Source organism: Desmodus rotundus, chromosome 2, assembly GCF_022682495.2.
Source record: "Desmodus rotundus isolate HL8 chromosome 2, HLdesRot8A.1, whole genome shotgun sequence".
NCBI lineage: Eukaryota > Metazoa > Chordata > Mammalia > Chiroptera > Phyllostomidae > Desmodus > Desmodus rotundus.
In genome coordinates, this window is record NC_071388.1 from 161,549,319 (window position 1) to 161,693,497 (window position 144,179).

Here is a 144,179-nt window from a genome sequence, read left to right on the forward strand (position 1 = left end):
TTATCACATACGCCTCAACTTATCTGTTTTATTCATCAAGAAATTCAGATTCTAAAAGTGGTTAATTGTAAACATAACCTTTGAAAACAGACCTTGACAATGCAGACTAGCTCTTTAGGAAGGACAATAAATTTAGTCAAATAGTTTTAAAGAGAAATTTACCCCTGGAAATCTTACTGCTGTGTATTAGCTACAACAGTGTAAGATAAATGTTTCTTCAAAATAACTATGAGTGAAGCCTTCCATCATTTTTAACTTTGTACAAAAAGAAAAAGTCCACACTTAAGGAAAATGCTTCCAAATAATGCAGATTAGATACAACGTACTGGGAAACAACAGTGAGATTTTTATTATTTCTTTCAGAGAAAGTAAAAACATGTTTTAAAGCACCTATGGAGAACCAACACCAAATAAGAAACATCATTTCTCGGTGGGTATTTTGACAAAGTAAACACTGTCCCCAGCTGAACACTGGCAAACTATGTTCTAGGCTCAGTTTTGCCACAAAAAGGCCCTATGACCTCGATCAACTTCTCTGGGTCTAAATTTAATTTATAAAATAAGATGGTTAAATAAAAGTAATTCTTTGATTTTAGCAATATAATTCACTCTTAAGTATTTACATCAAAAGGCATTTGTGGTATGTGATGCTTGATCAAATGACATTATTAAAACGTAACTGGAAACTTGATGTTGTGAGTAACTTACTAAGACTGTCCTTGTAGCTATCAGTTACATATCATTTTACTTTGTTTCTTTGAAAAAACCGAATACTTGGAACATCTAAATTTTCACGTACTATATGTTCTGGGTTTTCTGAGAGCAATGTACATATGTACCATAATCTGTTTCTGTAAAAGGAAAGAATGTATCTTTTCTGTCCTTTTTTCCAACATATTGTCATTGCTGACTCTAGAAGAAAAAGAAAAAAAACCCCTTAAAGTCAACCACTGAAACAATAGTGTTGCAGTAATTACATCACAGAAATAACATTTCTTTCCTGAAATACTCAAAGATATTCTCCTGAGATTACTTACTTCCAGTAACCAACTTTCTTCTGTCTCCTGATATGTTAGAGCAAACATTTTCAATTTTAACAAATATTAAATTTATTACTTAATTCTAGCTTCCAGTAGAATATCCAACAGGAATCAACACAGGCACTTGGCAATACCAGAGAGGTTGGGATGCACAGAGATCTTAGTCAAAATAAATAAACTTTCCAGGATCTTTATTTGTCGACTTGAGAAACGTAGGTCTGGCAACAACCAGCCAACTTCGCTCCCAACTTGGCATCTTAGAGAATCCTCCGTTTACAAAATACCCGGGACCTCAGAATCTCCCATCCCAGAACTGGCCAGGGAGCACACGCCCATCGGCCCTGCCTGGAGAGGAAACAATGGGAGAGGCGCGAGGAGCGAGCCCAGCGCTCCGGGCGCCCCAACTCCCCAGTCCCGGCCCGCGCCAAACACAGCGCACGGCGTCCCCGCCCCGGGCACCCAGGGCGCCCCAGGCCCCCGCCCCGAGCTCTGGGGCCCGGCCCACCTGCGGCGGCAGGGGCCGAGGGCTGCACTTACCAAACAGGGTCAGGGCCATTGTAAAGGCGCTCGTCAACTGCTCACTACCGCCCGCCAGTGCACGCGCTCCTCCCAGGCCGACCGGCGATCACCGCACCGGCCCGCGGCGAGCTCACCTCGAAGGGCGTCGGGAGTCGGAGGGGCGTGGTGGGGTCGCCGGCGCACAGGGAAGCCGCAGGCCGGGACGCAGGGGGCCACTGCAAGAAAAAGTTATTTACGCGTTATTGTCAAACGCACCCGCACAAGGGGAGACCCGCTAGCCCTGGGCGAGCCGGCACTTGTCGCTGCCATCTGTGCACTACGCGGAACGCGTGCGGGCGGCGTGCGGGTACCTGCCACGCGGGAGGCTTGGCCGCGGCGCAGTGGCGGGCGGAGAGGCGGCGCCGCAGTGGCGGCAGCGGCGGCGCGGAGAGGAGCAGCCTCGGTGAGCCGCCGGCGGGGCGCGCTCACTCCGCATCCCGCGGCCTCGCAGACGCCATCTTGCGATAGCGTCTCCGGCTGGATCCGCCGCTGCGCCTCCTCTCGCCACCCCCTCCGGCGGCAGAGCCGAGTGCGTTCCCATGGCAACGGGCGCGCGCGGGGGTCGGGGGCGCGCCCCTCCGGCCCGGGGCAGCGCCCAGCCACTCCTGGCTCAGGGGAGGCAACCTTCAGGATTCTGGCGGGGGTGGGGGCGGTGCGCCTGTTAGCTGAAATCCTAGGGGTTTTTTTGAATGGGATTCGAGGAGGCGCAGAGGAAAAAAAACAGCTGATACTCGAAAGGGGAAGAGTCACGGGAACGTGCTCCTGGAATACGGGGACCCAGCCAGGGTCATCTGGGGATCGGGGTCGTTTGAGGACTTATCTCTCCCGTGGCGCCCTTAAGGTTAACGGAGCGTCTGGGGCCTGAACCCTGAAGGGATCCTGGAGTCGAAGCGATAGAGACTGTGACTGTCGCTTCCCTTTCCATTTGGACTTAAGGAGCCACTAGGAGTAGTTCCGATCGGATGTGCCTGTGATACGTAAAGAAACAGGAATCGGTTACAAAGCGCCTGGGATTACCTAAAATAAATTGTTACAAGGTCAATGTTTAAACCTAATTTCTTCCTTTTACTTTAGACCGCTTTGATATTGTCTCTGGAAAAAAAATCTACATTTCTCAGTGATTGGCACTTCTCTACACAAAAGATTGTTCCCCTGAGCTTTTGGCATTTATCTAAGAATCACTGGCAACATCCTTTCTGTGATGTTCTCTGCTGGCCTCTGTCTCTGCCTTAATTAAGGAGAAGCCATGTACCGCCTTGAGATTATCAGCCAAAAGATGTTCTTGAAAAGCTCGGTTATGATTTTTTTTTGTCGTTCTCATTTACTGTATGAAAAAATCCAGTATCTCTAGTTGCTATATTTGTTCCCTGTTTTAAAAATTCCTCCTTTTTTTCTTATGTCTCTGCCTAAGGATTTGATATTATTTCCATATCTAATGATGTAGTTTTTGCCTTTGGTTCTTATTTCTTCCTATGTGCATCTTTCCTCTTTCAGTTTCTCAGATTCCCTGATGTCATTTTCTTCTATCTCTAATTTTCAACTAATTCTTTTAAGAATGTTGTATAAATAGCTTTTATCTAATTTATCTTGAGGATCAAAATCATTATAAAAAATACTACTTCAAATAGAACCACAGTTAATTCATCATCATTTCACAGCTGACTCAAACATTAGAAGAAGAAGTGGATTGGAAGGAGGAGCCAAGCCTTTTGTTTCACGCCAGTTGAGAAAAAAATAGTAAAATAATTCAACATGAATGGGCAAATGTGTAAGATATTGAAATTTCCGATGTAGCAGATGGCTCTCCTTTAGCCACTCCTATCAAAATAAATGTTGGAATCCTCAGAATTTTAAATCTTTAATGAAAAGGACTCCTGATTTTGAACAGCCTTTCTAGTCATGAAAAATTACAAACACGCAGCTCATGAAGATAAATGGAAAGCTCCAGAAGCCTTTGTGAGACAGATTTAGAACCATGGGAAGACTGCTGCTGATCTGCTCTGCAACCAGAGGAATTGGAAACGAAAGAGCCATGTACTGTCTCAACCAGTGGCATTCACCCAAAGAAGGTCGAAGGGACCTAATTTCCCTTTGAAGCTCTAATGAAAATATGTCCCTTTTCCTGGAAGAATGCTTATGTACCTCCATACACTCACCAAAAAAATGTCACACAGTTTCAGGGGGATTATGGACGAATCTAGGGACTTCAGCCCCCGATACCCTTTGTAATCTCAGAAAGTTTCTGCCTTTATAGTTAAAAGTTTTAAAGACTTCCCCTTTCACATAAAGGCATGGAATTTTCCAGAAGGGACTAAACTGCCCCAATTCACAGATAAGGAAACTGAGGACCCAGCAATCAAGAGGTTTTCCCACATGTGTACACCTATTTAGCAGCAAAATAGGAAAATCTTAGGCATCTGTTGTTCTCCCCGACCACCTGTCCCACTCTCCATTCTCTACCAACTTGTTTTGTAAAGCATGTTTTGAATTGAAAAAGAAAATTTTGTTTAGTATTAGAAGCAGAGTAGCAAGAGTGGGGGTGGGGGGGAGGGTACTTAGTTCTCAGCCATTTTTGTATGGTTGGGTCTCACAGTTGGGGAAGTTGAATTTTGTCCCAGAGTCTTTATTCACAGCCTCCTCCACTGAGAACTACAAGTCCAATAAAGCTAAGAGAAGAAACGGGCTTTACGTCTCTGTGCTGAGCTCACCTCTAAAGAGGTACCAGAGCGTCAAGGACAGTTCAGCTTGCTGTAATTCCTTCTCTCCGTCCCTTGGGGGTTATCCCCGAGGGGAGTCAGAGGGAAACTAACAGTCCTGTGTGCTGACACACCCCCTTGGTACCACGGGGGTACCAAGCCTTGGTTACTAGAGCAGCTTTGCTCTCACTAGCTGTGGTCAAACACGGTTCAAACCTAGTGTTCGCCTCAGCTTAGGCTCAGGAGGGGAACTTCCTCTTTTCTATGTAAGTCTTGGCAGTCCCACACCCGAAAGACAGACACACAGAAGACCCAGGAGATGATTTTCGGATGCCATTTGAAACAGCACAGCTGAGTGTTGCCATGTTTTCCTTTTCAAGCATCTAGCTCTCCACAAGTGATTCCTTTCTATTGATTTCCGAATGGTTTGCTGCTCTAACAAAAAGTTCTCTATGCTTGATCAAAGTGCTATGTCTTGAAAATAGTATTTGTTTTTATAACATGGTATTATCTGATGAGGAATAGAGTGTTTCTTTTCTCACTTAACTGGAAGTAAAGCAATGATCTCTTGGCAGCGGATTCAATGTAAGGAAGGGCGTTAACCACTTGAGGGTGATTATTATGGGTGGTGCCTTAGATTGTTTATTGGAAAGGGCGAAGAATGAATGATATTTCAAAACATTTATGTTTTCATTCAAATATTTAATTTTGTGCTTGACACGCAGCATTTGGAAGAGCCAGATTTGCTTGCTTTGTTACTAACTAGTTGTTAAATTTTTAGTTTTAATCCTGGTTCTTACCGTCCTCATTTGTAAAGTGAAGAAATGAGACTAGGTTATCCCCAATGTCCCTTTTAGGTTTAGCTTTAATTCTATGATATTTAAAATTAACTGCATTATGGGTAAGACAAGGTATTTTTATTTGACTCTTCAACATGTGTAAAATGCTATTATATCTAGTAAGTCTGAGTCATAACTTACAGTTTTATAAATTCCTAATGTAATAAGGAAGTCATATTTTATTAAAACATTGATACTGCAATTTTATCTACAGTAGCTCATACTAACATCATACTTATTGTATAGAGAGCAACCCTTTTTTCAAGTTTAACAGGATCAAAATTTAAATTATGCACTTAACAATCCATTTCAAATTTACTGAAATGGTTTCTCATTTTTAAGTTTTGTTGACTAAACAAGACTTAAACAACCCTTTAAAATTTTTTTCTACATTTCAAACTAACGACTTATCACAAGTGTTTTGTATTTTCTTCGTGTTACTCATTTAGATTCGTTCCCGTTGGTAAATATTGATTTGTTCGTCAGTTTTGAATGAAGTAGAAATTAATGAGGCGATTCTGCCTCACAATAACAAGTTAAAATCATAGCACTTTATCATGTCAACACAGCTTTAAACACTAGCAATGCCCAGTAGTATTAGCACAGTTCCCAAAATAGTGCAGAAATTTGCTGTTGAAGAAAAACATTACAGAGCATGTTTCTGCTAATGTGATAGAAACACTTTCTCTTCTTCAGTTATACTGATTTAAGGTTTAAATTATTTATTTAAAATATTACAATATGTGACATTCTTTGTAACCTCTATTTATATTACCAGTTGAAGTATTTATGTCCATAAGGTAAATTTGTTTAGCGGAGATTTGGTCTATTTTTCATAACGTTTTCCCAGACACTTAATTCAGATGAGTTTTACCACTCTCCCCCCTTATCTTAGGCTTTCTTAAAGAGTACTTCACCTGATATTTGCATGGCATTCCATGACTTATGTAAGCAGCACTTCACAGGGCAGAGCCACATACAACACTGGCCTCGAACATAAACATCTAGATCAGAAAACTATTTAAGAAAACAAAAAGAATGCTTGTGTCATATGCTATAAAATTGGCCTTTAAGCTTAAATAATTCAAGGCATTGTTGAGGAAGGCTTAGGTGTGTTCTGTTGACCACCAGAGGGTGCTTAAATTATATCCACAGAAGTAATCTTGAATCTTAGAAACGAAGCAAAATTTGAAAAATACCTAAGAACCCTTAAGAACTGAAAACCTCAGTTCCCCTACACAGCGCAGAAAAGAGCCCCACCAAAGTCCTGCTGAGAGGGGAGGTGGCTGTTGACTGGCCACGCGCAGGTTTGGAGTTGCATGCTACTGAGAAACTGCACGCTGCGGAGCAGCGCTTGCTCAGCCCTCACGTCACTTCGCAAGTGACAAAGTGTGTCTGCAGAAGGGCGTGTGTGTGTGTGTGTGTGTGTGTGTGTGTGTGTGTGGAGAGAAAGGGAAAATTTGAATTCAAAAGCAGAATGAAAAGATTTTCTATCCCTGACCCAGGATAATAGATTTCTTGTTCACTGCTCAGCTTGAGGAGAAAATTTTAGTTCAACAGGTGATGGAACCACAGATGTTACTACAAACCCAAGGTTAGACTCTTCTAAAAGCCACAGGCCCTATTTTAAAAAATTTGTGATAGAATGTACTTTGACATGTTAAAATGACCTCTGGTTTGGAGTGACCAAGAAAAAAAGAAAGGGTAAAAAAGGTCTGTCCTTAATTTGCTTTGACTAGATGTTTAAAAGAATACTTTATTCCCTGGTGAATAACATAGCAGATCTTTGGGAAGTTTTCATAGGCTTCCAACACACTTTCAGATGCACATTAGATAAAAGCACAGAGATTATGACTGCTCTCAGTAAGTTTTTGTTCTGGACTATAATCATATTAAGTCCTTTAAGCCAGCATTTCCACTTGTGTGTATTTTTCTGGGGTCATCAGGCATAACTAATGCACGGTGGAGCTACATGGCTATTTGACTGGAGCAGTTGGATTTCTGCCAGATTTCATTTTCAAGGGGGTATAAGGAGATTTGGCTACAAGTCAAATCTCCCTAACATGGCCATGAGTTTTCTGGTTGCTGTGGGTGTCCACAATAAGATGACTTATTCAAGTTCATTACCTTGTGAGTTAGAAATCAGAAAAATAGCTGAGCTCTGGGCAAGAATTACACAATGTCTAATTAAATAACAGAGCTAAAAAAGAGAGAAGTATATTTTTATGCTTAAAACCATGATCTAGGCTCAAACCTTGTCTGCCCCCGTGATGGATTTTTCATAAACTTCCTTTGTACGCTGTTGTTAAACATCTTATATCAGACATTTAGGGCGGCGCACCAGTTGGGATTCATCCATCCACCCTTCACCCAATGAACAAATATGAACTGAGTCCCTATGTTATACCAGGCTTTGTGCTAGATTCTGGCAAAGGACTCAAAGATGAATCAAACAGGTATCCGTATCTTTAAAAATTTGCAAACCCCCAGGGGTAAGACTTGTAAATGGGACAATGACAAAGGCCACAAGAGGGGTACAGATTAAATATCGTGGGCATTCACGGAGGAGAGAAAGATTATTTCTAGCTGATAAAATGGATAAAGGCCCCATAAAGGATGAAGCTGTGCTTTGAGGTATGGATAGGAATTAGGCCGGCGGAAGAAAGAGAGAGGGCCCTAGCCAGGTAGCTCAGTGGGTTAGGTTCGATCCCTGGTCAGGGCACACACAAGCATTAACCAATGAGTGCATACACAAGTGGAACAACAAATCACTGTTTCTCTCTCTTTCTCCCCCACCCCTCTCTTTCTTCCTCTTTCTCTGTCTCCTACTCCCTTCCTCTCTCTCTCTCCAATCAATACATTTTTAGAAATGAAAGGGAGAGGTGGGTTTAAGTAAGAGGGAAGAGCGTGCTAAAAGTCTTGAGGAAAGAGGCAGGAAATCGTGAGAAAAATAGACAATTTGGCTATAGCAAGGACTCGTGGGAGGAGAGGCTGGACACACAGGCTGGGGACCTATGCAGACGGCGGACCTGCTACACTGATGCTTATTACGTTATCTGAAACCTGCCATCTTCCCACCAGTGCTCGAGACAACTAAGAATTGGGATTTTTATGTAAAACTCTGGTCTCAAGTTGTTTTATTGCTCTACTTTCCAGTAACAAATTTTTAAGTACCCACCAATATAGGTGTGTGTACAGGTGTGTGTATATTGTTCTAAGCTAATAACTTAAGGCACATGTGCTATTGTTGTAAGCTAATAACTGACGGCACAATATACCTGTAAGGTGAAGTTTATCACTGTTGATATAAAGTCATATTTTAAAATCCTCATGAAAATGTCTACTTTGGGGGTCAAGTTTTAGCCAGAGCTTATTATGTCATCAACATCTTACTTCACGCTGGGAAAGAGCTGGCACCCTGTGCAGCGGTCACGCCACTTCCGCCGTTTCTGCTGTTTCCTTGTGTTTTAATATCAGTAGGAAAACCAATGCATGGTTTTCTTGAAAGGATCTTTGAAGACAGTTGTCTATTTGGTAAGGATTAGTTTAGTTAAAAAGCACATAATATTCTATAAACTGTAAATCCAATTAATTTGACCATGTAAATAGCGGTAAGTTGCAATACGCCAAATGAGGAAAAAGGAATCAACAGCATTGGCAACCTCACCTCACAGTGGAGGTCCTTTGTTCTCCCAGGGTAACTTCCTCATAATACACATGAGGCAGGATTTTTCAACATATAAACTGAGTAAGGGGAATCTGTGTCAACATGTATATAAATTACTAATAAGGCTTTGTCCTCACTTAGAAAAATAACTAATAACTATAGATAGAAGCTCTACTTTTCTTTGTACAAGACAACGAAAGTCTTGCATAGCCCTTGGGATATGCGCACCATACTTTGGAGACTGCTGGTGTAGACGGTGGGAAAGCAGGGCGAGGATGTGTGCGGTGGTGTGGTCAGGGCTGGCCTCCGGAAGGAGCAATCTGACATCTGTGTGCAGAATAGGTTGCAGGAGAGAAACTGAATTACAGTGTTTCTTAGTTTGAGCCCTACCCACTTATTACTTGCAATTGTCACCAAGTGCAAAAAATTCTTGGCTGATGTGTGAAGTGAGCCTAGCTTTCAAGCAGTTCCAGATGTCACTCAAACCTCTGATACCTTGGGCAAAAGAGGCTGAACTTTACTGAGAAGTGGAGGAAAACTACTATATAAAGAATATAAAGAGATAAAATGGTTAGCAGTAGAGGGGACCCTTCTTAACTTAGAAACCAAGCATGGTGAATGAGATTTTCAAACATTCTGTTTCTTCTTTCTGTTGCGTGGCAGCAGAGTCTATGGAGCACAAAGCTTATCAAACACTGGACGTGACGGAATGCAGGGGCGGGGGAGTTATCACCTACTACCTCCCCAGAACTAATCTAACACTGTTGTGTGACACATCTTTAAAAACACGGGTCGGAACGATCTGGCTTCAAATCTTGGCTTTGCTTCTCACTACCTACACAACTGGGGGCAAGTTTAAATTTCTCTGGACTTCAGTTTCCTCCTCTGTAAAATAGAGGTACACTCTGTATTACTTGGTTTGCAACCTTTTGGTTGCAAGAAACGCAAGGATGACAGAAAACTTTACTTAAATTGGCTTAAACAAAGGGAATTTATGGTCCCTGTAATGAAATAAAAAACAGAGTCAGGGTGAGTTTCAGGGAAGGTTGAGACAGCAGTGAGAAAAAACCAAACCCCCAAAACCCGTCCCTGAGTTTCTCCATTTCTCCAGTCACAGGGTCCCCCCACACATGGTACCTCCAGTGGCTTTACCCCGAGTGGCTGTAAAGTGGCTTCAGAGGTTCTAGACATCACATAGCCCTACCTTTCCATCCAAGGGAAGACGACGTCTGGTGCAAGTCCTTGAATATGTCCCTCTCGTTGGCCTGAAATGGGATAGGTGCCCGTCCGTGAGTCATTGCCATGGCTAGGGAAAGGGGGTGAGTGCAGGCCATGCACAGGTAACCCTGAACCTGAGTGGATCAATTCTCCCAAACCTCATGGCTGAGCTGAATTCCCCAAAGAAAAAGTAGACAACTTGGAGGAGAGAGGGGGGGTTGGGCAGGCAACTCATACATGTCTGCCTTTTAGGGCCATTCTGAGAATTAAATAAAATACACAGTGCACATTCAACAAATACAGTTTTCCTTCCTCTCTCCGTGAGGATTACCATCTTCAGCATTAGGTAAAAGACAAATTTTCCCTGAAGTTAGGGACCCAAGTTTTGTGCCAACAAGTCCTCTCCTTACTAAACAATGTCTTCGCAAACATAAGAGCAAAGCCTGACCCTGAGCCTCAGAGATAGTCGCCTCCTGGATGATTTGCAGTCACGGTGGCAACCTGTAGGAAGTAAAAATTGTAATCAGTGGCTTTGCAAAGTGTGCTCGTCTGCAATGCAATGCCAACTAACAGCTGAATTTTTTTTTCATTAAATCGGCCATTTGTTTTGTCACATTTTTCAGTTTCCAAATAATTTAAATGTACTTCAAAATATATAATTGATTCAATATCAGGAAAATTACTTTCTATATGTTTTAGGATTTCCTGTTGAATCTCAGCTGAGACTGCTGGTCTGGTTGTGTATGACGAACCAGTAGGTTTCATAGGAGCACACTTACACAAGCAATATTTAGGGGTGGGTAAGTCTGAATTATGTTAATAATTGGCTAATAACAATAGAGCTTATAAGATGAATATATCCCAGGAACCCAAATGGCCTAGTCTCTGCATAGAGTTGCATTCTAAGAAAGAGTCCGTCTGGCAAAAGTTATTACAAAGGAAGTGTGGTCTTTACTTGCATTTCACAAATATTACAGGGTATCCACTTTATTCCACACAGGAACTCTTCTTAAAGTTTCCTCTTTTTCTGTCACACCCTACATTTTCTGTGCTCTCCCCATCCTTAATTGTATTATACACATTGGGCTCTCTGGTTTCTGTTTACTTTCCTTACCCTTCAAAGAGTACCTAAATCCTTCACTATACAGGGGGTCCAGGAACTGGCCTACCCAGCCAGTAAGAATCTTCCTCCCTGTCCTCCTGCCTCTCAGTTCTGATCTTTTCTACCCAATTACCTTGATTCTGCACCTAAAAAGTTGGGGGGCGGGGCACAGAATCTGGCCTTTTCATTAGAATTTGAATGGTAAAAAAGATGGCCAAGACAAAATTACAGTAAATTTTGTCCCCAGCTAAAAATGAGTGCCCGGGACAGTGTGAGACCCTTTGCAAACCTTTTCTCATTTGAACTTCCCAGCGAACGTGTGGGCAGATCTTGGAATCTAAGACCTCAGACTCCCAACTCCAGTGCTTGGTTAGCTCAAGTGCACCACCTTTCTTTATAAAAAGATCTAGCCACAGACAAATTTTTATTCATATCAATGTGTATGAATATTGACATATTCATATACATTGATATAGTTTGTTCATTAAGGACGCTTTATTGTAAGAGTTATCCTAATATGATAAACAAATATTTTGCTATAAAAAATTGAGTTTAGAGTTGATGCTCCAATTTGAATCCACTTTAGAAATCAAATATTTACTCACTTGGCAAAACATTTATTGATGGTGACAATGTCCCTGGAGCTCAGATATATAAAGAGATAAAATCCAACTAATAAAGCAAACAACATGTGTATCCAAAATATCTATTATGAACTCAATGTTTTGCAAAGTGCTTTGCTAAAAATCTTTTCTATATGTTTTGGGGAGGTGTAGTGAAAGAAAAAGTATATAACTGGAGTGTGGTTAAATTTTTAAAATTCTGGAGGAGGATTAACATGCAGTTCTTGCCCTCAGACCTCTTTGGATAATGGTGACTGGTGGGGCACAGCTGGCTAAGCGGTAAAAAGAGGAAGAGGAAGGAGGGAAAGGGGCCCTTAGAACCTCCTGTCACTGGCCTGTCAGTGCCACCAGACTGCCCAGACGTGGCTTGCCCAGGAATTCAAGGGGTCAAAAGAGAAAAGGTTCCTCAGCAGAGGAGTGCCAGGTTGAAATTTAGTCGACTGACAAGTAAGACTTTTATATTCCAATCTGAGGTAGAATAAACAACTTCCTGTTGAGTGCTTACTGTATCCATGAGTGACTTTATTAATTCTCCTTATTTTCTGAGCTTGGGTTGGCCTGATTCCTAGGTTTTAAAAATGTTGTAAGTGCCTCCTACCTCTTAAGCTGTGAAGGGAAACCAGAGGTCTTCGGGTATGTCTTCCTGTGTTTCCTGTGCTTCCTCTGAGGAACAATGCAAATTAGAGACAGATAACCTTCATAGATAGGGTGACATCCAGTGCTAGTCCTAACAAAACCAAGAAAACACCCAGAACGAGAAAAAACTCTCATATCCGGTCTTCACTCAGCATGGCCAGGCCTTCGTGTTCTCCACCCTTTTTCAACCCTCAGGGCCTTAGGTTACGTTTGTCCCTTCTCACCCGAGCTGTCTCCCATTAGTCCAACGAGCACCCCTCCCAGCTGTGATGGGAAACATTAGGCTTTCTGTCATTCAACATACATTTTTATCCCACTACTTAATGGAAAGAAACAGCTCATTCATTTCTCGGCTTTTAAAAAAAAAACAATACAACCCGCTTTAGGGAACAGCTGGCGTTGGCTTGTCTCACTGTAATCAGGGTCACACCCAGGCCTCCCGGAAGGAGTCAGGCTTGGCAGCATCCACATTCTACAGTCCCCGCTCTCTCCAGCCCCTCAAGGCCTTAACACCCTGTCCTCCTTTCCCCCCCACAAACTTGGGCGTTAGAGTTTAACTGAATTGAAAATATTTAATGCCTGTTCTTTAGGGCCTCCTTTCAGTTTGCAAGCCTATACAGCCTGTCTCAGTAAAGGGATGTGCTAATACAGATGCTTGACGCAACTAAAACACAACGAAATACACACAATAATATATTAAATATATATTTAGGCGGCCAAGACCTGGGGAAAACCAAAATGTCCTCAGTAGAGGACTGGGTAAAGAAGATGTGGCACATGGATACAATGGAATGCTGCTCGGCCGTAAGAGAAGATGAAGCCCTGTCATTTGTGACAACCCGGATGGACCTTGAGAATGCCGTGCTAAGTGGAATCAGTCAGTCAGAAAGAGCTAAGAACCATGTGACTCCACTCATGTGTAGGATATAAAACTGGGACTCGTAGATGCAGACAACAGCATGGTGGCACCAGAGGGAAGGGGGCGGGGGGGTAGCAAAAGGTAACGGGGCCAAATGTGTGGTGGTGGAAGGTGGTCTGACTGTGGGCAGTGGGCGCACAGTGCAACATACAGACCATGTATCATAGAAATGCACACTTCAAACAATGTGATCTTATTAACCAATGCCACCCAATAAATTCAATATAAAGTATATATTTAATATATACGATGATTGTGTTCAGCTGACGTCCCAAAACGATAATTTAAAATGCAATTCTACATGAAGTCAACCCACCCAGAGAACACTGTGCTTCAAATATGGGTCTAAATATATTTTACATTTTATTTTAATTATTTGAGTGCATACACATACAAATATATAAAATATATATTTGTGAATATATATGTTCAAGAATAATGCACATATACATTCTACCTTTCTACCTACTGGATCCGTAGCTCAGTAAGAGTAGAGTTCTGTTGTCCTAGTAAGTACAAAGATACTCAGCAAATGTCAGTTGAATATATTAAGATAAGAAAAGCTAATACACTGACTTCACCTAGGCTGCCTGTGTTCTGCACCTCCCCGTGGGGAGCACGCTAGGCTATTGATAGCATTCTGGTTAATGCTTTACACTTGCCCTGCTCCATTTTACCTATATTATGGCAAAAGCCAATGGAAGGCTATGTTTACAGTTTGTACTTACAGCACAGTGGCAGGACGGAGGACTAGGGGCACCAGGATGTAGGAAGGTTCATTATAACTGCTCTTCCATGTTTCGTTTGCTTGCAGTTCAAACAAACAAAATAAGGTTTGCAAGGTCAAGCCAGAGTTTTTTTTACACCAGTTTCCAGAAAATCTTCCTTTATATGAACAATCTTTCTATACCCTATAACTCATAGCCCTTTATATGCAGAGAGCCAGAGACGGTGCCTACTTTCTCCTTTTAAAAACTATTTTCAACTAGAAAATATTGTTTTTCTACAAATAACAATGACAAAAACATGTATGCAAAAAGAAAAAGAGGAAAGAGAAACCATTGTTAAATTCACTACCAAAAAAAGAACCATTGTTAACATCTGAGATTTTTTTTTCTTTGACTCTGTAGATGTGGCACATGCCCCCATGGAACTTGCCCCCTTTCTCTGCCTCCTCAAATCCGAATGGTTACAACATGTTAGTATCATGTGACTTTACCCTCTATCATAGCTATTGGGTAGGTGCATGGATGAACACTGACCCAAGCTGGGCCAAAGAGTTACCCTTTCTCTGAGGATGAAGCTATGATGTTTAAGTTAGGGGCTGCTGGAAATAATCTTTGACCATGGGAAATGAGAAACAGAAAACCATCCAGAGGGAAAGAGATGCATAGGGGAGGAAAGATGAGAGAGAGAGAGAATCCTGGCAGCAACCAAGTGTCTGGTTCCAATTCTAAGGCTTGGAAGGACATAATCCGTAAGCTCTGTAGGTGGAGTGGCTGTTTGGTGTGCTGCCTAGACCCTCCCCTTCAGGTCGGAGGTAGCCCTGCCCCCAGATGCTGGAATGACTGTTGTTGATGGATCATACCCAAGTAGTTTTTCAGGATTTGTCCTTGAATTAAAGGAGCTGGCGGCTTGGACCAAGGTCACACACACTCTCCACGAGCCGCCTACATCCAATGATTGGTTGACATGTGAGTATAAGGTCTGAATTCCTTGCCTCCATATGGGACAACTCCATGGGCGTTGCCCATGGCATTGGTTACAGCCACATCCCAGTTCCACTTGGCCCTCTGCCCAATCTTCCTTTCCTTACTCCCTTACATTCAAAGAGCACTTCTCACTAAACTTGCACATGCAGTTCTGTCTCCATCTGTTTCCTGGGGAGCCTGACTTAAGACAGAGAGTGTGGCAGAGATGTCTAAGTGTCCCACATAACACTTGTCCCCTTCTTCCTTTGTAATATGGCTTATAATGCATCCTTGTAATAAATCACTCCACCATTAGCACTCAAGCTAGCACGAGTGGTTTCTCGTGTTTTGCAGCCCAAAGGGTTCAAACTAATATATCATTTCCTTTTTTGATTTCTATTGCCACATCCTCCTTCAGAAACATTGCGCCAATTTACATTCTCATCAATAGCGTATAAAAGTAACAACTGACCAGACTCTGCTCAACACTAATGTGATCCTTTTTAAAAATTCACTCACTCAACGAATGCTTATTGAGTACTTGCTATGTGCCTGGCTATGTACGAAGTAAGGGCTGTAGAAAAATCTCTGCCCTCACAGAGCTTGAATTCTAGGTGTGAAGAGACAGACAATTAACAAAATAAGTAAGTTGCACTGTATACCAGAAGGTAGTAAGTGCTACAGAGACATAAAACAGAGAAGAGGGGGCAGGCAGTGCACGGGTGGGAGGCATTCATTTAAGGAAAATGGTTAAAGAAGCTCGTGCTGAGATGGTGACTTTTCAGCAGACTTGAAAGGGGTAAAGGAACAAGGCATGAGAACATCTGGGGAACAGCACTTTTGGTAGAGGGAACAGCAAGTTCTGGAGGCTGGATTACGCCTGGTGTATTCACACAACGACCAGGCTGGAGGCTGGAGTGAAGGGGGCAAAGGGGAGACTGGGAGGAGATGCGGTTGGTAAGGGAATGGGGCTGCTGTGTAGTCTTGGGGATTGGAGCTTTATCTAGACCAGACAGCCAGCCAGAGGGATTGGAAAGGAAGTGACAAGTTCTGATGTGTTCAAAAGGCGCCCTCTGGTGGCTCTGCTCAAAATCTTGAGTAAAGAGATATGATAGAGAAAAAAGAAGGTTGGTGCTGATTCACTCCAGGGAAGATGCCTGCCAGTTCATCTCACGCTCCTTGGATCCCTCAGATGGGTGAGCCTGGCTCTTCAGCTGATTTTATGATTCTACAGGCTGCCCTTTGCCTTGTAGTACATTTTCTTTATCACTGGGGTAGCCAGAATAGGCCTCTGTCACTTGTAACCAAACACCTGTACCTGCCACAGGGTGCCTCTTTCGACCTCTGCCTGGCAGACTTTCCCTCATCTTCTATTAAAAGATATTAAAAGACTGTATGATAGTCTTTTAATTAAAAGACTATTATTTAAAAATCTAATATTCTGAAACTGGCCTGGTTTGGCAAAGGGAGGCAGGGCTATGTGGTTTGGGTGTTTTTAAAGGGAGTGGGACTTAATGGCAGAAGCCTGACATTATTCTAAATCTATATAATCTTTCAATAAATAACCCCTTTCCTTTTTCACCAAAAAAAACCCAACCCAACTTATTTCTTGTACATTGTAGATTCAAGTTGCAGTGAAAAACAGCCAATGGGTATTTTGATGTATTTGCAGGAAGAAAAGTAAATATAATACAGAAATTCTTTTTTAAAAGAGATTTTATTCATTTATTTTTAGAGAGAGGGGAAGGGAAGGAGAAAGAGAGGGAGACATCGACATGAGAGAGAAACACCATTGCCTCTTGTACATGCCCCAACCGGGGACCCCCCCTTGAACCCACAACCCAGGCTTGTGCCCTGGCCAGGAATTGAACTGGTGACCTTTGTGGGACAACATGCAACCAACTGAGTTACACCACTCAAGGCAAGAAATTCTTAATTAAATACCATTGTTTATCCAAATAGAGGCAGCAAGGGAGGTCAGTCAGTGAATCATTTAAACCCGTTGAACCTCTATTATTGTTTGCCTAGAAAATATTTGTTTTGTTCTGGGGTTTACTTTTTGTAATTATAAAAGCAATATATAATCATTGTAAAATAATTTTGGATATATGGAAAGTTATGAAAAAATTTCTAGGTTCAGAAAATAAATATAAAAGACTTCTGGCCAACATGGAGGAGGAGGTAGATACACTTCGCTTCCTCACACAACCAACAGAAGGACAACTACCAATGTAAAACAAAAAACAACCAGAACTGCCTGAAAATCGAACTGTATGGAAGTCCAACAACCAAGGAGTTAAAGAAGAAATATTCATCCAGACCGGTAGGAGGGACAGAGATGGGCAGCCTGGCAGAGAGGACCGGGGCAGGCGAGGTGGCAGCTAGTGAACTGGGTGGTTCCACATGCGAGTGCGGATAAACCGAGAGGGACAACTGGGGAGCAAGACAGACTGTGCAACCCAGGGTTCCAGAACAGGGAAATAAAGCCTCAAAACATCTGACTGAAAACACCTGTGGGAGTTGCGGGGGTAGGAGAAACTCCCAGCTTCACAGGAGAGTTCAGGGAGACTCACAGGGTCCTGGAACATATACAAACCCATCCACCCAAGAATCAGCACCAGAAGAGCCTAATTTGCTTGTGGGTAGCGGGGGAAGTGACTGAAAGACAGCCAAGAGCCAAGCAAGCAGCATTGTTCCCTCTCAGTCCCCTCCTTCACATATAGTGCCACAACATAGTCACATGGGTTGCCTCACCCTGGCAAATACCTAAGGCTCCATCCCTTACTATGTAACAGGCACGCTGAGACAAAGAAACATGGCCCGAATGAAAGAACAGATCAAAACTCCAGAAAAAGAACTAAGCAACAAGGAGATACCCAACCTATCAGATGCAGAGTTCAAAACCCTGGTAATTAGGATTCTCACAGAAATGATTGAGTACAGATGCAAAATAAAAGACGAAGTGAAGGCTATAGAAAGTGAAATAAAGGAAAATATACAGGGAACCAACAGTGAAGGGAAGAAAACTGGACTCAAATCAATGATTTGGAACAGAAGGAAGAAATAAACATTCAATCAGAACAGAATGAAGAAACAAGAATTCAAAAAAATGAGTAGAGGCTTAGGAACCTCTAGGACAACTTTAAATGTTTCAACATCCGAATCATAGGGGTGCCAGGAGGAGAAGAGGAAGAGCAAGGAATTAAAAACTTACTTGAAAAAATAATGAAGAAAAACTTCCCCAATTTGGAGAAGGGAATAGACATGCAAGTCCAGGAAGCTCAGAGAGTCCCAAAGAAGTTGGACCCAAGGAGGAACACACCAAGACAATCATAATTACATTATCCAAGAGAAGGAAAGAATCTTAAAAGCAGCAAGAGAAAAGGAGACAGTTACTTCCAAAGGGGTTCCCATAAAACTAGCAGCTGATTTCTCCAAAGAAACCTTGCAGGCAAGAAGGGGCTGGAAAGAAGTATTCAAATTCATGAAAGGCAAGGACCTATATTCAAGATTATCATTTAGAATGGAAGGGCAGATAAAGTGCTTCCCAGATAAGGTCAAGTTAAAGGGGTTCATCGTTGCCAAGCCCTTATTATATGAAATGTTAAAGGAACTTATCTAAGAAAAAGAAGATCAAAACTATGAACAGGAAAATGACAACAAACTCACAACTATCAATAACTAAACCTAAAACAAAAACAAAAATAAACTAAGCAAACAACTAGAACAGGAACAGAATCATAGAAATGGAGATCACATGGAGGGTTACCAGTGGGAAGGTGGAGGGAGAAGAATGGGGGAAAAGGTGCAGGGAATAAGAAGCATAAATGGTAGGTACAAAATAGACAGGGGTAGGTTAAGAATAACATGGGAAATGGAGAAGCCACAGAACTTATACATAAGACCCATGGACATGAACTAAGGTGGGGGAATGCTCGAGGGAAGGGTTGTTGCAGAGTGGACGGGAATAAAGGGAGGAAAATTAAGACAACTGTAATAGAATAATCAATAAAGTGTACTTGAAAATAAGTATAAAAATAAAAAATTTACATTCTAGGTGATTTTACATTTGTTAAATGTGCTTTAGCTGTTTTTACTCACAACACTTCTGACACCAAATGTGTCCATTTTTTTTCCACACCAATCAGTTCTCCAACTTTCCAACTGGGTGTCCTACAATTCAATTCTGCCCCTATACCTGGGTTTAGCACAGACCCCCATGAGACTGCCCAGTGAGAACCAACCAAACAACTGTCAACCAGGTGTTCCCGTGACTCCCTCCTCAGATGTCACACTTGGGCACTTGCTTGCCCTTATGAAGGAGGGTGGTCAGACCCAGGGAGCTCGACCCAGTAGCAGTGTTCTCCAACCAGTGGTCTCCAACCCGCCCTCACGGGTCATTCTACAGGACTGAGATACAGGGAGGCCTGTCTGCATTGACCGCAAAGGGATTTGTGGACATCGTTTAGCAGCAACTTAGTCCCCAAGCAACAACCTCAACTTGTTCTGTATCAGGGGTGTCAAACTCATTTTCACCAGGGGCTACACCAGTCTCATGGCTGCCTTCAAAGGGCTGAATGTAATTTTGGGACTGTATGAATGTAACTACTCCTTAACAGTTAAGTGAGAGCTGGGCGCTGCCGGGTAGAAACAAGGTGCCGGCCGGATAAAACAAGGTGGAGGGCTGGATTCGGCCCGAGGGCCTTGTCTTTGCCATCTCTGTTCTACATCATCTGGGTATGTCTCCAAGACATGAAGACACAGGGAGCCCTAACGTGACAGGTGGCAGCAGGCGGGAGAAAGTACTGGTCCTTCAAGCTGGAGCAGGGATGCAGGAAAAATCTAGAAAGCAGTGATAAACTCAACTGATGTGGGCTGTGCATACAAGTCTTGGGTTAAAGAAACCAAGCAAGGAGAACAGGCTTGCTGAGGCACATCTCTTCTGCAGACAGAATCCTCAGAGGAGCCTAAGAAAGAGGGAGGAAGGACCCACGGACCAAGAAGGGCCCTGCAGGGCCACAGCCTCTAACAGACATCTGTCCTCTGTCCTGGTGGTGAGTGAGGTGCAGGCCTCCTAGAGCCACGGCCAGCCTCAGAAACGCGGAAATTCTGTGCCCCGTCCCTGAAGTGCCTCGTACGGCTTGAAAAGAAAAAAACACTTACCCAGCTTCCAGTCTCCCATCCTGATACACCAAGGACTACCTTCTTGATTAACGACCCCTCCCCCACTCTTATTTGGAGAACCCACCCTAGACTTTGCATCTGGGCCCACTTTTGCTAATCCCCGCACAATGAATGCTCAGGGGAAGAAAGGCGGCGGGAAAACTGCACCAGCAGGTGGACCCCGAGTCCGCCCTCTGCCTGCTCACGCGCCTGCAGCGCTCCCAGCCGCCCCACCCCCGCCCCGCCCCCGTCCTCCGAGCAGCCTCTGTGTCCGTGGACCTCTCACGTCAAACGTGACTGGTTTTATTTAAGTATAGTTTCCCCTGCTATCCAAAAGTACAGCGGTTCCTATGAAACCTTTTGAGAGAGAAAACGGCGTAAAGCGAATAAGCAATTACCATTAAATTATATGAAAAAAATTTTGAGTATTTCCAGACCCTCCCCCAAATAATCTACCAAATCATATATCGAGCAGCACATAAAACCTACTCAATAAAACGATACTGACGCACAGTGAGAGCAGTGCCTCTCTTGCCGCTCCAGGTGCACGCCTTCTCCGGAGGGCTCGCTGCGTCGCCCGCAAACGCTGGACGCTGCTTTTGCCGTTTGCCCTCTTTGGAAAAGGGAAAAACCTCCCCGTTAGTGAAAACAGGTCCTAATGGTGGTCTTTCATAAAAGTGAAGTGGCGTAACAAGAACTTTCAAAAAGCAGGGGATACCTGTACTCCCTACAAGGTATTTTTCATTCCACTCTTGTCCAGCAGAAATGGAAACACATTTAAAATCGTTCCTATCGAAATCGATGAAATTTCCCTTCATTTCCCAGACCACTTCAGGCTGGAAGGCAGGAATAGGGCTTGCGGATTCCACCTCCTACACAGCGTTGTTTCTGGCCTTTGATTGCACCGGCTTAGCTACGGTGGGTGCTTGTTAGTTCCTCTGGTCATCCAGCATCCAAAGTTCTTTCTACACTGGGTGGGTCTTCGCTTGCATAAGTCTTGGTGGCGAAAGCCTCCCACTACAGAACCTGAAGCAGACAGGTAACCCCTCTCTCCATCCCCTGGGAGATGGACCTCAGCCAATCAGATGCTGCCACCTGTAACTCTGACACTTGAGCTCCTTTCCCCAGACCCCAGGGACGCCGACCGTCACTGCCGCAGCAGGCTCTGCAACCCAGTACTGCGATCTGGCCCTGCCGCGGGTTGCTGGTCCTGGCCGTCCAGCAGCTGCCTGAGAGCCAGCATGCAGCTGATTCTGTGGTAGCTGTCAGGTTTCTTGCTTACAAGCTACATTTAAAAGCTCAGAAATCTGACACCGAAGAACATAGCAGGAAAAACAGACGGTTCCAGCGGACATTTGACCTGGCGCCTGACCTGACGGCCCCGCGCCCAGACTCTATTCTCACGCTCCCCTGAATCCCTCTCTCCTCAGCACCGGTCTCCGCTGGGTTTACAAGGTTTCTTTGGCAGGAGCGCTCCATCTTTCAGGGCATTTGACCACCTCCATCCTCTTCTTCCCAAGTGACATTTTGGCTCGGAGGCAACCTGAAATTACCTAACAGCAGTGAGGAAGGATGGCCCAGTCCCCAAGCTGTCCGTTTTTGCTGGTGTGCCCTGAGGTCCTGTCCCGCTTCTGGGCTGGAGCACCTGGCCCTGGATCACTGTACATGGGCTTCTGCAGCCGATGTTGTGAGTCTCACCCCCAAATTCTCGGAAACACCATAGTCTTGACCGTACAACTCTTCCAGGTTCCCCAGTTTCTCAGCACTCCCATGCCCCGCCTTTGGCGCCCAGGACCTGTTAGCTGCATTCCTGCCCCATTCTGAAGAGTCTCGGCCCCTGCGAGGCTGCCCTGGGGCACATTCGTCTAAACAGCTCTCTCATCCACCGCCAATCCACCTGCTGGGGGCGCGCGGTCCCAGCACCATTCCAGACACTGGGAATCTCTACGAGGCTTGCAGCTCTCTTTGCCATGTACCAGAAAGCAAGAAACAACCCCACTTGCTTTGAATTCCTCCAAATCTATCTGCTGGTCATCATCACTCCCTTACATCATAATGTTGACCCCAAAGTGGAGGTCAAGGAACAGGCCCTCACGTGTTGAGTATTCTTCCCCCCAAAAGCTCTCCGAGCTCCTCCCCAACCCAGGAAGCAGGGCCTGTATGTCACCTTCTGCAGGTTTTCTTCTCCATGGTCCTCAGCACACCCTGTGGTTAATTTTCCAAGCTTCAGTCCCCTTGTCAGGAGGCATGGTAAGAGCCCTAGTCTCATCCAAGTGCCAGGCCTCTCATGACTACTTTTTCCTACCATAGGCTTTAAAGTGCCTGTTTGAAAGTCAAAACTGAGCTGTAACTGCTTTGGCCTAGACTGTCTCCGTTGTTCCTCTAGGGGTCACGCACTGAGAACCTATTCCTGCTGGATGGTTCGGGTGAGAGCGGTAGGGTAAAGAAACACAAATTGTGTGATTTACTGTGAAAACATGACCCATTTCAGAATCCTAGCTCTGTTACTTTTTAACTGAGAAAATTACCTGCTCAGAGCCTCAAATAGAAAATGATTTAAGCATTCGTTGTGAAGATCAAATGAGATTCTACATTTAAAGTGCTTAGAGTAATATGTAGCACAGAGTTCCTGCGTTTGCAGACACCGTTGTTACACCTCGTGCGACAGGACTCCTTGAAGAAAGGAGTATTCAGGGACATTTGGTGCAACCGGATGTTATCCTGCTTAACTCCAAAGATGTAAGCTCTTGTATATTTTAATATTAAACTAACGTCAAACTAATAATTACCTGCTATCATAAACAGTGAATCCATTCCCAAGTTTCTACGAGAAACTTAGGTTCTCTTCACTTTTAAAATACTACCACTAGGTGGTGTTTTGTTCAATTAATTCGAATATAAAAGTTTCTTCTGGCTCCTGTGTCAGCCAACATGAGCTGAAGAGTAAACATGTTGCCAGGCGCATTTCAGACTGAATATTTACTTTCCAACTGATTCAAATTTCCTAGGCAAAACCAAAAAATGTGCTTTTCTCAAGGGTTATACACACTGTTTTACTTTTCTTTAAATGAAGTGGAAATGAGTAGGTTTTTCTCCCTTGCAAAGGACCTGCTGAACAGATTGATGGAGGAGGCAAGCCCTAATACAGGGGAGAGTATACATTTTTGCCTGGTTAAGAAATCACTTTTTATTTACAATTCTTGTACCTGTCTTTAAAAATAAAAAATTCATATTTTAAAAATCAAATTCCCCTTTAAACTAAAAATACTAGACTTTTTTTTTAAGATTTTATTTATTTTTAGAGAGAGGGGAAGGGAAAGAGAAAGAGAGAGAAACATCAATGTGTGGTTGCCTCTCATGTGCCCCCGACTAGGGACCCAGCCCACAACCCAGGCATGTGCCCTGACTGGGAATTGAACTGGCGACCCTTTGGTTCACAGCCCACACTCAATCCACTGAGCTATACCAGCCAATGAAAAATACTAGACTTTTTAATTCCTTATTTAATAGTGCCTACTGCTCCCACCCTAGACATACTGTCTTCTGCAAATGTATTACTAAACATAGTTTGTTAAAAACCAACATTATGAACCACTTATAAAAGTACTGCCAGCTAATAGAATAATTATTTAAGTAAAATAAATGTTTTTTCACTAGAAATGGTAAAAATAGTCTTTTATGTATCAACTCAAAGCCTTTCTTTCCCTCTATGTTCAACCTGGATTTGAACCCTAATTCTGCAATTTACCAGCTCTTCGACCTTGGGCAAGCCTCTTCACCTCTCCAAACTGAGGCTTGCTCACCTGTAATGAATACCAATATCTGCCTCCCAGGTTGAGAACAGGTCTTTTTTTTATAATGTTGTAAAGTTGTTAGTACAGAATGCTCGAGAAGCTGCAGATATTAAGTACAAGTGCATTCTTTCTTTCAGACACATTGATATTTCTGCTCGAAAGCATACAGGAATCTTCCTGTAGCACATCTTCCCTTTGCTCTCCCTGCCCCACTCTGGGCCCACCCATTTCCATCTTTTTTTTCTGCCCAGGAGGGTTGACTTGGAAAGCCTGCACGAACATTCTTTGTCCTCTGGCTTCTGCTTGGATTTGGCTGGAGGACAGGAGATTGGAGGGAGGGTGGAGAGAAAGGTGGGGGCATTTGTTCATCCAAGTCCCTTCCTGTGGGGTCACTGTGGGCTGGCTGGAGGTCTCAACTGGACGTCCCAGGGTCTGTCAGGCAGCCCTCTCCACGCAGCTCCTTCTCTCTCTCTCCGAATTTCACCACCGACTCACTTTCCTTGCCCCACTAGAACTAGCCCCAGTAACGAAACTTGTAGAATGTCTATGCCCTGTTCCCCTCTTCGTGTGTTGTCCCTTTATTAAATTCTCCTATGCTACCTAACAATTTAAATGCACCATCTTTTTCCTGCTGGGTCCCTGTGGTCCAGGAGTTAAGCTAATTTGGGTGGGGGGGCACCACAAGGAATATCCTTACACTGTCCATTACTTAGGGCCTTTGTGCTTCTCCAGGAATCTTGGCCACACTTGGTCTGAACCCAAATTCAGGGACCTGTGTGGATTCAAAAGCCTCCCCCTACTGTCGCCGGTGATGTTTTCCTGCTGTGTTCCATGCGCCTGCGTCCAGAGCTGCTTGGCTTAGCTGAGGGTCAGACCCAGACAGGATGCTCCAGCCCCGTCCACTGTCCTACGAACTCCGGACACATTCACCATTCTGTGAGGCTCTGTGACTTTGCTGCAGAGTTGGGGTAGCATTGCAACCAGACTTCAGCCATATTTACTGTCTCCCCAAACCTGTTTTCCTCCCAAATGAACCCCCAGTATCTGTCATCTTGTATCATCCAACTCCTTCGCCCCCAGCTCCCACTGTCTCTCCAGTCGGAGTGCCCAGGACAGCTCAGTCCGCTGTCCCTTGTCCCTTCTTCTGGAATTCCATTGAACGGAATCATCTCCCCTTGTCACCCTTGGGGAAAACAGGCTCAGCAAAGTCCTGAAATCACCCACCGTCCTCCACATTTGTGCTCACTCCTTCCCTAGCCCCACTGACAGTCTTAGCTCTAGGCCCCACAGCAAGTGCTGGAGGAGGGCGCAGCTGGGGAGTCGTTGGCAAAAACCAAAGCAGATTTGGGGACCAAGCATTTACCCCAGGACTCCACTTGGTGAGCCCACAGTCTTAGTGGACCAGGACTTTTCCCTCCTGTGCACCCAATAGCCACTTTTACACAGTTTAAAGAGCTCCTCTAAATTAATAATGCTATGTCCCCTACCTGCCCCAAATGAGCAAAGAACAAAATCTGGCTACAGAAGGAGCCCTTCCCCTGCCCTGGGGCTGTGGGCACTTTGCCTGGGGCTCCTTCCTCCTGGAGCAGGAGGAGGGCTGTCGGTGAGTTCCTGGGCCTCCAGCCTCTTTGGCCATGATGACCACAAGGGACTGCAGACTCAGAGCAGGCCGGCCTAGTCAGCTGCCAGTGGCAGCTGCATCTGCTTAAGCAGTCCAAAGAGGATGTGAGGAGGTGTGGGAGCTAAGAGGCCACAACTTGGTACCGGTGGTCACTGGGCTACCTCAGCCTGCTGGTGCTGGATGGTGCTCAGGCTGCTGCAGTGTCCCGGCACACGCTTCGCCCAGTCACCCACAGTGAAGGCTGAGACCACGTGTGAACATTTAAACAGAGTTAATTAGTGCCCTGACCTGTGTGGCTCAGGGTTGGGCATCGTCCAGGAAACGGAAAGGTTACTTGTTCGATTCCTGGCAGGAGGGCACCTGTGTGGGTTGTGGGCCAGGTCCCGGTTGGGGGCATGTGAGAGGCAGCCAGTCGATGGTTTTCTGGCACGTTGATGTTTCTTTCCCTCTCTTCCTCCCTTCCTTCCCTTCTCTCTAAAAATAAATAAATGAAATCTTTTAAAATAAATAAATAAAAAGAGTTAGACTTCTGATAGTTCAGGAATAATGGAGAAAGTAACTTACAGGAAAAAAAAAAGCCCAAAGCAACACAATAGCAACAACGTCAACTTTACTTATCCACAGGCCCCTTCCTCACTGTCGCCCACCTGAGCTAGGAGTAGCTCACCTCCAGCATCTCCAGGCCCAGGGTCCCAGCCTCCCATTTCCTGGGATGTTTCCCTCCAGCTCAAACCCTTGTCACTGTCTGGGCTGAGCTGTTTCCAGAATGACAGTGGAGTATTCACCCCTTCATGGGAAAACTCATTGTCCTCACAGACTTCGTACACTCAGGGGGTAACGGCCCTATAATTAAAACTGTTTCTCAAATCCTGGCCAGTCTGTCCAATATAAGAGTAGTTCGGAGCCTCAGACTGAATTGAGATTGGGCTGTATAACAAGCTAAGTCCAATTTCTGTTCAAGAATTAAACATTTTTGTTATCCAGCTTATGCATCGTTTGCTGTCTTACAAGGTAGGGCAGCAATGTGTTATTCAGAATGAGGTTTATTATATATTTGACAGATTTTCCCATCTGAATATATTTTCATCTCATTTAACATTGTAGACTTAGAATGCCAATATCCATATTGCCTGACCTCTAATTTTATTAGTTTGCATTTTCCAGCATCTTTTTCTTCTCTTTATTTTCAACCTTTTTTTAACTTTATATCATTTGTACAGAGCAAGAGGTGATCATTTATTGCTTTGTCATCCAAATATATGTTTATCTTCTATTGTTGTTTCCTTCAATTTCATGATTTCCACTATATTATTTTCCTTTTCTTTCTCCCCTCTAAAAAGCCTTCAAGTCTCAACAAGCCTATTTGTGTTTCTTCATCATGTGACTCAGCAATTTCAGGAACCCAGGCCTGTTCAATCTTATTGCTCTCCCATCTGTAAGGCGTTAACCTCATCTGTGTGGCCCCGTGGCTCACCTCCACGTGGATGCTGCAGCCCAAAGAGAAGAGTGGAGAGATGACCCAGGAGTTGCATGTGTGGTTTCCGTTCATCAGTGAACTGGGACTTCATCCCTTGCCTGCCCATGGATAAGGGATACTGGGAAAGCAGTTGTGCCCATGTGGTTATTGAGATGTAGGCTCTCAGATGCATTCCCACCCTTTTAAACTCTGGTTTTGATGCCAGGATTGCGGCTCTGCAAACTACATTTCTCCTTTGTCAGCTGCCTTTGTGGTAAGTTCCACCCAGAAGAGGCAGTGCGTGGAGGGACACTGGAAAGGAGAAAGGAATTGCTTCTTCCTTATTTGCTGGCTGTACCTTTCATGTCACCCCCAAGAAAGGTCCCACACCTCAGTTGCGTCGGTTACCGTATTTTTGGACTATAAGATGCACTTTCCCAAATTTGGGAAGAAAATGGGGGTGTGTCTTATAGTCTGAATGTAGCTTACATGGCTGGCTACATGATTTCTGCTTTAAAGGATGTTATTAAATATTTTACCACATTTTTTGCTTCAAATTTTTTTTTCCTATTTTCCTCCTCTAAAAGCTAGATGTGTCGTATGGTCCAAAAAATACGGTAGTCCCAGTCTCCAGTTTCTTTGGGCACTCCCAGAATCGACCACGCCACCCTGTCCTCAGAGACCTGAGAACCCTCCTCTGAGCCTTTAGGTTTGAAAATCTCAGTCTCTTTCCTTTGTTCGCACCGACCGAGGAGTTGTGGCTGCTTCCTAAAGTTGTGCCTCTGCCTTACCTCAATGTTCCTGCTTGGACTTCAGTTTTCCAACATCTATTAAACTCATTCCCTATGTTAAATTCTCTGTTTAAATGCCAAGTAGAGTTTTGGTTTTCCAGGATGAACTCTGCCTGACTGATATATTAGTCTGGAGCTGGTTGGCCAAGTGCCACTAAAAATTCTGTTGCTATTTAAGAAAGGGTGATGGATACTGGAGTTGAATATCAGTCCTCAGAACAAAATAAGAACCTGAGTACAATTCCATTCTTCCCTTATACTTCACCATACCTTTCAAGACTTGTTGAAACTGTCCTGCGCTTTTGTTCCAGTTAATTAATTTTTGCACTTGACGCCTACAGAGTTTTAGGACTTCCTTAAACACTTCTACTTAAACTCACAAATGTAGTATCAATAATTATTTGTACTTAATTATACATTTTACTGGTTTATTTTTCACGTCTTTCTGGTATATCAGATCTTCCTGTTTTACAAGTTATTTACTGTGAATCTCTTTCCTTTCCTGGGTAATGTTTTAGAAGAAGCACATATGTGGGTGGTGGGGGCGGGGAAGTGGACATAATGCGTGGGCCAAAAAGTCCATTACGTTTTTTTCTGTACGATGGCTCCAGTAATGCTTAGTTGTATTTAACTTCATTCCAAATATTTTTAAGTTCTATTTTATTGATTATGCTATTACAGGTGTCCCAATTTTCCCCCTTTGCCCCCCTCCACCCCGTATCCCCCACTCCCTCAGGCAATCCCCACACCATTGTTCATGTCAATGGGTCATGTGCGTAAGTTCTTTGGCTACTCCATTTCCTATACTGTATTTTATATCCCCATGGCTATTTTGTAATACCCATTTGTACTTCTTAATCCCCTCACCTCTTCACCCATTTCCCCACACCCCCCTCCCACCTGGCAACCATCAAAACACTCTCCCTATTTATGACTCTGTCTCTGTTCTTGTTTGCTTAGTTTGTTTTTTAGATTCAATTGTTGATAGATATGTATTTCTTGTCATTTTATTGTTGATCTTTATAGTTTTGATCTTCTGCTTTTACTTAAGTCAGTCCCTTTAACATTTCATAGAATACTGGTTTGGTGATAAACTCCTTTAGTTTTTTTCTTGTCTGGGAAGCTCTTTATTTGCTCTCCGATTCTAAATGATAGCTTTGCCGGGTAGCGCCACCTTGGCTACAGGTCCCTGCTTTTCCATTCAGAACATTTTTATTAGGTCGTATTGTGACAGCTGTCCTAACAGCGTGCAGTTTCTAAAACACTTATTAAAACTGGTGAATTTTTGTGCAGCCATTTTAATATTGAAGATGGAGGAAAATATGCAATATTTTTAGTGTATTATGCTTTATTATTTCAAGAAAGGTAAAAACACAACTGAAATACAAAAAAAGGGAGATTTGTGCAGTGAGTGTATGGAGAAGGTGCTGTGACTGACTGAACACGTCCATGGTGGTTTGCCAAGTTTCTTGGTACTACTGACGTTTTGGCTGAGTAATTGTTTGCTGTGGGGCTAATATAATTTTTTAAAAAAGTAATGGTTATAAGGATGCCCAGCAGAATAAAAAAGGACATAGAAACCATAAGAAAGGAATAGTTAGAAATGAAGATACCTGCCCTGGCTGGTGTGGCTCAGTGGATTGAGTGCTGGCCTGCCAAAGGGTCGCTGTTTGATTCTCAGTCGGGGCACATTCCTGGGCTGTGGGCCAGGTGCCCAGCAAGGGGCGTGCGAAAGCACCACAGATTGATGTTTCTCTTTCTTTCTCCCTCCCTTCCCCTCTCTCTAAAAATAAAATTTTTAAAAAGTTACATAAAGTTAATGTATAATTGACGTACAGTATATTAGTCTCATATGTACAACATAGGGATTCAACATTTACATACCAGTTACAATATGGTCACCACAGTAAGTCTGTAAACTATCTGTCAACACAAAAAGTTATTGTATTCCCTGTTCTATATTATATCCTTGTGACTGACTGACTTTATAACTGGAAGTTTGTACCCCTTATTCCCATTCACCTTTTCATGTGCCGCCCTCCCCCTTTTCTGTCAATCATTAGTCTGTTCTGTTTGTAGTCTGTTTTTGTTTTGTTTGTTCCTTTGCTTTTTTTCTCAGGTTCCAGATATAAGAGAAATCATACAGTATTTCTTTGACTTATTTCATTTAATACCCTCTAGGTCTATCTTTGCTACTGCAAATAGAAAGATTTCATTCTTTTTATTGCTCAGTAATATTCCATTATGTATATATACACTTCTTTACCCATTCACCTAAAGATGGAAACCTAGGTTGCTACAGTATCTTGGCTATTGTAAATAATGCTGCAATGAACATAGGGCAACATATCCTTTCTGAATTCGTATTTTGTTTTCTTTGGATAAATTCCCAGCAGTGGAATTGCTAGGTTGTATGGTACTTCTATTTTTAATTATTTGAGGAAACTCCGGAGTATTTTCCATAGTGGCTGTACCAGTTTACAATCCCACCAACAGTATTAATACATACAGCAAGAGCGTTTAGTTTTGAAGAATGATGGTACTGACAAATAGTCTCTGTCCCTCATAGACCTCACGTAATGCCTTTGTTCTCACTTATAAGAAACTCAAACACCTCGATCATCTTAAATCCTGCTAAATAAACAATGTTAAGTAACGTTTGCTTAGTGTTTGGTCAGCCTACGAAAAACAACTGCATACCTTCTTAATTTACATGCCTTAAAATTATTAAAGCAGACATAATTTTAAAAGGTGCTTTTTTGGGTCAACACTCTGTTGTCTTTCGCAGAAAGCCAAACCTACTGTAAAATCATATAAAGTAAACCAATCCTTATTTGACATATTCAAAAATAAGGTTTAGAATCAGAAGGTTTCCCATGCTAACTGTTCTGTTCAAAGAATTCTAGTTCAAGAAACGACGTCTTAAACATAAAATCTAATGCAAAACAAAGATGCAAGGGAAGGCATTGTGACCAGTATAAAGCTGTACTAATGGCGTCCTCTTCTCTGAAGGCCATTGGAAAACTGCACGTGCCTCTGAGGAACTCACTGGCTCACTATCAAGTAACAGAACCCTTCTAGTTTGTGTTGTGGCACGTGACATATTCGATAACTTGCTTTATAATGAACGTTTGAGCTGGCGCTTTGGACTGTTGGAAGTAGAAAACTACACTTATTTCCCCCTTTATTGTAGGTTCCAATGTCACATGGCCTTTGTTATTTCAGAACTAATAAGCCCTTTCATTTTGGGAAGATTATCACTGATCACACTTTTTCTATGCAAAATATGTAACTGGCAACTCTCCACTTACAGTTTTTCAGGAAGGTCTTTATTTTACATCTTGTGAGGGCTCCCTTAAACAGGATGCTAGCTTTCTAGGGTCTTAGCATTTGCTCCAGCGAACACCCAAGTCTTGATCTGTAGTTACAGATAGTCTGGAAGGACCTGCACTTGTTTTTTAAACCATGTGAGAGAATTATAGAAAAGCTATTTGTATTTATTAAAATTCTTAAAAAACAATTTTTCACAACTACATCAAAAACAAAATGATGTAACTCTGCTTCAAAACCATTATCCTGTGTCAAGATAATCACAAAACGTCAAATTTTTCTTCCAAATTTCTCTATTTTAGAACTAATTGCTTTGATAACAGCGTTCTTGAGGTGCGTGTTAATCTATGCATGTGCCTATTTATAGAAGATGAAGGCCTAGGAATGTTTTTTGTGTAATAACATTCTCACACGTACTTAGTGCCAAGCATCAAATTCTATAGTCTCAGAGATGCAGCATTATCAAAACTACATGTAACACTAAGGACAAGCCAGAGACAAGAGATTCTATTTCCTGTCATTTAAAATAAAGGACACATGACATTGCTCTTTTATTTGTCAAGTTTTTTAGCAGAATACATCACCTTGCCTTTGTGAAATCTTTTATCTAATACTACATAACCTAGATTAAGCATGTGTTAGAATATATACTTCAAAATAAAAAAATAGCCATGTGGTTCTCTCTTCAGGCTGATTCAATCTAAAGACTGAAACACCACTCTACATACTCTCCAGCAAAACCAGTGTCTTTTTCTTCACTTAGCACTTACCCCTTCTAATACACAATGTACTTGCTGTGCTAATTGTGTTTCCCAACATACACCCCCTCCCCCGCCACACAGAATGTAAGCTTCAGAGGCAGGGATTTGTGTCCTGGCAACTGGTGTATTCCAAATGCCTAGAATGACGACTGACACCTGGTAGCACTCATTCCGTGCATACAACAATGGGTAGGAGGTAAAGTTGGAGATGTTAAGGGGACGGGGACAGGGAACATCATCTAGGCTTTATAGGCCATCGTAAGGAATCCAGCTCAGACGGCAATGAGGAGCCACTCCAGGACTTCAGAAAGCTGAACCTGCCATATGTTTGGAAAGCTTCCCTCTAGCTGCTGTGCTGAGGGGCTGTATGAGGTGGACACAGTAACCTGGGTGAGAAATGATGGCACAGATCAGGGTGATAGCAGTGTAACTGCTGAGATGTGGTTGAATTTTGGTTTATTTTGAAGGTAAAGCAAACTGTGTGTCCTGATGGGTGAGTGTGGGCTATGGGAGAGCAATGAGGAACGAGAAGGTTGGTCTGGCGTAAGCACCTGGAAGAATGGAGTTGTCATCAGTTGACTTATGAAAGATTGTGGGAGGATTACATTTGAGGGTAGGGCTGGGAAAGATTAAGAGTTCAGTGTTGGACATGTTACATTTAAGATGTTTTGTTAGGCAGGCACCAAAAGACACCAAAGGCTGGCGGGTCTGTGTGTGGCTGAACTGAAGGAATGTTTCAGCTGGGACACCCGAGATCGCTGTACAGGAATGCAGCTTAAAGTGAACGCCGAGCTAGAGGAGAAACGCTGAGTGCCCTGCAGTCGAAAGGTCTTTGGAAAGGAATATATTTTATCACAGAAACAGAGTATCAAGTGATGCTATTTTATGAAACATAGGTAAGAACAAGCAAATTATGAACATAATTTAAAGATAGAATTTATTCTCTGATGGTTTACTCATGCAAACTGCACATAAAAGAAAATAGTACAGTTTGTATAACATTGCAAATGTAAAGACTCAAAATGCTAAGTACAGAAGTAGTGTGACATCCTGAAAGTCAAAATGAAATTTGTGTTTATACAACTAATGATTTTTATTCGCTGAGTACAGACTGATTTACAATGAAAGTTTTGCTAACGTTGGTAAGCTCATTAACCATTTACATGACTTCTTACATCTATGTAGCTTTATTTTACAGTTGCAAGAATTCCTGTTATCAAAGAACTTTAACTTGCATAAATAATAAAAATGAAGGAAAATGCACTGAACTGGACTCAGGAGAGAGAAAAATTGAGGAGGCCTTTCCTAACCCATTCAAACTACAATAAAAAATAGCCTTCTTGCAGAATTCATATTTTGTGCCTTTGAGATCAACTCCTTAGCATAACTATGACAAATCATGATTTGAAATTAACATTATAAAATCAGTTGAAAATTAAAAAATTTAGAATTATCAACTAAAAATGTTCAGTTTTAATAAGCCAAACAATAAAATTCTTATTATCTTCATAACTTAAAAGTCCTGAAATGTCATTTGTATAATTTGAATGTTTCCCAGTCTGGAACTTAGGCAGGTGGGATATTCCCTTGAATTATTAAGGATATTCCATATAGATTTTTAAATGTCAGTCTCATTAGGAGATGGCACTGAGACTTTCGCAAACAGTGTAGTATGGATGCAGAACAAACCACACAACTTATTATAAATGCATTACAGATATTTACATAATGGAATCCTGCTTGAATGCCAGAAGTTGCTACTGGGTAAGACTCGTAACTATTTTACAAAGTTTTCTTACACACATCTACTACTTTTAAATTTTTAACAATTTAGTCTATTTTAAAATATTGTACTGTATTTTGAACGTAACTGCAGAATAAAAATAGATAATGGCACATTAGAAAACTCAGTATCCCACCGATGACTGGATAATGAGAAGAGTGTACCTACAATCATCTCATCAGAAACAAACTACATCATGGAATGTTAGTTATCCAAGCCTGCACAGTAATGACGTTTTAAATTGCAATCACCTATTGGCCAGCATCACACTGAAGGCATCGTTAAACATTCAAGCAAAGATTGCTGGCATAAACTATTGAAAGACACACACACACACACACACACACACACACACTCTCTCTCTCTCTCACTCTTGCGCTTCCCACATTATAATTACATTGTTCTAAAGATACTGATTTTTTTCCCACAAGAAACATTATCAAAATTTGCTACTAAAAGATGACAGTGCTTTCACGAGGATAAGTACAAGTTAGCTTGCAAGTACAAGACAATGGGGGTAAACAGTCTTAAATTTTCTAAGTAGTAATTTTTAGGCTTTTCTGGCAACCATACCATACTTGATTATGCATAAACTTCTCAGTTTGTAACCTGAAATCTGCAAAAAAACCAAAAATCTAATTTCAAAAAAAATTATTAGATATCTGATAACCCTGTATTGTACATTACATAATTTCATATTAGCCTCAAAACATACGGTTTAAAATACTGAATTTAAGACCTGAAAAATAGTCATTTTCGAAATGATAAGGATTCCAAAATTCATGTCTACTTAAAATCTTTAAAAAGAAAAATGCACTATTAACGGCCTTGATCTGAGCGTTTGAGTGTACGTAAAAGCCCTGTATGTCTTCCACCGTGTTTTCACTCAAAGTGTTCTCTAATGTTCTTCCTTTTGCATAATGTGCAAAATAAAAGGCAAAAAGGTTAAAAGCAAATTTCTTTCTCTTGCTAGTGCTTTATGACTTTGTTACCATTACAAAGTCAACAGGGATTTAAGCAGAACTTTGGTATAAATGATATAACAATATTACCATCACAGTTGAGGGTTAAGAGGTGGTCAAAAGAAATGGAAGTGGGAAGAGAAATTCAGTAACACCCCCATTTTTTTAAAACACCACCAAATTAAAAATGAAATAAACCACGATGAATTATAATACAATTTATACACTGAGCACAGAAAAATTAATAAATCTAACAATATTTATAAAAAAAATCAAAATCAGTCTTTTTCCAGAGACTAAAAACTTATGTTCAGTCTGATCATCAACTGCTGCTACACCGACTTTAGAGCCAAATTCAATTTCAAGTAAAAAAAAATTTACAACCACAGATTTCGCATAAATGGAAACTGGTCTTTCCTTGATTTCCCTTTGAAGTCACTAGTAAGTATCTAAAGCTGCTGCACTGCAGGTTTCTAATCAACTTCCTGAGGGCTGTGCCTGGGAGGAAGGAGCCATAACAATCTGTGAGAGGGCAGGCTCTGCACTCTGGTCCGCCATCTGGGTGAGGACTGACGTGGCCACGGCTTCTGCCTTGGAGGTGGAGCTGACTCCATTGGATGTGCTGACGGAACTATGCTGTATAGCTTCAGTATGTGGACTACTTGGCACCGACAAGTCTTCTGAACTATCATCCTTATCTGCAGCTGAGTAGAAAAAAGAAAAATCACTCAGTTTCTTAAAACAGTGTAAGAAGGTATGAGTAGGCCGAGTCAATCAACAGAGTAAAAAGTTACAAAGTATTTTATAAAATCAGTTATTTAGACAAGTCAGTATGATGGGAACTGAGTAACTGAAAGGTGGCTGTAAGTCATGAAGTGGGCGATTTTACCTTCAACAGGTTGAACGGAGGCACAACCACGCACGTGAAAACATCTGGGTGCCCAGTGCCTCAGAAATAAAGCTGAAGAAGTATCTGCTAAACAGTGAGTGTTAAAGAAGCTGTGGGAGGAATCTGGGAGACACTCCTATAGCTATAAGCAACACTTACCAAACAACACATATAACAAAACCAATCTGTTTGGCTACATCCCATTCTTATTAACAGATAAAAAAAAGTATTTCCACATGCATGAACAAAATGAACTCTTCCATACAAATTATATCTTCAAATTATTCCCTCTGCAGTTTCCAGAAGTATATTTATTCCGGCTGACTTTCCACCTACTGCAGCAATGGATGATTACAACACCTGAGTCTAACGATGTATACACATGAGAGTGAGCAATATTTAGAATCCAAATGCCATCAGCTGTTTATAGTTGCATGCATTAATTGAGATTCAAATAAAAATCTATTAAAAACTCTAGATACTACACTTGAAAAGAAATTCAGGAAAGGGCACTCTATTTATGAAAATAAATCTACCCATCTGTAGGCGTGAATACCAAATCTCCCATATCTTATTTTGAGAACAGAGCCCAGTAATTTCATTTACTGAAAAGTCTGATGCACACAACACACAGTCATAGTGGATGTAAGCTGTGAGACACAATAACACGGACACCTGTGAACCCAGCCCCCAACTTAAGAAAGAGAACATTGCCAAGACCCCTGAAGTTTCCTGGAAGCTCCTCTCCTCACCAAAGATAATCACCACTCTCATAATTCTTTAACCACTCCTCGTTTTTTTCTGTGAAGTTTTAGCAAATACATATGTATCCCCAACAACACTGTTTAGCGTGTTTATTATTAAACATTCTAAAAACAGTATCGCATTGGATATATTTTTTTGCACCTTGTCTTATTCACTTGGCATTGAAATACTTTTTATTTAGCAGGCTTTCCATCAAATCTGGGAGCGCATACCAGTCTGCTTACTAATGGCAAGTCCTCCTCCGGAAAGTCAGTTATTAAGAGACTATGGACCCTACGAGGCAGGATTTACCCTGCGATTCATAATATAGACAATGGGAGGGGGGGACCTTGCAAAGCACTTTTGTTCAAACAAAATTCCTTATTTTGAGGGTTTTCTAGAATATAGTAATTCTTATAGAATTTTGACACACTTTCCCCAATTCATGAATTTTTGAAAAGCAGTTTTAAAAATATATGTGAGAGAGAATCCTATCTTCTCCATAATCTGCTATGAATGCAAAACAACACCCACCCTTGTATAAAAATTTGGACTTAGGATGTAATTTAAAAAATCACAATCAGTAATTCTTTTAAAATTACAATAAATGTTATAAAACACAATTTAGTATATAGCCAACATAATAGTTATGTGTTCAGAGAAAACACTAGAGACTACTAAAAAGCCCTCTTTTTTACTTTACCACTATTCTTCAACAGGACAAAAACTGGCCTTTCCCTCAAGGTTAAGTTCTACAGATGCCCCACCTTCCAAAATAAAGAGGCTGATCTGTTATGAGTGTAACAAGGAAATGCAGATATAAAGTGAAGACAATGACTCAAAATTAAACAGTAAATTCTGAGGGACAGTGATTATCTCCAGTCTTTCAGAATTAGGTTAAGCAAATCTGTAGGCTGTATGTACAAAGAACAGGTACTCAGTTATAAGTTCTGTAATTATAAATTTCATACATAAAATGACTATAACGTGATACATCTGCATCTACGACTGCTTCTAGAAGGAAGAAGGAAAATTACCAGTCCGATCACAAGCACTAGGAAGACAGAAAGGTCTGACAGCACGCCAGGAGCCATTTGCAGCCTACGCAAGTTAAAGAAACCAGCCGTTTGACCATTCGCTGTCTGAAGTTCTTCTCTACACCTGCTCTCCTGTATTTTCACTACTGAAAATACAGGGTGGGGCAAAAGTGGGTTTACAGTTGTTCATATGGAGATACAATAATTAATAATAAATAATATAAACTCTGTGTTCTGTGAACTCATACCTATAAACTTACTTTTGCTCCACCTGTATAATGTCTCAAAATTATCCTTCCCACCTATGACTATGGAAACAACTATAATACAATTTTAATTATGTTCAGCAATCTAGAGAATGAATTAATGGCAATAGGATCACTCTTGAGCTTTCTTCTTCATGAAGGCCAAACGTTCGGAATGTATCTTATCTTTACCCACAGTTTATACTATTTGTTACAGTGGCAACTGTCACAGTTTTCCCACGGCTGAGTTTCCTGGGATGTACAACTTTCAGTGTTAAAACTGCGACCCTATGACAGTGTGATTTTAATTATTATCTTTACCCACAAAATTTTGTAATATTCCTTGGTTTCTACTGAACCTTAGTTTATCAAATGTTTTGAAAGAATTAACTAGCACTGAAGCTCACCATTAGCATCGTGCAACACGATGAATAGCATTAGGTATTTGTAAATTTTGCCATATATTCTAAAAGATTTAAATATTCACTTAGTCAATCTCTGTATTTATCTTTGGTATCAAACAACAGAGAAGTCAGATTTTCTCCAAAGACTACAAATTCAAAAATAGAAATTACTTTAAAATTTCTACAAAATCCTATTATCTCCCAAGAGCTGAAGAGAACTAATTTCACGCTATAACTATACTTCACTTAATCTGATTATCTAGATGACCAGACAGGAAAAGAGGTAGGTAAAGTTTCCAAAATGAAAAATGTCTTGCATTCTCACAACCTAGTATAATACATAGGGTCCAGCACAAATAACGCTCCTTTACTACAAAATCTTTTATTACAAAATCATAAGCATGTAATTCTGTACCACATCACTATCCCACTCAAGCACACCATATGACGTTTTAGGTGAAATGTTCAAATTAAAAGTATAAATTATTATACCCACATTATTATCCTACCACCCACACTCCAGCAGGTATTACTTCTGCCAGACCCTGTATATTCACTAAAACTTATTAATCTAGATTTTTAGTTTATTTAAAGGTATAGGAAATAAATCCATGCATCTATACACTTAAAAATTCCTTTATAAATTATTTCTTAAAATGAAAAATTGGCCTACATTTGTTGAACATAATACTGCCTAGAGAATACAGAGAAAACTGTTGGCATTATCCAACAAATTACCTAAGATTTAAAAATTGCAGATAATTTTGAACTGCATGCAATATGAGTTAATTTTCTTTCTAATTTTATAGAATCAATTGTACATTACATTTTGAACTATCAAAATTCAAGGAACTCTCTTGTGAAGAAAATCATGTATGCATAATGCTGAACTCAGTAGCTTCTGTAGGAAATTATGTTGTTAAGTCAGATGGGAGCCATAATGGCCTCATCCCTGCAGCAATCATTGTTAATACAAATTCCAAACGTATTTCTACATGGGTCCCATTTACTCCACAATGTGTTTCACCATCCTGTCAAAATGCTTAGATATCAAAGGACTGAGATTTATTTGCTCAAAAGTGACAAAAATCAATGTTCTAAATACATATGGCAATAGAGTTGCTAAATCTACTAAAACTTTTAAATTAAAAAATATAGCCCATTCTGATGAAACTGCTTACAATGACTACAAGTAAAGATGGTGGCCATTAAGTTTTATCGCGAGCACCTGAGGAAACTGCTTGCCTCCAATACAAAATGTTTCTTTCTCTTTGAATTACTGACACTGGCAAATTAAAATGAAGTGGATACATATGGCTGAAACAATCTTCACATTTACAAATATCCTGAAATATCACTAAATCATAAAAACGAAAGCTGTGGGTTATATATTATGAATGTTGCCTAATGCATTCCCAGCTCTGTTATTTGTTACAAATATGTGTACAATGGACAAAATTGGCCATTTACTCAAGAGTAACAGCTGGTTTCAACATTGTGCATATTATCACAAAGAAGGACATTACCAAGGAAAAACCGCAATTAACCTCTGAATTGCTGAAAACAGAACAATCTCATTTTTAGGGAAACCATTTAAGAGGAAACTGATAAGCAGATAATTTAAATACTGTTCTATTTTAGCATTTTTATGACTAACTAGTAAGATTCAATATAAAGGTTCACAACAATAAGATAACTGCACAATGCTGATTATCTAAGAAAGAACAATAGGATCTGCTACTGTAAACAAATACTATATATTAAGTGAAAACAGTTGATTTAAAACAATCATTCCTGAACAAAGGCTGGAAACATTTCACCCTGTCAATCTAAGAAAAAGCATTCCAAGGAAGATAAACAAAATAATCATCAGTACTTGCAATATATTTTAAATTATTAACTAACCCATTTTGTTGATTTATAGCAATCCCTAGGAAAAAACTAGAAATAGGAAAATTCAAAAACTCTAAATTCTAAGAAGTATACCCTGACTCCATAATCTCGTGGAACTGATATTTAATATTAAATATGAGCATTTCAGTCTTTTTGATGGTAGCGTGGTTCACTGTGGCAGTATTTCACTGATGCAACCCGAGGCTACAGGTAATGGACCATTACTCACTATGATAGCCAGATTTCTTCTGCATGGCGGTTACAGGGCAATCTTTATGAGCCAGGAGAAGCTGTTTCAGCTGTGCCACTTCATTTCTCAGCAGGGTGACTTCACTCTGGAGAAGAGACAAGTTATGTACCTTACCAACATCAGAGTAAACATTTCTTACTGTTTAAAACAAGTGAAGATTAAGAAAGTGAAACTGGGTATCTTTAACAGAATATCAAGGAATAAACAAAATATGCTGCTTAAATGTTTAATCAATACACATCAGTTTTTATATTTTAGCATTTGAATAAAAACTGCAACATTTATAAAAATTTAACACCACAACTGGATAGCATATTTCAAACTTTTCACATTACCATTTGCCTTGGGACTACTTATATAAACTACATGTATTGAGTATAAGGTATTTTTATTACATATACGTTAGATGTTCTTTTGATTACATAAAAAATTACAAACATCGAAGGAGTCAGGATAAATTTTTAGTCACTCTCTTCACTTGAAAATGAAAAATTTATCCTGAAAACTCAAGTTTCCAGTCCTCGGGAAAGTTGAAAAAGCTCCACATGGGAGACCACAATATCAATGAATCATGGGTGACTAAAATGCGCCGCAAGGCACCGTGCTGGACACGAAACCAATGGAAGTGGCTGTAATATCTACATGGCTTAGTTGCCTTTTATTTGGCAATTTGTTCACATCTAAATTTAAGTCTCATAAATTAATGGTAATTTTTCCTATTCCTTATTATGGAATGAACACACCAGCTTTTGTTTTGTATGCATTAATCTAGAATATTCTCTGCAAAACACAGATGGCAAACACAAGGCTCGTGGGCTGAACCGGGCCCTCCACCCTGTTTCTACCTGGCAGCAGTGCAGAGCTCTCGCTTAACAGTTAAGAGGTAGTTACATTTATACAGTCCTAAAATTACACTCGGCCCTTTGAAGGCAACTGCAAGGCTGAAGTGGTCCTCAGGGAAAATGAGTTTGACACCCCTGCTGTACAAGTTCCAAATTGAGAGAGTCCAGTTAATTTCATTCAGTCACCCCCAAATATTAAAGACATATAGATCAGTGATTACTACCAATACTCAAGAGTTAGAAATAATATGAATTAAATAAATTGATAACATAAAAATTTTAATTTACAAATACCTCTACTTATTTGGACTTACATTAACCTTAACTATGCAGATTTCATCCATGAACCCAAAATTAAATAAAGAAACACAGCAAATGAGTGTACATAAAAGCGCAGGCACTTCATTTTCCACCCCTCAGTCTCTTAATGTGAAATAATTGAGCAGATTTGACTCATTAGGCCTCCTGATGTGATAAATGACAAATATAAAAATCAAAAGAATAAAAGTTAACCAATCTAAAGGCAAGTCTATTGGGTCAAATAGTTCCTCATACCCCAATAATAATGAACTGCACACTATTTTAAAGCATACATCAAAAATTGATGCTTATAATAAATATGAACCATTAATAAAAAGGTTAAGTTGTTTAGAATATTGTATTTGAGACAAGAATGGGTTCACAGCAATCAAAGTACTAAAGGGAAAACTTAAAAGTTTTGCTTTATAAATAAACTTATTTTAGAAAACTCATTTTTATGGAATATTGCAGTCATTAGTGTCAATATCGCTAATAATAGCACTTTGTTAATGACACTATTGATGAGAAACCATGTTATGAAGAATCCAACATATAACTTCCAAGAAAGTTTCTCCCTGTCTGCTTTGTCAACTTGATTTTGAGAATCATGTCTGCAAGTTTCTCTCATTAATTTGTGTTAATATAAAATAGGGCTGGATATATAATCAAGTATACACAATCTTTTATACTCTGGCACCTGTGGCCATCCTTCACATTAGTTTGAACCTAGTGAATAATACTTAATCATTTTTACCTATAAAAAATAGAAATTTTATATGGCTACCTAAACGCATACTGTTGTCTCTACCTAGAAAATCTTTCCTTTTTGCCTTGCTAATTTTTCCACTCATCTGTAACAGTCAACTCAACACAGAGTAAGCTTGTGTAGGAAAAGAAGTTAGATGTCCGTTTCTTTGCTCCCACAGCCGTGTGTGTGTGTGTGTGTGTGTGTGTGCATTAACATAGTCCTTATCACAATGGACTGTAATGGACAAACTTTACCAGTTTGTCACCTATGTCAGACTGGGCCTTTCTCCAGGGAAGGGTTATCTTGTTCTTTGTATCCCAGAGCATCACAGCACAGCCTGGCACAGGCTAAGTGCACAGTTACATTATAGAGGACCATGGAAATTCTATGTCCAGGGGTAAAAAAAAACCCAAAAGAGGTGAAGTAAAATAACAGACATGAAAACGTGAAAATGTCAAAGTCCCATTCAAATGTGAGCAATTTCGATTTTTTCTAATCAAAGTAAAATATACTTGGTAAGATAAAGCAGATGCTAATAAAATTATTCTGATAAAAAAATAAAATGTACATTATTTTGGCATTGTCTTACCATTGCTCCACTCTATTTTTAGGTACTCAAGAATTGATTTCATATTAATAAACAAATAAGTATATATTTTACAGTTTATCTACAGCAGATCGGACTGATGAAATCATGTTAGGGTAGCCAACCAATCAATCAATCAATCAATCAAAACTTCTTACTGATATCTGGCCACAGATGATGACCAGGTAATCCACAAATTTATGATCACTGACTTACTAGTTCAGCCACTACCCCAAAACTTAAAAAAATAATGTTAGATGATTTCTTCTTTGGGGAATTTCTCATTGCTAAAGATGTAATTTTTCTCAAGTTTAGTCTTCATAAAAATCAATGATCAAGTATCAAGATTCCTACCAAATAGTTCCAAAGGTTGTCATTGACACAAAACCTTACACTTGAGAACAAAATAGTTTTTTTTCTACAACAGAAATATAGATAACAGTGTTCAATTTTGAAAATATTTTTCAAAACAGGAATGACCCTTCCCTCTTCTCATACTATAATTACTTGTTTCAAGTTTGTGTCCTCTGGTAGACCACAAATTTTGTAAGTGCAAGGGCAATGTCTTTTTCACTATTATATTCCCTGTGCCTAAATCACATGTCCTGCACACAACAGATGCTTAATGATAAAATGAATAATAACTAGTATTTGCATAGCACAGTTACAACATACTTTTCTGTATCTTCTCTCGTTATTCTATGACTTTGATAGATAGGAGAGTAAAGGTTCAGAAAGAATTTTAGTGAAGGCTAGGAAAAAGAAATACTAGGTCTCCGAATCTTAATAAAATGAATGAGGTACAGGTGGCATCACTAGTAGCTGCCCAACCCCCCTCAATATGTAGTTAAAAATTCTGGGGAGGTGGGGAGGAAGACACTTATGTAATAGAATACTACCCCCCGTTCCCAGCCCCAGGAACTAAAACAGGCATTAGATAGCATCTTAAATTGTTGCAATTCCTTTCTATTTCAAGTGATAAATACTAAAGATTTGATCCTGTTCCTATAAAGTCAATGGACCAACAAACAAAACCATTTCCATATCATTAACCTATGAATAAAACTTTTCACATATCCAGCTATCCAAGAATGCTTCTATAAACTTCTTGAACTTCTACTTCACATACATTTTGCAATACTTAAGTTTTAAAACCAAAATCCACAACAAAACCCCCAAGTTTTATCCATAGAGTAATGGTTAAGGAGTTACGGTTGGTAAAGAGCCAGCTTTTTGTTCATAAGAGAAGCATGCTGATATTGTAAACTGAAAACTAATCCCCCAAATGAGTACAACTGAAAGACAAAGCCATAAAAAGGTTAAAATCATTTCAAATAAAAGACAACAAAATCATACATTACCATAAAAATATAACTTATGATTAACAGCATCCAATTCTTGGTCAAGATTACCCTAAATATCTCTAATACGATTTGATAAAATTGCCTTTTCAGTGATGATTTCAGAAAGCTAAAATATAATTAAATTTTGTGACTGGGGCAATAAAGTTGAATAATTAATATTTAAAAAAACCTAATATATATTTGGTAAAAATATGGTCACACCTCAGCATTCATTAAACTTTTTATTGTATATGAAAAAGTCCAACCATTGTAATATAACAAGAATGGTTTGCACAACACTGATGTAAGCTGGCAGCCAAGAAGAGTGGACTGGAATGCACATGCGTGAACAATGACGACTTCACTGTACTAGTCAGTGGGGGCGGGAGACACCGTTGAGTGAGCATGTGTACTGTGTGGTGGTCACATTCGAAATGACTCAGTGAGCAGAGCAACAAATCTGCATCAAATTTTGGTATCAGGTAGTGTGATTACTCCAACTTTGTTCTTCTTTCTTAGTATTGCTACTGCTATTCGAGGTCTTTTGTGGTTCCATATGAATTTTTGGAGTATTTGTTCTAGTTCTGTGAAATTTGCCATTGGTATCTTAATACAAATTGCGCAGGATAGATAGACTGCTTTGGGTAGTATGGACATTTTAATGCTGTTAATTTTTCCTAGGTATGAACATGGTATGTGCTTCCACTTATTTATATATTCCATTACTTTCTTCAGTGTCTTAAAATTTTCCAAATGCTGGTCTTTTACCTCCTTGGTTCAATTTATTCCTAGGCGTTTTATTCTTTTTGAAGTAATTGTGAATGGGATGGTTTTCTTAGTTCCCCTTTCTAATAGTAATTCAGTGGTGTTTTGTACATTTACAAAGTAATTTACAAATCTACTTATGAAATACCTCTATCACTCTAAAGTAACACCTGTTACCCATTAATCAGTTTCTCCCTTTTCTCCTCTCCCCAGTGTCCTGCAATAACCTATTTGCATTTTGCCTCGATGGATTTATCTGTTCTAGATATTCCACGTAAGTGGAGGCACAAAATATGTGACTTTGTGTCTAGCTTCTTTCACTGAAGCACGTTTTGAGGTTCATCCACATTGTAGCACGTGCTTTCAATCCTTTTTATGCCTAAATGATATACTAATATATGTATATACAACAATTTATCCATTCATCCACTGATGGAGATTTAGACTATTCCCAGCATCCTTCTTTTTGCCCACAACAATAAATTACAGACATTTTCTCAGGTTCATACATATAAATGGACCATATTCTTTTTCTTTTTTGAATAGGTATTTTAAAGACAATCCTTGGCAACATATGAACACATATTCCACCTGTGTTCATATTTTGGTATGCACCTCTAAAACTGAGAATACTTTCTTATCTAACTATAATGCCATCATCACCACCAGTTTCTAATGATTAAAAATATTGATTTTACTTGTTTGTTTGTAATTTAAGGTATTAAGCTCTACAGTTGAATATAACTTTAGTTAACTTAGTGATTTCTTGAGTTTGACTTCTATTTAAAAGTTTCATGCTTTGGAAATGACGTGTAGCTAACTTGTATCTAGATGCTATCAGTAAATCTTGCCTTTACTTTGCCAAGAAATGTCTACCTGACTTAGGAAATATAAAAATGTAACACATTTTACAATCATGTTTTAATCAGTTTGTATAGTGGGAAAATGCAATTAATAAAAAAGATTACATTTATTTTTAATCCTGAATTTTCCAAGGTTTTTTCAAATAATAAAGTACCATCGCTATTAATAATGATGACCAGTTGTGCAGTATAACTTAGGAAAAAGCAGTATCTCATTAAAAATTGTTAATACTGCAAAACCTTGGGTCAAAGCAGAAAACTGGCCCAACCTAAAGTCCAACAGTACCCTGTAAATGAGACCTTATATTTATATACCATTTATAATTTTCAAACATTTTCACTTCTTAAAAAGGCAAGTAAGCCAAATTACATAGGAAAATATTAATAAATTTATCTTACTATAATTAAAAATTTATGTATCTAAAAATACTCAAGTCATTTATGCAACAATCCAGAGAAGGAGATTAGCAGTTACCATCTCTACTCTGCAGGTAAGACAACTGAGGCTAATGTTTCATGTCCTACAGCTATTAAGTAGCCTTAGTCATTTGGAAGAATGATTTTATTAGTTAAAAACAGAAAAGAAAAAATATACATACTTAAATCACTTTGTTAATATAAAATGAATATTCTTTGAAAATTTTCTAGTTAAAATAGTTAAAAAAATAGTTAAAATAGTTTTCAAAAAGTTAGTAGTATAACAGAGAGGCCTGGTAAAGAATATACATTTTTATAGTATGTAAATAAATTGGTACCTATAATTTGTTTCATTGAATTTAAGAGGAAAAATATTCATATTTTCTAAAAAATTAATATATGTTCTAAAAATAGTATTTTCTAAAAAAATATAAGTATACATTTGAAGTCTCTGTGATGTCAATCATGTTTAAATTTTTTCTAAATGGTTAAAATATGTTTTGTAGGACAATTTGTTCTAAAACTAACATGTCAATATTCAAATCACAACACAGTATTAAAAGATGTCTGCCTCACATTTGAAAAATTTTTAAGTTATAAAACTTATATTACAGGTTAAATGCTATCCTTGATGCTAAAAACTTTTCCTAAGCATTTAAATAGACATTTATATTAGTGACATCTTTAAAGATTGATTTAAGAAGAGAGCAGTTATCATCAATTATATAGAAAGATATGTTTTTAACTGGAAATGAATTAACTCCAAAGACTGATCAATAACAACTACAATTCATTAACATAATTTTCTAGTTGATGCTCATTGATTGGTAGTTTAGAAGATTTTACTGGAGAACATTCATAACATTTAAAGAAAAGAAAAAGAAAAGAAGGGAGAAAGAAAACAGACTTGGTGCTCCCCCACTGGAAACCTTACCAAAGACTGAATGGGAAGGAGCCTTAAACCTTTATACCCATGAGGTTCCTAAGAAATGTATCTGAGGCACATTGGCAGGGCAGTGTAAAATGATTTCTATTGCCACTGGCCATATTGTACCTGTTCTGCGGATAATAAGAGTCCTTCAGTTTCCAAAGCTGTCAATCTGGCACCTTTCTTGAGCACTATATTCACTTTAAATAAAACAAAACAAAACAAAATGAAATTTATAATTCAAAGAAAAGAACTTAAGAACACCATTACTTAAAGCAACTTTATTGTGATATAAACCAGAAAATGAACATGAAAGGTAAAATACCAGTGATATTTTTAATTTTAAGATTCTTTGAACTTTATACCACAACTTTATAAAGTCTAAGTACTTTTGTACTACACAATTAAACACATTTAAAATCTTCATTGTATCAGTATTGAAAGTTTTCTATTACTTCATCCCAGTATCGAAATAGGTTTATAAAATTAGGCTTTATACAGGTTCTCTACACACCCAACACGGTGTCCTAAAATATTGAGATGCTAACTAGGAAAGGAAGAGCTGCGTTCATGATTATTAAAACAAATAGATAAAACAAAATTTACATTTATGCACCATACCTGCAGTTGTCCATTTAATGAACTCAAGTCTTCTGCTTTCTTCTCTAAAGACTGAACCCAGACTTTCCTTTTTTGTCGGCATCTTGAAGCCGCTGCTCTGTTTCGCTCCAGAAACTTCCTTCTTTTTTCATCAGGATCTTCATTAGCTGCTCTTCTTCGACGACCACTTGTATTTTGGGTCTGTGGAGTTGTGTGAGCTGGAGAAGCCTACAATAAACAGAAATGGAAGCGTTTCAGTGAGTGGTGTGTCTGTACAGGGCATTTACCATAAATGGAACTTGCAGGACTAGAAGTTGCTCTGGGTGAGTCAGTGAGTAACTGGTGAGTGAACGTGAAGGCCTAGGACATTATGATATGCTACTGTAGACTTTATAAACACTATACACTTATTATACACTAAATTTATAAAACATTTTTCTTCAATAATATTAAATTAACCTGAATTGCTGTAACTTTTATTTTATACAGTTTGAGCTTTTAAAAACGTCTAGATTCTTTCGTAATAATACCTAGCTTAAAAAACATTGTACATCTGTACAAAAATATTTTTTCTTTCTTTTTTTAAAGATTTTATTTGTTTTTAGAGAGAGGGGAAGAGAAGGAGAAAGAGAGGGAGAGAAACGTCAATGTGTGGTTGCCTCTCACACGCCTGTACTGGGGACCAGGCCCACAACCCAGGCATGTATCCTGAGTGGGAATTGAACTGGCGACCCTTTGGTTCACAGCCTGAACTCAATCAACTGAGCTACACCAGCCAGGGCCCAAAATATTTTCTTTCTTTATATCCTTATTCTATAATTTTTACTATTGATATTCAAAATATTTATTTTTTTACTCTTGAAACTTTTTGTTAAAAACTAAGACACAAACACACATCAGCATAGGCCTAAACAGGGTCAGGGCCATCAATACCAATGCTATCCACCTCCACGTCTGGTCCCACTGGAGGGTCTTCAGGGTCTGTCATCTCCTATAACGTAGCTTCTTCGGGAATCCTTCCTAAAGGACCTGCCTGAGGCTCTTCGGGAAGGAGGTGTCACTCTTCTCAGAAATATGTCCATGGTGGTTTGGTGGTTTTTTTGTTTTTGTTTTTTTCATCATAGATTTGCTTGTAAGCATATACTGTAATCTTATAGAACCACCACCACATAGGCAGTCTGTCACTGACTGAAATGTCACTATGTAGCATGTGATTCCACTCAGTTTTTCTTCAGTTTTTGAAATACAGGGTCAATCTTTTTCTAAGGGTCAGGTTCATTAATGCTCATTTTCCTGGTGGGTAGGATCCCACAGGAGTCCAGATTTTCATTATAATTCATCCCCCCACCTCTCAACAGATTGGCCAGGTTATCCCAGATCAACCAGAGACAGAAATCTTCACTCACTAGTGATACTGTCTAGTGTCTAGGACCATACAACAATAAATACCCCCAAGCCTCTCACAAGTCCCACAATTGTGCCACAGAACACTTGAATACGAAAGACAGGAAATGAAGCCTTGGACACAGGGCAAAGGAAACAGCACACTGCGGCCACAGGCACATGATCCAAAGAAGCCTGAAATGATCTTTTACCTATAATTAATTATACTTTTAAATGGTATGAACAGATAAAACTTCTATCTCCTCCTAAAGTAGATAATAGGCAAAAACCTTATATATAAGCTCAACATAACTTCTGCAGGAAAATCACCAAACTAGTTTACACTCTATGGACTGAAAATACAATGTTATGATTTAATTCATTTTCCAAATAACTAGCATTAAAAATCACTAGGGTTATTCCATTTATACTATATTTTAATTGTAATAAGGATCAAGTATTAGATTGTTTATTTTATATAGTAATTCCAAGTTAATCTTTTAGAAAAATATTTTTATGGCTAGCTTCAAGAAAGGCAAGCTTGAAATATTTTCTTTACCTTATCCTCGTAACTTACGAGCAGAGTTTTTTCTTTTACTCATTTGGCTAAATAGGAGAGAACAGTTATTTTTTTATTTGACAATTCAGTGTCACAGCAAAAGCCAAATCTAAGTATGATAAGTGGAAACTACAACAGTTACATGTTTATTTTTACACCTAACAAGGACTTGAAGCTAATGAGAAGTGTAAGGACCTCCTCCTTTCCTTTCTTTCTCTGACTCATTCATTCCACTCCATTAAAAACATATATGAACTATTCTAGAAACTAGAGATACAGCAGTACAGCTTTCACCTAATAAAATAAAATATAAAGATATAGATAAAAACTAGACAGGGAAACTATAGCTAGTATAAGAAAATAAATTATATTTGTTTCTTTCCTTTTAAATAAACTTGTAAAGAAATAAAAACCACACTTAGCTTGCAGATCATACAAAAACACAGCCCTGGGCTTCATTTGGCCTGTGAGCCATCTTGCTAACCCTTGAATTATGATAATAAAACATACTTACCTTCCCTCTCTCTTGGACAATTAGTAAAGGTTGTTTAGTGGATGACAACCACAACTACATTCCACTTATGATGTCCTAAGTTTCATAAAGATAAAATAGAATTATCTAAATACCTATGCTTAGGAGGCATTCTAAAACTTACTGTTTACCTGTGTTTATTTAAATGCAAAGTTTTGCTTTTTAATGCCAATGCTAACATTATTAGGGTAGAGAAGATAAAAGTTCTAGAGTTCTGAAACCGAAGTACAGCAACCCTTTACTATAGAAATATCAATCATCTAACAGGCAGTCACAAACTAGAGAGAAGTGAAAAGGGCCTCTAGGACAAACAGCTGCCACATGGCATAGCTTTTCTTTTGGGGATGTTTCACAAATTTTAATTAAAGAATTGTTTGATTTATGCTAGTAATGTGCTACAAATACATATTACTTGTTGAATACAATTAACAGTAAAAATATTTCCTTTGCAAAGTATTGGTGGACACTGTGCCATGTTAGACCAATGCATATACAGGGTGTCCTACACAGTAATAATTGCTCGACGGAATGATGGACTGGACTATTTACTCAATGTCAATACTTTTACACTGAACTACCTCTTCCTAAGGCTTCTGATATACTTTCAGAATAACAACATAACCAGAAATAATTTTTTTCAAAGTACATAGTCATTTAGGTTACACTGTATTTTTTTTTTTTTTTTTTAAGGATCATAACAGAGCTGAATGATAAAAATGGCAAACATACCGGAGTTTCTGTAGTGGATGTGGCTGGCTGTTGTAATGACTGTGGTCGGGATTCCTCTGATTGAGTCCTAACCAGTCCACTACCATGACCTTTTACTGTATCGCCATTGGTCACAGGAGGATGTTGCTGGGTCAAAGCAGCTTTTAATCTCTGAAATGCAAACATTAAATTAAAAAAATTTCTCTACTTTCCACCCAAATCCAACTCTTAACATACTTTTTGATTAATCAAAAATGGTATTTGTTAAGGAGTCCATAAACTCATTCAGCTTTAAAGTTAGTTTTGATTTATCATAATTTGTTACATTCCTAAGATCACTGTAATTATCAGTAAGATAAACAAAAGGACCGTTGGAAAGCTTCCGAGTCTTTTGTCTAGTAGTACTAGAGATTCTAAAGTTTGCTGTTCCTAATCAATTTTGAGAAAGAGTAAAAAATAAAAACACTACTGAGTGAAAATAACTAGCTTTGTTCAACTAACACGAAGCAATACAAGTTTATTATGTATACTTATTCCCCGCCCCCTCCGCCCCCCCCCATTCCTGTATCCTATATTCCAATATTCTCTGGCTCTTAGATTCTTAGACCAAAATCTCTTCTTTTCCAGATATGGGCCATCTGATTTCTGCTTGCAGGTCTGATGTCAGTGCTTACTTTGACAATGACCTGATGTTGCACTTTTTTAGGCCACTACACTGTCAGGTTAAACCTCCTCTGAGAACCTACAGCTGGATTTGCATCTCTTAGGTCTTCCCTGTCTCCAATAAGCAGATTCACTTCCAAGTCTATCTGTTGCACTGTATTCCATTTTGCCTGTTAACTGGATTGCACCTGACCCACTGTCATGACTATGAAAGGTCTAGTGTTAGAATGAGGCCCTAGACATTTATGGCTACCCCTTTAAAGGATACAATTTGAATAAGCCTTATTATTCTATCAGCAAAAATGTATCATATGTGAATATATTATCTCCCCAATTAGACAATAAGCATTTTAAGTGCAGAGATTGCCTTTATTTTTTTGCATCCTTTTTAGCAACTGGTCCATTATTCATTTATTACATAGGTGAATGGCAAATGTATTTGCTAATAAACAGAATTGGTTTCTTTGGTGAAAATGACACATGTGATTTTGGGGGTAGTTTTATTGCTATGATCTGTATTTTGGAATAATTAGCACAAGGTAATCATACTATAGTATCGCTGTGATGAGAGAGACTCCAGGGACCTGAAAGACCTGGGACTATTGTTGCTGATAATGCTCTTATTAACTGAGATGTAGTCCTTGAGCCCAAAATAAAGTCCTCTCACAAAATTTGATGCAGAAATATGTCCATGACCTTTTCCTAAGATCCACGCTCAGGAGCACATTTCAGGAGAGAGAGGCTACGAACACTGGTACGAGAACTCTGCTGCAGTCTATCCAGTGCTTCCCAAACTTTCCAAAAGTAGCTGCCTGGATGTTACATGTTAAAAACAGATTCTTGGTAGCCTTCTCTCTCTCCCTTCTCTGGATATAGCAGAAATGGGTGGATAAGAGAGAGGGAGCTTTTGAAAAACGTCCCCAATGATTCTAGCACAATTGCTTTCATTCATGCCAACTCTGAACAATTTAGAAAATTTTACAACTACTCAAAAATTTGAAGTTTCTTAATTTTCATCTATGCATATCTTATACTGCTAATCATTGTAGATTCTGAGTATGACTTTAAAAACAAAGTCAGTACTTTAGAAAAAGTTTTACTGAGTTGTAAGTTCAACACAGTAAAGTGAACTCATCTTAGCGTACAGTTCTTTAGTCTTAGCAAGCACATACAGTTGTTAACACCAACTGCTACAATCAGGATATAGTACAGTTCTATTACCCTCAAATTTCCCTCAAGCTCCTGTCCCGTCTATCTCCTCACACAACCAGCCCCTGGAAACCACTAATTTGTTTTCTGAGCCCAAAAGTTTTTGCCTTTTCCAGAATACCATCTAAATGGAATTATACACTGTATAGCCTTTTGAATCCAGCTTCTTTCCTTTAGCATAATGTACAATGAGTTTCTAATAGGACAATATCCCTGTTTTACAGATTTGGAAACCAGAGATCATTTGTCCAAGATCACATAGCCATTAAACTAGTTTAAACCCTAGATTTGTCCAAACCACACAGGAGTGATCAAGAAATAAAATTTGAGGCTGGGTGGCTTAATGGTTCAAAAGACAATTGCAAAGGATTAGGAATGCCAAGTCGGATGCTGCAACTGCTAAAGCTACACCACCCAAGGATCAGGTAGGTTTTTTTCTCTCTTTTCTGACAGAATACTTCTTCTTTGTTTAAATCCACTTTTTAGCTTTTCTTTCTTTTTTATTTTTACTTTTTTTTTTTTTTAGAGAGGGGGAAGAGAAGGGGAAAGAGAGGGAGAGAAACATCAACGTGTGGCTGCCTCTTGAGTGCCTCCTACTGGGGACCTGGCCAGCAACCCAGGCATGTGCCCTGACTGTGAATCAAACCAATGACCCTTTGGTTCTCAGGCTGGCACTCAATCCACTGAGCCACAACAGCCAGGGATGACAGAATACTTCTTTATGAATTGCAAAGAGTTCTACAATATGTAAAGTGCTGTATCTGCACTGGTTGGTATATATAGTGTATACTGTATACATATTGTATACAGCTGAGAAGACACTTTATGTTCAGAATTTAACTCTGCCTCAAACTATCTGTGTGACTCTGAACAAATCATTTACTGTATTTGCCATGTATAACGCACACCCACGTTTTTGTGTGCATTATACACAGGATCATTAGACCCATTATTATACCCATAGTATATAATCATTATACCCATGTATAATGCACATCCTTATTTTCCCCTAAAAAATTTAGGCAAAAAAGTATGCATTATACATGGCAAAATACGGTGGTCTTTGGGTTTCGGTTTCTTTATCGTAAAACTGAGAATGAATAATGTTAACTTCCTTACAGGATTTAGGTAAAGAATAAATATAATATGCAAAAGTATCTGACTCATAAAAGGATTTCTCAAATGTCGGGTTCCTTATTTCTTCAAAAATAGCCTCTATTTTCTTTGTATGGGTGTGGGTGGGGTGGAGCTGCCAAAGAATCAGGTGAGTTCCTACACTTTTGTATTTTCAAACTATACCTAGGAAAAATGTAGTAAGGGGTCATCTTAATCACTAGTTTAGCCTCAGACATATTTTATTATGTAACTTGAATTCTCAAGACCACATCATACAATGCATCTTTCGGAATCCAGATAAAATTCTTGGTTCCTCCCTTGTTTTTCTTCTCTTTTAAACAAGGAGGAACCACCACATTAGTGGCTAAAATACAGGAGCTTTGGATACTCATAACTGATGGGATAACATGGAAGTGGGGAATTAAAACTAAAATTAGGTAAGTAGTCAAAGCAAGTAGTTGGCTATAATCAGGTAGAAATACTTAGGTTAAATGGTCAAAGAAAATTTAAAAGTAAAATGATAAGAGTCTGAAAGTATGGGTCATATGAGGAGATCAAAAGAGGAGAATCTGGAGAGGTGGTCTCTGCAAAATGATATCTTTTAAAAACAGAGTATTAGACATCAAAATACAATGAATAGTACCCAGTCCCTAGCATTAGGTTAGGGCTTTCATTTATGGATATAAAATGTACATACCGGTAAGTAGCGATTGAGATGTGAAACTTAATAAATTATATGTTGGTAAAACATCTTTAAGTCCTTAGGTAGAAAACATCATAGAATTGGAAAGCATTTAAAGTTTTATAGTGAAGAGCTTAACTCTTAGAATTAATGAAATAGAGTAACTACACACAGGGGAGTCTGAAGTACATAAACATCACTCTCTTGAATAATCTTTAGTAGGACAAGTTACCACCTTACAGAGCACTTAACAGCAGCATCAGTATTCATTCATTATCCTCTCTTGACTGCCCTAGGGTATACAGGACTCATCCAGTGAAGGAGCTCTAATGTCTGCTCCATGCTGTTACATTGATTACAATGACTCTGACTTGGAAAGTGTGCCACTGGGTACAAAATTTAAGAAAAAGATTTTCAAGGGTTAATTAACACTGCTCTGAAACGCAGATTTTTAAAACAGCAATAAATATACATGTAAACTAAAAAATTAGAATGGGTTCAGTGAACCAGCTGTCACTAAATAAGATTCATGTAAATTTTACAATATAAAAATGTCTATAATCCACCCATATATATTTGCTAGACATTTTGAACAAATAATTTGTTCAAAAATTAATAAGAAATTCTGTCCGTTGACTCCTAGTTCATTGAACATATTTTAAACAAGTTTTGTCAAACTAGTGCTTTTGTCTAATATTAAGTATTCTAAGCATATTAGCAATCAATAAGGGTATCAGTCCATTGCTAAGACTAAACTTCTCTCAATAAGTAAAAAAAGACTGAGTGCTCAATGAAATTAAATAATATTTAAGACAGAGACTGTTGTGTTGATCTGACATACTCACTTTATGAGGTAATCTAAAAATATTTGCTATTCGAATTCTATGTTATATGTTATACTATTGAAAACAAATTTTATCGTATTTGTCAGAACTTAGTAGGAACAAACTATTCCATCATAGTTCAAAGAAAAAACAATGTTCTCTAAAAACAATTTATGAAAAAGTCAGATCCATATTTCATATGTGCCACAGAAGCTCATCAGAGTAATAACCCTCCTTCTCCTGGGTGTTATCCTACCATCTGCTGCTCTATTACTTATCTTTATTTTGCAACTAATTAACAGCATAATCTTCTAAATTCAGCAAGTTAATTATCATTATTGTGGTCTTTGCAGCATCATCAGTCCTCATAAAGTCTTGTCTCCCCACCCCCAGAGAACATATGAAAATGAAGTAGGTTGGGAGAGAGTCTGTTTCTTTGGAGCGGGCTCATTAGGTGTTTGCTGATTAGCTTAGCATGCAGAGGCAGGTCAGAAGAATTCTGCTGAACATGAGGTTCCATGCAGGGCCCAACTAAGTTAATGTGAGTTTCTGAACATTTGCCAAGATGCCCTCTGTCAGCTCTCAGTAGAAACCCCCTGCAGAAAACCCACTGGCTACCCACCGAGTGCAAAGATATTTCTGTTTGTCACACGACTCTTAAAGGAATGATTCTGGGGAATACTACTTATTTCTACATATTAAACAAAACTCCTAAATGATTAACATTCAGAAGATTTACTTTTTGATTACAAATATTACATAAGGAAATTGTTCTATTAGAAGAGTAACAAAGACAGCAAATATCTATGGTTTATGTGCCTAATAACAAACAAAACCCCTAAACCTAAATTTGGTGAAGTACAGTGCAATTTTGTAGTAAAAGAGATTCTACTAATTCTTGTGTAGTCTTAAAAAGTACTAGATAACCTTGTGTCTGTGGACCCCCACCTACCTTTTTCTTACACCACATACTTACTTTTCCAAAGCTTTATTCTGAAGTTCTTAAAATTAAAAAGCAAACAAACAAAAAAAACCCTTGCTCTGAAGAAATTTCTTCAGCAGAAAACAAGGACCTTATTTCAATATTTATAGTGGACACAAACACAATGCAAATGTAACATCTTCCTGTAATCACTAGGCATCTGAATATCAGGGCACCGGCAAAGCATTCTTCGCGCTCTCAGGATACAAACAAGTTTCTCTGCAGCTGTACAGTGTGCTACTCATTTTATGTGTTCTAATGCTGCCATTTCTCTTACATTATTTTTTAACCACCAGTCATTTTAGTAAAATCAGCACTGCTAAGTTATGTAGCATGTCATTAATAGATTGTGACCACACAGGCCAAATAAATCCTAAAGAGATATGTAGAACCAAATATGGAGAATGTTTTAAGTATTTACAGAGTTGAAAACACCAAAGCAAAATCCAACTGAAGTAGTGAAAGAAGAAATTATAAGTTTTACTGAGGGGCTGTAGACTGGTGAACAGTCAGAACAATTAGTTATCATGTAATGTGAATACAGAGATGTGAGCTGGGAACCATGCATGTGGAAAGCATGGATTTGAAGTTCTGTCTCTGATGGAAAAAGAATAAAGTCCCATGATCACTTATCTGGTCATTAAGAAACCTCTGTGCACTGGGATATTAACCCAGTCTCAATTTTCTTCAGTTGGGATGGAACAATTATTTCTTTATTTGGTAAATATTTATTTTTAGCCCTTTGAAGCTTAAAAAAGTACATCTATGACACTGACATTTTAATTCAAATTTAGAAATAATCTGTACCTATTTGGTATTTTATGTTCTAAAAGTACTGTATTTTTCTGACTATAAGATGCACCAGACCGTAACACTTCCTGCAGCAGAGATCTGCTCCTGCCTGCTGTGACCCCGATCCACCGCCGCCCCCGCCCCGCCCCGCCAGCAAGCCAGGTAAGCTACATCCGGATTATAAGACGCACCCCCATTTCCCTCCCAAATTGGGGGGGGGTGCATCTTGTAGTCTGAAAAATACAGTACCTAAATAACAGGTTATCCTTAGATTTCAAATTAAAATATTTAAGAGATTGATTTATTCCTAAGATTTTAGTTGAAGAGCTAAGATATCTTATAATCCTCTAACTTATAAAGGAGTATTTTTAAAAACCATGCCTCATTATATCTGTTACGTTTAATTGAATTTAAAGGTTATTAAGTACTTGAGAAACAGAAGAAACAGGATATATTAAGTTTAAAATAAAGTTTAAGAGATGTTTAATATTAATTATATTTTAAGCCCTTTAAAAGGGATACGTATATAATTAGATGTATAAATTGGCCTTGACAACTTACAGAAGAACTAAAGTTTTATTTAAAACTTTAATAAGTCTAATATTTTAATTATGATGTGTCACACCAACATACATCATAATTGAAATGCCAAAGGTTAAATATAGATAGAGAATATTAAAAGCAGCAAGAAAAAAGCAGTTAATTACCTACAAGGGAGTCCCCATAAGACTGTCAGCTGATTTCTCAAAAGAAACTTTGCAGGCTATAAGGGATTGGCAAGAAATATTCAAAGTCATGAAAAGCAGGGACCTACACCCAAGATTGCTCTACCTAGCAAAGCTATTATTTAAAATTGAAGGGCAGATAAAGGGCTTCAAGACAAGAAAAAACTAAAGGAGTTCATCATCATCATCATTCCATTATTCTTTGAAATGTTAAAGGGACTTATTTTAGAAAAAGTTCAAAACTACGAACAATAAGATGGCAATAAACACATACCTACCAACAATTGAATAAAAAAAATTACACAAACAAAAACAACAGAGATGAATCATGGATATGGAGAGCATTCTGATGATTGGCAGATGGGAGGGTGGGTTTAGGGGATTGCAAGAAAAGGTGAGGAGATTAAGAAGTACAAATTGGTAGCCACAGAAAAGCCACAGAGATGTCAAGTATAGTGTAGAAAATGGAGTAGCCAAACAACTTACACGCATGACCCATGGACATGAACAAAGGTATGGGGATTCCCTCAGGGGGGGTAAAATAGGAAAATTGGAAATTCCATACTGTTTTCCACAGTGGCCTCACCAGTCTGCATTCCCACCAACAGTGCACTAGGGTTCCCTTTTCTCCGCATCCTCTCCAACATTTGTTTGTGGATTTGTTTATGCTGGCCACTCTGACTGGTGTGAGATGGTACCTCATTGTGGTTTTAATTTGCATTTCTCTGATGGCTAGTGATGCTGAGCATCTTTTCATATGTCTCTGGGCCCTCTGTATGTCTTCCTTGGAGAAGTGTCTGTTCAAGTCCTTTGCCCATTTTTTAATTGGGTTGTTTGTCTTCCTGGAGTGCAGTCGTGTGAGTTCTTTATATATTTTGGAGATCAGGCCCTTGTCTGAGGTATCATTGGCAAATATGTTTTCCCATACTGTTGGTTCTCTTTGTAATTTGGTGCTATTTTCTTTAGCCTTGCAGAAGCTTTTTATTTTGATGAGGTCCCATTTGTTTATTCTTTCCTTATGAAACACCAATCCAAAAGAACCTGTGCACCCCAATGTTCATAGCAGCACAATTTACAATAGCCAAGTACTGGAAGCAACCTAAGTGCCCATCAGCAAACGAGTGTATCCAAAAACTATGGTATATTTACACAATGGAATTCTACGCAGCAGAGAGAAAGAAGGAGCTTATACCCTTTGCAATAGCATGGATGAAACTGGAGAGCATTATGCTAAGTGAAATAAGCCAGGCGGTGAGGGACAAATACCATATGATCTCACCTTTAACTGGAACATAATCAACAAAATAAAAAAGCAAACAAAATACAACCAGAGATATTGAGGGGGGGAACAGTCTAGCAGTGGCCAGGGGGGAGTGGGGTGGGGACAGTGGGAAGAGGGGATTGCAGGAACTATTATAAAAGACACATGGACAAAATCCGGGGAGATGGTGGGGGTGGGGGAGGGAAGGGGAGAAAAGGCATACAACTGTAATTGAATAACAAGAAAAATTAAAAAAAAAAGATTAAAGGAAAATTGGGACAACTCTAACAGTATAATCAATATAATTTTTAAAAAATCTAATAGTTAAAAAAAGAAGTCCCTGAAAAAATGATTCTTGTGCAAAAAAAAAGTCACCATAAAAAGCATCAAAAAAATCAAAAACATAAATAACCCCAATGATGTGATATAATCCTGTTAGTACCTGTTAAAAAAAAATCAGTAATGTCCCTCTTAAAGGTAACATTTTTTGACTCTCTTGATGATCACAGGCAATATCTGGGGGGAAATCCCTCAAAATTTAAGATCACATCTGCTGAATTTCTTGGTACCCATGAAATGTTTGTTCAATAAATGACAATTGATAGAAATAACTGTTAAATGAGACTGAGGCAAAATATATAAACATGAATTGAACTACAAAAAACAAACTATTTCTGGTTATTCCCTAAGGCTGATGGATTCGTTTTGTACTTCTCTAAGTAAAGTATAGTTGATGTCGATGATAATGACATGCAAGCACTGAAAAGTCTTAAACAGATACTAAATAATGTTCATTCTATGTTACTGAGACAGGGAAAACAAACTAATAGTTGATAAAAATATCAAACCAATAGTGAAGTAGGAAATAAAATAATCTAGATATGACAACAACAAAAACCCCCCAATTAATCATAATTCATTTACCATTCCAGGCAATTGATATTTTGCTACCAGTTCATGTTACTTGAATAGCATGGTAACAACTATGGTTTTCACAAATAAGCCAAATACCTACAATATATTAGAAAATGAAAACACCTGACAGACAAACCAAAGGTTGTATGTTACCACACCATAGTATAATTAAAATGCAAATCAGTAAGAAAAAGATACAGAGGAAAACCCCCAAATATTTGGTGATTATACAATACTTTTCTTTTAAATCTAAGTTTTATTTTATTTACAAAACAATACCACCTATTACACAGAGCTACAAAGATTGAGATAAAAGCCAGATAAGATAATTGTAATAATTATCCAGAGAAAGTTATAAGCCAAATTGGTACTTAAGCTTCAAGGGCAGGTAACAAATATTTTCTTCTAAGTAACTATTATTGTTGCTTTTAACATTTTTTTTTGTGAACCTTGGAAGACAAAAAGTCTTGCTTCTCACTTCTGCTTCCAGTATCACTTATCCTATACAAACAAGGAGAGCTACGAAAATGCAGACACCTGAGGTCCAAAAGCAGATCACTGATACTGCCCAGAAGCTACCCAGTTTACCCAAGAATGGGAAGGGGCGGTCAGTTCATCCAAAGTCAACTAGAGAGACACATAAGCAAGTATCTCAGAAAGTCTAGTCATAATATATATCCTCAGGCTAGCCCCTTTTTTTCTTGATTCTTTTGAAAAACACTATGAAGTCTTTAACATTTTATTGTATCACAAAAAATTTCAAAAATGTATCCCAGATGGAAGAATTATATAATCAACATCTATATAGCCACCAATACAGTCTACCACTAACATTTTACTATATTACTTTATCACGCATCTGTTGAGAAACCCATCCCTCTATCCATCATTCATAAAGCCAACTTATTTTTTGGTGCATTTTCAAGTACAATAAAGAGCAGGTATCAGTACATATACACCTAAATATTTTATCTTTGGGGGCTGAAACATACATATAAAACACACCCACAAATCTTAAGTGTACCACCATTATTTCCACAAATGTACACTTGTAACCAAAACCTCTATAAAACATTGCTACACCCCAGAATATTCTCCCATGCTCCTTCCAGTAAATACCACTAAACACAACCACTATTCTGAATTTTTCCACCACAGATTAGTTTTACCTCCTCTACAATTTTATATAAACGGATTTATATGGAAAAAGTGAAACAGAAAATAAGTAATGAGAAAAAATTCTGAAATACCTTATTAGAAAAATGGCTTAAGCTGAAATCTAGTTTGATTAGTAAATATCTCCTGAGACGTCCAGCCAAGATAGAAGCATAGGTATATACCCTTTGCCTCCTCACACAACCAAAAGGACAACAAATTAAAAACAAAAAACAACCAGAACTGCCAGAAAATTGAACTGTATGGAAGTCTGACAACCAAGGAGTTAAAGAAGAAACATTCATCCAGACTGGTAGGAGGGGCAGAGACGGGCAGCCAGGCAGAGAGGACTGGCAGCAAGGCAACGGCTGGAAGACCTGGGCGGGCAAGTTGGCACCTAGCATACTGGGTGGTCCAACATTTGTGTGCGGATAAACCAGGAGGAACAACTGGGGAGCGAGACAGACCCTACAACCCAGGGTTCCAGTGCGGGGAAATAAAGCCTCAAAGCCCCTGGCTGAAAACACCTATGGGGGTTGCGGTGGCGGGAGAAACAGTCTCATAGGAGAGTTCGTTGGAGAGACTCACAGGGTCCTAGAATGTATACAAACCCACCCAACAAGGAATCAGCACTAGAAGAGCCCAATTTGCTTGTGGGTAGCAGGGGAAGTGACTGAAAGCCCACCAAGAGCTGAGCAAGTGGTACTGTTCCCTCTGGAACCCCTCCTCTGCATATAGTGCCACAAAGCTGCAACCTGGGTTGCCCCACCCTGGGGAATACCTAAGGCTCCACCCCTTACAACATAACAGGTTACCTACCAAGGAGTGCCCGTAAGGCTATCAGCTGACTTTTGAAAAGAAACCTTACAGGAAAGAAGGGGCTGGAAAGAAGTATTCAAAGTCATGAAAGGCAAGGACCTACATCCAAGATTGCTCTATCCAGCAAAGCTGTCATTTAGAATGGAAGGGCAGATAAAGTGACTCCCAGACAAAGTAAAGTTAAAGGAGTTCATCATCTCCAAGCCCTTACTATATATTATATGAATTGTTAAAGACACTTATCTAAGAAAAGGATGATCAAAACTATGAACAGTAAAATGACAACCAACTTACAACCATCAACAACTGAACCTAAAAAAAACCCCAAAATGAAACAAACTAAGCAAACAACTAGAATAGGAATACAGCCATAGAAATGGAGATCACACGGAGGGTTATCAGTGGGGAGAGGGGGGGTTGAGAATGGGGAAAAGGGTACAGGGAATAAGAAGCATAAATGGTAGGTACAAAATAGACAGGGGGAGGTTAAGAATAGCATAGGACATGGAGAAGCCAATGAACTTATACGTATGACCCATGGATATGAACTAAAGTGGGAGTGAGGAATGCTGGTGGGAGGGAGAATGCACAGTGTAAGGGACTAGAGGCAAGAAAAAATATGGGGCAACTGTAATAGCATAATCAATAAAATACATTTAAAAAAATAGATAAATACATCCTATGCAGGACCATTAAATTCTTCAAAACTAAACGCTCTCCCCCCCAAAGCAGATTGTTTAACTTTTCAAGAGAAGCCAAAGATCTATATTTTCATGTGCAAATATTCAGTTAAAGTTTACTAGCAAATGTAAAACTGTAAAAGACTAAGAGATCTGGCCTGGTGGCTCAGTTGGTTGGAACCTTGACCCATACACCAAAAGGTTGCAGGTTCAATTCCCAGTCAGAGCACATACCTAGGTTGAGGGTTCCATCCCTGGTTGGGTCATATGCTGGGTAGGGGGTGGAGGAGAGGCAACTAATTGATGTTTCTCTTTCCCTTCTCGTACTGTTCTAGTCATGCAGATAAAAGCTAACAGTAAAACTCCACAGTGGATATTTACCCACAAAAATTAAGACATATCTCTCCACAAATACTTACACAGGAATGTTCATAGCAGATTAACTTATAATGTCTAAGCAGTAGAAACAACCCAAATGTGTGACAATGCATGAATGGACAAACTGTAACATATTTATACAATGAAATAATACTCAGTAATGAAGGAAATGAAATGCAGAACAATGTGAGTAAGCATCAAAAGCATTATGCTGAATACAGTAAGACAGACACAAGTAAATATTGTATAAACCCATATATTGTTATTTGTATTTTTTGCATTTCATTTTATTATTTTTTATTTTTTCATTGTTGTTCAATTACAGTTGTCCTATTTTTTCCCCATTGCTCTCCCCTAACCTTCCCATCCCCTGCTCCCTCAGTCAGTCCCCACCCTGTTGTCCCATTACCATGGGTCCTTTATACATGTTTCTTGACTAGACCCTTCCCCTTCTTTTTCCTGTCATCCCTATCCCACCTCCCCTTTGGTCACCGTCAGTCTGTTCCTTATTTCCATGTCTCTGGTTCTATTTTGCTTGTTTGTTTTGTTCATTAAGTTCTACTTATAGATGAGATCATATGGTATTTGTCTTTGGATGCCTGGCTTATTTCACTTAGCATAATGCTCTCCAATTCCATCCACGCTGTTGTGAAAGGTAGGAGCTCCCTCTTTCTGCTGAGTAGTATTCCATTGTATAAATGGACCAGGGTTTGTTTATCCACTCATTTACTGATGGGCACTTAGGCTGTTTCCAGCACTTGGCTATTATAACTATCACTGCTATGAACATAGGGGTGCACAGGTTCTTTTGAATTGATGCTTCAGGACTCTTAGGTATAATCCCAGCAGTGGGATCACTGGATCAAAAGGCAGTTCCATCTTTCATTTTTTGAGGAAATTCCATACAGTTTTCCACAGTGGCTGAACCAGTCTTCATTCCCACCAACAATGCATTAGGGTTCCCTTTTTTCCACATCCTCACCAGCACTTGTTTGCTGATTTGTTAATGATGGCCATTCTGAGTGGTATCTCATTGTAGTTTTAATTTGAATCTGATGGCTAGTGATGTTGAGCATTCTTTTCATATATTTATGTGCCCTCTGTACATCTTCCTTGGAGAAGTGTCTGTTCAGGTCCTTTGTCCATTTTTTAATTGGATTGACTTCCTGGTGTGGAGTCGTATGAGTTCTTTATACATTCTGGAGATCAAACCCTTGTCCAAGGTATCATTGGCAAATAGGTTTTCTCATACAGTTGGTTCCCTTTTCAATTTGCTGATGCTTTCTTTAGGCATGCAGAAGTTTTTTAACTCGATATAGTCCCATTTGTTTATTCTTCCCTTTATATCCCTGGCCCTAAGAGATATATCAGCGAAGATATTGCTGTATGGGACATCTGACATTTTACTGCCTCTGTTTTCTTCTAGGACTTTTATGGTGTCATGACTTTAAGTCTTTTATTCATCTTCAGTTTATTCTGGTCTATGGCGTAAGCTGCTGGTCAAGTTTCATTTTTTTTTTGCAAGTGCCTGTCCAGATCTCCCAGCACCATTTAATGAAGAGGCTATTTTTACTCTGTTTTATGCTTCTGTCCCCTTTGTCGAATATTAATTGACTATCAAGACAGGGGTTTATTTCTGGGCTCTCTATTCTGTTCCATTGATCCATGTGTCTGTTCTTTTCCCAGTACCAGACTGTTTTGATTATAGTGGCCTTGTAATATAATTTGAAATCAGGTATTGTGATCCCTTCTACTTTGTTCTTTCTCAAAATTGCTGCAGCTATTCAGGGTCATTTATAGTTCCATGTAAATTTTGAAACACTTCTGTATCCATGCAATATGTCATTGGTATTTTGATAGGGATTGCACTGAATCTATAGATTGCTTTGGGTAGTATGGACATTTTAATGATAATAATTCTTCCAATCCATGAACATATTTGTGTCTTCCTTAATTTCTTTCTTCAGTATTCTATAATTTTTTGAGTACAGGTCTTTTACCTCCTTGGTTAAGTTTATTCCTAGGTACTTTATTTTTCTTGTTGTTATAGTAAATGGAATCTTTTTCCTAGTTTCTGTTTCTGATATCTCATTGCTGGTGTAAAAAAATGCCTTTGATTTCTGAATATTGACTTTGTATCTTGCTGTTTTGCTAAATTCATTTATTAGGCTGAGTAATTTTTTGGTGGAGCCGTACACTACCATGTCATCTGCAAACAATGACAGTTTTACTTCCTCCTTTCCAATTTGGATGCCTTTTATTTTTTTCTTGTGTGATCATTGTGGCTAGAACTTCCAATACTACGTTGAATAGAAGTGGTGATAGTGGACACCTGTGTGTTGTTCCTGATCTTAGGGAGAAAGCTTTTAGTTTTTGCCTGCTGAGTGTGATTTTGTCTGTATGATTTTTGTATATGGTCTTTATTATGTTGAGGTATGCTCCCTCTACTCCCACTGAAATAACCCATGGTTTAAAGAAGAAATCATGAAGGAAATTAGAAAATGAATGATAATGAAAATATGCCAAATAAAAATTTGTGCAGAGAAAAATATAGCTTAATAAATGCCTACATTAAAAATGTAAAAAAATTTAGAGAGTTCCGGCCAAGATGGAGGCACACATAGACACACTGCGCTTCCTCGCACAACCAAAAGGACAACAATTTAAAAACAAAAAACAACCAGAAGTGACAGAATATCAAACCACATAGAAGTCTGACAACCAAGGAGATAAAGAAGAAACATTCATCCAGACCGGTACGAGGGGCAGAGATGGGCAGCCGGGGCGGACAGCACTCGGGGCAAGGTGGCTGGACCCAGAGAGGTGGCAGACTGTGGAATGAACGGGGCAGGCATGCGACCACTAGCAGACCCCAAGGCCCCAAATTCATGCATAGATAAACCGGGAGAAACGGCAGGGGAGCAAAACAGACTGCGCAACCCAGGGCTCCAGCACCGGGAAGTAAAGCCTCAAACCTCTGATTGAAAATGCCCGTGGGGGTTGGGGCGGTAGCAGGAGAAAAGCCCAGCCTCACAGGAGAGGTTGTTGGAGAGACCCACAGGGGCCTAGAGTGTGCACAAGCCCACCCACTCGGGAACCACCACCAGAGGGAACCAATTTGATTGTGGGTAGCAGAGGGAGTGACTGAAATCTGGCAGAGAGTAGAGCGGGCGCCATTGCTCCCTCTTGGCCCCTCCCCCACGTACAGCATCACAGCTCAGCGACCAGCGTTATCCCGCCCCGGAACACCTAAGGCTCCGCCCCTTTAAGTAACAGACGCACCAAGACCCCCCCCCCAAAAAAAAAAAAAATGGCTCAAATGACAGAACACTTAAAAGCTCCAGAAAAAATACAACTAAGCGAGGAAGAGATAGCCAACCTGTCAGATGCACAGTTCAAAACACTGGTTATTAAGACACTCACAGAATTGGTTGAATTTGGTCAAAAACTAGATGAAAAAATGAAGCCTATGCTAAGAGCAAGAAAGGAAAATGTGTAGGGAACCAATAGGGATGGGAAGGAAACTGGGACTTAAATCAATGGTGTGGACCAGAAGGAAGAAAGAAACATCCAACCAGAAAAGAATGAAGCAACAATAATTCAGAAAAATGAGGAGAGGCTTAGGAACCTCCTGGACATCTTGAAACATTCCACCATCCGAATCATAGGGGTGCCAGAAGGAGAAGAGGAAGAACAAAAAATTGAAAACTTATTTGAACAAGTAATGAAGGACAATTTCCCTAATCTGGCAAGGGAAATAGACTTCCAGGAAGTCCAGGAAGCTCAGAGAGTCCCAAAGAAGCTGGACTCAAGGAGGAACACACCAAGGCACATCATAATTACATTACCCCAGATTACACAGAAGGAGAGAATCTTAGAAGCAGCAAGAGATAAGGACACAGTTACCTACAAAGGAGTTCCCATAAGACTGTCAGCTGATTTCTCCAAAGAGACCTTACAGGCAAGAAGGGACTGGCAAGAAGTATTCCAAGTCATGAAAGGCAAGGACCTACATCCAAGATTACTGTATCCAGCAAAGCTATCATTTAGAATGGAAGGGAAGATAAAGTGCTTCTCAGATAAGGTCAAGTTAAAGGAGTTCTTCATCACCAAGCCTTTATTGTATGAACTGTTAAAGGGATTTATCTAAGAAAAAGAAGATAAAAAATATGAACAGTAAAAATGACAGCAAACTCACAGTTATTAACAACCACACCTAAAACAAAAACAAAAGCAAACTAAGCAAACAACTAGAACAGGAACAGAACCACAGAAATGGAGATCACATGAAGGGTTATCAATAGGGAAGTAGGAGGGGGGGCGGGGTAAGGTACAGAGAACAAGTAGCATAAATGGTAGGTAGAAAATAGACAGGAGGAGGGTAAGAATAGTATAGGAAATGTAGAAGCCAAAAAACTTATAAGTATGACCCATGGACATGAACTATAGGGGGGGAATGTGGGAGGGAGGGGGTGGGTATGTGGAGTGGAGTGAAGGGGGGGAAATGGGACAACTGTAATAGCATAATCAATAAATATATTAAAATAAATAAATAAATAAATAAATAAAAAGAAAAACACCAAAAAGACCACCAAAAAAAAAAAAAAAAAGTAAAAAGATTTAAATCAATAAGCTCCACTATGGGAAGCTAATAAAAGATAAGCAAATTCAGTAGACAAGAGAGAATATTAAAGATAGAAATAGCAAACAATAATAGTATAATATACTACTAAGAAAAATAAAGGCAAGCTACAAACTGAGAGAATGTATTTGTAATATTATATATAATAGAAATTTGAATCTAGTTTATTATTCATATAAACTAGGAATTCACAGAAATAATTCACGTAACATAATAACAAAATATAAGTAACCTAATTTAAAACCAGGCAAAAGATACCACAAAAAAGTCTAGTCAAATTGGAAATGCAAATAAAAACTACGAGATACTGCTATATACTCCTAGAATGTCTACAAGGAAAATGATGAAAACCAAATGTTGGCATAAATGTGGGAAAAACTGGTATTCTCATGCACTGCTTGTTGGAATGTAAATCTTTGGAAAAATCTGGCAGTTTCTCATAAAGTTAAATGTATACCTACTCTCTGACTCAGCAATTCTGCTATTTGGTAGATAGACTAAATGAAAATATGCATCTACAGAGAGTTATATAAAAATGTGCATAGTAGTTTGATTCATAGTAGCTAAGCACTAAAAGCCATTCAGGTGTCCATCAACAGGAGAATGGATAAAGAAATTGTGGTATATTCTATACATACAATGTAATACTATTTAGCAATATAAAGCAGCAAACTAGGATACATTCAACAACATGGCTAAATCTAAGACACACGCTGAACCGGACACAGAGTATATACGGATTCTAATTATATGAAGTTCTAGAACAAATTGCTAGTGACAAATACAACAGTTAGGGGAGCTGAACTGATTGGGAAGGAAAATAAACATTCTGGGTAAACATTAATGTTCTATACTACAATAAGGTGTGAAGTACATGAATGTACTTATCAAAACTGTACAATTAAAATTGGTTCATCTCAATTGAAGTTAATTTTACATTAAAAATGCCTATTAAAAATAGCTGAGTCATAGTAGGGAGTAATCTGAGGTATAGATAAAATAAGAATGGTAGTTATATTGATAATAATTGAAGATGTGTGGTGGGTATGTGTGGGTTCATTCTATTTTCCTGTTTATTTTGTATGTGTTTAAAATTTTCCATAATGCAAAGTTAAAATTTAATAACCAAATTTCTGAGTCTTTTTATTTAATTTTAAAAAGAACAAACTTATTATACTAATTAAAATAGGCAATCATCTAAATATAGCTATTTCACATTAGCAAACTTCTAATAAGAAATTTATTTTGATTATTAAATTTAAGTGGGGCAATCTGTGACTCCCTGTGCTATTTTGGGGGCCTTCAACCAATTATTGTTTTCCATATATAAACTTGTGAACATTATAGCTTTGGTATTTTTTAATATACAAGCATACAAAACACTTTTATTATTATTATTAATTTAATTTCCTGGCAACAGAGAAAGTTATTTAGGGACGTGCTCAATTTAATAGTTTGTACAACTATGGCCTAGTCTTGTAAGCCAAGAGTATTTCTTTAAATCAGATTTGTTACTTTTGAATTAATTTGTAAGAAAAAAGCCCACTGAGTAGGTAAAATATTTTTAGATACGGTGTACAAAAATATTATCTCCTTATTCCCATTTCTACTCCCAGTTCTCACTAACTGAATTTTCCATTAGTATGATATGTTTAAAGTAAAAAGTATAAAAAACATTCCCAGTGAAGCTCTTTGGCTATCAGGTGAACATTCATCTTAGTATTTTCGAAATTTTGACCTAAAAATGCTATTATGTGAAAAATTTCCCTCTCAGGTTTTCAAGTTCTCTCACTACAATCAACAATCAGCTAATTTTTACATTCCTCAGCCACCTATTATTCATTCAGATGATATGTAAGTTTTATTGTTAAGAGAAGTCATCACATGCCAATCTCAGATTGATTATTTGCACTAATGGAGGACAGCAACAAAAAATTTAAAGACTTGCAACATAAAATGATTTTACGTATACAAATTTATATCATTAATGTAGTGCCTAGCATTGAAGTAAAACAAATAATAGGCACCTAATAACTACTTATCTATTGATTTCCTATTGATACATTCATTAATTGCTGTTAAGAAGAAATTGCCCTGAAGTATGTGAGACTGTAGAGGGAGAATTACAATGATTTAAACAAGATGATGATGATGTACAGAAGAGGCACTGTATCATACAGCATTTTGGGAAACCAGCCTAGCAACTGGCTGCCATGCAAGTTGGTTGTGGAGGGAGAGGAAAGAACCTCCATTTCCATTCTGGAATTCCATGGGGACCACGGCATAAGGCTAGGGACCCTAGCTGGCATTCAACCCCCAAAGGTGAGTGGGATATTCTATTTCCTTTTTTAGGCGTACGGTCCCTGTAAGGTCTCGTCCCAAAGCTGTGATTGAAATCCACACTCCCTATGTACAAGCTCAGCAGAAAGACAACGCTGTCCTCCCTCTCATCCCACAAATCACAGAGAGCTTCTCCAAGAGAGTTAGTTTACCAAGGTCCTGAGGCTTAGGGTCAGGGGATTTGGCGGCTAATAAAATAGACCACACACCGAGTTAGCTCAGTGATGTTGCTGAGCACACATAATTGCAGAATGATTCTAAAAATATTCTTGGAGACATCATATGAAAGAGCATCATGAATTAATATGCATTGAAGGCCTTCTCAGGTCCTACCACCCTTTCCCTCAAAGGTTCACAACTCAAGTGAGAAAAGGAAACAAGGTTCTCTGCCCAAAGCCAAGATTCGAAATTCTGGCTTTATTATCTTTCAGGGATTATCATAAGGCCTCTTATGGGATTCATTTATATATGATATAAAGTAGGGTTTACCATCATTTTAAATAAAGACACTAGATGAAATTTAAGACATATGAAGGGTAGAGAGAATTAAAAAAAAAAAAAAAGAAAAAGCAGCGGCTGCATGTCTTCTACCAAGAAAATTAGCAGATTTATAGGATTTGGAGCTAAGACAAACCCCAGAAATCTAACTCTAATCCCTTTATTTTACAGATGAGAAAAATGAGTCTCAGAAAAGTTAAAATGGATTGGTTAAGGGTAATGAATAGCAGTTATGATTAAAATTACAACATGTCTCCTGACTCCTAATCTATATATAGTTCATTCCTTAAACATTCCCAGGGTCTGAAACACACCTCAAAAATATGGTTTTCCTTTAAATTACTAATTTGTATGTTATTTCAGAATACTTGTTAATATTGTTCTACAAATGTGTATCACTGTTTAAAACTACTTATCAGCACTGCCTTCAGATGATTACATCTAGTTTCAGCTGTAATATTCCTAGCCTCCACCAGGAGGACAGTTTGTTTAAAAAGCCACAGCCAGAAACCAGACAAGAATTAGAAATTTATTACCCATTCATCCATTTATTTTAAAGTACCACTAACTAGTCACCATGCTAATGGAAGCTTTCCTTTTCCAAATTTTCTGGTTCTTCTAATGGTGTAATATAGTCCATAATTTTATAAGATGTGATCTAAATTGTGCATTTGAGTGGGCTTTAATGAAAAAAACTATTTCAAAGCTGGCTCAAGAAACAGACAGAACATATAAAATCTTATTTACCATTTTTGCTTCTGACTGTACTGGTTGAGGAGACGAAGGACCTGGAATCCCTGGAACACTAGGCACCATGGTGACTGGTCGAACAAGCTATGCAAAAGATATTAAACAATAACTGCTAGAGGATACATTCAAAATGAGGTTTGTAGTTTATTTTCACAATTGCTGCTATAAATAATTTGAGACTTCAAATCAGAAAACTGTTCCTGCCCTAAACCCTTATCAATCTTATACCCTGATTTACCTTTCAAAAGTTGTCAATTTCTGAGACACTTGCTTCCCTAATCTTCAAATTTCACAATTTTAAAAAATGGTTTCTTCTTACAAAAACACCATGTTCAAAGTGACTGATGCACAACTTTTCACATATCTGTCAAACTTCCATTTTGAGTGTGAAAGAAAATGTTAAGTCTTCTGACTAGGCATAAAAAAAATTTCATCAATGAATTATGTTTTTCTAAAATATGTAAGATTTCTAAAATATATAAAAATAGTTTGCTATATTACCATACTGCATAATGACAAAAAAGCCCTGATTACCCCTAATAATTTCTCTAACAACTTGGAACAGATTTTTCTATTTTGTTTTTTGCCTTTTTTAAACCTAGTATCAACATCAAGTGATAAGCTATTGTGTAACAAAAGTATGTCTTTTTCATTTCAGTTTCTTTCATCACAGTTACATTTCACGGGATACCCATAAATCTCAAATACAGGGCAAATATGTTTCTTTCTCAAGAATGTCCACAGAAAAGAGGAAGTAGTCACCTTATATTTAGTCCTTATAAAGTTTCTCAAATAATTCATCTTAAACATCAAAGTTATGTTTAAAGGTCACATAATTTTGAAATTATTTCAGTCAATGCTAATTCTGGATACTTAGAAAGGTCACTTGGAAGAGTTAATAAAAATAAGTATTTAACATTAATTTTAGTACTATTCTTGGTATAATCTCACCGAAAGTGCTGGATATTACTATAAGTAGGCTTTTAAAAATCATTTTTAAAAGTGATATAATAGCCCTGACCAGTGTGGCTCGGTTGGGTGCCTTTCTCATGTGCCAGGAGATTCCTGGTCAGAGCACACGCCAGGGTTACAGGCCTAACTCTAGCTGGGGGCGTGCCGGAGGCAACCAATTGATGTTTCTCTCAAAAACTCATGTTTATCTCCCTCTCCCGAAAAATAAAATCTTTTTTATTTTTTTAAAAAGCTACACAATGAATGATTATAATGTACTACAGAGAAATAGCTATCTACAAGGTAAAAGAAGAAACTATCTTTCTATTTTTATGAATGAGTATTAGGGCTAAAACTTCCAGAAAGAGAGTAATAGATTGAAAAAGTATTATATTGAAATTACTTAAGTAAAAAATGAAAATAATGTATTTTGGAAAAGTATGCCAGATGTCTTAAAAATGTGGTTCTAATGATGACTTTAATGTTGAAGACACATTTTTAGAACTCGAATATAATTGTTTTATGAAAAGTGAAAACAGGAAAAAAAAGCATTATTTCTAACTTACATTAGTCCAAATAATATGTTTTCAATATTCACTAAATTATTAAATATAATTAGATATTTAACTATTGCCTATGTCTTTTAAAATTTATATAATTAACATGCCCCTCAAACAACTTTTTAAAAAAAATTCTCATTAGGAAAGTGGGGGACTAACTATTGTTTTAGATTGATTAAGATGTTCACAGGCTTGAATAGCAAAGTAATTCTATAAACCCAACTTGAACATAAAATTCTGAGTGTTTTTATAAACAATTTCTACACTATTTGAAATACCATGGAGTTATCTGACAAGTGTTCTAATATAAATATCCTCTTAAAGAATAAAAATCTGTGTTACTATTTGAATTCTACAAATCCAGTCAAATTGAAATGGGTTGACTATGAATAACATTCTTCATTATAAGTTTTATTATAACAAAAGATTTAAAGTCTAAATCTCATACTCACTGGGACTGCGGCTGGAACATGCACATTAGAACTTGTAATTGATGCAGGAATAGCCACAGGCATAGTTTGTCCATTGGGAAGATGTAACAGAAGAGGAAATGGACCTGGTACAGGACTAATAAAAACAAAGGAAGGGAAATTAAAGAAATTTGTACCAATCATCTCTATTACTCCTAATACTGTAGCATTTAAAAATAAATTTTTTAACCAATGAAAAGCAAATCATAAAATTTAATCATTTTTAATTGCATCTTAAATGCATAATATATGTGGCAGTGTGTGTGTGGGGGGGGGGGGGCAGTCTGGTTCAGGAAAAAACCAGAAATAGTTATGGATTTACTTAGGACATTCTCCAATATATTAATGAGAAAAATTCTTATTAGAAAGCTCTGAAGAGCTACCAGTCTAAAAGAAATACCATCTAAGTTTTAGATATTTATTTTCTAATTTTATATATATGGGGTCTGTCTGGAAAAAATCTAGCCATTGTTAATATAACTAGAATGGTTTACATGACATCAATGTAACCTGGCAGCCAGAGAGTGGACTGGAATGCATATGCGTGACAATGATGACTTCACTCTACTAGTCAGTGGGGGCAGTAGATGCTGCTGAGTGAGCTTGCGTCTGTGTGGACGATGCATTCAAGATGAATGAGTAGAGCAATGAATCTGCACCAAATTTTGCATTAAGCTAATTGGATGATACAGAAGCTGCAGCTATGGACAACTGGTGATTGGCAGCTTCACCGTGACAATGTACCCACTCATGCATCATGTCTCATGGAGAGATTTTTGGTGAAATATCAAATCACCCAAATGACTCGGCACCCCTACAGCCCAGATCTGGTGCCTTGCAACTTCTGGCTTTGCCCAAAACTAAAATTGCCTTTGAAAGGGAAGAGATTTCAGACTGTCAATGAGGTCCAATAAAATATGACAGGGCAGCTGATGGTGATTGGGAGGACTGTGTGAGGTCCAAAGGTGCCTACTTTGAAGGGGACTGAGGCATCATTGTCCTAGGTACAATGTTTCTTGTACCTTCTTCATTGTCACTATTTTTCATAGATAGTACATGGCCGGATAGTTTCTGGACAGACCTTGTATATATACACGCATCTTGTATATTTAAAAAAGACTACTCAAGTACTTTTTCCCAAAACCAAAGCATGCAGAATATGGTTCCTCCCACCTCTCTCTCTTTCTCTCATATACACACCCTGAGCTCACAATTTTAATAATATGACAACAAAAACTTAACAATTCACATAGGTCAAAGGGCAGCCCAAATCACTTACACGATTGGCCTGTTGGAGGATGGTGCCTGGGTGATTACAGTACTTGAAGTTGGTGAAGGTACTGCCTGCTGAATAATTACACTTGAGTCAGAACTTGTAAGCAGCACATTGGGAACCTGTAATGATGGTGGGCGAACAATAGCTGATGTTGGCTGTGCAGTTTGTGCCAATGGTACTTCCTATTTAATAATGATAGAGAAAGAGTAGAATTTAAAAATGCAAGTCAATTCATGTACCTTGATGAATAGAATATTACACTTCAAAAGCATCCATGGGATAGTACTTAACTTCCCCCAAAGTAAATTAATATGTAAAGTTAATTAAAAGAAAATTTTAGAGGCAGCTCTAAAGTTTTAAATGTTATGTTCATATTTTAATTTAAAAACATCCAAGTTTCTTTTTCAGTACAACTTGTTTTCCTATCAATCCAGAAATAAGTTATTAGGCCCAGCAACTTGGCTATGATACCATAAGGATTTTAGTAAAAAATAAAAATACAATCCATTCTCATGGAATCATAGAACTTAAAATCCAAAAGGGATTGCTTAGTTCTGCTGCATCATTATATGATAAAAAAGAGGAAAGAGGTTTAGGGAGGTCATGTCATGGCCGATACAAATTCAGTAATAGAAATACTTAAAAAAAATTTTTTTAAGGTGTCCTAGCCATTGTGCCCTAGGCTCAGTTGGTTGGAACACTGTCCTGTAAACCAAAAGGTTGCAGGTTCAGTCCCAAGTCAGGCACATACAAGAGGCAACCAATCAATGTTTCTCTCTAACATCGATGTTTCTCTTCCTCTCTCTTTCTCCCTCCCTTCCCTTTACTCTAAAATCAGTAAGCACACCCTCTGGCGAGGACAAAAAAAAAAAAAAATTAAAGCAATGCAAATGTTGCTTTAGGTAGGTACCCCTCCATTATCAATAATTTCTCGGTACCAAAAGGCCAAAAAATAGTGATATCTTAAATATAAAATACATAATTATAGAATTATAAAACAGTTAATTGCATGAGAACTTTCCAAATTAAAAGAAAAACATAGAATTTCTGACTTGGTTGGGACCTTGTAGACAATCTTTTCCCCGGTTTTACACATTAGGAAACAGATTAAGGGCCTTATCCAGAACTCCTTAACTAGTTAGTATAAAAATTGGGTCTACTGTGTACTTTGAATTGGCTTTTATGCTGCCACTTATTACCAAAATCTTATTAAGCTACACAGAAAGATAAACTATTACTACTGGAGCTTCATCTACTCCACAAGTCTGAGAATGTATAACATGCTCTCAAGAACTAGTGATAAGGGACAGATAATAAACAAGCAAAACAAAATTACAGACTGAAATGTGCTATACAGTAGAAGTACAACGTAATAGATAATGAAAGATTATCTGAAAGAAGGTTGGAGTTGGTTACTTTTGGTAGTATAATGAAGACAGACTTTGGAAAAAAAATAGTCTTTGAACTGATACTGAAAGGATAAGGAAGAGAACATTTTGGGGAGAAGGAATCAACACCATGAGTAATGATGTCTTTGAGCCAGGAAAGACTTGCAATATTCAATTAATACACCAGAGAGTGGCACGAGATGAGGTTAGATGGGTAGAGAAACCCAGATCAATGAGGACCATGGAAAGAGTGTGAGTTACCTTAAATGCAGTGACAAACCACTGAAGGATTTCAAGCAGGGAAGCGACAATTTATTATGATGGCTTGCACTAGAGTGGTGACATTGAAGATGGGAGGGGATAAATTGATATATTCAGGAAGTAGGTCTGGTAAGATTTACTGTTGGTTTCAGTGTGAAGGAAAAGAAAAAATTAAGGGTTCTTGGCTTGAGCAATTAGATGGATTGAAAGAAAAATATACTGAGATAGGAAAAACTGGAAAGAATCAAGGGCTCTCATTGAGACATAGGAATTTTAAGATGAGAGCCGAGGTGGTTCGAAGTTACCAGGCCATTCAAGATCCAGGAATGAGGGCCTAAACCACCTACTGAAGGCCCTGTACTAAGACAGTATCATCTGCTACCCATGATCCATTGCTAAGGATGAGTAACTATGCTGTTAACCCTTTAAGCACCTAAATAACCTTTGTTCAGTTTTTCACTGTAAACATTCTTAATTAAGCTGTCACTATATAAAAGTTGCTAAAATTAAAAATAGCAAACCCCAGAAAAATTAAGTTAAATTTCTGAATTTATATATCCTTTTAAAAATAAGCTTTATCTAAAATGACTATTCTCCCTCATAAATACTGTGTGTGATAAAAAGCTAATTATCTATAAAGATAGCATCTTCTTTCCCTGAAATTTCTATGAGTAGTCAAAGGCTTTCACAGATAAAACTGTTACAACCTGACACTGAGTTATGTACAATTTATTACCTTAACATTTATGTAAATCAAATATTAATCTTTACTTGGGGTGCTAATTTTTCCACTTAGTTTGTATTTTTACCATAAAGACCAATTTCTAACCTTTTCATCACTGGTAGTAGACTCTGGGTGAGGTAAAGGACTATCTTGGTGAGTTGTTTCTACAACAGATGGCTCCTCAATTTTGCTTCTTATGATGGGTGTTGCAAGAGGGGATAAATCTAGAGGCATCTAAGATAAACGTAAACATTAAAAACAAGTTAGAAGTTAAAAAACAGTCAATTAGTTTATCTAAAATAAGGAAGGAGGAGTGTAAACTATAATTGTTTTTCTATCAGAAGTACTCTTTAATATCATGGTTAACAACGTACTTTTTTAATGTCGTCTTCTGAGGCTTTCTTGAATTCATTCTCAAATGGACTTGCCAATTCATTAAACAAACCCACTTCTTCACAGTTTTTCAAGAATCTTGTTGGTGTTGGGGTCTGATCTGAAATAAATGTCAAGCAGCAATCACATAGATTTAAGTATCAAAAAGAATGCTAAAATATATGTAGTAAATTAACAAATTAGCAGGACAGGTTCAGTCAGCTGTTAATTTTCTCTTTGGAAAGTCCTCTTCCTTTAAAGCAAACAAAATTTGGTTAAGTACCTGTTGCACTTCAAGATATTTTGTCCAGTTCATGAACCATGAAAGAAGTCCTTCTTATTCCTTAGTCCACACCTTCTGAGTAGCGTGACATAAACATTCTCTACTCAGAGAACAACTATTGTCATTAAACAACACAATAAGACGTTTTTAATAATTTACATTAAAAATTATGTTTAAGATACATGCAACTTGGGGAAAACTAAGACAAGAGCATGTATATTCACTGTAATGTGGCCCTTCCACGAGTGTTGATAATCTATTATGGAAGCATGCTTAAATAAAACAATCTTTAGCAGGTAAATCAAATACACAAGATAAAAAAGGGTTAAAATTAGGGCCCTAAAACAAAAACAAACTAAAACAAAATCCCTATGATTACTACCTACTGAAGCTAACTTTCTATTTTAATGCATTTTTCAAGATTGTATGAGGAGCTAGCTATGTGAGAGTTCCATATCTATGGAATGTTCTACCTTAATTTCTGAGCAGCAGAGGAGTAAGTCAACTTCACATTCTCAAAACTTAAAATATTTTCACTATATTTGAATACTCCTCATGCCATGTGCATTAACACATGTACTGAGTGTATATATTACATGTGTTGGTTACAGACCAAATGACTGTTAAGGTCCATGTATATAAAAACAGTAAATTTACAAATTTTGCCTGTTAAGTCTTATTATTTTCAAGGCTATTCATGTTGATCAGAGTTGGTAGCACATTCAAATTTTATTCACATTTTCTATTTTAGGGCATCAATTTTATAGGTTATATAATGAATCTAGCTTAAACCAAATAAATGTATAGGGATGATTCTTCATTTAAGGTAAAATACTCATAAAATCTTTTGTGAAATATATTTGTCAATTATTGTCCCCAAAGTGGGCACTACTTACTGTTTTATTTTTGTCCCCACACATATACTAATACCGTATCATATCAGGGGACTAATACGCTTACTACATATGTAGTTAGCACTAAAACAACCACCCGTCACACATTACACATAAAGTAAGCCTATCTCAGATACTATTAGTGTTAACAGAATTACTAAAGAGACTCTATTGTGTTATCCTTTTTCCTATTAGTCTGCAACTTATATATCACCTACCCCCAAAAGATTTCCAATATTGTATTATACAAGGGCCCATCGTACATTTATCAGCTTAGATCTATTGTGACTTAGTAAACTGAACATAATTGAGTCTTCTTTTCACACTTAAAAGAGTTTACCTATCTAGGCTTAACAAAAGGCTCCTAATTTGTGTTAAAGGGAGAGAAAAGTCTTAAAAATAAAACACATATGCATAAATCACTTTTATCAGTGATTAATGGAATGGTCAGGCTTGAGAAAGTCAACACAGGCACAATTGTTTAAACATGCAGATGGCTTATGACCGATGCTCACCAAATATATACTACACACATCATGCATTCTATTTCTATAGTAATGCTAAACTACTCACCTCCACGTACATTAGTAAAATATATGGTTAAGTGCTGTGTTTGAATGTGTTCTATTTTTCTACTGTATTAAATGCAAACAGGACAGTAATTCTAGAAAGCAACCTCAAACACTTTTGAATTAAAAAGTTACAAAGAGAGATAGTGCCCTAAGGCAGTCAGTTTCAGAGAAGCACAGACTTCCATGCCTGGGAGAGTGGGTGTTCCAGGTTGTTGTTACACTGCTTATTTGACTGTTTCCAGTTCTGGCTCATATCTGAGGCACAACACTCTAATGAAATGCACAGCTCACTCTTTTCTGCATCCTTTTACTTAATGGCACTGAAGATAGGTTGAACATTCCCCTAAATTTTTCATAAGTAAATGATTTTGATAAATCACCAACTTTTTGTTACACTGAATTTTTTCATTACAAAAAATGTGATGCTGAAAGTACTGGAAGAATGATCTGATATTTGCCTCACTGTCGCTAAAGATTGCATATGAAAATTTGATCTCTATATTTGGGTAACTTTTTAAAAGTATTAATCATTCTCAGTATTCAGGTATAAATACAGACTTACAAAGAGTGTAACAACCTAAGCTTTACAAGAGAAAAGAATTTAGTGTTATTTTGAATATTTACGTGTATCTGTGGTTATGACATTAAAAGCCTGAAATTTATATAAATATATTAAATTTCATACAGACTTTTCTTACCACAGTAACTATAAAATGTGTAAAATTTACTGAAATTAAACATACTGTGTGTGTGTACATATAAACAGATATGTACTTACATATTTAAATAACAAAAAAGGGGCAACTAACAGCATGGAGGACAATAAATTTGTAAGTTGGGTTTCTCTCTTCACATGTTGTGTAATAAATATCTGCTTAGATGATCTTGTATGTTCATAGAATCAACATACAAAAACACTCACTGAATTTAGGAGAGTACTTTACTAACACAGATGTTTAGTACAAAAGAAATAGAAACAAAATCCTAGTGAACAAATTGGCTAAGTGCTCTTTCTCCAACCGGAGGAGTGTAATCATTTTCTATCTTCACACAGCACCATAGACCAGGCACATGTGAACAGCTAAAAGAAACAATGACCAAACATCACATTAGTTCAATTATCTATTAAATGTAAACTTTGGAGGTCATATAAATGCTTCCAGGTTTCTAATTAATTTCCATAAAATCGACATTGAAATCTACATTTCAAAACCATACAAAAAAAGTGAAGTGAATGGTCAGAAGGAAACATGGAGATGTAATGGGTAAAATACATGTTGCCAACATTTACTGTAAATGAAGTCATTGGAATATCACCAGACTATCTTATTTACATAGAATACACAAAAATTGTGCACATTCCAGGTGAAATATGTATATAAGCTATTAATAAAAGCATATACTAACCAGCCACAATGACACTGTCATTACGTGCTGGACCAAATTTCAGTGTCATCTCATGTTTATGTTTATGGACAGCCAAATGATCCTCGTTGGTAAAACGCTGTGGCAAAAAGTTTTAAAATATAGTTAAGATTTTCAATTTGATCAAATAAGTAAAATAAGGAAATTCATTTCCACAACATGTAAAACCACCATTAACAATGAAATAGCAGTTTGTTAACTATAAGAGAATCTATTGTTAGTATAGATAAACATACTAGATTTCAAATAATTGTAGAGAAACCTATTACCCAAGAATAACCAATGCTGACATATTACTAGGACACACAGCTCCTTTGAGAGTATATAAAAACAAAACCCGAGGCAAAGAAACTATATAAATTTCACTGGACACTAAATATAGGCCACTATAGTTTTTGCCATATCATAGTAGAAATATATGCTCCACAGTGTAGACTTTTGAAAGAGATACTGTATTTAAATAGACTTCAAGTTACTTACCACTTTTAAAATGAGAATTTTTAAATATTACTTCTGGATGAATTAAGAAGTAAATCAGATTCTTTATGTTACCACATGTAAAAAGAATGCCTCTGTCATAATCAGTAAAGAAATAACAGCCAATGCAATAATAATTTTAAAATATAATTTTAACTTAAAATACTGATTTTTTCATCTTTTTTCCCACCACAGTTCTTATATTAAAAATGAAACAAAATTATCTTTAAAGCTACATTTAACTTGGACAGGTCCTGCATTCTCCTGAATGTCTGGACACCAGTGTTTACGAAGATACTCTTTACTAAGCAACATTTATAACTGAAAATCGGGAGCACTTACTCTTTGTTATTTCAGAGCAATAATTGTAAAATGCCGAATTAAGAGATCTAAACTCACTCTCTAGACTACATCCCTATAAATGGGGATGTTAAAATTACACATACTTGACCTTAGTTCCCCCAAACCATCAATATGGATTCCTTCTTTGTGGTCCAGTCTCTACTTCCTCCTACCCAATTTACTATTTCCTTTGATGCAACCAATAATAGTAGCTGTAGGGTAACATTAAAACAGTATAAAAGAATGAAACTTTTTTCCCATTATGCTTTTTATTCTAAAATTTTCTAATTCCAGAAGTATGATGCTAAGTACCTATACTATCCTTACAAGCCAACCAGATCTTCAGTCTGTGTAAGTCAGTCCCTTTCATTTATGCCCATTATGCTCTGCACAATGCCTTGGCTACAGTACCTATCAATACTGTATTAACGATTTTGTACATCTGTCCAAAAAGTAGGCTGAGCTCCTATTGTTTGAGGTCCTCCAAAGTTAACATACAGTAAGTAGTCAATAAAAATTGAAAGAATGAGCTCCTTTTACAATAAAACAGTTGAACCTTTAAGCCCAGTCTAAAGAAGAAACAAAAAACCCACCAAAACCAGAGACTGTTCAGGAAGGTGAATTAAGCTTTCATTTAATTTGGCCATATTTTGCTATCATGGTATGTGTGGTTGTCACTAAGTCTGTAGGTTACTGTACACACTAATGAAAAATGTCTATTATTGTGAGATCCCCCCCCCCCATGCCCCGTCAGAATCTGCTGTGGTCCTATTGAAAGTAAGTGTTTAGATGCGACAGTATCTCTATCCCTTGACTTAGTCATTCACTCACTCTTCAAACATTTACTAAGCACCAACTAAAGGCACTGAGATCATAACCCAGTTCTTCCCCACTCAAGTGCTATTTTCCTATGCTTTATCATTATAAAAATCCTTTCCAAATTCAAAGAAATAAGTAGTCATTCTTTGACAGACTGCTGATTAACAAAGCTCTTGGAGAATGCACATATCTGTAGAGTTTATTACTGGCATTATTTCACTGCTTTTAACCTTTGCATTACAGTTTTAAATGTACATCTTACATTCTACATTAAGTGAATCTTAAAGCAAAATTCACTTTATGTTACAAATAACCTAACAACATGGCTTCTTCACAGAAGAGAATCATTAAACATTTGTGAGTGAATGTATTTTGGTAGAGGCCCTAGATTTTACAATGGCAAAGTCAGCATAATTAATAGATGAAAATTTGGAAAATTATCTCCCAGGAATTTTACTCTACCAGTAACTTTTGCTTGGATTGGCTTGACCACAAATATTTAAACCAAAGAGCAACTACATGAAGAATAAATAACATTATGTTTTGTACAAAACATGTGAAAATGGCAGCAAGATTGATCCTAGGTGAAAAGGAATAGCTAAAAAGACCCTAAAAAACATTTAGGGCTATATTAACATTAAAATGGGAAATGCAAGAAATATGAATGCAAGATATCCAGATCAAATTGATCAAAGAAATATTGATGCTATTAATAAAGGAAATTGGTGATATAACTTATATACATGGATAAAATACACTGAAATTGGCACTTGATACAGGTGAGTTTAACCTTGATTGTCATGTAAGAAAACTTACTTGCCTTTAACAAGAAAGTTAAAGACAGTGGCAAAACGCAACCTTGTCAAAAGGCAGTCATCAAGAAAAGATATGTACAGGAGTGGGCGAAAGTAGGCTTAGAGTTTTGAGTATGTGAAAGTTTATTCTTGTATTATTATTTAATTATTAATTATTCTACTATTTGCCTTATAACTGCAAGCCTACTTTTGCAAAATCTATTTGAATTGCTGTCCCAGCCAAAATAAAAAGTTTATTCTAAAAATGAGTTTTGAAGAAAATGATAGTGATACTGCTAGTAATAACTTATTGAGAGCACAAATCCAATGTGAAATGTGCACAGTATTGCATTAACAAGACTTCAAGCATATAGCTGAATAAACAATTTGAAAGGCAGTCAAGAAAGGTAGAACAAGATAATCATCTCTCTTAAAAGGTTAAAAAGAGGAAAGGTAACAGGTTGGAGGGATATGAATCAGATGCTTCTATAATAGATTGATATAAGCTCTGATATCTGAGAAATCTGTAATTCCAAGGTTTGAACACATTAGCATTAACTTCCTAAGAAATTAGTCATTCTGCATTTAATTCATACACCTGGTATAGATTTTTAATTCCGATTTAACAGGTAAATAGGTTCAACTAAGTTATAAAGCCATCAGGACAATACCAGTTGAAGGATCTATGCAACATCAGGATGTTACTGATTAACACATACCAACACACACACCCCCCTCCACTGAAACTTTATAGACTAAATAAAATGAATCTTTAATTCCTTCATAAAACAGTTTATAATGTATAAAACTCTACCAAAAAAAGTTTTTAAAAAGATTTTATTTACTTTTAGAGAGAGAAGAAGAGAGGGAGAACAAGGGAGAGAAACAGCAATGTGTGAGAGATACATCAGTTGGTTGCTTCTTGCATGCCCCCAACAGGGGACCAGACCCACAACCCAGGCGTGTGTCCGAACTGGAACTGAACCAGTGACCCTTGGGCTCGCAGGCTGGCACTCAATCACTGAGCCACACCAGCCAGGGCAAAAAATTATTTTCAATGAAAATGTCACCAAAAGAAAAATTATCATCAATACAATAGAGGACTTCCAATGTTCCATAAATCTTTCACTAAATTATCCCACTATGTCTCGTTGGACAAAATCAGTGGAACACCACTTAAAAACAAGTGAAATTAACAGAATTTGTTCTGTGAAATACCTAATAGTGACTGAGGCGTTTTAAAAAAAAAGATTTAACAGCAACAGTTAATAGTTAAAATGCTTTCATTGATTTCTACAGGTCTCTTTCTCTAAAATGATATTATCAACAAAATATATTTAAATTTAAAAATCTATTTGAGGCTCTGGTCAGGTAGCTTAGTTGGCTAAAGTATCATCCTGATACGCCAAGATTCTGGATTCGATCCCCAGTCAGGGCACGTGCAAGAGTCAACCAACGAATGTGTAAATCAGTGGGACGACAACCAGAGTTTCTCTCTAAAATCAGCTAAAAGGAGAAAAATCTATTTGAAATTTTAAATTTAAGTCTACTAAGTATGTTAAAGCTAAAATTCAAATTTGGAATCAAGTCATTATTTACTTGAGGCAAAAAATAATCTGCACTACCATCACTTCTAAAATCAAGTCTTAGAAGTTTTGATTTCCTAGGAAATACTATTTGAACCAAAGAGAGACTATTCCATTTCTGTTCTCAGCAAGATTTAACAAATAGATGATGCTGACATTAGCCAGATTACTGTTTTGATCAGCAACAGTTAAGATATTATTACAACATCAAGATTATTTTAAATCCCTTAGTGAACAAACACAGCCACCCCCCCCCAAAAATAATAATACCCCAAACTGGAGTGTTCATGATGAAACGAGTGCTTAAATCAACTATTCAAATAAAAAATTGGTTTAGCTTTTAAAAATATGGCAAAATGTATGAAGAACCTCAAAATTGTGTATACATTTTGACCAAGTAATTCTATTTTTAAAATTATATTTTGAGAAATTAGAGATGCATATAAAAGGTTATATAGGGTATTCAGCACACTATTGCTTATAATAGAAGAATTATACAATGATATGTAAATTATAATGTGCTATATTCTATATTAATAATTTGTATATGACATTATATAATGAAATTAATTATAAAATTATATAAATTATAAAATTATCAAAGCCCTAATAGAGAAATGGGTAAATAAACTATGGGACATGCTCTGGTAACAGAACAGGACACATCAACTCTTAATATAAAATAGGACCATGTTTTCTTTTTTTTAAAATTTTCAATTAAAATCTATTTAAGCTTATTGGTTGTACGATATAACACAGTATTATTATAGTGTTACAATTAGTGCAATGTGTTTTTTTTGATATATTTATTGATTATGCTATTACAGTTGTCCCATTTCCACCCCTTCACTCAACTCCATCCTGCCCACCCCCTCCCTCCCACATTCCCCCCCTATAGTTCATGTCCATGGGTCATACTTATAAGTTCTTTGGCTTCTACATTTCCTACACTATTCTTACCCTCCCCCTGTCTATTTTCCACCTATCATTTATGCTATTTATTCTCTGTACCTTTCCCCTCTCTCCCCCCCTCCCACTCCCCTGTTGATAACCCTCCATGTGATCTCCATTTCTGTGGTTCTGTTTCTGTTCTAGTTGTTTGCTTAGTTTGCTTTTGTTTTGGTTTTAGGTGTGGTTGTTTATAACTGTGAGTTTGCTGTCATTTTTACTGTTCATATTTTTATCTTCTTTTTCTTAGGTAATTCCCTTTAACATTTCATATAATAATGGCTTGGTGATGATGAACTCCTTGAACTTGACCTTATCTGAGAAGCAATTTATCTTCCCTTCCATTCTAAATGATAGCTTTGCTGGATACAGTAATCTTGGATGTAGGCCCTTGCCTTTCATGACTTGGAATACTTCTTGCCAGTCCCTTCTTGCCTGTAAGGTCTCTTTGGAGAAATCAGCTGACAGTCTTATGGGAACTCCTTTGTAGGTAACTGTGTCCTTTTCTCTGGCTGCTTCTAAGATTCTCTCCTTATCTTTCATCTTGGGTAATGTAATTATGATGTGCCTTGGTGTGTTCCTCCTTGGGTCCAGCTTCTTTGGGACTCTCTGAACTTCCTGGACTTCCTGGAAGTCTATTTCCTTTGCCAGACTGGGGAAGCCTTTCTCCTTCATTATTTGTTCAAATAAGTTTTCAATTTTTTGTTCTTCCTCTTCTCCTTCTGGCACCCCTATAATTCGGATGGTGGAACGATTCAAGATGTCCTGGAGGTTCCTAAGCCTCTCCTCATTTTTCTGAATTATTGTTGCTTCATTCTTTTCTGGTTGGATGTTTCTTCCTTCTGGTCCACACCATTGATTTGAGTCCCAGTATCCTTTGCATCACTATTGGTTCCCTGTACATTTTCCTTTGTTTCTCTTGGCATAGGCTTCGTTTTTTCATCTAGTTTTCGAACAAATTCAACCAATTCTGTGAGTGTCTTAATAATCAGTGTTTTGAACTGTGCATCCGATAGGTTGGCTATCTCTTCCTTGCTTAGTTGTATTTTTTCTGGAGCTTTGAAGTGTTCTGTCATTTTTTTTTTTTTGTCTTGGTGCGTCTGTTACTTAAAGGGGCGGAGCCTTAGGTGTTCCCGGGGCAGGATAACGCTGGTCCCTGTGCTGTGACGCTGTATGTGGGGGAGGGGCGGAGAGGGAGCAATGGCCCCCGCTCCACTCTCCACCGGATTTCAGCCACTCCCTCTGCTACCCACAATCAAATTGGGCCCCTCTGGTGGTGGTTCCTGAGTGGGTGGGCTTGTGCACACTCTAGGCCCCTGTGGGTCTCTCCAACAACCTCTCCTGTGAGGCTGGGAGTCTCTCCTGCTGCTGCCCCAACCCCCACAGGTATTTTCAATCAGAGGTTTGAGGCTTTATTTCCCTGAGCTGGAGCCCTGGGTTGCATGGCCTGCTTCGCTCCCCACCGTTTGTCCTGGTTTATCAGTGCTTGAATGTGGGGCCACAGGGTGCTACTCCCCGCTCTGCCTGCCCTGTTCTCTGCCACTCTGAGTCCGGCCCTCTCCGTTTATCTGCGCGAATGTGGGGCTGCAGGGTGTGCTAGTGGTCAGACTGCCTGCCCTGTTCGTCCCATACTCCGCCAGTCTCAGTCCCGCCACGGCCACTCAAGTCCTCTCCGCCCCTCCTACTGGTCTGGATATATGTTTCTTTTTTATCTACTTGGTGTCGGACTTCCTTGCCGTTCCATTTTCTGTCAGTTCTGGTTGTGTGAGGAGGCGCAGTGTGTCTACCTACGCTGCCATCTTGGTTCTCTCAGACCATGTTTTAAATTAACACAAAAAATACTTATGATACATATAATGTAATCTACATACAAATAGAATACAAAACTATGTAAGTGCAGTAGAGTCCCAATTTTGTTTTTATTTTTTATTATTTTTATTTTAACATTTTTTATTGTTGTTCAAGTAGTTTTCTGCCTTTTCCCCCCACCCCTCCCCACCACCCCAGTCGTCCCTACCTCCCTCCCCTGTTTCCATTCCCCCTTGTTATTGTCCATGTGTCCTTTATAATATTTCCTACAAGCCCTTCACCCTTTTCCCCTATAATCCCCTTCCCTCTCCCAATTTTATTTTAAAAATAAAAGAGAAGAAGGACTCATGAAATGCTCCAAATGTTAACAGAGTCCTCTCTGGATTTTGTTTTGCCCTGTTTAAGCCTGTCAACATTTTCTGTGAAACTTTTATTAATAAGAAATAAAAACTTTATGTTAATTGAAAGACAACAAATACAAAGGCCTATATTCAAATATACCTTGAAGTCTGAACATTCTATTTAGAGACAGAACACAAGACTGGGCTTGGGTACCAATTTATTTCTAATACTTGCTAGTTCTGTGACCCAACAGAAATTCTTAAATGTTTACATTCAATTGGTCACCTGTAAAATAAGGCCAGTAGCACCCACTTCATAGGGTACTGCAAGCATTAAGTGACATAATCCACAACACACGCTTCTTAGCATAGTGACTAGCTAAGTCAAAAAAAGTTATTGTTTTTATTATTATAACTCTTATAGGAACCTTTAAATTCTCAAATACTTTTTGAAACAAGTTGGGGCACAGATAAATAATAGACATGGTATAACACTTAATATTTGAAAGCTCTATTCTGTGGTTCATAGATAACTTGTGTGTGTGTTTCTGGGGTAGAGTTTTTGTTGTTACTATTACTGAATAAACTTTTTATTTTGGAAAACTTTTAAAAATTTACAGAAAGGTTGCAAAGATAGTACAGAGAGTTCCTGCACACCCGGACCCCCTTTCAGCTCCCACTATTGTTCTCATCTTACCTTACTGTGCTCCATTTCTCAAAGGGAAGAAACCAACACTGATACATTACTGATAACTGAATTCCGGACTTTGGTAACTTTGTTTTAAACTTCAAACACATTACAGCAGGTGCTTGGATAACCTTTGGTTTTTGCCTATAATAAAATTTCATACCGTTTCACAAAGCTGCAGAACCTATTGACAACATTAAGTGAGGAATTCTGTACCCAGCTTAACCAAATTCAGGCTCCAAATGACTTATTGCTAGGTCCTCAAATTCAAAATCATGCCTGAAAACGATGACAAGGACAGCCAGTTGTCTCTCAGTCTCTCATTACTCAAAATTTTTTCTTCATCAAGAACTTCCCAATTTTAGTTGAGAACCTGGCTGCCCAGAGCCAAGACTACATTTTCTAGTTTCCTTAGCAATAAGATAGCCATGTGATTCAAGTTCTCATCAAAAGGAATAAATGAAAATTATATGCATTACTTCCAGTTAATGCTCATAAAATGGCAAGTGTGTATGTGGTGCTCTGCTTCCCCCTCTCCCTCCCTCATGGCTAAATATGAACTTGACAGCAGGAGCTGGAACATCCATCTTGGACCTAAAAACGGAACTCACATGTTGAGGATGGTAGTCAACCTGCCCTGGAACTGCTACTTCTAGGCTGTTATGTAAAAAACAACAACAACAACAACAACAACAAACCCAACCCAAACTGTTCAAGCTATTGTTAGATTGAGTCTTTGTCTAAGCCAGCATCCTAAGTACAAAACGGGCTAAAAATTTGCCACTCCTAAGGCTATTTAAAACAGTTTGCCATAGCTTCTAAAGGTAATTTCTTTGGAATAAAGAGAAATGTAGGTTTTTTTTTTTTTTTTTTTTATGGTGACTATACTGAAGGAAATATGTCTGTATGCTTTCTTTTCTCTATTTGAGCATTCCAAACCTCCACCCCTCTCCCTTTTTACTCTCAAGTACTATGGAATAATTGGCCATGGTCTTATTTAAGGCCAGTCCCTCCACTAGAGCATCAGATCCTATCTTTTTATCTACTTAAGACTCCAATCCTACATCAGTCACTCTCTCCACAGTGTCAAATATGCTGTGATATTCCTACTATAAAATGCAAAACAAACAAGCTACATCTTCAATCCTACTCCACCCATATTTTTTGTTCCCTTCAAGCTAAACTCTAACAGCTGTCTTGCCCTGGCTCAGTGGCTCAGTTGGTTGGAGCGTTGTTCCATACACCAAAGGGCTGCAGGTTTGATGCCTGATCAGGGCACATGGTGGAGGCAGCAGATAGATATTTCTTACTCTCATTGATGTTTCTCTCTCTTCGATGTTTCTCTCTCCCCCTAAAATCGAAAACCATATCCTTGGGTGAGAATTTTAAAAAAATTAAGAAGAGCTGTCCTGTAATGTGTCCTTCATTTCTGGTTCTCCCCATTTTCTCTTCAACCTACTATAATCACATTGTTGTCACTGCCGTTTCCTGAATAATCACACCTAATAATCATATTTCTAAATCCAATAGTAAATAGTGAATACTCACCTTTTCCTATCAACTATGTGACTACATTGTTTGTACACTTTTAAACACTTCTATTGGACTTCCAGGACATAATTTTCTTCATTGTCTGCTGCTTCTCAGCGTCCTATGCTATTCCTCCCCTTCTTTCTGACTTCTAAATACAGACTTCCTCAAAGCTTAGTTCTTCTCCTACTTCTCTATCTATACTATTTAAGTATGGAAGTAAAATTAAGCAAACATGGGAATTACAGGTTACTAGAATGAAGGTGTTACAAACCCTGACAATGCAAAAAAAAGAATAATTATCAGACACCAAGAGATGGAAAAGAAGAGGTAAAAGGAAGTATGAGTGTTAAATCCTTTCACAACAGGGAGTATACGAACCGATTCTAACTTCTTAATGTTTTCCTTTTTTCATTAGAGAGATCTTTTAAAAAACAATCTCTTATAAAATACATACACACATATATTCTTATAGTCCACAATAGGTTTCTTTTTGTTCTGTTGAATTTAAGCAAATTTAAATGTAATACTTTTTATTAAAAAATGGCATGTGTATTAGTAAAAGAGTCAATCAGAAAATAACAAATAATTCTTACTATTTTAAGAGAATAGAAAAAGGAACTAGGAGTTTGCTGGAGACTAGTTTCTAAGAATAATTCCTCAACAGCAGAGCAAAACCGCTCACTGTCCGAGGCTGGCTCTAAAGCCGCATGTGTTCCCAGTGACCCAGGGGATGGCAAGGGTTGTGTCTCTTCGACCCGCTCCAGCAAAATGGGCGATTTCAGTGACACCACCTCCCTTTCCACTGAACTCTGTACCAAATTCAAGGAGTAAATGTGATTTACCAGAATGAAACACTTTAATGCTTATTTTTGATGTATAATTTGTATATTTAAGTACTCTGTAATTTCACTACACATTATATTTATTCTTTAATTCTTTAGTGTCTATAGTTATTTTAAGATGAGAATAATTATAATAGCAATAAATTAATAATTTAATAGCCTGTTACAAAACACTGAAATATTATTTTCTGAAACAACACTGAAGTATTATTTTCTGAAAATGCATCCACACATGCTCTGTATTAAAGATGTTAGACTTAAGAACATTAATACATTAGTAATGCTCTCAGGTGAATATTAGCTAATTTCATAAGAGTTTAGCAAATAAAATAATTTTCATATAAAGTAATGTACATCTAATTTCCAATTAGGCAGTTTACAGTGATTTTCAACCAATAATGGCCAAATGAAAATACTTTTAAACACTGGATTTTGTCCAGGTTTTCCATCTCTCCATTATAAGACAACTTCTTTTCCATATTAGATTGAATTTTTTAAAACTCAGATAATGCTACTGAGGAAGAAGAATTTCTTACCCTAGTTTTTCTGGGTTGTTTTCATTTAGCTCCAAAATTGTACAAAACATTGTAAGGGAATCCTTTTAATGGCTGTTATTAGTGCCTTAACAAATATAGATACGAAAAATAGTTTGAAGTAATCTATTTATTACCTGGCCACATCCAGGGGCAGTGCATAGAAAGGGTTTGTCATCACTCATATTCCACAGGTCCTTGTATTGCCTGTAATAAAACATTAAGAGATGGCTAAATGTTTTACCATACAGATTTTTGAAGAAAGAATAATTTAAAATGTAATGTATTTTTAAAAAATATTTATTTTTAGAGAGAGGGAAAGAGAGGGAGAAAGAGAATGAGAGAAGTATCGATCAGTTGCCTCTTAAGTGTGTGCCCTGACTGGGGGCAAAACCCACAAGCCAGGCATGTGTCCTGACCAGGAACTGAATCCACCACCTTTCGCTTTGCAGATTACACCCAACCAATTAAGCCACACTGGTCAGGGCAAAATGTAGTATTTTTTATTTTCACTAAGTGTATTACTTTTCCTACCTGACTGTGAAATAATACACTTTTACTGACATTTTAATGTTATCTTCTATTTTGAGTAGACAAACGTGTGTAGCATGCAAATTTTTTGCTATAGAAAAAAAGGGTAGGATTCCTGGTCTATCAGGCTAAATCTTTCCTGTTAAATAGTAAAAGGCAGAAAGAATGAAATCCTATTGTTAGAAAATCACCACTTTGACCTTCAATAAAATAATGGATATAGACAATGGATCAAGTCTGATAAAACCATTAGGAGAGAAAGCGATGGGAGCTTTATAATGGTTGGATTGGGAGCTTTATAACGGTTGGATTGAGACTGACCTAAACTTACCGGTCAGTCTCAAATTAACATCACTAGAAGTGGCACAAAAAGACATTACATGTTTCTTGATATGATGCAATAGAAAACACGTGAAGTATACTTGGGGAAAAAAATGTCAAACTTGAATGTAATCAAGCCTCTGTATATCCAACTACAGGAAATACAGGCGACAGAAAAACATGTTAAACAACACCACCAGGCTGCACTTAGCTAAATTCTGTAGGACAAAAAACCTGGTCTCTTCAACAAATAAATAGCATAAGGAACAAAGTAGGGGGAAGTGCTTTAGGTTAAAAGAGGTTTAATTTAATACGGTGACCTTTTTGGACACTGATTTGAACAACACAACTACAAAAAGACATTTTTAAGTCAAGATTATTTTCCTACTTTTCTATTTAAGTTCTCAATTATTCCTTTTATCAACTCGTAGGTATTTATTTTATTTTTGTTTTTAATAGGAATTATGTATATCAACTGTATTTGACTCAACTAAAAATTCTTTGTCAACACTAGCTTAACTTTTCAGAGCAATGTTTCCTAAAGCATTTCCTTTTTTTAAAAAAAGTGTATTTTATTGATTATGCTAATAAGTTTTCCCAATTTTCTCCTTTATCCCCCCCTCTACCCTGCAAGCCCCCCAACCATCCAGCATTCCCTGCCACTTAGTTCATGTCCGTGGGTTGTACAATGTACCTTCTTTGAGTTCTCTGTTTCCCATACCATTTTTGACCTCTCCCCATCTATTTTCTGCCTACCAATTTTGCTTCTTCTTCCCTGTACCTTTTCCCCCATTCCTCCCTTCCCCCTTCCTACTGAAAGCCCTCCATGTGATGTCCATTTCTCTGATTCTGTTCCTGTTCTAGTTGTTTGCTTAGTTTTTGTTTTCGCTGTTTTTCTTTTATTTTTTTAGGCTCATTTGTTGGTAGTTGTGAATTTGTTGTCATTTTACTGTTCATATTTTTGATCTTTTTCTTAGATAAGTCCCTTTAGCATTTCATATGATAATGGCTTGGTGATGATGAACCCCTTTAACTTGACCTTATCTGGGAAGTACTTTATCTGTCCTTCCATTCTAAATGGTGGCTTTGCTGGATAGAGTAATCTTGGATGTAGGTCCTTATCTTTCATGATTTAAAATACTCCTTTCCAGCTGCGTCTTGCCTGCAAGGTTTCTTTTGAGAAATCAGCGGATAGCCTTATGGGCAGTCCTTTGTAGGTAACTCTTTTCTTTCCTCTTGTTGCTTTTAAGATTCTCTTTGTCTTTAATCTTGGGTAACTTAATGATGACGTGCCTTGGTGTGTTCGTCTTTGGGTCCAACTTCGTTGGGACTCTCTGGGCTTCCTGAAAGTCTATTTCCTTTGCCAGATTGGGGAAGTTCTCCTTCATTATTTTTTCAAATAAGTTTTCAATTTCTTGCTGCTGTTCTTCTCCTTCTGGCACCCCTATGATTGGGATATTGGAACATTTCAGGTTGTCCCAGAGGTTTATAAGACTCTCTCTTCACTTTTTTGAATTCTTTTTTCTTCATTTTGTTCCAATTGGATGTTTATTTCTTCCTTTAGTTCCAAATCATTGATTTGAGTTCTGGTTTCCTTCCCATCACTGTTGGTTCCCTGAATATTTTGCTTTATTTCATTTTGGGTATCTTTCATTTGTTTTTGCATTTTTCAACAAAGCTCAATCAGTTCTGTGAGCATTTTGATTATCAGGGCTTTAAATTCTCCATCAGATAGTTGGCTATCTCCTCATCGCTTAGCTCTCTTTCTCAGGTTTTTGCTCTGTTCTTTCATTTGGGCCCTATTTTGTTGTCTGGTGCTCCATTTAAGTTGTAAGGAGGCGGGGCAACCCTCCTTGCCGCGCTGCCATGCTGTTTGTGGGGGAAGGGCCAGAGAGGGAACAGTGCAGCTCCTCTGCTCATCTCTAGGCCACTTTTCAATGAACTCTCTCATGTGAGATTGGGAATTTCTCCCACTGCAGCAACCGCTGTAGCCCACAGCCCACTCTGAGTCTCAGTTTCCCCTTAAGTTGGCCCCTCCTGCTCAGCCTACCACCTTGCCTGGCTAGCCCCGCTTGCAGGGTCAGCTGCCTCCCTGCGGTTTCTCTCTGTCCACTGCCTTACAGGTCTGGCTGTCCTGTTTGACTGTTTCTTTAATTCTGTGGAGTTCCATTTTCTGATCCTTCTGGTTGTTTATTGATTTTAGATTGGTTGTTATCCTCCTTTTGGTTGTGCAAGGAAGCGAAAGGTTTCTACCTACACCTCCATCTTGGCCAGAACTTGTGAGCATTTCCAATAAGGATGGCAACAGCTATTACAGAAAAAAGGTATGTGGCCAAACAAATACGGGAAATGTTTAGAGCATTGTTTTTTTGGTACGAATTTTCAGAGCCATCAATATGTTCAAGTGAAATGACTAAAGGAACATTTAGAATATTTTTTCATATTCATGGAAAAAAACTTATTAAAATACTTATCTAGAAACAACCTATTAAATTTTTTACTCTAAAATACTGAAAATGGTAAAAATATCAAATATTGCATACATACCTGGCAGAGTTCACATGTAACTTGAATTTCATAAGGTGAACAACTTATCACGTCCTTTTTCTCATGGCAAGGATACTGAAATAGAAAGTTGTTCCCCACTGTTAATAGTTCTGAAACCCTTTTTAAAAAAATTCATTTATTTTTATTCAGTTACAATTGTCTGCATTTTCTCCCCATCCCTCCACCCCACCCCACCCCAGCCAGTCCCACTTCCCTCCCCCACCTATACCCTCATCCTTGATTTTGTCCTTGTGTCATTTATAGTAGTTCCTGTAATCCCCTCTCCCCACTGTCCCCTCCCCACTCCCCTCTGGCTATTGTTACAATGTTCTTAATTTCAATGTCTCTGAAATCTTTTTTTTAAAGATTTTATTTATTTATTTTTAGAGAGCAGGGAAGAGAGGGAAAAAGAGAAGGAGCAAAATATCTATGTGTGAGAGAAACATCCATCAGTTGCCTCTCACACGTCCCCAGTCAAGGGCCTGGCCTGCAACCCAGGCATGTGTCCTGAGGAATTGAATCTGCCCAGGACGCCCAACCCACTGAGCCATGGTGGTCAGGGCTAATTTTGAAACATTTGTTTAAACACATTGGAAAAAAACAACACTCAAATAATGACTCTCTGTAACATTACTGTCATCCAAAAATCCAGTCACTATAGAGTACTGCTAATAGAGTACTATAATAGAGTACTGCTTCTTAAACATAAACACCATGTAAATGCCATTTATATAAATTTAAAAATAGAAATATGAGCATTTATAAAAAATATATAAAACTTATATATAAAGTATATAATTTTATATAAATTCTATGAAATGTATATATTAATACATAGGACTGCACCACAAAGAGGGTAAAAGAGGAAATAAAATTATTTTGGCCTTTATGACTATGGTGGAAGAGCAGCCATTAAGAGGGTGAAAAGCCTGACTTCTGAAGGCTGATGAGAAAGATGAGAGCTGGTATTTCAAAACATCTATTCAGAAGGCTTTTAAGTTTTTGAAACTGTAGTCCATGGTGGTCAAGTCCTCAGACTTATTCATCAAAATCTATTTGTCCCATAATGTATTCATCTATATAAGTAGCTCTCTCTTCCATAACTTTATAACTTACTTTACACTAGCTTAAGGACAAGTAACATACTGAAACTACCTAGGTTAGTGGCCCATTTTTAAAACTCTGCTAATATTGTTTCACCTTACATTCACTGAAACCCCATCTAATGGTGTAAAGAGTATATATGCTTATTCAAATAAGCCCATGGCACAGTCAAAAAGATTTTGTTTTTGATAATTTTGCTTATAATTGTGGTATCAAGAATGTCTTGGCTCAGAAACGGTGGACAGTTCTCGTAGGAAGTGTGTAAAAACTAGCTGCAGTTCTGAGGCCTGGAGTCCCGAGTGATGTGGTGTAGCAGATAGGGAGAAGAAAGATTTCTCCCTGGCCCTGGGCAAAACTTGTGTCTAGAAAGATTCCATTTCTTCATTCACATTCACCTTTATCATGCTGTTTGTGAAAAGAGGGAAAAGAACACTAGAATAATCCAAAGGAAACCTATAAAAGTTATGCTTCTGTCATTATCATAGAATGTGGGCTCAATGAGGGCAAAGAACTTATCTTTCGGTTAACTACCTAAAACAGTGCCTAGCTCATAACATTTACTCACGAAATATTAAGGAATGAATAAACAGCTGTATGACATGGACAAGTCAAATAAATATCGAAAAACCAAAGCAATATTTTAACTTAGTTAAGTTTCAGAAGCATTTAAACACCAAATACATGCCAAAGCACAAAGATTTTTCATGGCGCAGGTAGAGGGGACAACTGGAAAACAAGCAGCACTTGCGCTTGAGAACTTTCAGTGTAGCAAAAGAAAGAGGAATACAGAAATCTATTATCATTTCAATTCCTTTGGAAAGAATGAGATAAAATACTATGAGAATACAGAGGTAGTACAGAGACCAATCCGATAGTTTTAGAAATGCTTTCTGATAGATTTAACTCTTGGTACCCTTCTCTCTCATCTTTCCCACTCCTCCCCTACCACAACTGTCCCCTTTCTCTATAAAAGAAGGTCCTTACCTACCTGTCAGCCTAGTTCCTGGCCAACCAATTAAAATTCCCATTTCATATTGCTATTTTTCTAATACCTTGCTGAGGTAGCTATAAATATAAGCTTATATCTCAAAGTGGATTCATCTTTGGGACATCTCTTTGTTAATCTAACTGAATCTCAAGCCTCTAAATCCAGGCTTATCTCCCTTTTACAGCAAGGTTGGAAATATGCTCATAGGAAAGCCTGGAAGGGAGGCTTTTGTTCAACTAGAAATTGTTGAGGAGGTCAATGACTGCAGACAGAGAACTGTTAATATACCATACCACTATCTCTGGCAAGCACCCACTACTTATAATGGTGGGAAAATCACTGTTAAAAAGAATACACAGGAGAGTTCTAGGCAGTATTTAAAAGAAATCAGCTGTATTTCATTGTTATAAGATATTTTATTTTGGAACCTCAAACTTTGTTAAAGGTATACTTTGCATTTTGTTTGTTAAACATAGCCAGAGCAAGTTCCACTAACAGGTATCCCACATAAATAATCAATCTTATATAATTACTAAAAACCCCTAAAAGCTAAAGATATAAATAGGGTTCAAAAGGGCATTGTTATTTCCTGAACTAATCACACCTACTGAGCTACAATGTTATAAATAACTTTAAATTTGCTCCCAGAAAAATATAGCAAAAATAGAAGTCACCCAGAATAGCACCACTCAGAACAAACTACTGTTTAACACTCCAGGGTACATATTCCAGTCCTATCAATGTACGGAGATACGTAACTTTAAAAATTGCAAAAATATTACCATAACTTTCTTTAAAATATAGTCATCCAAATTCTGCCACATCACTAAACAGTGGTATCACTAAGTATTAGATGTTGTTTTTAATAGCTATATGGTATTCCATCATAAAAATATGATCTATTTAGAACTAATTCATTATTAGTGGATGTTTAACATCAATAAATATCCCTCAGGACAAATTTTTGTGCAGTATCTGTAATAATTTCCACAGGATGAATTTATAGATGTTAAATCGCTGTCAAAGTGAAGGCATATGTTTTTTTTTCCAATTACAATTTACATTCAATATAATTTGATTAGTTTCTGGTGCACAGCATAGTGGTTAGACAATCATACACTTTACAAAGTGTTCCCCCTATATTTCCAGCACCCACTTGGCACCATACATAGTTATTACAGTATTATTGACTACATTTCCTATGCTGTACTTTACACCCCCATGACTATTTTGTAACTACCCATTTGTACTTCTCAATCCCTTCACCTTTTTCACCCAGTCCCCCAAACTCCCTCCCCTCTGGCAACCATCAGTCTGTGCTCTGTGTCCGATAAGTCTGCTTCTGTTTTGTTTGTTCATTTATATTGTTCTTTAGATTCCACATATAAGTGAAATCACATGGTATTTGTCTTTCTGACTGACTTATTTCACATAATACCCGCCAGGTCCATTCATGATGTCACGAAGGGTAAAATTTCATTCTTTTTATTGCTAAGTAATATTCCATTGTATACATGTAGCACAACTTTCTATCCACTTGCCTACTGATGGGCACTTGGGTTGCTTCCATAGCGTGGCTATTGTAAATAATGCTTAGACGAACACAGGGGTGCATATATTATTTCAAATGAGTGTTTTGGGCTTTGAAGGCATATTTTTAAGGCTTTTGATTTACATCTCTAAACTGTCCTCAAATATATAATATTGATTTCTACTTCACAAGTAGTGTACAAAAAGGCCTCATTTTTCAAAATTCACACCAAGAGTAGACAGTATTTTTTAACATTTTTGTTAAGATTAGTGAAAAAAGCTAATTTTAAGGTTGCATAGCTTGACATACTAATAAGGTGGAACTTTTTCATATATATATTAAATGGTTCTTTGTAGTTATCTGTGAACTGCTTCTTTTACTGATTCTTAGAAAATCAAATGTCAGTCCAAAATTCTTTCTTGAATATAGATCACAGGCTTTTTCTTATGATTTGACTTTCTGGTCATGTACCTTACTATGCTCCTGATCTGATCCTAACTACTCAACCTGTAAAAGTGGGTCCCAAAGGGTGACATGATTTATATTCAAAAGAAAAAAAAATGAAATGAGAACTTTTCAACTGCTCTATGAACTGTGCCTACCAACTGGTATGCCTTGCTCTACTGAAGTATATCAACTATTATGCTTTGCTATTCTATGGCTACCAATTATACCAACATTTTATATGAACCACATTTAAAAAAAAAAGCACAGACTCTTTTGGGGACTTGTAGGGTTATACAGCTGACCTTTTATCAAATAAAATCACACATAATATAAAATGCCAATGAGAAAATAACTTTAGATTTAACTAAAGTTGTTAAAGAACAACTTTAAGGAAAGATGAATAGAAGAAAATGGGAGAAATTAATTGGCAAACCATTTCTTGTAACGTAAAATTAACATATAAGTCAAGTCTCCAGGAAAAAAAGGGTGTGTTCCTAAGAGGCAACTTAGGCCATCGAGGGACAGCCCAGTGCCGAGTGTCAGAGCCTAGGCAAGCTGAGCACGGTGTCCATGCATGGGAATGGGGTTGGGCCTGAGGGGAATCTGAGCTGGGCGAGGCAAGTGTGTGAGAGGGAAGGTATCCTCATGTGGGATCGATGCCCAAGCAGGGTGAGGAGGCATCCACATGAGGTAAGGAACAGGGCTGGCCCCATCCAGCAAAGGATGTCAGGGCCCAAGCAGAAGGATATCTACTCACTAAGGAGGAGAGGGCCTGGTGACAACAGGCAATTCATTATACATATACACAGGGATTGAGAACAGATAAACATATCAAGGATGTGGTAGGTGAAGGTAAGTCCACACTATGAGTGAAGGTAATTACATATAATGAACCCTTACATAAGACGAGACTTGAAGATATTCATGTGAACTCATGGCTTTCAATATAGATACACAGACACAGACAATCAAGTGTACATATATATGCATTTTTTGATAGATTCATGTATTTCCCTAGCTGTGCCCACTGAGAGGGCCTGGGAACACTGATACCCCTTTAGCAATAAGCCCACTTAACACCCAGATGTTGATGTCTAGACACCATTCCCCACCAAAAGGAACTTGGGCTCCTTGAAAATTTAGCTGATTTCAGGGCTGGGGCAGGGGAAGTACATGATGGACTTTGAATATCTTGAGCCAGAAAGTAAAGAACTTACATATGGCCAGAAAGTGGCCAAATCTAGGCCAGTTTGAGAATCAAAATAAATAATGACAGTCATGGATCATATCTTCAATAAAATAGGATTCCATTAATCCATATTGATATAAAAGAATAAACTGAAAGTTTGACAAGAGAGAATATTTACATCCTCTCAAAGTATCACCCTATAAATACATTTTAATTACTAAAGGCAACAATAATATATAATATAAAAACCTAGCAGACATCACCTCACTCAAGTGATCTGAATTAACACTAGAAATAGGGGAAATCAGTACCGCGTGCCTGGAAAGGATGCAATAAGGATATATTATCACTTACATGATAGCTATGCCAAAAATACATTAACTTAATCACAAAGAAATATACAACCGCAAATTGAGGTAAACCCTTCAAAATAACTGGTCTATAATCTCTGAAAGGGTCCAAGTCATCAAAACCAAGGACAGACTGAGGAACTGTTTCAGACTGAAAAAGACCAATGAGACACAGCAACTAACTGCATGTGAGATGCTAGCCTGAACCTTTTTGCTGTAAATATAAAAGACATTATTGGAATAACTGGCAAAACTTAAATGTGACGTGCAAATTAGATGGCAGTATGTGTTAATTTCTTGATTTTCACGGTTGCATAGTGGTTTTGTAAGAGAATGTCTTATTGTAAGAAACAAAGTATTTGGGATGATGGGACATCATACTGGCAGCTTTTAAGATTTTGAACTTAAAAAATTTAAAAAAGGAATTTAAAATTTTAAAAACTTAAAAAACCTTTAGTTTACATTGTATGCAAATAATATGCACTACAATAGTTTACTATGTAATTGTTATATAATTAATATGTAGTTTTTAGCAGTAGTTACATGAGAAAAACACTACAAAATATATGGATTCTCGAACAATTTTCTACTTGTGCCTGGTTTATAACTTTCATGTTATGAGATATCAAAGCGTAGAAAAACTATGATCTGTGCTGCAAGATTAAGAATAACAGAACAGTAGAACAATTTCCGTATCTGAATAAAGACTCAGGGGTGATATTAGACAATTTGTCCAAAAGGATAGTTACCTTTTTTAAAAAAAATATAAAATGTGAGTTAAAAATCAGCCAAACAGAGGTACCAGCAATTCAAAATCATACTCAGGACTGGTGGATATTTTCTGTCATGTTCATACTGATAAGAAATTAATGAGAGCCAGAATGAAGTGGGCACAGAAAAACAGACACGAGAAACCACGCAGCCACGATGAAGGAATGTAGTTTCTGTGCTGCCTAACTATGCTTATGATTGTGTGATGAGAGAGTCTCCCCTAAACCCTGAGTATGAGGTTCCTTTCTTTTTCTTTTCTTTTTTAAACCTGAATATATCTGATTTTCTATCCCCTAACTGAGGCAAGCACCTGGCCAACCCTAGAAAGAGGGTCTGGGAAGACTGCTGAAGGAAGCAACGCCTGAGCTTAGTCTTTTCAATTAAAGAGGCATCAGCCAGTTACAGATGATGTTTTGGGCACAGGAGATACCATGTGCAAAGCACAATAAAGCAGAGTACACTGAAGGATCTGAGAACTTCTCTGATGGCTGAGGTGTAGAACATAAGGTTGAAGGAAAGGGAGGTGAGGCCAGAGAGGGAAGCATCTTGAAGGGCCTTTAAAGCCCTGGCCAGGAATTTCAATTCCATCCTTGCCTCCCCATCCCACCTGCACTCTGAGGTTGTAAACTAGGGTCCAATGCCAAAATGCTAAGCTGAGAAAGTTTTTCACATTTTTAATTGGTTTGGGTGGGGAGTGGTGGGAGGAAAGAAGAATAAGCAACAGAGACCTCAATGAAGCCTAAAATATTTACTATCTGGCCCTTTAAAGAAAAAGTTTGCTTAACCCTGCTGTAAAAAAAATGAAAAGAGCCCTGGCTGGTGTGGCTCAGTGGACTGAGTGCTGGCCTGAACCAAGGGGTCTCTGGTTCAATTCCCAGGCAGGGAACAAGCTGGGTTGTGGGCCAGGTCCTCAGTGAGGGGCACGTGAGGGGCAATCACACACTGATGTTTCTCTCTCTCTCTCTTTCTTCCTCTCTTCCCCTCTCTCTAAAAATAAATAAAATCTTTAAGAAAAATGAAAAGATTTTAAGCAGGTGGACTAGATAATGAAAGGGTCATGCTGGTAAGATCACTAATAGAAGTGTGGAGGATTGACTAGAGAGGGCAACACAATGCATAAGAAAACCAGTACAAGCTACTGCTAACCTCAGAGAAGAGAATGATGGTCTGAATTCAAGCAGTGCCAATCAAAACGAGAGGAAAGAACCTGTTTATGAAAAACTGCTCTTAGGATAAGACCTTAACATTGTTTCCAGACCCTCGCATGGACTGACTCCTGTCCCCCTCCCAGTCTTAGCTACCTCTTCATCTCTTGGCTGTAGTTACGTGGGCTTTTAATCAGCTCCCTCTCTTGGCCTCACTTCTCACTCATCCATCTTTTAGTTAACACCACTCCCCTCTGATATCCCTACATCCACTATCCCCCCACCCTGAAATTCAGATCTCTCATTTACTCAGTCATTCAGTCAATAAATATTTATTGAGTAGCTGCAGGAAGGTAGGAATTGGGCTAGACTTCAGAGTTCAATGATACAGACACACAGTCCCTGTCCTCATGGAATTTACATTTCATGGAAAATAGTTCTAACCAAATCAGTAGACGTGAACATTTAAGTTGGACAAGTAATTCAAAAGTATTTAACTTAGGTATCAATGTGTAAGAAAAAATTATCAAGTATTACCACCTTATATTTGCTGAAAAGTTTTTACTTTTCCAAATACACAGTACATTTATCTTCCAAATTTTTGTCAAAATTAAGAGTACATGTACTTTTGCACAGTTTTTCTTTGATCTGAACCTCCAGATTCAGGTACAACAGCATAGGCCAATTTGCTTGTGTATCTTGATATATCTGACAAAGTCCATCATCACACCACACTGCTTTGGAAGACTCTGTATGCCAGGCCACATTCATTAAATCAGAATTTTCTTTCCATTTTTAGAAGCTACGTCCCCAAATTATATAAATGGCTTGAGACCAGAAATCATTATACTTTGTATCTTTTGACATCTTTGTATCTTTTGGCACACCGTGGTTGCCACATAGATAATAAAGGTAAATGCTTGATTGTATGATTTTCTATTAATGTTTCTGATCAGCATGAAATGATAATGGTACTAAACTTAGTTGATATAATTCAAGCCAAAAGCAAGTAAATTTGACCTTTCAGTTAGCTTGTACAGCTTTAGAGTGGGTAATACTTTTTGTCCAGCATATTTTTGAAATATAGAAAATATGTCATAGATTAACTCCTGTTACTATTCTTATAAAATCCTGGAATTGGGACTTCCATATCAGGACCCTTTGCTAATATAGAAAGCTCCCTTGTCAGAGAAGTTTGGGAGCCTCTGAGTTAAACAAAATTAAGTACTTCAACCGAAGTCTTTGGTGTGCTAATAATGTGCTGCTATGCATAGTAGTTCCAAAATGACGTTTTCAAATTTGCTGAACCCCAGAATTTTTTTTAAACTAGACACTATCAATATGGTAGAACACTAGCATTCTGAGGACTACTGTCTGGAAACATCTGTTGAATTCAACAATATTTGAGAGACAATCACAAAGTAAAAAGACCACTTTTCCACAAAAAGTTTAAAGTCTCTTACCTTTCTGCCTGGTGGGCCATGAGCTTTATTCACTCTGCTGCCTCAAATCCCTCAGCTCGGATCAAGTAAGTGGTGCCCCTCGGGTTTCCTTCCAAGTATCCCTGGGGCAAAGGAGAGGCAGAAAAGAGTGAACTCATTACTCTGTGACATCTAAAGAAAATGCCTCATGCAGTTCAACTCCATTTACTACATTTTAAAAAATGTGTTTTTTATTTTATATTTTAAAATGCATCTCTAAAAAAATACAATGTGAATTTTGCTTTTCACTCTCTTATTTTTTTATACAAAACTTAGGGTTCCCCCTAAGTCTTCAGCGCTCCAGGAAGATGTTTATCCTGTGCCCTCCCATAACCCCAGGCACACTGCCACCTACTAGAGGTGTAAGTTTCAAGGATGGAAGTACTGCAGTAGAATCCTGGTGAAAAGAGAAAAATGGAGCTTTCTATGATAATAGAAGGGAGAGGTAGTCATAGGTGACAGGTGAAATGGCAGTGCCCAATCCAAGCACCAAAACTGTTAGTGAAAACTAACAGTGTTTCTCGTGTCAGTGCTGCAGCACAACACCCATGGGACCCAGTTTACGTGCTTGTTATTTGGAAACAGCTTGACTTTACACCTGAATCAGTTAGAATTAGGTTCCGCTGTGAGTGACGGCAAACTCAAAAGGACAAAGACTTAAATGATTCGTAAGTTTCTCTCTCTCACATAAACACAGGTGTCCAGAACCGTTATCTAGAAGCCCAGGCTCTTTCTATTGTCTTTTGTTGTCTTTCCAACCTTAACATGAGGGGTCCCCTTCACGTTTAAAATAACTGCTCAAGGTCTAGTAATACATCTGCTGATCAGACAACAGGAAGGAGAATGGGGAGATATGCAACAGCCTCTCTTTAGGGAAGCTTTTCAGAAACCTCACAGAAAACGTCTATTTACATTCCAGAGGCCAGAACTTAAGTCACATGGCTATATCTAGCAGGAAAGCTGGAAAATATATTCTTTATTTTGCCATATGCTCAGCTAAAAAATGGAGCATGTATAATAAGGAAAAAGAATGAATACTGGTGGACAATTAGTTGTTTCTATCATCATACTCATTTCATTCTAAAGTGAAGATGGTTGGATACCTCGTACAGCTGCATTAGCAGTCTACTGAGGGGAGCTTTCAGAAGCAGAAAGTTCTGCCAAGTGTCCAAAGAGCAAGACCAATGTTCAAAAGGATTTCTCTCAATACGCAAGGCCAACCTCTGGTGACAGAAGTGAAAAATCTGAAGACCAGAATAACAATGTCAGAGTAAAGAAAAAATAGTTGTACTCTGGGAGGATAACTCACATAAGCAGTCTATAAAACACAGAATTACACAGGGTCATTATGTAAATAATGGGAGTGCCAAGGTGAGATTGGGTAAGAATTTGGCAGAAAGCTTGGTTACCAAATGCATTTGGGAAAGGCAGCTAACCTAGAAAGAAGATGAAGGAAAAGTACACTTTCTTCTCCACTAGGCCATGTATGAACTTCAGAGATTTCCCTATTGTAGAGACTATTGGAAAGAAGGGTTGCACTTTACCTTAAATAAAGTTGGCTGAACTAGCTTTAATATGTTTAAAACTTTGATGCAAATGCCAGAAGCTGGAAAGACTCTCATTCCAAAGCTGGAAACAAAATTGTTTTATATACAGACTGTTTCTTAAAGGGAAAGGGACCCCAAACGGGATATATTCAGCTACATAAATGTAAGACTGGGACTATAAATGAAGCAGCAGTTCAAACAAGTGGCTCTGTGGGATAATATGAAAGTTCCCATCTTCTAGGCAGAGATAAATTACTACCACCCTATCCTAGCTACTTCTTCTATTTCTTCTATTTCTTCTATTCTTCTTGTATTTCTTCTGTTTGGATATAACTAACCTGTCGATAAGGAGAAGGATAACTAATGGCAAGGATTCTGAAAAAAGGTAGATTACTGTGCCAGGAAACAGGCCCAAAAGGTAGTGTGAGAAAGGAGCTGATTTTCTGGGCCGTGGACTCAGAAGAGTCTAACGTACTCAAAGGTAATCCTGGCTGGAAAAGAGAAGGTGGCTTCTGGCCTTAGGGGAGAACAGGAGCTAGGCCAAAAGGGCACAGTCTCTCAAGGCAGCAGTGTTCAAACAGATGTATGTATGACTGAAGGTACCTAAGACTTCCCACAGGACATCTGAACAAGCTAAGTTTTAAGAAAATCAATTTCCATACCTTCACCCTGCCTATGTTTGCTTTCTTAAAAATGATCTGCCTACTTTCCTTAAGTCCCCATTCTTTCACATTTCAAAAAAAACCCACGTCTCTCACCCAGATGAAATCTTATTATAATGTATTGCCCCAGGCTGTAAAAACCTCCACGGAACAAAACAAGGGATAATTTAAAATAAAAGTGTCTTAAAGCCCCCATTAATCAAGGCACCACTAAATCTCAGACTTGCATCTTTTCCTGTCTTATATTTTTGTTAAAGTAAAGTATGGCTTTAAGAATGGTGTTTTGCCCTATGTTTAGGAATGTTCTCAATTCAGATATTGTACAGTGTAATGACAGAACAAAACCCCCACTTTCATTTACTAATTGCCTCTTTCATTCTCAAAATGTTGTCCAAAAATGCATGGTCCTGACAGAACTCCATGAGAACAAAGCAAAGAGGAAATTGGTAAGAAATTTTGAAAAGTTTAATTTATATTGGTTGCAGAGATGATAAGGTGGATCAATAAATACTTTAAAACATTAAAATACACTGGATACAAATAAAATTGTTAGGGAAGTGGAAATTAAATAACTTCCATAAGAAAAAGGAACAAGTTTCCAACTGTTGAAGATGAGTTATTTTTTTTAAGTGAACATACCAACATTTTATTGTCACATAAAATACCAAGATACGAAGCCTAGATCACTTGGCCCTTACTTCTCTCCTCCCAGTTCAAAATGCAAGCATCTCGTAATAGCCAGCTTTCTCACAGATCTGCAGTTAGGCTCAACACATTCACGCCTCAACACAATCTTCTTTGTAGTTTTAGCCTTTTTGCAGAAAATCGGATTAGTCTGCCCACCATAGCCACTCTGCTTCCTATCTCAAGGCTGCTTTGCTTGTGCAGACGGAGAATCCTGCCCTTCTTATATTGTGTCACTTTGCGGGGTTGATGCTTAACACACTTACAGAAAGTCTGGCGGGTTAGGAACTTCACAATGTTTCCAAGAGTGCTATCAGCATGAAAACTCAAGTTTGTTTGCTAAAATCAATGATACTATCAAATCACCATGGAAATTGGGTACTTACAAAATAGTGGCATTAATATCTGGAAAAGCCAGGATTTATACTTTTTTTCTACTTTTTAAATCAAACTTTTCAGGTGCATGTAAGAGCAGTAGGTAGAATGCCCCCCACCCCAGAGAAGTCCACACCTTAATCCCTGGAACTTGTGAACAGGTTATGTTACACTGCAAAATGGACTCTGCAGATGTACAGACCCTAAAATAGGAAGATTATTACCTGGGTTATCCAGGGGGCCCATTCTAATTACATGAGCAGAGAACTTGCTCTCTCTGGAGCCAGTGATTCAGTAGCCAGGGTAGCAGCAGTAGCCACAGAGATTAGAAGCATGGGAGAGACCTGGCCAGCTATTACTGGAGCCGGGCAGCATTGGAAGCATTTCAGCTTCCAGGAGCAAGGACCAGCACTGACTGGCAGTCAGCAAAGAAAGAGGGACCTCAGATCAACAACTGCATTCAGCCAACAACCTGAACCTGAAAGTGAATTCTTCCCCAGAGACTCCAAAGGAGAAATGCAGCCCTCCCAAAATACTGATTTTGGCTTCATAAGACCCTAAGCAGAAGACCCATCTGAGCCCATCTGGACTTCTGACCTACAAAAACTGTTAAGATATAAAATAAAGTATGTGGTAATTTGTGACGCAGAATTAGATAATAGAGCCAAAAATGTTAAGGTGCCTAGGATAATAAGCCTGTGTCCCAAGGCTTCAAGGGAATCAGCATCTTACAGAAGCAGAGTTTTCTCTGTACTATAGTTTCCTTGTATCTTGGTCTAGTATTACAAAATGCAAAAACTGATCCTAGAGTTCACCATGGGAACAGCAAAATAGGCGTAATAACAACCTTAAACCTAAGAGTTTGAAAACCTCTAGCTATGAGTTGGTAGGACTTCATTCCCTTTTCAGGGTTAAAGTATCTTTGTATTTCTATATTAGGAAAATTTTATTTTATTTATTTTTCTAAGAGAAGGAGAGAAACCTCAATGTGTGGTTGCCTCTCGTGTGCCCCCCACACTGGGGACTTGGCCTGCAACCCAGGCATGTGCCCCGACTGGGAATCGAACCAGCAACCTTTTGATTCGCAGGCCGGTGCTCAATCCACTGAGCCACACCAGCCAGGGCATGGAAAATTTTAAGTAGTATGATTTCACTACAATCCTCTCCAATAAAAAACAATACACATTTCAGGGTTATCAAAAAGAATAAATAAAAATATGTGTAAAACACAAGAGTACAATGCACGGTAGTCATACAGTACCCATTAAGTTTCTTAATAGTTCTACTGTATTTTATTTTGACTTTAAATGTACATTTTCCTAATGCTTAATTAATCCTAATCTTACTACAGTCTTTCCTTATTTTTTAACCCTCACCCAAGGATATTGATTTTAGAGAGAAGAGGGTAGGACGTGAGAGAGAGCGAGAACATTCACTGGCTGCCTCCTGCATGCACCCCAACTGGGGATCAAACCCGCAACCTTTTGGTGCCTGGGACAATGCTCCAACCAACTGAGCCGCCTGGTCAGGGCACTACCTTTTTTATTTTTAAAGCCAGAAACTGAGAACTACATGTATAGTTTAACTCTTAAAGGCTTTTACATTACTCTCTAATCCAAATGTTATCTGGTATATAACATTTAGTTCATCAATGTAATGAAATCGAACTCCTCAGATGTGAGAAAAACATAAGGCCAGCTTTAATGAGGAAAGCAGCCGTTTTTAATTTTTCCTCACAGCACACGTGACAGATGTCCTTCACATGTACCACAACTCACACGAGTACACTTAAGTTTTGATGAAATTCCTCAAAGTTGATGGAACACATGAAGAGTTTTCTCAATATTGTATTCATGAAAGTACATTAGTATCTGAATAGTGATGTCAGCCCACTATCTCAAAATATCCTTTAATATAAATCGGTAGTCTGATTTTTATGTTAAACTTCATTTTTAAAATGAGTTTTGATTATTCACAGACCTCTAATCACTAGGTAAAGTAAGGCAAGCAAGTTCTTGTTTTGTAGTTTAAAATTACAACAGAACATTAGAAATATACAAAGAACTTACAGACTAACGGTTATGAATATGAACGGTGTGAATCTGAGTTTATACTAGTAACATCATTTTAGATTTGGTAATTGTATGCTGTATGAAATAATGTGCAATGCATTATTTTTGCTCAAGGTAATTGTATAAAATGTACTTACCATTTTTTTCTTACTAAAAAACGGTTTTTGTAAAAGTAAAAAGAAAACAAATTCACTAAGTATTCCCTATTCACAGAGCTCCCTAAGTATTACAATAATTCATAGTCGTCATCACTATTGAGTACATAAATAATTTCTCATTATAAAGGAGGCACAAATAAGACAGGGTATGAATTATGTATAATTCACATTACAACACGAGTAAGCTCACTTCGCTCTCCTCCTCTCAAAGTATGTCAAAATTCAAGTTAAGTGATAGAGGTATCAGTACAAGAATAACCCTCAAATATCCATATTTCAACAATAATTAAAATTCTTCCTTATAAATGATAAGACACCAGTGACTCTCCATACTGGTTGAGAACCAATGATGTAGTTATATTGGATGAATAGTTACTAAAGAATTTAAAAGAACACAGAACAGAATACTATGCAGCAGTAAAAAAGGAATTCTTTTTTTAAAACTTTATTTTTAAAATATTTTATTTTTTAAACATTTTTTTTATCGTTGTTCAAGTAGTTTTCTGCCTCCCCCCCATCCCTCCCCACTACCCCAGCCCTCCCCACCTCCCTCCCTTTTCTACCCCCCTTGTTATTGTCCATGTGTCCTTTATAATATTTCCTACAAACTCTTCATCCTTTTCCCTTATAATCCCCTCCCCTGTCCCCTCTGGTCACTGTCAGCCTGTTCTCAATTTCAGTGTCTTTGGTTATATCTTACTTGTTTGTTCATTTTGTTGATTAGGTTCCTGTTAAAGGTGAGATCATATGGTATTTGTCATTCATCGCCTGGCTTATTTCACTTCGCACAATGCTTTCCAGTTCCATCCATGCTGTCGCAAAGGGTAGGAGCCCCTTAAAAAAAGGAATTCTTACCTTTTGCGACAGCATCGATGGAGCTGGAGACTATTTTTCTAAGTGAAATAGCTAGTTGATGAAAGACAAATAGCATATGATCTCACTTATAAGAGGAAACCAAGGCAAAATAAACTAATGAGAAAAATAGAACCAGAGGCACAGAAACATGGAACAAACTGACAGCTGTAAGAGGGGAGGTAGGAGGTGGGGACTGGTTGAAAGATGATGAAGGAACTAGTCAAAAACATGTATGAATGACCTATGGACAAGAGTATGGGGATTGACTGTGGGGGGGGGGCTAGGTAGAAGGGGGCAAAGGGGAAAAAAATTGGGACTATAATAGCATAAACAATAAAATATTTAAATTAAAAAAAAATTCAGCCTTGGCTGGTGTGGCTCAGTGGATTAAGCGCTAGCCAGTGAACCAAAAGTTTGCTGGTTTGATTCCCAGTCAGGACACATGCCTGGTTTGCAGGCCAGGTCCCTGGTTGGAGGTGTGCAAGAGGCAGCCAACTGATGTTTCTCTCTCACACTGATGTTTCTCTCCCTCTCTTTCTTCCTCCCGTCCCCTCTCTGTGAAAATAAATAAAAATCTTTTTAAAAAATTAAAAAAAGAATTCAAAAGAACATTACAAATGTGGTATTTTAATTTGATTTCATCTACTATGTAAGGAAGAAATGAAAGGTCTCTCTGAAATGTAAAAATCATAATATAACAATTCTATCATCTCAAAATATAGATATGCTACACTGCATGAGCTGTATATATAGAGAGAAAGAGTCTGATTTGGAGAGAAAGGGTGTATATGGAACAAAAAAATATGAGATATTCTTTGACGTGGATTTATGAAAATTGTAAGGTGGTAAGCTCTACCACAAATTGTAAATTCCTAGGGAAATCCAACAATATTGCCAAAGCTACAAAGCAGACGGTTGATGTATTGCCTTCAAGCCACATTTCACATGTGCCTGGAGGGTCTGTGATAGATTATTATTATTTCTGAATGAACTTCAAAAATAATTACTACATCACATACTGAATACTCATTAAAGTTCCTGACACTGCTTTAAGCATTGCACATGTTAAGTATTTGAATTATCACAAGCTAGAAGTTAAATACTGTTATTCTTAAAAATAAGGAAACTGAGACACAAAGTAGTTATACTGTTTGTTCAGGTTGATACAGATAGTAAGTGGTAGACCCATGACAATCTGGCTCCTAATAACAACCCTAAAACAATGGTTACACACTATGTTCCAGAAAAATGATACTGAGGAAACAATAACTCAATTTGGCTATAACATGCATTTTCTTTATTTCAAGGGTTACTTGTATGGAATGTCGTGAATTTTAATAGGTCATAAATCCATAGTTCAGAAGGTAGGTCTTTTTTTTTTTTAATGGGTACTTATTTTTAATTAAAAAAAATTTTTTTAATTTGCCATCTTTTTATATATTTTTTTTCAATTTTTAAATTATTTTATTGTCGTTCAATTATAGTTGTCCGCAGAAGGTAGGTCTTCTATTACAACAAACTGCTCTGACCAGCATGGTTCAGTTGGTTGGACATCAATCTGGAAAGTGAAGGGTTGCTGGTTTGATTCCAGGTCAGGGCACATACCTGGGTTGTAAGTTCGGTTCCCAGTCAGGGTGCATTTGAGAGGCAACAGACCAATGTTTCTTTCTCATATTGCTGTTTCTCTCCCTTTCTTTCTGTCTCCCTTCCCCCCTCTCTAAAAATACATAAATAAAATCTTAAAAAAACAAATTAGAAAGAAACTAGCATAAGATATACAACATGTAAATTATATAAAACTGCATAAAATTTAAGAATTATTGTTATTAGACTTTACAAATTTTAGTAATCTGCCCTAGCTGGTGTGGCTCAATGGGCTGAGCTCCAGCCTGTGAGCCAAAGGGTCACCAGTTCCATTTCCAATCAGGGCACATGTTTGGGTTGCAGGCCAGCTCCCCAGGAGGGAGCGTACATGAGAGGCAACTACGTATTGATGCTTCTCTCCCTCTCTTTCTCCTCTGCCTATAAATAAATAAATAAATAAATAAATAATTTGTAGTGATCTTTATGAGAAACAGTGAAATGACAGAAAATATTAAATTTATAGTATCTGTCTCAGCATAGATCACTGGTGGACAAATAGCTACAGACTGCTATGGTTAACTAAATCAAACCACTCAGTAATGCAACTTATTCTCATTAATAATTCCTAATTAAGTAATCCTTCTTTATTAATAAGCACTACTCCAAAGTTGGTGAAATTATGACAAAGTTGGTGCATTCCTATTCTGATGGTGTAAATTTGCTCAAATGTTTGGGGAGACAAAAATTGCCATCTGTAGAAACATTTATATCCTCTGACCTAGTAATCTCATTTGAGATTAGTATCCTATGGAAACAATTCAAAATAAGTAAACAAGATATATGCACACAGATGCTCAATTCAGTGTTAAAGTAGGCAAAACCTGAACACAATTATTTTCCTGTTGGGCATTTATAATTGAGCACATTTTAATAGTCATTTAGTAAATGTCATGTAAACATTAAATATTACAAAGGTGAGATAACACTGGAAAAATGCTAATGCTATAAAAGTAAAATAAAATAAAACTGTATTACAATTCTGTAAAACTGTAATGTATATACACAAATTAGGAGGTGACAAAAATAATAAATACAAGTATTTGTTAATAGGGCAAAAATGAAGTTGATTTCTAGTAAAACTATTCTAACAAATGCTCAATAAATAAAAGGAAACACACTAGCCCAAACTTCAGAAAAGCTGTAAAATTGAAAAAGCAAAGGTTTATGTCAAATTAGGCAAACTAAAGAACTTAAGTTAGGGAGCTTATTTATAAATTTAATATACAGGAAGGTAACCATATATACTTCTAAAATAACCAAAATGCACTTGGTATTTTGCCAAATGGCTTCTGCTAATTACTGGGTTGGCTAAAAAGTTCATTCAGTTTTTTCTGTACAATGGCTCTAGTAGTGCTTAGTTGTCTTTAACTTCATCTGAAACAATTTTATTAGATCATATTGTGACAACTGTCATATCAGCATGCATTTAAAAAAACTTATAAAAATTGATGAATTTTTATGCAGCCATTTTAATATTGAAGACAGAAGAAAATACACAACATTTTAGGTGTATTATACTTTACTATTTCAAGAACGGTAAAAACGCAACTGAAACGCAAAAAAAAAAAAGATTTGTGCAGCGTATGGAGAAGGTGCTGTGACTGAGCGAACGTGTCAAAAGTGGTTTGCGAAGTTTCTTGTTACTATTGACATTTTCGCCAAATAATCCTTTGCTGTGGGGCTCTTATGCATTGTAAGATGTTTAGCAGCACCTCTGGCCTCTAAGTACTAGAAGCCAATAGTGGGAGATAGCCAATATACTCAAAATATCAAAATCAATAAAGTTATTGGTGCAAATGAAAAATGTGTCTTTTATTTTACGTAAAAAACCATATGGAGTTTTGGCCAACCCAATATATATGTATTGATTTTTATAAGGATCACTTGAATATCCAATTATTGTTATTCACTGGGTTTTAAAAGAGATTCTATAATTGCCTAAGGTGATACAAATAGTAAGATCCACAAACTTGATCTAATAATTTAATACACCAAGAGAACATATAAATCATTGAAACCCAACTTTTCCAAAAACAGAAATTTAGGAAGGAAAAATGTAGATGCTCTCTTGAGAGTTAGTGCTAGTTACAGGTAGTAGGAGTTTGATGCATAGCATATAATTTTTTTGATATTCATAGAGCTTCCAATAAAAAGCATCCCTACAAAATATTAAAGAGCTGACATAATAATTTCTACTATTATCTTATTTTAAAAATATAAAACAAATACTTCAAGTAAAAGAGTAAATGCAGGAATTTCTGGAATACATGTTAAACATTATAATATATCATCCAAAGTATGAAATAAGCAATCTAAAAAGGTATGTAAAAGAGAACTTCCAAGAAATGCAATCACATCTACAGAAGACACTGTGTGCCTGAAAAACATAGAGTCCCTGAAAACTCCTTCCTTATTGACAATTAAAACACAAACACTTAAACTCTGAATGACCACAATATTATATTTTAAATAATTAAAAACTTAAAGGCAGTAGCATCTTCTCAAAGGAAGATTAAACATGCTTTAGGAAAGCAGCATATACACCACCATAAATTTGTAAGATTCTTATAATTACTTTGCAAAGACTAGGACTCTTAATTGTAACTCAATTATTGGTGGCCTTAAAGATGCATGAACTTCCTTAAATCTGTTTCTTGATCTGAGGAATCTATTTTCTTTTTAACATACTTTATACATCAATGTTCCTACAATTTTGAAAAAAGCATTTACAATGTATTCCTCAATTCGGTGTAACAAATTTAATTAAGATATAACTGCAACTGTATGTGTCTTTCAGGGCACTTAGCCCTGCAGGGTTGACTTTTTAACAAGCTTCTCACCTTCATAGCTTGGGTACAAAAGACCAAGGATACATGGTTAAAGATTATGCCTAGAAAGGCTATTGCTGACAATGCCAGTGATTATGAATTTCTTCAAATAAGACAAAATGTGCTCAGAGGAAGTTTTGGTTCTGATTTCAAAAATATACATTAAACTCATGCATTGTTACCGTTTCCATGATTTAAAATCTCTAAGAAATTGTACCTTTCACATTAGAATTTAGGGATTAGTCAATAGGCCAAATTCCATCAGGTGTAATCCCTTTTACTCCATCACATGCGCTGTAGTGCTACTCTTGGCTTTCAGTTTTAAGACTCCCCATTAAGCGAGGACAATTTTACACTACCTAAGAGCACGCAAAGAGTCCCCAGGCTCCCCCACCCTCTCCCTCCTTCCAGGGGCGGTTCAACAAGGGAACGCAGAACACACACACACACTCGGCTTAGGTCCCTAGGGCATCAATAAAAGCACAGGTTATTTTCCAACAGGAGCTCTGCAGTCCACCCAGGGAGGTAAAGCGTGGGGGGAAATGCAAGAATCAATACGCACCCACATCTCAGCCCCGCCCCACCGGGAAAAAGTGGGGGGTGGTGGGAGTGTGAGGGGGCAGAAAGGACGGAAAAAGCCGAGACTACCAACTCCCAGGTTCTGCATACCATTTGTTCCAGCATGTTCCACCGCAGCGAGAGACCCTGACCCTATTTTCAGCCGTGCCTCCCTATCCTCATCTCTACCACCATCACAGACATAGTCCCCAACCGCTGAGTCCTGGGGTGGGGAAGCCAGAGCCAACCCTCTTCCTGGTCAATCCAAGGACTGAAAAGGGGATCCCTCTGATCCCTGAGCAAATCTGACGTGTTACCCAGGAACCTCTGAACTGACCAGAGGAGAAGACAAATCGGGGGGAGGGGTCTAAGAGGAGCCGTTATTCCTTTTTCTTCTTCCTTAGGAAAGCGCGCGAGCGGGGAGGGGCCGGAACAACGAACGCCTGTTACCTAACGGTCCGGCTCGGCCGGTCGGGCTCCTGAGGCCGACGCTGCGCGGATGCTGAGGTGGCAGCACAGTCTCAGTAGCCCCGAGGATTAGGCACCGAGGCAGGAGCGCCCGAGGTGATGGGAAGCGGGGGGTGGGGACTATGGTGAGCGACGTCGCCATGTTAGTGCCTTCTTTCTCCGTATCCCTACAGTCTCCAGTCCTGCGGCCCTCTCCCCACCACTACTCACCTTTCTAAGACACTAATTCATGCTTCGTTCGGTCGCCAGGGAGGCCTGAGCTCAACCGTGTTTACAAACTACCCTTGGAGGAAAGGGCTGAACGGCACTTTAAAGGCCACGGGCTCCCACAGGCTTCCGTCCTCTCTCGCGAGATCGGATTGACAACCCTTCTCCCCGCCCCACTCCCGGCATCCCCCTTTTTCTTCTAGTACCCCTCCCCTCTACGCACACGCCCCTTCTTGCCTGCTTTCAGATGGAGAGCCTCCGGGTCAGGTGATTCTTTCAGGTTTAAGAGAAGGGGGCAGGACTTGAGGAAGGCGGGGATGTAGGGGGCGGGAACCAAAGAACACTCAGTAGTTGGTGATTGGACAATGAGCCCGAAGGGCGGGAAACAGTTCTGGGAGGGGGTGGGACCAGGGAGCCAAAGAGGAGGTGTCTAGGTAGCACAGGACCTGTGGACACCGGTGATTGGCAGCCAGCTGGAGGTGGACTGTGTATGAGACACTGGAGCAGGTGGTTGTTGAGGTCGCGGGAAGCGGTTGACAATACGCGGGGAGCAAAAGCTGTAAGTAGCCGGAGGGAGAGCGGGACAGGTCCCCCGAGCCCAGCCCCAGGAGCCTGGTATTTCCGTTTCTGTCACTTCCTGGCCCTGGGTAGGAAGAAAGGTAAAGGCGCGCTCCTAAACCCACCTTCCGGCTACCCAGGAGCTTCCGTTAAACTGAGGGTTGGAAGAGGCGTGGTTTGCCGGAAATAACCCCGAAGCCCCCGAGAAGCTTAAAGGGAGACAGCCAGAAAAGTCAGTCCTGGAAAGAAAAGAAAAAGCCTTTGCTCTGAGTTGCATTTGTTCGGATTTTACTAAGCTATAAGTCGAACAGATCCTTCTGGTTCCTAAGCATCTAGTACAATGTATGATATTAGCATACAATTATGTTTTAAGTAACTTATCAAAAGGCAATACAATGCATTTCTGCTATAACACCATAATTTAAAAGAAAGTGCAAGAACTTGTTTGTAAGAGAAAGTCTTTCATATTATGGGGTATCCTATTTTATCAATTTTCCATTACTTAGTAGTTATAGATAATATGTATCCACTTTAGTAGAAATAATTTCAAACTTTTAAAACATCAACAACTTCTATTTTAGAGAGGGCCAAAGGGCACCAAATTACAATGTGGCATAGAGATGGAACTCTATCCACAATACTATCCCATTGCAACTATCACTATTAAGGTGCCTGCAATGCCAAAGAAATGTCTGTCAAGCTTTGAAAGTAACTGTTTAATGTAAGGGGGAAGAGGGGAAGAGCATTTGATTAAATTAACATTAAAGACTAAGGAGACCATACGGGGTGGGCAAATAGGTTTACATTAGTGAATATCAAAACATAGAGTTTATTCTTGTACTATATAATATTAACTATTGTATTACTTGTCTTTTTATTATTGTTGTTACTATTTTGTATCCTTATGATGTATCTTTTAGGTACTGATGGCTGATAATTTACCTACTTTTCCCCAGCTCTGTATTAACTTATTTGCCCTTGACACAGATAAACTCCTAAAAACACAGAAATGAGTACAGTGCTGAAACTATTTCTTTTAATGTTGCTCTATGATTCTCTATACAACTTACACATTGAAGTGGTGAGTGTATGGATATTGATTGTTTAATAAATACACACTACCATAAATTGAAAAGTATGAGCAGTGCCCCTGTGGAAAATTTGCATTATACTACCTTTAAAAAGGCAAGTTTTTCTGGTATCTTGTTTTTTTCATGCTGATTGAATTAAATGCTGATTTCTAGTCTATGACAAAATTATGAATAAAGTTTATGGATTAACATAAAATGTACTCACAAACATCTCTAAATCAAAATGGAACTGAAATTCTTGGATGATTGTGAGCGATAGTACTTGAGAGTTAATGAGCCTGCAAATCAATAATGGTATCTGGCATAGCAGTGTAATTGTAGTGGCACTGGATCTTTTAACAGGTTTCTGGCCTATATACATGTATGTGAGCCAACTCACTCCTCTTATAAAACTAATTTCATTATTTAAGAGACCAGAAAGAAGCCAGGTTATTAACTATTTACTTTTCAAATTAAAATGAAAGTACCATCCCTATATAATATTAGTAACATTGAAGTACGATTAGTATAGTGTAACACTAATTATATCAAGAAACCCTTAGCAGCTCAGATTACTGGTGATGAACAGGATGATGGACAAAATGTGCGATTGACATATCACAAATTGTTAGATCTAGAATACATTTACTAATGTGGTGCGGCTTCTCTCTGTCCCCCAAAATGTCTAATGGGAGAAAAAACATATAAATGTTATGGCATTTCAAAAGAAATTTGCATCAGAGTCAATTTTTTAAACAATTATTTTTCATTCACTTATATCAAAAATTTAAAATGTGCCCTGGCTGGTGTGGTTCAGTGGTTTGAGCACCCACCTGGGAAGCAAGGTGTTGCTGGTTTGATTCCCAGTCGGGGCACATGTGTGGGTTGCAGGCCAGGTCCCCAGTAGGAGGTGTGTGTGAGGCAACCCTCTCTTTCTCTCTCCCTTCCCCAATAAAAGTAAATAAATAAAATCTTTTTAAAAATTTAAAATTCTTTTCTGCTGTTTTGGTTCATTTTCTTTTGGCAGTAGATTTGGTTTTAAATTTCTCCTCCTCATTCCTACCTCTCCAGTCTATTGTCAAGTAATTATCTACATAATGTAGTAGAGGGACATGTTACTTTAAATAAAGTCCTTCAGGCATCATTAGACAAGAAAAGAGTCATTTATAATACAAATAGTACTCTGGTCTGTTGTGAGAATGCACTTTTAGCTAATTTTCTAAAGAAATGGTATAAAGTGAGATAAAATAAAGATGGGAGAAAACAGGTGGAAATTATGCAAATCTGTTTCTGTGCACGTTAGCAGCCTGGCAGTTAGCAAAGGGTCTCACTTTAATTACATGTTTCTAGTTCTACAGCAGTTCATTGACTATAGCTTTTCTACAAATGGAGAAAACACTCACTGTGGACAAAATGAGTGTAGTTTCAGTTCTGATTCTACGAATTTGTAAGTCTTATATTTGTCTATATCCTCATAAAATGCTTTTCATTTTTATTTCTGACATCATTCCTCAGTATCCTCCAACTGCCTTAATGTTCCCTACAATCTTCTTTTTACAAATGCAGGAAACATCTTCTGGATACTTTCTCTGCCTATCTTATCGTTCCATACATGCGTCTACCCAACTTAATCATAGGGACACTAATGAGAATCTGGTAAATCTCTGTTAAGAAATCAGCATGATTTCTAAATAAAACTGGCATCCTTAGATTCCAGAAGAGGCTATTTGAAGAAATCTTATTTTTATTGCGTGACCATTACTAAATACCACAAGAAACAATGGCGACCTCTCAGTACTCTCAAAACCTTCCAAATGCCACAGAATGTGGTATTTTCTGCCTTGGTTTTAGGTGGTTGTTAACCCATTTTCTGCTATTGCTCATACAAATTCTACCAGAGAGAGAGAGAGAGAGAGACAGATTTAATTTATAAAATATAGTTTCTGTTTGTCTGAAGCTAAACAAAACATAACATACTCCAGGGCATCCCTTATATCTGCCTTGGACTCAGGGAAAGAGCCTCTGCATTTAAGCAGATATCCTCAAGATGCAATCCAGTACAGTGCATTAGCTGGGATTTTGCTAGTGAGATCAGGTTGTGTGTGTGTGTGTGTGATGAAAGCAGTGGAAGAAGCAAGGTACAATTATTCACCCACCTGATATCAGAGATGAGATGAGAACAGCATGGCCCTAGACATTATAGTTGATATATTTTTTTTGGTAGCTTCTACTCATGGTTTGCTGAAATGACTTATGTTACAGTTACCTTTCAGTGCCCATTTTCACTATGGAAATTTCCATTCAGAGCATTTCAGGTGTACCTGTACACCTCCCACCCCCCACCTCTGGATTCTCAAAGTAATGTATTATTTACTGTGTGTGGCTTTGTGGGGGAAAAATTAGAGGGCTGAATTTATCTTCAAATCACACCAATTGTAGTTTATGCCAGCCTCAGTGAGACCAGCCCACAGACAGAGAATGGAATCTACGGGCTCTATTTTCATCATATCAAAACCTCCTCCAATGTCTGTCTCATCCCACTCACTAGGAGGAAGACTCATCATCATATTCTGCTTTCCATACACTATTAAGTTACCAATAAAAATAGACAGAACCACTCCTAGGGTAAAAAAGTTTGTCTGGCATTCCAATGTTTACCCTTCATGGCTAGTCTGTTTGTCAAACTGGGGCCCACATAATTCCAAAGCCATCAATTCCTATGCCAGGAACCAAGGAGGGTCTGTCATACGGACTCTCCTGGGCCCTTAGACTAATACCTTGCTCTTGCCAGTTACCTTCTTACCTTGGACACAGACGTTAGATTAACTGTCAATCAAATGCTCTGTCTCTACTTCATTACTCATAAAGCCAAGATTTATTGAGTATAAACATGCCAGGCACTGTTCCTGGTGCTGAGGCTACAGTGACAAACAAGACAAAGTCCGTTAAGGAGACCCTTTTGGGAGAGGAGAGACATAATACATATGTAAACAATAAAAATTTAAATAGTGGTAGTAAGTGCTATGGAGAAAATATAGCAGGGGTGTGATAACATGCAGTATTAAGCTTACTTTTGTACAACTTTAGAGGACTTGAGAGGTAGACATTTTAGATATTTCTAGAGAGGTAGATAAATGCTTTAAGCTGTTCTTTACAAGTATATTAAGGGAATAATACTGAGCTGTCCAGCAGCTGAAATCTCGGCCAATCTGACTGCTTGAGGAAGCAAACACTGGGAGTCTCCTATAAGAGGAGCAGATCCTGGAGTCCCCATGGCTGGGAAGTGTGACTAAAAGATGTTGAATGGCAGCCAACAGCCATGGGTCCCCTTAAGAGTCTGCTAAGATTGGTTGTAGGATGTTAACTCACGTTAACAGGTGGAACAACCAAAACCCCTAGTATTTATGAGTCCCTGTTGATCTTACGTCAATTCCTCTTTTTAATGTTTAAGTTCCCTTGAGAAAGGAGCTCTAAGGAAGCAAATTTCTAAGAGGAAATAGGTTACTAGCATTGGTCAGGAGAAAGAAGAACAGATTCTGACCAGGATCCTGGGCCAATTTTCAGATTATAAGCAGATTCATAACTGAAAGGATGTGACCTAGGGGAAAAGAAGATACAGGCATACCTGGGAGATATCGCGGGTTCAGTTCCAGACATTAATAAAGCAAGTTTCACAATAAAGTGAGTCGTAATCGTTTTGCTGGTGGAGGGTCTTGCTTTCACTTTGTAAAAAATGCAACACCTGTAAAGCGCAATAAAGTGGAGTTCGATAAAAAGCTGCATGCCTGTAGTTGCATTCTTGTGTCTGCTCCAGCATTTGAGCTGTTGCAGTATATTGCATTGAAGAATGTGGTGAAAGTCTAGCCTCACACAGCTATGTATGTGGAAAAGGGAGGCACTCCTGAATGCTCTGAAGGCCTCAGAAGTCCTCAGGCCACACTTCAAGAATCACAGAATTAGCAGTCCATTCCGACAGGAAGGGAGAGGGGGATCGTCCAGTGAATGGACAGCTGTTTGAAAGATACGGAGTCCTAAGGCATGGCATGTTGGACATTGCAGTATTCTCATACAGTGGTTCTCAGAATTTAATGTATCTACAAATCACCTGAGATCTTTGTTAAAAATTCATATTGTGGTTCAGAAGTTCTGGGGTAAAGCTGTAGAACCTGTGGTTCTGACCAGCTCCCAGGTTGTGCCAATGCTGCTGAACCATGGACCTCATTTTGCGTAGCAGTGCCCTGGTATGTCGTGCTATCCACATCACCAGAAAGCCTACAAGTGCATGCGTAAGTGAGCTTGTATATGTTGGAGGCAGTGGTGTGGAGGGAGAGGGTAGGATAGGGGTGGGCAGAGGAAAGAGAGAAGCAAATAAACTCATGTGATATATATTTTTTAAAAAGCTATAAAAAGATTTTCTTATAAATCCTGAAAGTTTTGGCCACCACTTATTAACTATCTCTACATCAAAGCAACCTAAGGTACAATGTTGCTACTGACTGAGACAGAATCCAACTGCCATGTTTGTTGGGGCAGAGAAGGATGGCATTAGATCTTTAAAAACAAACAATGTCGTCCCTAATAAAGAATCAGGCAAATCATTAATGGATTCTGTTTGGAATTTAAGTTCATAATGTTATCAGTGTAGTTATACCTTGAAATTACTAAATTAACATATGCTCAGTATGTAGAAAATTCAACTCATGTTATTTCATGTTAAAAAATCACATTTTAAGAGGCTTTGCAAAGGACAGTACCGCAACAATACAAAATTTTCCTCTCCCAAACACATATCACCCAAATCAAACCACATTGGCTAAAATTGCTTAATGGAATTTAAAACTTATGGCAGAAGCATGAGTATAGTTCATTGGTTCTCAAATGTTTCTTTCCACATACAGTTCCTCCTCGAACTTCAGTGGCATTCATTTCTACCCAACATTAGCCAATCATCAACTTGACCACAAATTGTAGGTTCACTACAAATTCACGTCAACTACCTGGAGCCGGGTCCTGACTGCTGCTCTGCACTTCTTTTAACATCTACTCCATACCATAAACCACGACTTTGCTCTGCTCAAGCCCACAAGTCTCTTCGCAAAATTATACTTCAATTTTGTATTTAAAATTGTGTAACAAAATAACCACTTTCCCCAAATCAGCTTTTTTCCTGTCATCCCTAACATAGTCATACTAAAAATCAAAGCATAGACTTTGGAATCAAGGAAGATCTGAATTTGGATTGTAACTGCCACTTAACTAACAGCTGTGTGATTTGGGGAATTGTTTATCCCCTCTGAGCCTATTTTTCTCCGCATCTTGAAGAGTAATCCAAGTTTTGCAGGGTTGTCATGAAGGTTAAATGACTTATGTGATGTACACACCCTCTCCTTCCCTAACCAGTTCTCAAGATCTAGACGTTAAATCCCACGGATACTTTTGTAGACTCTATTAAAAAAAAAAAAAAAAGTATTGCCACCATCCTAGACTAGGCCCGCATTACCTCTCAGCAAAGCTAGTAGAGTAACCACTGATCGTTATTGGCCGTAGTCCATCCCACACACTGGTCTTATATTAACTTTCCTAAAACACATCTCTAAACCTTCAAAGGGTGGCTGTAGTCACCCGAATAAAACCCACACTCCAGTGTCTGCCAGTTTACACAGTTTGGCCCCAGTGTTCCTTTGCAGCCTCATCTCACACTATTTCCCTCCCACACCCAGGCAGCTCTTTGTGTCTCACATACCTTTCCTGACACTATCCACTAGCCAACATACCCTCTTTTCTTGCCTGTCTTCATCCCACCAGTTCCTTAGTGTTTACCTTAATTTGTAGACAACATTTCTCCATGTGACTCCATCACTGGAAATTCTTTCTACATACTTTGGACAACTTATAACTTACTGCCATTCTTCTGGAACTTACCATTCTGAGTTTTAGTTATTTTCATATCTTGTGTGTGAGGCTGGATGGCAAGTTTCTCTTTAGTTCAAACATACATTTCATACTCAAACCTATATTTTTAGTTAGTCCTAAAGGCATTAATAATACCGCATTTCTGTACCAAGGAAAGGTAACAATTTAATACCAAATAAAAAGTATGCCTGGAAAGCAAATGCCCTTGGGAACAATATTCTGAATACATATAGTTGAATTGACACATTGCCACCCTCAGGTGCTCTTACCTATTGGACTTTTTAAACAGACTGAACTCTTATCAACCTGAATTCATTTGATGTTTGATATGAACATCTTATTGGACTCTGTCCAGAGACTAAGGAAAGCTGGGGAAAAGCATACACCATTAATATTTGTTTGTAAGGCACATGAACTAAGGGAGGTGGTACTTCCTGTAAAAATGGTGCACAGTAAACATCTCTGCCGTCAGAGTAGATGTATCCCAGTGAGGTACTTGCAGTATCAGGAACTTGTTACTGGAAACTAAAATACAGTGGAGGGATGTACTCCAGGATGCTGATCCTTTCAATGTCCTTTTGCCTTCTGGGCGAAATAGGCTGTGGTTATACTTCGGTTATACTGACGTTCTAAAGACCTTGTTTTTTTTCTCTTTTTTTCTCAGTAACATGTAAGTCACACAGCCACAGCCCAGATACTTCTTTCCATTTTCAATCTCCTCAGCTAGGGGCATCTCTTGCCTGTTCCAAAATCAGTGTTTCAGGACTCTTCAACCAACCACCAAACCAACAGTAAGAACAGTTTGTTTTTAAACACACATTGACTTAATTTAAACACACTTAAGACAGAGGACTAATTAATCTATGTATTTCCCTAGGATTTAAAAAATGTGGTATAAATAATACTATGTACTTCATGTTAATAGTAGTACTTTAATTGTACTAAAATATACTTGCCATTTTAACCATTTTAAACTGTACCAATTCAGTGGCATTTAATACATTCACAGTATTGTGCAACCATCACCACTATGTATTTCCAGAATATTTTTATTACCCCAAAAGGAACCTCCGTACTCATTAAGCAGTCACTCCCTATTCTTCCCATCTTCCCAGGTGCTTTATCTATGGATTTGCCTATTCTGGGCATTTTATATAAATGGGATCATATATAGTATGTGTTGGGAACCACCCTGCCTGGTTTCAGAAGCTGTACTGCCCCCTCACCCCCCATGGCTAAGGCTAAGAAACCTTGGGACCATAAGCCACTGAGGAGACAAAGCTTATCTCCCTGGCAGGGGTGCCGCCTCTGCCCCCTTTTACTTCACCCTCCCTGGCCCCATGCAGATGACTGGTTAGCCAATAATGATTAAGATTCCTCAAGGGAGGGACGACCTAAGACAGGCATGGCCATGAAGGGGCCCTCAGGGATGGACTTGGGGGGCTATATAAAAAGGGGGTGATGGACCCTCACCCCTTGGCTTTGACATAGCCTGAATCCTCATTCTGTCTGCAAGAAGTCTCCTAATTTCTCGTCTGCCTTACTTCCACTGCCTGACTTAAGCCTGAAACAATGCTGGAGGAGGGTGCAGCCCTGTGCTGGGAATGGCGGGTTCCCCAGAGGCAATCAGGCCTAAGGAAGAATGCATAAAATCCTGCAAAACCTGCTTTGCTAAGAATGTCCTCAGTTTTCTGATAAGGGTCCAAGAATAAAACGAGTTTGTTTCCCAGTTTTACAGCCCTTTAACTGACCCTGACTCAGAATAAGCCCTGATAGTTTTTTATGTTATCTATTGTTTGATCCTTACTGCCTGACAATTATTGATGACAATTTACCTGTATTCCTGTGCAATTGAACCCAATTAAAGCCCACTGAGGAAAAGGCTCCTGGCCCTTCTCCTTTGAGAGATCGGCCACCTTTCCTCCCCAGGCAGATCATGTCTTGGTACACTTATTCTCATCCGTGGTGGATGGGGGCCCTATGGGCGGAGCACCCTCCCAAGTATGCAGTCTTGTGTTTGGCTTTTTTCACTTACCGTGTTTTCAAGGTTCATTGATGTAGCATGTATCAGTACCTCATTCATTTTTATGACTGAAACAATATTCCACTATATGGATATACATTGTTTACCCAACGATCAGCTGAATAACTGATTGTTTCTACCTTTTACCTATTGTGAATAGTGCTATAAAAATTCATTTTTGTTTGAACACTCATTTTTAAATCTTTTTGGTATATACCAAGGTATGGAATTGCTGGGTAATAATACAGTACTTTTATGTTACATTGCTGAATTCAAACACTGGGTAGTACTGTTCAAATGACAGTGAAGTCTCCAGGATGACACAGACTAGATCACAGGTGGCAAACACAAGGCCCACTGGCCGAATCTGGCCTTCCAGCTTGTTTCTGACAATGAGTTTGACACCCCTGGACTAGATGATTAGCCAACCAAAAAGCAGTAGTAGCTCTAGCTTTTGTGGTCTCAGGTGGTCTTCCCATATTACTGAGAAACCCTGGTGCTGTATTTTGCCGTGTATAATGCACTTTTTTTGCCCAAATTTTTGAGGGAAAAATAATGATGCACATTATACAGTACTAAATTCCCCATCTATAAAAATGTTTTTAATTTTTATTTATGCTTATGTGTTATAAGTTTAACTCTAGAAAGTTGTAACGATATCTGTATGCAAAATAATACTCTGGAATATAATTGGTTTTGTCTCTAAATTTAAATACATAAAAAATTGAATTAAAAAATTAAAATGAAAGATTTTCTTTTCCCCTGGAAGTCTGGGCCAAAAACGTGGGTGCGCAGTATGTAGGGGAGTGCATTACACACGGCAAAATATGGTGATTGATGACTCATTGAAATCATATTAGGCAGAAGACATTAAAGGAGTAAAATGCAAGTTTCTTAATTGTTATCCTAACCTTCATGGAAACCCTGAAATTGAGATGACAAATGATGTAGCAGAACAACATATCTACTAGGGGAAAACTCAGCGTCTCTGTGGTAGCACTACTTTCTTCCTTTTAATAGGAAAATTTGACCAAGAAGCAACATACACAAACAAAACAGTGTTGAACCAATATTATTTCCAAGACTCCTACTGTAAACATGTTACTATCAGTGATAAGCAACGCTTCAGCTTTAAAAAAAGCAACTTTCGGCTTTAAAAATGTAGCTAGTTCAATTTACTTTTTGATATTTGGTTTTTTTTAACGAGCCTTGTTTAAGCAAGAAACCAGCTGCTAGATTGAGCTTCTTAAAAAACAGGTAAGATTCATTATAGATATACAATTGCTTAGAAACTTACTAAAAAGTAAAAATTGCTTCCCACCCCCATTTAACAAGGCTCCAATTCCTAAAAAGCTGACATGATTTTCAGATCCAGCTGTGTAGCCAACTTACTCTCGGAAAGTGATCCTGCTTCCAGGTATTGAATGCATATTAGCCCTTAAAAACTCAAAACCACCTCAAGCAATTAACTGTCTTGGTTTAATCATATTTCAAAGAAGTTCAATCCACTCATATATTTCTCCTTTAATGAATAAACAAATCCCCTACCATTTACAATGCACAGAACACTATATAAAAGAATTCCCATAAAATTACATTAGGATCTTTTTCAGCAGTGAGGCAACTGCCGCGTTTCCTTCTGATTTGTACAGCATCTGCCTGAATGCCTGTCCTTCTTTGTGATGATCTAAATTTAGGTAAGTACAAATCACAGCAAAAATGAAAGTTTTCATCTTTAATGAAATGACTTTGGAAATAATGTCTATTTCCATGACACCAATACTACAGTGTTCGGAGTCACAGTAAGGTACACAGAATTACATCCGTAATTAATATGAATGCCAACATTTCAAGCAGTAATTTCTGTTACATGGCAAACAAAATCAAGAAAGCAACCATCAAACAAAAGAGACCCATAGCTTCAGACAAGGCAAATCCCAGGATAGCATATGAGAACAGCTGCTGCTTCAGCGAAGGGTTTCTAAAAGAGACACAACACATTTAATTGTTACTTTGAAATATTATTTGAATTTCAGTATGTTTGGTAAATGTTAAGGAATCAGATTACTAGTGTGGTGATCTTTGTAAACTGGAAAGTACTGGAAGAATATTTGCCTAGATCTCTTGCTTCAACTTGGACATTCCTTTCTCCTCAATCCTAATTACATGGAGAAAAGGGAGAGAGCTGTCTCTGCGTGTCAATACAAACAGTCTTCATTCATTTTGGGCGGTTCTGACATTCTTCTTATGCCTGTGAAATTATGTTCTATACCTTTTAAGATCTGATGGTTTAGAAGTAAGGTCTTAAATAATAAAATAGAAATTGACTTTTAAAGAATGTGCTCTTAATTATATTCCCAATACAGTTTGACAATTAAAGAGTGCAGACTGTGAAGTCAAACTGAGTTAAAATTTATTTTCTGACACTTACTAGCTATAATGTTGAGACTTGTCTCTAGCCTTCATAGGTAAACTGGAGTATATCCCCAATGGGTCTTGTGGGGAATTAAGTGAGGTAATGCATGCAAAGCCCTCAAAATATAATGCAAGACACAGAGTAGGCACTTAATATAAAGTAGCTATTATTATTCCACTAGTTTTCTAAGTTTCCAACTATTTCAAGCATGCTCTTATTTGGCAATGGAAATTACCTGGCATAACCAATGATAAGGCTGCCAAAGACTGTTCCAATACCAGCACCAGAACCAGCCACTCCTACTGTTGCAGCACCTGCACCAATAAATTTGGCAGCAGTATCAATATCTCTGCTGATTGCACTGGTCTGAAACTCCCTTTGGATTAGCTGAGACACACCATTTTGGGCCCCATTAAGTACTGTAGAGCCCTAGAGAACAGGAAATAAAAGAAAGGTCAAATCAGTAATCACAGTTAGCTATTTTAATTACCATACTGTCAAAATGATAACTAGTTCTCTATTTTGTAGCTGAGTTTGAATAGGATGTGGCATGGCACAACAGAAAAATCAATGGCTTTAAACAATTCCAACCTTGTAAAATAGGAGTAACAGTATCTACACCCCATAAAGTTGTTGAAAATTGAGGAACAACATGTACATATGCTTTCTAATATAAAAGGCTTTTCAATAACTGCAGCTATTATAATCTTAAATCTAGGCAACTCAAGCCTATATACTTAAATATACATACTGAGTATATTTCTGAGCCAAATCAGATGGGTAAGTTTTGGATACAGTTTATTTTATTGGCTTATCTTCTGTGCATTTCTCTGCATGAAAGGATAGAAAGGATTGTCTTCAAACCATTCTACTAATGAGTGTTATTTTTCTCTTCCCCTTAATCAAAACCGTAAGACTTATTTAGGAGTGTCATTTAATTTCTATTATTACTATTACCTCTCCGGTCCTAGCCTCTGGTCGAGATAACACTGATGCAGAAATTGGTCTGTACGCAACTCTGGATCCAGCTCGGATCTATTAATGAAAGAAGGTTCCATGGAACATGTAAGGACACAGATAAGACTTCAATGACCCTTTTTTGACCTGGAGCTCTAAGAAAGCAAGTAGCAAAAATGAATCAAAGTTCATGACTTTTCCTTATTGACACTTATCTTGGCTGTTTGGTCATTTTCAATATATGAAGCCATTTTAATAGCTTTGAAGTTGCCAATGAAATTTTAAAGCTTCCTTCATAAGGTATTTGTAATATACTGAACAAAACTACTAAGAACAATTAGTTTAAAAAATACATATATTGCTTGCAAACTTTCAATTGTTGTAGTGCCCCAATTCAGATCGGAAAAAAGGCAATAAACATTGCACACTCTTTGGAAAGTTCAAGTGGAGCAACAAGTGAGTATATTAGGAGTGTCACTATAAAAACTTTATTTAAAATACCCCATTAGTTAATATGCGCTCCCACCATTTCCAAGATATCCCAAAATGTCTAATAATCAAAATTAAAAAGCAGTTTAAGCAAGTCAACATCAGCGTAAGGATAATTGGTGAAATACTCTGACCATAAGGACATATTCCAGTTCAGCTGCTCTGCCTGCCCTTGAGTGTCCACTAAAGTAAGGTCACAGAAAATCCTTTTAGAACCAAGATCGAGTTCTTTATGGCAAATTCCTCAGATCTTCCCTTCATCTAAAGCCTCCAAAATGGTTATGGAAATAACATTCTAGAGGCAGGAAGAAAGACTTTCAGCTGTTCCGCCACTTTCCTCCACCCACACAGGGTGAGGCAAAGTCCCTCCCTCTGCAGCAGCGAGTTTGACCTACAGCGAGACGATGGAGAAAGCTGCTGCGGTGAACTAGGCCTCAGTGGCCCTCTACATCCCTCGGAGCACGCCAACCTTAGCGTGAACCCCAACCCGCCAGCTTGGCCGCGTGGGTGGGGGAGGGGGCCGCTCCAGGCCGGTAGGCAAGGAGGGCTTGACCTACACGGCTTGGGGCCTGACAGCTAGGCCTCGGCTGCCCTCCATCGCCCTGGGAGACAAGGAGCAGGGTGAGGCGCTCCGGAATTAGGAGGAAAGGGAAAAAGGGACACAGTGTTAAGGGGTGACGGGACAGCTGTCCCGAGAGAGCGGTCGGTAGACGCTGCCGGGAGGTGGCCCCTTCAACAACGTGGACGCTAGAGGCCATACACGCCGGGCCCACAGTCCACGGCCCGGCCGGGCTACGCACCAGAGCGGGGGTGCAGGCGAGCTTGGCGCAGGCAAACATCTTACACTCCTCGGGGCGGCGCGGCTGGAGGGCTTGGGTGGCAGGCGACGTGGGTTCCTCTCCCGCTTTCTCTCTGCGGAGAAGAGGCTTAAGGTCAAGGGCCATCCGAGGGCCTGTTCTCCCCTCCACGTCCCGCGGACTCCTGTGCACGCTGTCAGCTTGGGCCCCATGCCCAGCGAGGCGCCGACAGAATGAATGGGTCCCCGTCGGCACCACTCTGCCCAGGCCAGGCCCTGCTCCGGCGCCCGCCACTTACCTTTCCCCGCCCGAGCTAGCGGCGGCGGCGGCGGCAGAGGTCGAAGGAGTGGGGCTAGGTGCGCAGGCGCGTTGCAACTCTTATCAGTGCGGTGACACCCGGATGGAGAAGGCGGGGAATCGGATGCAGTAGGGAAAACGCTCAAGGTCACTTTGTAACAACTTTATTGGTAACCAGTTGGGAAGGACACTGACAGCCATCGATGATGGGCTGGTTCCTCGATCCCCAACCTTTTTGGCACCGGGAGCCGGTTTTTCCAGGGACTTGCGGGAGGCGGAGGGGTGGGGAGGGGAAAATGGACAGTCAGGAGGTGGAGCTTAGGGGGGCGGGTGGCTCAGGGGGCGGAGCTCAGGCGAGCTTCCGTTGCTCTCTGCCTCCCAACTCTGGCTTTGGACCCAGGAGGGGTGTGGGCGGGGCAGGGACAGGAGGCGGAGCTCAGGCGAGCTTCACTCACAGCCAGGTTCCTAACAGACCACTGACCGCTACAGGTCCGCTGCCCTGGGATTGAGGACCCCTGGGCTGCTGGACAGGGCGTGGTAAAGGAGAGATAAAAAGAAGTTGAAAACTAGCCCTGGCAGAGACAAATGAACAGGTTTTGATCTGAGCCGGAGAAGTAAAGTGCTAATACTTTTTCTTTCAGTTGACAGCTTGTGAGTTTTGGCCTTTCATTAGATGCTTTTTAGTAGAAGGGTCTCCTTCCTGGTCGCTCTTCTTTGTGAAATAGGATTTTGTGTGTGTGGGAAAAGGATTCATTCATTACTTGACAGAACAAAGTAGGGTCTCAGCAAAGTGAATACATTTCTTTAAAGGAATCTGGAAAAGATTCCAAATATATGGTTAATCCTTTGGATGAAAGAGGACCCGACCTAGAAGTACTGTGACGAAGGAATGAACAAATGAATATATCTTAAGAGTTTTTTGAATTTGGGCACAAAGTTGGCTCTTAGTAAAGTGACAGAGGTCAATTTCTCTTCCAGCTCTATGATTGGAAAAATTAAGGGATTGTAATGTATAGGGCCTGGGGCTAAAGAAAGTCTGAATACTTTCAAAACCTACTCAACCTTAAGATCGGTTTTTGCTAACTTTGGACAAATCATTTTCTCAGAAATGTCTCAGAAAAATGGCTTTTACTGAACTTCCACTTTACAGGGTCCACAGATTCAAACGTTAATCTCATCCAGAAACACCTTCACAGGCAAACCCAGAAATCATGTTTAATCTAGGCACCCCTATGGGCAGCTAAGTTTACACATAAAATTAAACATCATATGCCTTATACTTCAATAATAGATCCTCTTAAGGGAAAATTATTCTAATGGATTAGTGTGTGAAGATAGATTAAGGGAAGTTCCTATCTGTTCAGCCATAAATCATTAGTACTAACTATTGAGGAGGAGGAGGAGGAGGAGGAGGAGGCATGATACAAGCCAGGATCCTAACTGGATCACTTCCAGTGTACCTACAGACAGAGGCCTATGGGAGGGAGAGGTGAAGTCTAGATTCAGGCCCTGCACTGTCAATGTGTCAAAAAGCTGATGAACTGGCCTAGAAAAGGTGCGAATAGGTCTTTTGTGGTTTCTACCAGAGTTTAAGTATATCAGAGTTTCAGGACTAAGTTGTATGGTGTGTGATAAGGGAAATAGCTTAAGAAAAGAGATTAGCCTATTCAGAAAATGCTTCATAGTTGAACTAGGATGAGAAAGATGGGATAATCTGTTTACAAAGATTCCTTGGGATCTCTTTTATTTATGTATTGATTGACTGACTTAATATTTTATTGTATTTTTTTTTGGATTTCTTAAAAGTCAAATACCCAGATATACTAACTGCCTAGACTACTAATCACTTTCTGATGCAGAAACTTTTGTTCTTGAACTTCATTTATTGACCCCTTTACAAATTATTTAGCTATTTTCATGACATCTAATATAGTGGAATAGAATATTTACTGAATGAATTCCAAATAATTCAGTAAGGAATTAAAAGTAAATGTATCCATGTCTTCTCAGAGGGCCAAAGGGTCTAGGCTAAAATTTATACTGAAGAGTTACATGAAAATAACATACTAATAAGATAAATATTAATCTATCCTTTTTCTGGTAAGATATTCTAGTTATTGAGAAAAAAGTTTTTATGTTATGGTTGATAATATAGAAAGACTAAGTAAAAAGAAAATAAGTATATGAATATGAGATCAAGGCCCTCTGTTGACTCTTGCCCATCTCAAAAATCATTTACTCATTTCTCCAATTAATTTGTGGCAGACACAGATGCCTATCCCATATCTATTCTCTGTCTTTTTTTTCTTACCTACAGAACCCTGTTCACAGTTAAAAAGCACTGAGCTTCCCACATTCCCTCACAGTTAGGAATGGTCAGTAATGGGTTGAAGTCTCTCAGAATGCTTAGAAAGGGGATAGACTTAACTGGCTCATTTCTTTTTTCCTTTTCCATTTCTTTTTTTTTGGCCTGGAATATGGTCCCAGCATCTGGAGGCAAAGCAGCATTCTTGCACACATGAGTGCAGAAGCCACACATTAGGGTGGAGAAGCTGGAAGCTAAAAGAAGCCTGAATTCTTAATTTTTTTCAATAGCTACAACAGCTCTTAACTGCCTACATAAGGACTTTATGTTACATGAGAAAAATAAATATTTGGTAAAGTCACTAAGTAATTTTTCTGTTACATGCAGCTAAATACAACCCAAACTGATATATAATTCAATAGATCTATATCTCTGAAGCTTTTTAGTCTTTGGGCTGTGATTATACAGAAAATCCTTTCTCCCACAGAATTTATATTAACTTATATTTGTGTCTTTTCCCTTATTCCATGTCTGCTAGGGACCAATCAGGAGACAGAAACCATATCAGTAATTTGAACAAGGAAAATTTAATATAAAGATTGCTAACCAGTAAAAGCTGTCTAACTATCTAAGAAGGAGAGAATAGGCTAAAGGATATAGAAGTAGCAACTGTGGGAGTAGCTTCTACCCTTGGCTAAGGAAGAGTGAACAGCAAGGAAGAACTTAGAAATTTAGAGAGGGATTCAATAAATGGTGTTGGAAAAATTGGACAGATACATGCAAAAAAAATAAAACTAGACCACCTTCTTACACCACACACAAGAATAAATTCAAAATGGATTAAAGACTTAAATGTTAGACTTGAAACCATAAAACCCCTAGAAGAAAACATAATAAAGTCTTGGACATTCCTTGTAGTGATATTTTTTTCTTATATATCTCCTTAGGCAAGGGAAATAAAATAAAAAATAAACAAATGGGACTGCATCAAACTTAAAAGTTTTTGCACAGCAAAGGAAACCATCCACAAAATGAAAAGACAACCAACTGGATATGAGAACATACTGGCCAATACATCTGATAAAGGGTTAATATCCAAAATTTATAAAGAACTTACAAAACTCAATACCAAAAACCAAACAAGCCAATTAAAAAATGGGCAAAGGACCTGAACAGACACTTTTCCAAAGAAAACATACAGATGACCAATAGACATTTAAAAAGATGCTCAATGTCACTAATCATCAGAGAAATGCAAATTAAAGCCACCATGAGATATCACCTAGCACCTGTCAGAATGGCTATCACCAATAAATCAACAAATAACAAGTGCTGGTGAGGATGTGGAAAAAGGGGAACCCTTTTGCACTGTTGGTAGGAATGCAGATTGGTACAGCCATGGTGGAAAACAGTATGGAGTTTCCTCAAAAATTAAAAATGGAACTGCCTTTTGACCCAGAAATTCCACTTCTGAGAATTTATCCAAAGAAACCCAAAACACTGATTCAAAAGAATATATGCACCCCTATGTTCATTGCAGCATTATTTACAGCCAAGATCTGGAAGCAGCCCACGTGTCCATCAGTAGATGAATGGATAAAACAGCTATGGTACATGTATACAATGGAATACTACTCAGCTGTAAAAAAGAAGAGTTTTACCCTTGCGAAAGTATGGATGGACCTGGAGAACATTATGCTAAATGAAACAAGCCAGTCAGTGAAAGAAAAACACCATATGATTTCACTCATGTGGAATCTAATGAACAAGGTAAACAAACAAAATAGAGACAGACTCATAGATACAGAGCAAAATGACACCTCTGGGACGGGTGTGGGTTGGTGGGTAGAGGCACTGAGCCAAAAAAAAAAAAAGGCCTCATGAGTATGGACAATTGTGGTGATTGCAGGGAAGTGAAGGTGGAAGAGGGTATAAAAGTGATAAATGGTGATGGAAATAAAAAAGTTAGAAAAAAAGTCCTGAAGAAAGAAAGAAAGAAATAATTAATTAATTAATGTGGACAAGGAAGGTACAATCCACAGGTATGGGCCTCAGGTGAACCATGAGCCATGCCGAGTGAACATAACCAGTCATCTGCAAACCAATCCACTGGCTCACACGAAATATAGTACATACAAGTCTTTTCCCTCCTGGCCGAGCCTCACAATGTCTTTCTATCGCCCTCTATTGACAAAGCCTATTATTTTGCTAGTTGTCAAAGAAATGCCTACAAGGTCCAGCGCTCTAGAATAAGGAAGCAAGGCAGAGAAGGACGGATTTGTAGCTGAGAAGTCACATGTTAAAAACTGGCAGAGCTGGTAAGATTCTCGAGGGCAGGGATTGGTTCTAACTCATATTTATTTCTTCTATAGCACCTAACATGGAGTGACAAACATAGTCATTCAATGCATTTTTGTTCAATAATAAATAAAGGGCTTAGAATGTACAGAATTAGCAATAACTATATTGTTATTCTCTTTTAACTAAGATTTTAGTCATTTTGGGCAAATTAGAATGACGTCTAGAATATCTTTTTCTTTCTAGCATTGTGAAATTCAAACTTAGAGAACCGAAGGAACATTTTTTGATTTGTGGCATGAGTTTGTTCAAACAAACGTTTTTGTGTGCCTATGAAGGGTTCTGTGTTTACACTCTCACCGGCCTAAAGAACTCATTAAAAACCAAAACATTAAAGCACTTTATAGACCCATTCTATGATACAATAGAATATCGGCACGAGGGGGTCGTAAGCTGAAGCAGAGCTAAGCCATAGCCTGAGTTGTGACAGAGGCAATGCCAGCCTGCGGTTACCCTCTCACTTCTTTGTCTCAATGCCTGTGGTCCATGCCTACACAATTTTCTCTCTCTGTGGGCACCTGGTGTCTTCATGGTATCTCCAGAGTACATAAGGCTCTCCATGGTAAGCCATCTCTCTTCAGGTGGTGTCCAGCTTCCCAACCCTTATCCATGTAAAATCTTAATCTCTTAGTGCTTGCTTCAGCAGCAGAAATACAAAATTAAAACAATTCAGAGAAGATTAGCATGGTATCTCTGCAAAGACACCACAAAGTTTGTCAAGTATTCTATATTATTACAGTATGCTACCATTTATCACCATAGAAGCAGAGAAAGTTACAAATGTATTTCCTATATTTAAAAATAAAAGTTTCATAGATAGTTCCCTATGGGGGAAGAAATTGGCTGGAGGGACCAAACATAGTAGCTAAACTTCTTTGAATATACTTTGTTTTGTAGATTTGAATTTGAAACCTTGCAAACCATTTAAATTCAATTTAATTTTTTTTAATTTAAAATTTTAACTTTTTTAATTTAAAAAATTCCTCAAAAATAAAAGTAAACAAAACAAATGAATTCAAATGTACCTAGTTAGTAGCATAACTATACAGGGTATATAAAAAAATTTCTGTGAGTGGATAAAAAGACAGCTCCTTGATCACTCTGCTTCATGAGCTCTGGTCTCTGCTATTCCTCCAACATGCTACCCACATTCCATCTCCCAGAGCTGTACTTTTTGTTCCTTTAGCTTAGAACCCCTTTCCCCTGGATATTCACCTGGCTTATATCTCCACTTCATCACCTCTTTGCTCGAATCAATGCTTAAGAGAGTCCTTCCTAGATCCCTTACATAGCCTTACAGTTATTCCTAGCACTTGTTGTCACCTGGAATTACTTACTGTTTGCTCGTTTAGCTCTCACATTAGACTATAATCCATGAGGGTATAAACTTTGTTTTGTTCATGCTGTATCCACATCGTCTAGAACATGCTTGGCCCATTAATAGGCACTCAATAGATTTTTGAGCGATGGAATTGGAGAAGGGAGTAACTGTTAACATTTTCTTCATACACCTCTATATTATTTGATATATAATCATATGCATGAATTACTTTACAATTTTAAAAACCAATTTACTAGAAAAGGTTTAATAATTCCCAATAATTAATACAATTTGTTACATTATCCCCCCTATGGTTCTTGCACTGCTTAAAACAAAGGAAGCATTCTTAAAGACTGAATTTCCGATCTTGGTGATGGGCGTTAGCATCCTTATAGGCAATAACCCTAACCAATACTTTTCAGATTATATTCAAACTCTAATCTATTTATGGCACTTAAAGCATTGTGTATGTGTGTACCTTCTTATCCATATATTGTCTGGAGTTTCTTATACGTAATAGGAAGATGTTATATCAATTTCATCTATTTTTAAAGATAATCAGTTACAAGTAAAAGTCCTTATTCTCCTTCAAGAAATTAAATCCAACCATATTCAGTGAACCCAGATATTCAACCTATGTCAAGAATAAGACATTTTACAGTGCTAAGATACTGGAGAGGACTCCTGCTTATCAAATTTTTCTGCTATTCTAGCCCCAGTGAGATCTTTAAGGCTCATATTCCTAGTCCTGGTGTCATGTGATACATGAGGGTCTTACATCAGTTTCGGTAATTAGAGAGTTTTCATATGGTACAAGTACATCAGAATAAGTAATGCTTTCTCTTCTTTCCACTTTTGGATTATCACGACTTTATGGAGGAATAACATGGTTACACAGCACAAATCACTGTTTCCTTGGTCACCCTTTACATCACTGATTTTAGTCAATTATCCCACTACGTAGTTTGTTCAGACATAGTATTTAACTTTCCCCCCATTTCACCTTCCCAAGATTTTCTGAACTATGAACTTTGATATTGAGGTTAATTTCCTATGTCATGTCCCCAGCCAGGGAATTTGACAAAGTAGCAATGGCTGGCTATCTAGTAAGTTTGAAATAGGTGTGGTTTTCAGGGGCAAAACATCAAGGAGACATACTCTACAAAATGGCTCTGTCAGTGGAAGCCTCAGGTTCACTTAAGCCTCAGGGATTACATTAGAGTACTTGCCTTCCTTGATTTAAATTAGAGGAGAGCATAAGCAAAATGTGCAAGTTTTACATGTAAAAACTTGTATTTGAACTTGAAGTAGAAAACAGGGTCAGACAAACACACATGATCAACGACTACAGGAAAGGAAAACAAAGTTCGTAGTAGATGAAGACTTTAATTTAGAGGGTGCCATTCCCTCATGATGAGAACATTCTTGCTTGAAAGCCACACATGGAAACACATTTGTTTGATCTGGTCATAATTTTGCTCAGGGTTGTACAATCTTACAGCGCTGGTCAATCATTTCAGGAGAATGGCCATATGTTTATGGCAGCCACATGTTATTTAATTGCAAATTCTATTGGTTATTCCAGGTTGTTCTTTGGCCAGATTCCATCTGCCTTTCTTGACCATTTAAAGGAGTCCCCTCATCTCGTTCTCCCACAGAACTCCTAGCAGCAGAGAAGCAATAACCAATCCCTTCAAAAGACCAGTGAAACAGGCCCCCGTTCTATTTTATCTTTAAAAAATCATAGAATATTTGTATCATTCTATTGTAGAGATTGATACAATTTAAAATGCTTTTACAGTACTTACCAATTAAATTACGTAATTCTTCTCTTTATTATTCTTTAGTAAAACTGATATATGTGGAGCTAGGTCATGATTTTCCATGTCTTGCTCGCTTTTTGCCCCACTATTGCCTATTCTGAGAGTGCAAAAGCCTTAGCTTTAGGGGTAAAGATTTACTGTCAGACGTTCCTTTCTCTGGCCTGCTCATCCCATGGCCTCTGGCTAAAAGAGGGTACATTAATACACAACATTATGGACAGAATTTTCTTTAAAAAATCTGTCTGGATACTTATTAGACCATGGCAAATTATATATAAATCATTTTTTAAAGATCTTAACAATTTTAATTTCTCAAGAGTTAAGTTTAATCAAATCCTTGCCCCCACCGCATTTCCTTCCTATCTTTCAACTTCTTGGCTCAAAGCAGCCTATTAATGGTTTTTACACCATATCCTTATATCTGATCAGCATCAGTTAACCTCATTTGATTACACAGCATGCCAAGAGCTCTGGGGAATGAACCAGAGGGGGATAGGGAGGACCAAGTAGGAGGTGTCAGGTTGAACTCAGGGCCTGAAGTGATAGCTTAGTTCCCCACAGAAAGGCTGTGACTTCTTCAGATAAGTTTCAGAGGGTACTTTTGGTAGGCAGAATGATACCCTTCCCCAAATATGTCCATGTCCTAATGCCCAGAACCTGTGAATGTTACCTTACATGGCAAAAGGAAATTTGCTGGTGTGATTAAGTTAAGTGTTTTGAGATAGGAGATTTTCCTGGAGTTCCCGGGTGAGCACAATTTAATCATGAGAGTCTCTATAAGTGAAAGAGGGAGACTGGAGGGTCAGAGTCAGGGAAGGAGATGTCAGTCAGAGTGTTGCAGTGTGAGAAAGACTCTAAGGGACATTATTAGATTTGAAGATGAAGAAAGAGACCACCAGCTAAGGAATTCAGGCACCCTCCAGAATCTGGAAAGGCAAGGTAATGAATTCTTCCCTAGAGCCTCCAGAAGGAATGCTGCTCTGCCCATACTTTGATTTTTGCCCAGTGAGACATTTTCAGACTATGGTCCTTCAAATTTGTAAACTAATAAGATTGTATTGTTTTTAATCCATCCAGTTTGTGGTAACTTGTTATAGCAGCAGTAGGAAACTAATACCATAGTCAAACTCTTGTGTGATTCCAGGTATAGGTCATTAATCTAGAAGTATAACATGGGATGGAGCCTTGATTTTGGAATTCAGGCAGCTGAGGTGCCCACTGTTATATGGTCATTCATTATGGATCCTAATTAGTACAAGGCCAGGGAGATAAGTAGCAGGCAGGTGCTCTGACAAATGATGGCATGATCTCCAAGAGCACAACAATTATACTGGCCAGCTGAGTAGGTCATAGGATCAGGCTCACCCTGGTTACCCAGAATTTCGGGGAGGGGGGCAGGACCAGGTACCGAAGAAACTGGATAGCAGTTATCAGAAGTAAAGAGTGATATCTCTGGGCAGGGAGACATAGGAAGTTGATATATAATAGTACTGTTGAAATGCTCTTGAGCATAAAGCAACAGAACACTTTTTGAACCACACTACTTCTAGAAGAAAAGCTAGAAATATCTTTCCAGGTTTGTCTCCAGGTTGTTCTTATGGTAGAACACCCTGCAGGGAGAGGCAGCTGGAGGAGAGTCATCAATGACAGGGTGTTGGCCAGACAGGGAGAAGACTGGGGCAGTGTCAATTCAACGATGAATCACTTTTACTGATAGCTGCCTGGAGGGTAGAAGTCATAGGCTTCCAGATTCACACTTCTTGATTATTCAGGGGACTTATCCATTTCTTTGGTTTTCTTCCCCCAGTGAAACAACTCTAGTCCAAAAATCTTACTAGTATTTGCCTACTCTTATTTAATGTATTTGTCTTCATTTTCTGTCCTTCTGATTCATGTGTCATTCATTTATTCGTTCAACAAGCATTTTATTTATTATATACAATTTTGAGACTGCTTTCCAATTTCTTTGGTGAAAACTTTAGAATAAAATGTATACTAACTAATGTAAAATTAAAAGCCTTTTTTTTCTGTCCCCCTGATACTCTGCTCTTAAATCCCTGTGGTCTGGACAACATGTTTCACTCTGTGTCTTCCAAACAACCATTGCACAAGAGACTCTAACTGGCCGCTTTGCTCTGGCAAAGCTCACAGGGACTGCTGAGTCTTCAGGTACCTCTTACATACATCAACAAACGATGTGCTACCCAAATACATCTGAAGATTATAAACAAAATAAGTCAAGGGGGTAGGTGAAAGGTTAAGAATTCAAACAAAGTCTTCTTAACTGTCTCTATTTGCTATTGCTGCTGCGAGATCATCTGGACAAATGGCATCACCCTTGAGATCTGCTAATTTGTTCCCACGCTACAGTTCTCCTGCTTCAGAGTTTTTATTGAATTTGGACTGCTAGCCTGCCAAAATATTGACCCTTGGCCTACTCATTCCATGTTTTGACATCCAACCAACTTTTCTCAAAGCAAAACACTACAACTATCTTTTAAAAATCATGTTATATATGCCTATGCTTACAAATAATTGAAACACTATAGCATGATATAGAGCAAAAACTGTAGCGTTTGTATATATACTTCCCAATATTGTTTTCCTTTCCAGAAGTAATCACTATTAACAGTGTAGTTGTATATTTCTATATCTTTCATTATGTTTTTACAAAGAAATATATAACTATAGTTTTTAATTTTCTTAAATAAAAACTCTTCTTTTTAACAAAGAGTGCTAGGAAAATAGTATATCTACATGCAAAATAGTTGGACCCTTATACCATATATAAAAGTTAACTCCAAATGGATGGAAGACCTCCATGTAAGATCTAAAACTATATAACTCTTAGTATAAAAAAGGAGAAAGTCTTCATGACATTGGGTTTGGTGATGATTTCTTGGCTATGATACCTAAAGTATAGGAAACAGAAGAAAAAAATAGATAAACTGGACTTCACAACATTAAAACTTTTTGTGCATCAAAGGACACTATCAAGAAAGTGAAAAGATAACCCACAGAATTGAAAAACACATTTACATTTAAGTCATATATCTGATGAAGAATATCTAGAATATGTAAAGAACTCTAACAATTAAACAACAAAAAGCCCAACAACCCAGTTCAAAAATGGACAAAGGAATTGAAAAGATCTTTCCCCAAACACGGTATACATGTGGTCAATAAGCACCTGGAAAGAAGCACATCACTAGTCATTAGGGAAATGCAAATCAAAACCACAGTGAGATACCACCCGCACAGCCATTAGAATGGCCATTAACAACAAAGAAGAAAACAACAGCTGTTGGGGAGGTTGTAGAGAAATTGGAATCCTGGTGCACTATGGGTGGGAATGTAAAATAATGTAGCTGCTGTTGGGTTTCTCAAACAGTTAAACATAGAGTTCCCATATGATCCAGCAATTTCATTTCTAGGTATATGCATATACTCAAAGAATTGAAAGCAGTAACTCAAACAGATACTTTTAAACCTACGTTCATAGCAGCATCATTCATATAACCAAAAGGTGGAAACAACGTAAATGTCCAGCAACAAACGACTGCATAAGCAAAATGTGTACAAATACATACAATGGATTCTTACTCAGCCTTAATAAGGAATGAAAGTTTGATACATGCTACAACATGGACAAAACTCGAAAACATTGTGCTAAGTGAAATAAGCCAGATGCCAAAAGATAAATATTGTATAAGTCTACTTAAGTGGTGTACTTAGAATAGGCAAATTCACTGACAGAAAGTAGAAGCTACCAGGGGCCGAGGGGAGGGAAAATAAGAAGTTACTGTTTAATGAGTATGGAGTTTCTGTTTGGAATGCTGAAAAAGTTCTGGAAATAGATGGTGGTGATGGTTGTACAACATGTCAGTGTACTTAATGCCACTGAACTGTACATTGAAAATGATTAAAATGATAAATTTTATATTATGTATATTTTATCATAATAAAACCCCAAAATATTATATCTTGATTTTTCAGTGATATGTATTGGCAGTAATTTCATTCCAGTAAACACTTAGCTACTTCAACCTCTTAAAGATAATGTTTAAAAGTTTATAATGGAAATTTCAAATGTATTCAAACGTAAAGGGAATAGTATGTTAAATTCCCACCCATCACCCAGATTCAACAGGTATTGACACATGGTTAATCTTGCTTCTACTATCCTCCTTCTCATGCAGTTCTTTCCCCCTCTACCCCATGTTATTTTTGAAACAAATTCCAGAAGTAATAATATTAAAATTATGAATGCTTAAGTATGAATCTCCATAAGGATGTCTGAAAAATACAACCACAATACTACTAGCATACCTAAAACATCTCATCATTTCTCATATCACCAAATATGTAACCAGTGTTCAGATATCCCTGATTGTCTCTTAATATTATTTTAACAGTTGATTTGTTAAAATTAAGAATCTGAACAAGTTCTACACATTTTAATTAGTTATATGTTTTTTAAGTCTCTTTGAATCTATAGATTCCCACTCTTCTTTCAAATTTATTAGTGGAAGGAACTCGGGTGTTAGGCAGAGTTTCCCACATTCTGGATTTTGCTAACTTTGTCCACATGGTGCTATTTAACATGTTCATATGAACTCTGTATTTCCTGTAAGTTGATCTAAAGGATTGGTCAGTTCTTTTTGCTCCTTCTTAAAATATCCTTTATGGGTGGTACTATGTACTTCCTATGTGGACCAGTTAGGAGGCATATAATGTCTGGTTGTCTTTTTTCTGATACTGAAATTGATTGATGAAGTCATTTTGATTTATCCATTATAAAGTTCCCCATCAGCTTTTTACTTAATGATTTTAATGGTCACTGATGATTATTTCCTGGATCCATTATTTCATTATGATTGACATATGGTGATTTTTCCCTTATCATTCCTTCTTCGTATATTAGTTGGAATTATTCTATGAAAAACTTTCTCATATCAACTATTTTTGTTACCTTGAATTATAATTAGGACAGAAAGCAAAGATAAATTATTGATTCTTTCTCTTTACCAGTTTTCAGAATAATGAGTCCTATATAATCTTAAACCATGAGAAAATGAATACAGACTGATTTATCCCATAGATTAAGACCTGGCTGGCGTGGCTCAGTGGATTGAATGCTGGCCTGCAAACCAAAGAGTTTCCAGTTTGAATCCCAGTCAGGGCACAGGCCTGGGTTGCGGGCCAGGTCCCCAGTAGGGAGTGCTCCATAGGCAACCACATATTGATGTTTCTCCCCCTGTCTTTCTTCCTCCTTCCCCTCCTTCAAAAAAAAATAAATAAAATCTAAAAAAATAAAAATAAAAAGCAGGTGATATATATTTAAGGAAATTTGGATGATTTTCTGTCTTGGAAATAAGCCTAGATGAGGTTATCTTTAATGTCCCTTTGAGCTCTCATAGTTCACAACCTTTCTTGCTTATGGAAAACATTTATGCCTTAATTCTCAATTTCAAAAAGAATTAGTTAATATATTCCAATGTTATTTGGAGACTAGACATTCCTTTAACACAAAGCATACTTTATTTCCCAACCAATTTGCAATAGTTTTGTGGGTTTGTCTCAAAGTACTGGATAGTTATCTAATATATTTAGGGGGACTATATCACTATTTTTAAATTTTTTATGTAAACATTTAAACCTAGGTTTTTAACTTTAAATATTAAACAAAGAAATATTGCAGGAAAAGTGCAGAGAGCTGTTGTTTACCATTTGCCTTGATTCACGAGCAGTTTTCACTCAATCTAGAGTCCACATTCCAATATCATCGGTTGTCCCAAAAAGATCCTGTATAGACTTTTTCTCCTCTAATGCAGGGTCCAGTCCAAAGTCACAGATTGTATTTAGTTGTTCTGTTTCTTCGTCTGTGAAAATCTAGAAAATCTCCTTAGCCTTCCTTTGTGTTTCATTACTTCGACCCTTTTGAGGAATAAAAGTCGACCTCATTCTTTTTCATTGCCATAATCATATACATGGCGCAGTTCTCATCATAAATATCAGAAATTTCCTATGGTTGATTTAAGCAGGAAAGGCATTCATTCATTTATTTATTTTTATATGAAAACAAAAAATTAAGTACAGTTGACATATAATATATTACTTCCAGGTGTACAACACATTGACTAGACATTTGAATACCTTAAAAGTGATTGCCCAGTAAACCTAGTCCTCACCTGACACCATATATAGTCATTTCAATATTGACTATATTTCCTATGCTGACTTTACATTCCTGTGATAGGAAAAGAATTGATTGAAAAAGTATCGGGCAGTGCTAGAACCTTGACATATCTCAATAAATATATTTTATATATATATCAAACAATATTGTTTACAAACAAAAATAGTAAATAATATTTATTAGTCA

The 144,179-nt window shown here is 38.1% G+C and overlaps 3 protein-coding genes and 1 pseudogene across 6 annotated transcripts in view; 1 reads left to right on the forward strand and 3 right to left on the reverse strand.

Moving 5' to 3' along the window:
• Positions 1-2,077, reverse strand: part of CHN1 (chimerin 1) — a 156,340-nt gene extending 154,263 nt beyond the window's left edge. The window contains exons 1-2 of one of the 2 annotated variants that reach the window (XM_053918791.1): positions 1,910-2,077; positions 1,578-1,774 (exon numbers count right to left, since the gene is read on the reverse strand). In XM_053918791.1, the coding sequence (XP_053774766.1) occupies positions 1,578-1,596 (19 nt within the window). In that variant the 5' untranslated portion in view covers positions 1,597-1,774; positions 1,910-2,077. The remainder of the gene's footprint in view (positions 1-1,577; positions 1,775-1,909) is intronic. The other variant, XM_053918793.2, reaches the window with a different exon arrangement.
• Positions 2,078-32,816: 30,739 nt separating this feature from the next.
• Positions 32,817-115,639, reverse strand: ATF2 (activating transcription factor 2). 3 transcript variants are annotated; one of them, XM_045196260.3, is made up of 14 exons: positions 115,471-115,639; positions 103,392-103,492; positions 94,404-94,478; positions 91,142-91,211; positions 80,275-80,371; positions 77,122-77,240; positions 76,853-76,981; positions 74,378-74,445; positions 73,081-73,195; positions 71,115-71,201; positions 50,708-50,857; positions 47,526-47,732; positions 40,092-40,197; positions 32,817-35,354 (listed from the first exon to the last, which is right to left on the reverse strand). In XM_045196260.3, the coding sequence occupies exons 3-14, from the start codon at positions 94,433-94,435 to the stop codon at positions 35,128-35,130; spliced, it is 1,407 nt and encodes a 468-aa protein (XP_045052195.1). In that variant the 5' UTR covers positions 94,436-94,478; positions 103,392-103,492; positions 115,471-115,639; the 3' UTR covers positions 32,817-35,127. The 3 variants fall into 3 exon arrangements, with proteins under 3 accessions (XP_045052195.1, XP_024417228.1, XP_024417226.1); XM_024561460.3 differs by having other exon boundaries at positions 74,378-74,493; positions 115,471-115,638; XM_024561458.4 differs by having other exon boundaries at positions 74,378-74,556; positions 115,471-115,638.
• Positions 115,640-126,751: 11,112 nt separating this feature from the next.
• ATP5MC3 (ATP synthase membrane subunit c locus 3) lies at positions 126,752-130,146 on the reverse strand. The gene is made up of 5 exons (XM_024561573.4): positions 129,989-130,146; positions 129,694-129,805; positions 128,405-128,482; positions 127,683-127,876; positions 126,752-127,012 (listed from the first exon to the last, which is right to left on the reverse strand). The coding sequence occupies exons 2-5, from the start codon at positions 129,730-129,732 to the stop codon at positions 126,898-126,900; spliced, it is 426 nt and encodes a 141-aa protein (XP_024417341.1). The 5' UTR covers positions 129,733-129,805; positions 129,989-130,146; the 3' UTR covers positions 126,752-126,897.
• Positions 130,147-135,284: 5,138 nt separating this feature from the next.
• On the forward strand, positions 135,285-135,385 carry LOC112305852 (U6 spliceosomal RNA; annotated as a pseudogene).
• The last annotated feature ends 8,794 nt before the right edge of the window (positions 135,386-144,179 follow it).

Excerpts from the sequence above, each read along its gene's own strand:
- ATF2 (XM_024561458.4), bottom strand. The coding sequence starts at position 94,435 with ATGAAATTCAAGTTACATGTGAACTCTGCCAG. Across the intron at positions 71,202-73,080 it reads ATGTTCCAGCCGCAGTCCCA|CTTGTTCGACCAGTCACCAT; the intron begins GTGAGTATGAGA and ends TCTTTTGCATAG. Across the intron at positions 35,355-40,091 it reads GAAGAAATCTGGCTATCATA|CTGCAGATAAGGATGATAGT; the intron begins GTGAGTAATGGT and ends TTTTCTACTCAG.
- ATP5MC3 (XM_024561573.4), bottom strand. The coding sequence starts at position 129,732 with ATGTTTGCCTGCGCCAAGCTCGCCTGCACCCCCGCTCTG. Across the intron at positions 128,483-129,693 it reads TCGCCTGCACCCCCGCTCTG|ATCCGAGCTGGATCCAGAGT; the intron begins GTGCGTAGCCCG and ends TTTCATTAATAG. Across the intron at positions 127,877-128,404 it reads CAGAGGCTAGGACCGGAGAG|GGCTCTACAGTACTTAATGG; the intron begins GTAATAGTAATA and ends CCTGTTCTCTAG.